Consider the following 142,533-nt stretch of genomic DNA (forward strand, 5'->3'; position numbering starts at 1 on the left):
TCTCTCTCCCAAAAGGAAGTTATCAAAATGCATTAAATAAACATTGCAAAGCATCTTATGTGGCAATCAGGAGGAGTGGGACCCACCAGGTCCCCACTTCCATTTTGACCCAAGAAACGGAGTTTTGGTTTGGCCATTTTCTTGAATTGGTTTGGCCATTTTCTTGAAGAAGAGTCACGTCACTATCCACGTTATAGCGCGAAGGCGTTTTGACTGGCTTCGGGCAGCGGTCAGCACCGTTTGGGCAGCTTCCTCCTCTCTCCCTGTCTCTCTCAGGCGTCTCTCACCCACACTCACTCCCTCCCCCTCTCCCTCTCTCGCTCCACTGCGTGTGCACGCCTCACTCAAAAGAAGATATCAATCTCACACTGCCTGACTCAGACTGGCTCGAGAAAGAGTATTTGTGTTCTTCTGAAGCCTGCGAGCAAGTGAGAAGTAAAAGTTTTTTACTCTAACGAAAAGTGGGGAAATGTTATGAATTTTTACTTGACAAGAATTCCAGGTTTGGCTACCTGGGCTAACCCGCTGGAGGTTTATTTTGTTGATGTTGCCTTTTGGGTCTGATGCTGTGGTGGGGATGTTTCTGCGTGGTAATGGTGGAAACTTGAGGGAGTTTCATGTGAGATTTGGGAGCTAGGGTTTTGAGTAATCTGGGTTGGTTGGGGGAAGAGAGGAGCTTTGTGACGGGGTACTGGGGTGTCGGATATTATCTGGATCATTGATTCGGCTACTTACTTAAATGGAGAGAAAGGCCTGGGCTTCTGCTTTCTTCTGGTGGGTCTCGCTAATTCATCCATTGTGGTTGATTTCTGCAAACACGGAAGGTTTGTCAGAAGCTGCTAGCTTTTATCTCCTTCACGTGAAACTAGCTGTTTTTGGTCTTTGCTTTGAAATAAAATGCTCCATCTTCAAATTTGGGTGAGCATTTGCTTGTTGCTTCTTTGATTGTGATTGCTTGGATAAATGGGTTCCTTTTGCCTTGGGCGTCTGGATCCATCCGCGGGACTTATGCTAGCTAGAAGAAATATTTCTTTTGCAATTCTTTACCTTTGGTACTTCTTGGAACTTGTAGTGATCTCTTAGCACAAGAAGTCCTGAAAGATATCCCATCGCTGAGAAGTGTGGTAAGGTTTCCATCGCAATATGTTAATGGTTTTCTCTGCGAGAACATTTGATAAAAACAATGCATTAATGCCGAGCTTGTTTTAAGTGCTGTGAGTATTGTCTTTCTTTGCGTACTGTAAGCTTGGGTATGAATGGGTGACACATGGAACAGTAACAATGTTGGTCGCTGAATTGCCATGATCAGATCCTCCTGATGCAATTTATTTTTGTCATGCACCATGTCTCACAACACCAGGGCTGCTTAAGGCAATAGATTTTTTTTTTTTTGGGTTAAAATTCTACTAGGTTGGCTAAGAAAAGATCTTAGCGACCTGCCTCATGTACTTCAGGTGCTGGGCAACTTATTTTTGTGCTTGAACGATTTAATCAACATGATGCTATATGTTTCTTACTTGCAATTTCTGTCAAATGTGCCATGTAATACATGTAAAACATAGTGTTATATTCCTCCTAACATCTTGTATCTTTGTAATTGGAAGCGTCTATGTGGTTTTGACACTGAAGTGTATCATGATTTTTACCACCACCTGATTGTTTAATTTCGCATCTGTGTGCAGGTGATGCTTTACATAGCCTTAGGACAAATTTACTGGACCCTAACAATGTTTTACAAAGTTGGGACCCTACGCTTGTCAATCCTTGCACATGGTTTCATGTAACATGCAACAATGATAACAGTGTAATAAGAGTGTAAGCTGTCTGCCTCTAAATATCTATCACTAATATATGCTTATTCTATACGTAAAATCTCATGCAATTTATTCTCACAACTTTTCTAACACTGCTTTTTCTATTCTCCCTCTCCACTCCCTCTACTTTTTCTGATGTCAGGGATCTAGGAAATGCTGATTTATCTGGTCAACTTGTTCCACAGCTTGGCCAGCTCAAGAATTTGCAGTACTTGTAAGTTATGCTTTTATCCTTTGATGTTTCAATCTTCTTGAGCCTCATCATTTTATCATTAATTTTTTGTTGTCTTGGGGCAATGAGGTGGGAACAAATAAGCTTCAAAACAAAGACCATCTCAAGTAATGGGGCTTTCTTCATCCGTACTTGTGGGTTTTGGGGCTTGATTATGATCTAGGATATATATATTTTTTTCTTTTTCCTTTTTCTTTCTTTTCTTCTTCTTCTTCTTCTTCTTTTTGGGAGAAAGGGGGTGGTTAGAAGGGTTTCAAGAATTTTCCTAATCCCACACTTGCAGCTTGCTAATGGTACCTTTTTTGATACGTATATTAATTTGGGTTTAATGACAGGGAACTCTACAGCAATAATATTACTGGCCCAATTCCAAGTGACTTAGGGAATCTTACTAGCCTGGTGAGCTTGGATCTGTACTTAAACAGTTTCACTGGTCCCATCCCTGATTCTTTGGGCAAGTTGTCAAAGTTGCGATTCCTGTAAGTATACTTATTGTTGGCATTTTTTTTAAATGTATATGCTTGTGAATGATTGATCTGTTGATGCAGTGAGAAAATAAAACTGTAAGAGTTATAACTTAAAACAAAGAATGTAAGAATTATTTCATGAAAAAAATGTATTAATTAGAAATTAGCTTTCAATTTTACCCAGAGAAAATCTCATTTGATGCAAAAGTCTCTGTATTGTGTTGAAACTGCTAAACAAATAGAAACCTTTGAATGTGCTCTTTAGCATTTACACTTTGAAGTTGGAACCAATCCAAAGAAATTTATGTGACTATCCTGGTAGAAAAATAACTATTAACTATTAACTAAAGCAAGAGTTTCAGGTCTGTTTCTAATATTCTATATAAATTTGGACTGGTCATGCTAGCTTAAATATGGAAAGAAAATTTGTAACTTCTGTTCCCTTGTCCAAAATTGCTTTACCTCCATGATTTTGTTTGGTGCAAATTGCCTTCATTTATTTGTGCAATAATACTGTGCCTGGGCTTGTCAATTTGCATGTCTTTTGTTTTGCATTTTGCCTATCAGCATAGATCTTAATACTGTTTCGTTGATATGTTTGTCTAAGGATAGCCGGCTTAATAACAACAGCTTGTCGGGTCCCATTCCCATGTCATTGACCAATATTTCATCTCTCCAAGTGCTGTGAGTGCTAATTTACTTTAATTTATGTTCCTACTTTATTACTTTAACTTGCATGTGCCTAGCTGCTATTTTGTCCTCATTAATTAAGATGAAATTGCAGGGATTTATCTAACAACCGTCTCTCTGGTGTGGTTCCAGATAATGGTTCCTTCTCATTATTCACTCCTATCAGGTTTCTTACTGACACAAGCACTACCCTTACCTTCATGGATCCTGGTTGCAAAATTTTCTGATTGTGTTTCTTTCCTTTTTACAGTTTTGCTAACAACCTGGGTCTTTGTGGGCCAGTAACTGGGCACCCTTGTCCTGGCTCTCCTCCATTTTCTCCTCCACCCCCTTTTGTCCCACCAGCCCCAATTTCTGTGCCAGGTAATCTTTCTGCTGTTTCCGATGTCAACTCAGAATTTAGATGACAATTTATTTTTAAGTTTGGCAATTCCTCTGTTGCAATTGCCCTGTTGAATAGTTTTTCTTACCTTGGCTTTTTGACATCATCTTATTTTGTGCTATTGTAGTGCCTGTTAGGGTTTTTAATTGAATGGGTATCTTTTAGTGGTCAACCATATTACATAATGATCTTTTTATCTTTAAAAATAATTGACTTTTTTATAGGCGTGCTGCCTGAGCAAAGGTGGATGCCTGTGAAAATATTATTAGCTGTTACATCTCTACCAGAAAGTTTCTAAACCTCTTAATGTTTTACGGACATTTTGCTATTTTTTTAGATCCCATCACCTTCTTGAAGATTAAATTCTTTATGTATGCATTTAATATGGGAAGGTATTGGTCATTTGCTCAAGAGGCTATTTTTGTCGGGTCAAGATCTGATTGTGTTTTCTGCATTAAATTTATGGTTGTAATGCTATGGTGAGCATAAAGAAGATTAAAGAAGCACCTTTATTATATTCTCTCTGTATATCCAATCATAGGAGGTAATAGTGCCACTGGGGCAATTGCTGGAGGAGTTGCTGCTGGTGCTGCTTTGTTATTCGCGGCTCCTGCCATTGCATTTGCATGGTGGCGTCGAAGGAAACCACAAGAATTTTTCTTCGATGTGCCTGGTTAGCATTCCCATCTAAATGAATTCTAGATTGGTTGAATCTGCTAGTAGGATGGATTCTGACTTAAAGTATATTTGCAGCTGAAGAGGATCCTGAAGTTCATCTTGGACAGCTCAAAAGGTTCTCACTACGAGAACTGCAAGTTGCAACTGATAGTTTCAGCAATAAGAACATTCTGGGAAGGGGTGGATTTGGTAAAGTATACAAGGGGCGCTTGGCTGATGGTTCATTGGTTGCTGTGAAAAGACTGAAAGAGGAACGTACACCTGGTGGGGAGCTTCAGTTTCAGACTGAAGTAGAGATGATCAGCATGGCTGTACATCGAAATCTTCTTCGATTGCGTGGATTCTGTATGACACCAACTGAGAGGCTGCTTGTTTATCCCTACATGGCTAATGGGAGTGTTGCCTCATGCCTAAGAGGTGGATGTTTTGCATTTCTTGCTTATACTTTTGAAAGTCATTATACTTGATTGATTGTTAATCATTGAAGAGAATGTAAGAAGTCTTGATTAATGCAAGGGCATTCTTACTTTCTAATGGTAAATTGGTAATGGCAATAGCTTTGATTAGGTGACCTTGCATTTTGTGTTTTCTAAGGAGAGAAATGGTTTTTTGGTCCAATGGAAAGATGCAGATGATGCTAACCTACACAAAAAAGTGAGGATAGGATCTCCAATATATAATGGCCAGGGAGAGGGATGACAATGTTAGAATAACGATTCCCCTTATTATTTATAGATGCCTTTGCTTTCTGATTGTGTGTCCGTTTTCAAATTGAACAATGTTTAATGAATTTTTTATTTGAACTATCGTGATTCAGGGGCTGTCTTCCGCTCATATTTCAACATATAGTTGGTTTTTGTATTCACCTTGTAATTTTGTATTTGTATTACTCTAGAGCGCCCAGCACATCAACCTCCCCTGGATTGGCCAACAAGGAGACGAATTGCATTGGGTTCTGCAAGGGGTCTTTCTTATTTGCATGATCATTGTGATCCCAAGATTATTCATCGAGACGTGAAAGCTGCAAACATATTGTTGGATGAGGAGTTTGAGGCTGTTGTTGGGGACTTTGGGCTGGCAAAACTTATGGACTACAAGGATACCCATGTCACCACTGCTGTTCGGGGCACAATTGGGCATATAGCTCCAGAGTACCTATCTACTGGGAAATCTTCTGAGAAAACTGATGTTTTTGGGTATGGTATCATGCTTTTGGAGTTGATTACTGGACAAAGAGCTTTTGACCTTGCCCGGCTAGCAAATGATGATGATGTTATGTTACTTGATTGGGTATGTTTACCATAAAAGCGTATCATCTTGTTCAAGTGCAATATACCTTTGCTGTTTAATTCTATGCAATTTTACATCCTGCAATAATTTGTAGAATGTCTTTTTTTTTTTTTTTTGGTTATACCCAATGATGGCTGATATATGGAGGAACCATTCCCAACCCTCCCCCGCTGTTAAGCAGAAATTAATTTGGTGCTGAGATGTGTAAAAGTCCATGTGTTATTATTTGATTAGAGAACTTAATAGCTAGCACGCAAGTTACTTCAATCTTTTCGTCATGGCTTTGGCTGAGTGGCTGTGCAAAACATCTATACTTGCGTAAAGTTTTCTTTTGGTGTTTCGCCTCCAAATCTCATACTCTTGAACATGTTCTTAGGTAAAAGGACTTCTGAAGGAGAAGAAGCTGGAAATGCTGGTTGATCCTGATCTACAAAACAATTACGTTGAAGCCGAGGTAGAACAGCTAATTCAGGTTGCACTGCTGTGCACGCAAGGTTCCCCTTTGGACCGGCCTAAGATGTCGGAAGTTGTGAGAATGCTTGAAGGCGATGGCTTGGCTGAGCGATGGGATGAGTGGCAAAAGGTGGAAGTGTACCGCCAGGAAGTGGAGCTAGCCCCTCATCCTGGTTCTGATTGGCTTGTTGACTCAACCGAAAATCTACATGCAGTTGAGCTATCAGGTCCAAGGTGACATTGGCAGTTGGCACAGTAGAAAAGTAAAGAAAAAAAAACAAGCATCATTTATCCCTTTTTTTCTTTTTCTTTTTTAACTATAGAAGCTCTCTTTTTTACCTTCTTCCCTCCCTTTGGTTCCTTTTGAGTACACATCCTGATTATGCCTCTTGTAAGTCCACTGCATTGTATTCATTTACATTTGTGCATAGGGGTTAGCTTTATCATGAGTTGCAATCTGTATCATCTGCAGTTTGGCAATTTGATGTAAACATCAAATGAAACAATGGCCAGCTTAATCTTGAGTTTTGTAGCCTTTCCCGAACCACAGTTCTATATGTTATCTTGTTATTTAGTGGGGTTTACTAGTATGAGTGTGTAAGATTTCAAATGGGGTTATTTATGGATCAATCCTAGGGTTGGGGATGATTCCAAGGGAAACGTTCTCGATTAAGATTAGCATGGGACAACACAAGTTTTGTTATGGACGCCGAGCAGCTTGTAATTATCAACAGGACATGATTTTCATGTCTTTTGCGGTTTCTCCGAAGTGCACGAGAAAGTGGCAAAGATGAGAGAATGGCTTGGACTTCATCAATTGGTTTGCTGGAAAGGATAGAGATTCATTCCAATGAAACCCATTAAGTCAAGGGGAATTCTTATACGCGCACACAAGCCTAAGAAAACCATCGAGTCACAAGGTGACTTTACACGCGTGGCCGCCCGCCCGTGAGGAATGCTCGAGCCACTTGGGATTTTATTTGGAAAAATTTAATTTAAAACCCTTGGATCACTCTTAATGAAAGAGAAGATTTCTTAGACTTGGAAACTTCATTTCAGATTAGGAGTATTGAAGTGAAGTTAAGATGTTGATAGAAATGACAGAATTAACCCTCTTCAATTTTGAGCTCTGATGTTGAATAATTCTTATAGGTCAATCAACAAGTTTATGTAGGAAAGTGAACAACTTTGTATGAGCAATGAATAATCCATTTTATTATAATTATATTACTTAAAATAAAATCAAGATTTAGTGACATTACAAACAATTCCTGTAAGTCAATGAGCAACTTCATGTAGGGAAATGAACAACTTATTTTATTATAATCATAACATGGAATAAAATCAAGATTTAGTAATATCACCAACAACTTTTGTGGGTTAATAAATAACTTTATGTAATGAAATCAACAATTTATTTTATCATAATCATAACATGAAATAAAATCAAGATTTAATAATGGCACAAATAATATCTACAGGTCAATGAACAACTTTAAAATAGAATTAAAGAGGATGAGGGACAATGAGGTAATTTTACTTTATGTTTTAATTTCACTTCAGTACTTTGGTTTGAAGTGAATTTTTAAAGTTTAAGGGACCTTCTTTTTCATTTAGTGTGGTTAAAGGATCTAAAATGACATTTACCGATTCTATTTCTATTGCGATAATTTTTTTTAAACTTTTAGGATTGTAGAGAATTTTTTTTTTTTTTGGTTATAGGTTGTGATATCTCAGTAATATTGAATTTTTTTTGAAGAAAATTATATGTAGAATTTTTTTTTGACATATTATGTTCAATTAATATAGCAATAAGTTAATTGCACTTATACTGCAAAAAAAGAAATGGTTACAGACTTAATTACTCTAGAATACATCCTCTTACGCTAGACGGCCCTAGTTTTTCTTTACCTCTGCTTGAGAACTTTTGGCGATCAAGTCCCCACTAAAATCACTTTCTATGGAGAGCCATCAATAAAGATCTGGCCACAAAGGAGGCACTTTTGTGACGAAATTGCTCACCAAACCCACTTTTGGTCAACTCAGTGACTAACAGGGACAGAGAAGGCATTGGTTAATCTCTAGTCTCTTTTTTTTCCTCTGTTTTTTGATGTCTTTGCCTTTGTGCTTATGACCTTTTGCTTTGTTATGTTTGAACCTTCTCTTTAGTTAATGGAATTTGATTTCCCCGTTGGTGTAAAAAAAAAAAAAATGCAATGAGTTAATTGACAGCAAAGAATTATTTCTATAATTTTTCAATTTTATGGAAAGTTCATTGCTAATAAGTTGTGTGCAGTTTCACATTCTTTTTAGCGTTTGAAAGAGTCTCAGTATTTTATAAATTTATAATAATAACTCGAATTCAGTGATGGAAATTGCATTCCTGGCATTTGCATGTGCTTTTGTTGGATATTTTTTCCTCACGTAGCATTTCGGTCATCCATGCCAACATGTCTAGCATTCTTCATCTATCTTCTAGCAGATATGAAAAGCCAAGATCATACGCTGCCTATGAAACCGCGGAATTAAAATTCCTTATTTTCAATACAAGATTGGTTCTTCACATTCATTATAGCCTCAGCCACCATCAAACAACTTCGGGATACCAAAAAAGATTGAGCGTTCACTGATGCAGAGGCAGCCATGGCATGTAGTGTGAAGACCTTAAAGCCAGAATTCCCCGTCACAGATCATGAATTGGAGTGATGATTATCCAAACCAGTCTGAGGTCCGTTATTTGAGTTCGGAAAGGTAAATAAATTGGGGTACGAGGAATATAAATCATCTTCCATCGAAGGTAAATTCCTAAACCGGAGACTAGATGATCTGTCATCCAGTGTTCCATAATTGGGAAGTGAAGAATAATGCTCTGCCTTGATAGTGTCATTTGAAGGAGAACTTGATGACTGAGGTCCTGGGGAGGCACTATTAGCCTGACGGGTTTTCAGGTCTTCCACACCATGATCATCATAATCACTAAAAGTATTTTGCTCACTGAAAAGTCCCCCTTCTATTGCTATAGATCGATTTGCGCTATTAGCATAGAATGGATTCTCAGAGGCATCATCTGTCTCACACAGACTCTTTTTCTTAGTAAGATCACTATTGTGGACTTGTTCAAGACTCGCTGCTGACGGAGCTGGATTATAATCCTTATGAGATTCCAGTTCATTCATAAAGTTGCCATCATAGTCACTAGAAGTATTTTGCTCACTGAAAAGTCCCATTTTTGTTGTTGCAGAATGGTGAGAACCACCAGTGTGGAATGGATTCTCAGAGGTACTGTCTGTTTCGTGTCCAACATTTCTCTTGGTAAGCTCGTTAATGCGGACTTCTGCAAGACTAGCTGCTGACCGAGCTGCAGCTGCTGCCCGTTCAGCAGTTTCAGCAGCAGCTTGAGCAGCATCCAACACATCCTTTAAGTCTACATCGGCCTCAGACTTCGTCATAAGGGAAGGAAGTGAGTCACCATGTCTTGTGTTGGATGATTCCGGCGATACAAATGGAGGAGAGATAAATGGCACAAACTGCTTATTATCCATTCTAGCAGAGGTTTGAGGTTCGTCTTTATGTATGATTCCAGAATGGCTTGACGAGAGAAATTCAACTTCACGGTGTGGGAAAACCGGAGGAGTGGCCATTTCTGGAGCTGTGGCAACATTTAGATTTGAGAGCACTGGTGGTTGAGGAACTTCAGGAAATTCCAATGTGTCAGAACCAGAGCCAGAGTCCGAATCAGAATCAGAATCAGGTTGTTCTCGGTCAGGCTGGTCGGGAGCAGAGTATGATGTTTCATTGTGCTTTTCTTCAGGAAGGAGCAATTTAGGCTCGGTAGAAATTTGTGTTTGGCCATTCTGAAAAAGAAGAGTGACATACAAGATAATAATAGAAATGAAAAAGAGAAGTTGCCATTACCATGATCACAAATTACATTCTTTTGGCTAGTCAATACTGCCGATTACGTACCAGCAAGTCTTCTTGTTTTTGGAAGAGCTCAGTTTCTGAAGCAGCTGGATCCCAATCTATCTCATGCTCAGCTGCAATTTCTTTCAGAAGATTCAGTTTCTTTTCTGGAGATGGAGCATGTACAGATAGAAGCTCTATTAACTGCAATTCCAATTCAAATGTAGAATGTCACCAAAAGAAATAGCATTTACCCTTCTTGACAATGCTCAAAAGCAAATTGAAAATTCATGGAACCTGGCGATTAACCCCACAATCTGGCATGAGCTCAGTTGCCGCTGATACAAATTCCTTTCCATATTTGGATGCAAATAGTAGTTGCACCTGCAACAACTCTGGCAGATCAGCACATCTTGGCGCAGCAAAACATATACTAGATATTGCTTCCTTCAAATCTAGAGGGCATTCCCTGTACAACATTGAGAGTTTGGATACATAGTAAGAGAACTTTCATTGAGTCTCAATAAAGAAACATATATACAAAGCATTACAGTTAGATACAGATTTCATAAGCCATTCAAATAACATGTCGGCCAAAGTAGTTTAACATGATTAAAATCTTTTCACATGGCAGATTTGAATTAGAATATAACAGTGTAAGATGCTTAAAATATGGCATAATGTCAATCATGTTCTTCTCTAGAAATATGAATACGGAAAATTAACTCTGGTGTAGCACTGAAACAGGTTATGAGTTATGACTCAATGGCCAAAAGCGGAGGCAATATGCAGAGATCCTTCTTATTTGTACAGCTCAGTACTCTAATTAGGTCAATTTTGACACTACAGACGCGCGCTCGCGCGCGTCTGTTGTATTTCAGCTATGTTCCTTGGAGGGATCACGACTCCTAAAATCATTGGGATTTCACAAAATTTAAGCATAACTTTTCTTTTTTTTTTTTTTATAATACCTTTGTGATTCAATTATGGGAAGGCGGACTACAATAAGTTCACAAAACAATTCAATGATCTCTTGAGCAGCTATCATGTTCTCCTCTCTGATAATATGTTCCACCTGCATGGATCATCTCATCAAGAATAGCTCTAAAAATAGTTAACTGAAGACACTTTTCTTTCTGCCATTAGCTGAGGGTTTGAAAATCTGGAAAGTAAAAAAGGTAAACAATTTGTGCGAATAAATTATACCCTAATTCGAGCAGTAGCTTCTTGACAAGTCTCAAGGAGCTTGGCAATGTCACGTCGCATTTGCTTTAGTTGAATCTCTCTTCTGTTTCTTAGCAACTTTATACGCGGAATTGTCAGCTTCAGTAGTGTTTTGCTGAGAGTGTAAACATTATGGGAAAATAAAATAAAATCACTCTAGCAATAAAATTAGGCAACAGGGAAAAGAAAAATCAACGTTAAGAAGAGATTACAGAATGAGCTCACGTACCGTTAATCTAATGAAACGTGTATATTAAGAAAAGAATAGAATACGCTATCCTCATGATTCACATACAGACAATTGACCCAGAAACCAGAAAAAGGAAACACAGCTGCAAGATTCAGTAGAAAATCTAGCCAGGACAGCAAAAGCTCATAACGGAAGATAGTCATAGATGAAGGCTTGTTAAGAATAATTCAGGTAAAATTACCAATATAAGTTCAACAAGGTCAACCCACGTAATGGTTTCTTATTTTTATTAATAAAGAATCCAGATATCAGTCCTTCCTTTAAAAAGAATTCTAAGATATCATATTCATGCATTCCAAATGATTGCGAGAATATACACACAAACGGAAAACAAAAGCCGGAGAAAAACTTGGATCGGGACCAGACATGAATTATCAATAAACAAAATAAACCCAGAAGATGTGAGTTACCATTTGGAAGCCATAAAACCCCTGTTGAAGAAGGACCCGAGAATCGACATGGTCGAGCGTTCAATCAAACCAGCGTCCTGAATTGCATGAAAACAGAAGCGGGCTTCACAATCGAAATCGTATACAGAATTTGAGGCATAGCAGGCAATTGGGCAATTCAGAATTCCCCATGTTGGCCAAATTTGAATAAAAAAAGGGAAGGTGGGACTGGCTGGCAGTTCCTTAACGAGGAAGGATGGGATGATCTGGATAACCCAGTTGGAAGATTATAAGTTGATGAGCGCGTGCGGACGATACGTAGTGATGAACGCGGGAGTCTCAGTCGACGGACAGAGGATTTCCGTGGGGGCCACAGAGGAGGAAGAGTAGGTTATGCACAGAAGCTGACTGGTTGTTTTTGCTTGGATTCATTTTTCTGTTATTCCAACCGCTCTTTTACGTTATGCTTATTATTATTCTTAATTATTCTTATTTTTGTAATTATTCAATTGTGTTTCCATTATGGAATATGGATAATCAATAATTTTTATTGTGGTGGACAATCGCCGATACCAAACAAAGATATTTTCTCTTAACTTTTATTGTATAGAAAATAATCTAAAGGAGCTTAACCTTCAACTTTCACATTTTTTAATCACTGTGTACATCACGTCAATTTCATGTTTGATTATACCATATAATTATAAACTCAATAACGTTACCAAAACAGCTTCACAAGTTCAACACTCAAAAGACTTTACAACAATATTCATTTTTCTCTCTTTCTCTTTGGTTTCTACAAGATACCTAATTAAAAATTCATGTCCCTGTAAATTAAATTGTAACTTTAAAGAGTTGTCCATTAATGTTAGTGTGAGTAATAAAAGTTCTCAGTACTTAAATAAGTGGTTAGATGTTTGAGTCCTAATCTTTGCATATGTAACAATTTAGTTATAAAAAATTTACTTTATCTCTACTGTCAGCAGAATTTACTCTTTATACTATCAAAATAAAATTATTACAAAAGATTATGCAAGGAGTTGCAACCCTTAAACTCATAAGGTCATATCCTTACAATATCTAAAAATACTCTAGAAGGTTATATAAAACCCCAAAAAAAAAATGATAACCGCTATTTTATTATTTAAAAAAAAACACTACGTACTATAAAAATGTTACTCTTGATGAAAAGATTAGTTTTAATAACCATTGATAGATAGTGTTGGTATATAAAGCACTTTCATCGAATAAAGGTCATATATTTCTATTGAAGAGTTATGTCACTTCAAGAGACATCACTCTATTGTCAAGAAAAGCAGACTTCTAGCTACCAGCAGTCAAAACACAAATTCTAATTGATCATCAACCTTGTTCCTTTTTTTTTTTTTTTTTTGCGGGCAAAATCCACCTTATTCAAAACATATAAATTCATTGTATATTTTTTAGTGCACAAAAGACAAACATAAATGATCACTTTGTAAAAGAAACTGTTGTCTAAACTTGAGTTTTGACTTTTGATAATGTAAATTGTGTTTAAGGCATTTAAGGCTCCTCATTGTATTCTGAAAGAAATTTATGATTGACACATACATCAATGTGTTATGAAGGAAATTCATCCTTAACACAAAGTGCATCCAACTTTTGAAAATGCATAGAATAAATTAAGCCTATATAAAATGGATTATCAACACCTTGAAGACATTATACACAATTCTATTTCTCATTTTTTCCCTACTCAAACCATCGTTGCTGTCAACAAAATACTCCCTCTGATCCTTTACATAAGATACCTTCTAAAAACATTATTTAATTTTTAATATAAGAAACTTTATAAAACTTGATGAAGTAGTGATGAATTGTTTCCAAAATGCCCACACATCCAATTGATTTATTTGGATGGTATCAAGGTAAAGTTAGTAATTTTAATTAAGGGTAATTTAGGATTTATATATATATATATAATGTTTTTAAAAATAAAGAGTCTTACAAGTAGGATTCAAGGAGTATGTCTATATATACATATATAAAATAAAATTTTTAATTAATAATTTTTTCATTATTCATAATTATCTTTTTATTGAAAACAGTTCTATTTTAGATGCCAACAAGGTTCAAACCTTTCAAGCGGCGTATCCCTAATAAATTTTTATATATGATCAAAGCAACAGAATTTTGAGTCTTCAATATCTTCCGATCAATATGTAATGAATGCTGGTGGTCAAGACAAAGATATATGTAATGAATGCAATAAATATATTTTATTGAGTATATAGCATCTCAAATATTGGGAATCATTTAGATATATAGGTGTTTTAAAATGCAATTAATGAGGTTTTTTTAAAAAAATATTCTTAATTAAAGAATATAATTAATAAAAATTTTTAATCAAGACATCTATTAAATAAAAATAAATATAAAAAATAAAATTTTAAAAATAATTAGCTAAGTCGTTGGAAATCGTTAAGAGTGTAATTTATAATATTGAACGGAGTACTTCATTTTATTTAGTCTTCTGTAAGTAAATGATATTCTTTAAAAAGGCATATTTGCTTTTATTTTCTACTTACTTCAAAAACAATTTTTTTTTGCGCTTGGCTTCACAAAATCATGACTTGCCTTTTTCGCTCATGAGAATTTATTTCATCGATATCTCAAGACGAACAATCCGCGCGAGGTCAGCAGAGAATATTTTCCTATAAAAAGCTTGACCATTTTATGTAAAATTTTCTCTAATGGTTTAAAAATTTCCGAGAAAGCATTCGTTAATGCCAGAGACTAATTTAAAAACATGCCATGATCAATGGTCTTTTAGAATAAAAATTTTCAAAAAGGAGCCATGAACTGTAATTTCTCCACCATCTTTTTCTCTTTCGGCGAGATCGCACGAAGAATTTTGTTTTAATTTTTTGAAGGATAGGACTTTTATGAAGAATTTTGATCAAAGCTAAGGTAATGAATTAAATAATGGTGAAGGTACGACAAATAAAACATATGTTGATGTTGATTTCCAGATTTTTAGAATAAAAACATATTAGGTTTTCCTAACCAAACCAAGCAAATGGTGCGAATTGAATGACCACCATATTAATGCCCAAAATCGAAGCGATTCAAAATGAACCCTATATCTTGAATTCAATTAATTACTCTTAACTGTTACAAATCTCTCTATTTCTCTCTCGCATGCACATTCATTCATTCCTTGTTCTATATTAATACGCAATTGCGGAGCAGAACCCTTATGCCATGAATTCAGGACGCAATGAGGAGGCAATATTCAGCATCTCTTTTTCTTCTCATGGCGTCACTGCTCTTGGCGGTATCATTAACGGAAGACACAAGAGAGGCAGCAACAGCGTCATCTGAAGGTGGAATAAAGTTCCCTTTATGGCCAACGAGGCACGTGAGAATCACGAACGACCTGGGGAAGGGTCGCGTTTTGAAGATTCACTGCAAATCCAAGAACGATGATCTGGGAGTGCACAACCTCTCGTTTCAAAGCACATATCAATGGAAGTTCAGGAGCAACATATTTCTGAGGGTGACGTTGTTTTATTGCTACATGTGGTGGGGGAAAGTGGAGGGAAGTTTTAATGTGTACGAAGCAGCGAGAGACGATAAGAAGTGCGAGGACTGCAAGTGGAGCATCAGAACTGACGGTGCTTACTGGTTCGATCCTCAAAATGGCCACTGGAATCTCTTGTATCGATGGCCTAAAACCTAGATTTCCATGCACCGCGTCGGACCATGATAATAGTTTAATAGGCATTGTCTATCTTCTTGCTCCACTTCTTCGCTCTGGCCAGCCTTTGAATGCCTTTTCTTCTTGGTTTGCTTATTGGATTTCTCACGTTTTATTTTTAATGTTACAATAACCCTAAATTATAGGCCTGTTTAAATTTCAATTGATTATAATTAATTAATATGATTAATTTTAATTATAATTGATTATTTTTTAACATAATTTTTGAACAATGAAATTAAATTTAATTTTGTAAATTATAAAAAAAAAAGACATTATTTTTTAAAATTAAATTATTGATAAAGTTATATTTGATATTATTAAATAGGTTAAACTTTATTTAAATAATAAAATAGATTATTTAACCGTAGAATTGAATCTATAAGTAATCTTTAATCTTATTTCAAAACATAATTCTAACTTAATAGTCAATTATTAATTTTGGTGGCTGTTTGAATAAATTTTATAAAAATCAATTATTTTGGCTCAACAATCGATTTTTGGCCGAATCCTGGCAATATATTTAAGAAAATTAATTAGTTCCCTTAATTTCATTAATACGGTTCTTTATCAGTTATCACTCGCCAAATGTAGCGCCGGGGGGGGGGGGGATGATGTTATCGAGTTTATCGTTGATTGTAATTGATTTTATTATTTTATTTTAAAAAACTCGGAATAAATGACTGAATTATAAATCCAGAACAATTTCACTCCAACATAAAATAGAAACAAAGGTCCGTTATCTACTTATCATAGGGTTCTATCTCTTTGCGTTTTTGCCACTTCGTGTCTCAATCTCTCTATCTTCATCTACTAGCCAACGACTCCCTCAGCGTCTCTTCTCCGGCTCTGAGCCTAGTCCACAAGCACAACCGAAGCGTCGTCAACTCATCTTTTCAAGCTCTGATCACCAAAGGCTCGACGACGTCCAGTGTCGTCCATACCAGAAGGCTCGTCGCTGCGCATATGTTACTGTTCAGCACTGCGATCGACTAGTCAACGCTCGCCGCGTACGACGCCCCATCCATAGAAACCCTGCTCCTGCAAGCATCAGTAGCACATTGTTCAGTGGAAACCTCCATCTGTCGCTCTTCAGCCCTGGTCCCACCTGAAGTTTGTTCATTCACATCGCAATCGTGATTCCCCGGCGAGGAATTGGAATTTTGTTTACCCGGTATGCGGGGGTGAAGCCAGCGATTCTGGAGGAGAGGTGGATGACTTAGCCGCCGTTCCATAAGCTGAATGCCTCCAAGGTGTATGAGAAAATGAGCTGGAGAGGGACGGAAGCCATCCAGGCCTTAATGTTCATGAGGCCAGGAATCGAACCTGCCGGCGAGCAAGATACGAGTGGTAGCAGCAAAAGTGAATTGGAAATAAACAAGTGAAGCCATGGGAAAAAATGGCTGCGGTTAGAGTTTCTACACTGCCATTGTTGTGGAGGAGAGACGCTGTTTGGGGGGGGGGGGGGGCCCAGAGAGAGAGAGAATTTGACGCCGGTGTAAATTGGACGATTGGTCTCTCTCTCTCTTTCTAAAGCAGCGGACGTAACAGTAGGTGAGAAATTGCCTAAATTTAATTATTCAGATTTCAAAATATATTAAATATAAATTTAAGATTTAAATTACTCCTAAATTTATAGTTTGATGTCTAAACTACTATTTAACCTTAAAACTATTTTGATTGTTTTTTGGTGCAACTGTATTATTAAACTTTCACGTCTCCGTTCGCATTGGAATTTTTTGAAGTTTTTGTACAAGTTAAATCGTTCAAATAAATTTTATTCATGCAAATCATTTTAAATTGTTAAAGAAAAAAAAAACACTAAAAATTCATCACAAAGACTTCGTAAAAAATAATTGAGTAAACTCAATTTATTTTGGCCGGAATTGAATAACCTAAATAAATCTTACTTTTTACTTTGGTTCTTTCTTTCGGTGGTCAACAGAGGTTTGCATATATTTAAAACATAAGAAATGTTTGCCTCTCTTTTAAACAAAAGTTAAAAAAAAGAAAAGAAATTGTGATTTGAACGGAAAAACATGTGTAATATATTCTTTATTTTAAAAAAATATTTTAAAAATATCGATGAAGGGCGCGTGAATCTAAAAAAAATAATTCAAAAAAAAAAATCCGTCATTTACTCCATTTCATATGGGAGACTACAACCTTTTTTTTTTTTAATGAAGATAAGTACGGAATTTTCTTCTATGCACAAAAAGTCACATATCACATATCAGACACAGACCAAAGGTAAGCTTCCTTGTCTCTGGATCGCTTCTCATTCATTCTCTTGAACAGCTCCTTCTCAAATCCTGCCACCAACATCATTTTAAGATTAATACCCAAAAAAAAAAAAAAGAATTCGAAAATTAGTTCCGCGAGAAATATAAGACGTTAGAACGGCACGAGTGTGAACCTACCATTACTACGATCAACACCATCCCAGTGTCGTCCTGGCCTGATCCCATAGCGATTAGGTGCAGCATCCAAACCTCTTTTCAACCAGCTGTGATCTGGAATGTCCTGAGGAACAATAAAACCTGATTCCTGCATTTTATCTCCGTCCCCCAAGTTCGGAATAACAGGCGCCGGATATTTTTTCTAAGAACGACAATTTCCACAAGAGAAACATGTCAAAACTGGTATGAATTCCACCATCATAGCGTCATAAATAAATATACATAGGTCAGCCACAGATTTTTTTACATTACCTTCACCAAATGTGCCATAGGATCTCCCCATCTTACTCTCTCCTTCAGCATTATGTCAAGCTCCGGGTCATCTCTGGCAGAAAACACGGCTTTACATTCTTACAGAGAAAAAGAGGCAAGGAAATTTATTCTCTCAAAGATATTAAGCCCAAACAACAACAACACGCATTGCTTGTTCATAAAGGCCGCCTTAGCAAGATGCCAATCTTTCCATTTAAAAAAAAAAAATGCTGGTGAGTGGTGAGCGACAATGCAACAAATTTAAGTTGCTAAAAAGTAGCAATATTCCCACCAAGTTAAACTATCCTTAGCAAGTTAAAAACAATTGCGGGCATCATGATGGGTTTCTCTTTCTACAACCCTTCTCACAAGAAGAACCACTGTTTCGCAGGAAACACTGTCCTTCAGACATTTCTTGCATTACCTCGTACGTGCAAATGGCCTGTCCTTCTCAAGTTCTAGTTCCTTTAGTTTAGCCTCAGCTTCCCGTTTTTGAGCCAAGCCCTTACCCCATTCTATTTCCTTCTCCTGAAAATCACAAGGCAGCAAAGAATTAAACTGGGCAATTTTTTCTAGGAAAGAGATAAATAAGATCAATGATCCATTGAAGCAGTATTCAAACTTGACCTATAGCATTAAGCAGGGAAAAGTAAACAGCTTGTTGTCAGCGCAACATTCTGTGGCATTGTAATGTTGCATTGTATGCTTACATGGGACAAATAACGCCCACTTGAAAATGGCTTCAAAAATACCCCTCAGCCATCATGGGTGTAGAAGAGTGATGTGACCGTGAGATATGGTCAGACTTATAAGAGGAGATCAAGGGGGCAGTTGGGCGTAGAAAGGAAATACCCATTGGGTCAGGATTAATATCCTGGGGGTCCAAAAAAGAAGGATTATGCCATGATGTTTTGGTAGGGTGGCTTAGATTTAGTCTCGATATTGAAGTCACCTTTTTGCTTGCTTTATTTGGCTGTATTATTTTTGGTTGGCACTCAAGGATGTTTTAGAGAAGTTAGATAGAAGTGAGGAGAGTGCTGGACTCTCGAACACCAATGAGAGACCTTTTCTTATTGCTGTGTTCTTTCATTTGGTTTGTAATTTCAGTTATAGGGAATAAGGTTTTGGCTAGAATCAATGAGTTTCTCTTTGTAACACTGATTCGGTTCATATGCATTAATATCAAAACCTCAGAATTTCCCTCATTTATTTCTCTTTGCATTAAAAGCTTGGTTCTATTAGTTATTTTAGAGCAGAGCTCTAACATTTGGTATCAAAGCCGTGCAATCCTCGGACCCTCTAATAAGTGCAAGAGAGATGGCCGAAAGAGTGCAGTACTCTAACCCCGAGGTCCAAGAGTTGAAAGAATCTGTTGGAGGACTATCGAAAGAAATGACCATGATGAAGGAGATGATGTAGACGATACAAGACAAATTAGAGCAAATAGCAGAGAAACAGAAAAGTGCAGACCAACCTTCTGAACAAGATCAACCCAGCCATGAAGAGACTACATGAAGCACCGAAGATCATGAAAAAGAAGTAGGGAAGTACAAGAAGCTGGAGCCAATATTTGATAGAGGAGACCCTATCGGGTGGCTTTTCAAAGTGGAAAGGTATTTTCGAATCAATGCTGTGGCTGAAATGGAGAGACTGGAAGCAACCATCGTGTGCCTCGAAGGTAAGGCTCTTAACTGGTATCAATGGGTGGAAACTCGAGCACCTATCCGAGAATGGTCAGAGTTCAAGCAAGAACTTCTGCGTCGATTCCATCCCTCACAGCCTGGGGATCAGTATGAGATGATGTTTGCAGTCAAACAGGAGCGTTCTGTGCGCGAGTATGTGGAGGAGTTCGAACGCGTATCAGCTAGGGTGGGAGACGCATCAGAATCGTGTGTGGTTGGGGCAATTCGTGTAGGACTAAAACTAGAGATAAGGGCTGAATTAAAAGTCACGGCCGCTAGTACCCTTAGAAAAATTATGGAGATGTCTATTAGGGCGGATGAGAGGAATTAAATAATAGAGAAGGCCAAAGACTCACGGTTTTTGTGAGGCCAGTGTTTTCAAAGTGGGCTTAAAAATGAGTCAGCCCAAACTCCTTTCACACGGATCACTCATGTGGCCGAGCCCAGTAAAAGCATGCACACCTCTTCAATACACTCAAGACTCCAAAAACGGGCTGAGACAAAAGTGGCAGACTCAAAAGTGGTGAGGAACACGATAGGAACAGCGTCGTCGCGTCCAGGGGGACGAACCTAGCGACTTTCAGATGCTGAATTAACTCGTCGGTGAGAGCTCGGTTTGTGTTTCAAATGTGAAGATAAATTCGGACCTAATCACATTTGCAAAAATAAAAATCTGCAAGTGATGTTGCTGGAGCTAGAGTCCGAGAAGGGAACCGAAGGCTATGAACCAATGTGCATTGAAGATAGTGAAGAGGCCAAAGAAGATGAAACTCCAATGGAGTTATCACTAAACTCCATAGTTGGGTTTGGAGGAAATCACACTATGAAGGTACGTGAGAGACTAAAGGAAGCCGAGATTGTGATTTTGATTGATAGTGGGGCTACCCACAACTTCATAGCTAAGGAATTAGTCACCAAAATAAAAATTCCAGTGGAGGACATTGCCGTCTACTCTATCACTGTTGGGGATGGGTTTAGTATTAAAGGGAAGCAACACTGTAATGACCTCAATTTACAGGTACAAGGCCTGGACATTATTCAAACTTTCTACCCCTTTCCACTCAGTGGCGTAGATGCTGTACTAGGAGTTGAATGGTTAAAATCTTTAGGAGAAGTGAAGGTTAACTGGGGGCAACTGACCATAAAGATTGGTAAGAAAGGAAACAAGGTGTGTTTACAAGGTGATCCTGCTCTAACTAAGGCCTTGGTTTCCCTTAAGTCATTTATTCGATCCGTCCAGAAGAGAGGGGAGGGGTACATGATCGAATATAATGGGATGAATATTGAAGAAACAACAGCTGAAACTACACAATTGGCACCTGAAATTCAAAACCTCCTGGACCAATTCTCTATAGTTTGTCGACCTTCTGAAGGTTTACCACCAACTCGTTCTCATGATCATGCAATAGCAACCAAACCAGGAGAACAACCTCCTAACATACGGCCGCATCGGTACCTTCATGTTCAAAAAAAAGAAATTGATAAGATGGTGAAAGGTATGTTGAGAGCAGGTATCATCCAGTCCAGTCAAAGTCCTTATTCAAGTCCAGTTTTGTTGGTCAAGAAAAAAGATGGAAGCTGGAGATTCTATGTGGACTATAGAGCCTTGAACAAAATCATGGTGCCTGACAAGTTTCCCATATCGGCTATACATGAGTTGTTGGATGAGTTAAAAGGAGCCGCCATCTTCACCAAGCTGGATTTGAAGTCCGGATACCATCAGATCAGAATCATGGCTGGAGATGAACATAAAACAGCATTTAGAACGCACGAGGGACATTATGAATTCAAGGTAATGCCCTTTGGTTTAACCAATGCTCCTTCCACATTCCAATCTTTAATGAATGAGATATTCCGAGAGCATCTTCGAAAATTTGTACTTGTATTTTTTGATGACTTACTTATTTATAGCCATGATTTAACATCTCACTTGAAACATTTGAAAGCTGTTTTGTCTATCCTAAAAGAGAACCAGCTAGTGATCAACCTTAAGAAGTGCACTTTTGCCCAGCCAAAAATTGAATATCTTGGGCATATCATTTCCAAGAAGGGAGTGCAAGCAAATCCTAGCAAAATTGAGAGTATGGTGCAGTGGCCTAAACCCAAGAATGTGAAATCCTTAAGAGGGTTCCTAGAGTTGACAGGGTATTATAGAAGATTTGTCAAGAATTATGGAAAAATCGCTAGTCCTCTCATTGGTTTACTTAAGAAAGATGCCTTTAAATGGACCCCAAAAGCTGAAGAAGCCTTCCAAAATCTCAAGACAGCCATGACTTCTCTTCCAGTACTGGCTATGCCTGATTTTTCCATCCCATTTGAGTTGGAAACAGATGCTTCCAGGTCTGGAATAGAAGCGGTGCTGATGCAGAATGGCCGTCCAGTGGCATATTTCAGCCAAAAGCTCTGTAACTGCGCTCAACAATGTTCCATTTATGAGAGGAAACTTATGGCAATTGTTATGGCGGTCAAGAAATGGCGACACTACTTATGGGGGGAGAAATTTGTCATCCGGACAGATCAGAAAGCTTTGAAGTTTCTGCTGGAACAAAGAATTGTAGAAGAAAGTCAACAGCACTGGATCACTAAATTAATGGGGTTCAAGTTTGAAATAGCTTACAAGCCAGGCAAGGAAAATCGTGCAACGGATGCACTTTCAAGGAAAGAAGAAAATCTGGAGATCCATGGTATGTCTTTGTGGCAGCAAGGTGACCTTGAAGAATGGGAGAAAGAAGTACATGCTGACCCCAAGTTAAATGATATACTGCAAAAAGTCATTACCAAGCAAGGAAATTTGGAGGGATACAGCCTTGTGAAGGGTTGTCTACACTATAAAGGACGATTGGTGCTACCAAAGAAGTCTACGAGGATTCAATTGCTCATGAAGGAATTTCATGATTCACCAACCGGAGGCCATTCGGGTTATTTGCGCACTTACAAGAGGCTCTCTACTGTTGTATATTGGGAAGGCATGAAAAAAGATATCCAACAATATGTGTCACAGTGCGACATGTGCCAAAAGAACAAATATCAAGCATTAACTCCAGCTGAGCTGTTACAACCCTTGCCGATTCCTCAACAAATTTGGGAAGATATTAGCATGGATTTCATTACAGGACTTCCAAAATCCAAAAGACATGACGTCATACTTGTTGTTGTTGATAGGTTGACAAAATATGCCCACTTCTTGGCTTTGACCCACCTATTTACAGCAAAAGAAGTTGCTGAAAGATTCGTTAATGACATTGTTAAATTGCATGGGTTTCCAAAAACAATTGTGTCAAATAGGGATAGGGTGTTTGTAAGTCAGTTTTGGAAGGAATTATTTAAGCAAGCAGGCACTCAACTTTGTCTTAGCTCTGCTTACCACCCGGAATCTGATGGCCAAACCGAAGTCTTGAACAGGAGCTTAGAAACTTATCTGCGTTGTTTCACCAGTGAGAAACCAACCCAAGGGGCGCAATGGTTACCTTGAGCTGAGTATTGGTACAACACATCTCATCATGGGGCTGCTGGAATGACACCCTTTAAGGCGGTGTACGGACGGGACCCTCCTACTTTTTTTAAGCTGAATGGGGAACCATCAGGCATTGAAGCTGTCAATGAACAGATTCAGTCCCGGAATTCCATTATTGCCATTTTAAGGGAAAACCTCACTGTGGCGCAAGAAAGAATGAAGAAGCAAGCTGACAAACATAGGCGAGAGGCACAGTTGGACATTGGAGATTTAGTTTATGTCAAAATCAGACCCTACAAGCTAAAATATTTAGCTAAAAGACTTAATGAGAAACTCAGCCCTCGTTTCTATGGACCCTTCAAGATCATAGAGCAGATTGGAAAGGTCGCATACAAGCTGGAATTTCCTTCCACAGCTCGCATTCACCCAGTCTTTCACATTTCTCAACTCAAAAAATCAGTTTGTTCAGCTATTGTCACTCCTACTATACCACCAGCACTTTCTGCAGAATTGGAGTTACAGGTACAGCCTCAAGACATATGCAAGGTTCAGAAACTTATGACAGGCCAGCTGGAGGTTTTAGTGAAATGGAGAGATTTACCCGAGTTTGAGAATTCATGGGAGACAGTTGACACCATTTCTCTCCAATTTCCAGATTTTCCCCTTGAGGACAAGGTGAGACTCTTAGAGGCGGGAAATGATGTGACCGTGAGATATGGTCAGACTTATAAGAGGAGATCAAGGGGGCAGTTGGGTGTAGAAAGGAAATACCCATTGGGTCAGGATTAATATCTTGGGGGTCCAAAAAAGAAGGATTATGCCATGATGTTTTGGTAGGGTGGCTTAGATTTAGTCTCAATATTGAAGTCACCTTTTTGCTTGCTTTATTTGGCTGTATTATTTTTGTTTGGCACTCAAGGATGTTTTAGAGAAGTTAGACAGAAGTGAGGAGAGTGCTGGTCTCTCAAACACCAGTGAGAGACCTTTTCTTGTTGCTGTGTTCTTTCATTTGGTTTGTAATTTCAGTTATAGGGAATAGGGTTTTGGCTAGAATCAATGAGTTTCTCTTTGTAACACTGATTCAGTTCATATGCATTAATATCAAAACCTCAAAATTTCCCTCATTTATTTCTCTTTGCATTAAAAGCTTGGTTCTATTAGTTATTTTAGAGCAGAGCTCTAACAAAGAGCATTTAAACTAATAGCAAATTAACCGTTGATAATTTATGGCAGCAGGAGAGTACTGATCAAATTATTAATTTTGGTAGCATGTGTCAATGGCATAGGAATAATTCAGAAATTGATGAATTTTGATCATGAGTGATTTGATAAACAACTCTTTTAGTAGTAGTTAAGTAGGACTGTACAGAGCAAACTGCTAAAAAATTTAGGCTCCATCATGGCTCAAAATAAGGATAGAACATAAATTGATACGAAGCTATTGCCAAGGGTTGTTATTCGACTCTAATAGTTTTGGTCTTCTAATTATAATTATAAATTCACAAAAAGCACAGCTCGGCAACTGCACCATATAAATAAGGGTTCTTTCCTTTGAAATGCATGTGGAAAACGAAAATTCTGCCTCATTCTGTTCATTTGGAACAGCGTAAGTCTACTCGAGTTCTTAATCAGCATAATCTCCAAATTCCACTGAACTATCAGCTTTCTGAGACTTGTAATGAGTCTATGGATCATCAGCGTTTACATTATTGGGTTTACAAGGGCAATATGGTTTGGATCTGATCTTTCTATTTATACTGATTGCATTCAGACAGAAATATCTCTGAGTGGTTAGACATATGCTTTTCTAAATTATAAACTAATTGGCATGTGTTCCAAGACACACTAACCTGTTCATCTCAAAGACATAATCAGTATGCCAGAAACAAGATGTTCATGGAGGGTTCAGCTATATCTAGCAAAGAAATTTAGGGGAATAAAATTCCAGTATTGGCAGAACCACTAATGCAAACTGAAAGCCAAATCATATGGTTTTCAATATAGTAATGATATCAATTATGAAATTAGAATATATGGTTTTCACATTCCAGAGGGTATAAATAAGCAAAGCATAATTTCTGAAATTCTAAGTTCTTGGTTTTCTGCTTTGTAGATGAGAAATGTCCTTCTTGTCCTTGAAGAAAAAAAGTACTAGATACAAGTGATTAAGAAGCATCAATATGGGTACATGTATTGAATACGATATCAATCTGATATGGCAATTTTCAAAATTTAGATAGGGTACAGGAATATGTATAATATATATTTCAACATTGTAAGATATAGGTATAAGTATCTTGAGCTTTAAACTTATATTTCTAAAGTAATATAAGAATATTTGTAACAATCACCAAAATATTAAGTTTTTTTCTTAAGTTTTTAAGTGACAGAGAAACATTTTGTTGGGAAAAAAAAATTGTAATACAAACATTGGAATATATGATACATATTAAATATAATACATGTATCATATTAGATACATATCAAATATGGTATGTTTACTTTTTTGAAGTATTGGTGCTTCATACTGTTGAATAATGATAACAGGCACATATTTGATATTACATATCTCTATTTTTGCGTGAGGAAAAGGGGTTTCCTCACCCTCCCCCAACCAATGGGTCCTGAATGTGGTAGCAATCCTTTTGCTATCCCTGTTACTTGATAATATTTGGGTGTAGTTCCCATTATAATTCACAACAGACAACCAAGAGAAGACAACCTAAGTATGCGGTGCATGCATAAAAAGGTTACAACCAGAAAAGACACACTTCTGCTGCAAGCAATTGTGGTGCAACAAAATACCTTGGGCTTTTCTTCAATTTTTTGTTTTGACTTCAAGTATTCCTCCTTTGAAATGCGTTCTCCTGCAGATTTGAGCATAATTTACATATAAGCATATTTAGCACAAAGGCATATTAGATAATCTGAACAAAAGAGCACCAAATGAAGATTGACTCTTCATACCTTTTATTTTATCACGATACACAGGTTCAGCACCACGCCCACTGATGTTTGGATCCATCTGTTTAAATCTGTAGAAAATAATTAATCTCAATTTCTAGGGTAATACAAGATATTCTTCTTGAGATGATTACCAATTGGAAAGAGTTAATGGTAAATTCAACTTCTCATAAACTCCATATTCTTTTGTATATATTTTATTATATATCATAGTAAACAGGGCCAAAGGGTAAAGACCCTGACAATCCTTTAAACAAACAACATAGATTAGTAATTCAATTAAGGCTGTAAGGCATATAAGTACGGGAACACCCGATGCTGCAGAGAATTAAGTACGAAACAGCCAATAAGATAAGGAAAGAGGAGCAATACTTTATTATACTTTTGGCAGGTTGCTTCATGACAACAATATAGATGGACAAGTTTGGAATCATAATCTAATAAAATAATTGGAAAGCAGGCAAACATTAAAATGGAAAGAAAACATGCATGTTCTCAAAGCAGCATTGAACAAGTTATCACATGCACTCAATACGGCATATAAAAAAACACTGGACAATAAACAGACATTGTTGCTGACGCTGCAACACTCTTTACATCAAAACCTAAAAGAATTATTTCCAACACCCATACTACCATAACCAAATTAAAAACTCGCATTGCATTAAATTATAGGCACAAGTTTTAACACAAGAGGTATGGATAACGCTCCATATTTTACATTATTTCATACAATATATATGATAAAAAATGCACAGAAAAATTATGCCAATAACAATTACCTCAACCAATCATCTTTCTTCTTTTTGTTAATTTCTTCCCTAATATCCCGACCAGAAATTAAGCCTGTTTTCGGATTCTTCACAGAAGTTGGAACATCTACTTCCTTTTTTTTTTTTCTTGGGGGAGAAAGATCAGGAGACAAGGATGGATGTGAAACAACTCTTGCAGAAGGGCTATGAGAATGACTGGGAGAAGGATCAGCTAAACCCTGTCCACCCATATCATTCCTTCTTTTCCTTGGGGGTGAAAGGTCCAACTCCAATGATTTATGTAAGCATTCTTGATAGTGAGAATCATGATGACCTTGTTGAGGTGGAGAGATGTCATGCAATTCAGCAGTCTCCATCTCCCTTTTTCCACAATCTTCTCATGTTTGAAAATGAGGACATCAAGAAAGGAAAAGGTCAGCATTCAAATGTGAGCATGCTCCAGATAATATTAGGTTTGAGCATTCAAGGGATGGCGTACAGTTTACCTTTATGTCGTTGCCGAGGAGGTGATAAATCAGTATCTTCAATTCTAGAATCTAATGGCTTAAACTTACGAGCTGGTGAAAGTGTAACACTCTGAGCACTCTGTTTTCGAGGGAGAGATAAATCAGAATCCTTGTCCCTTGAATGTACACGTTGTGGGGCATGTTCAGGTGATGGAGTGTCATAGCGTATTGAATGCTGGCGAGGAGGTGATAAATCAGTATCTTCTACATTAGAAGTCCATGGATTCAATTCAGGTTCTGGTGAAGGAGTGTCATTCCGAATCTTCCCTTTACGGGGTGGAGACATGTCATTATTGATGTTATTAGAAATGACGTGCTTAGGAGAAAGTGAAACCCAACCACTGCCATCCTCAGATATAGCATGATAAGGACGCCTGGCTCTCAGTTGTTCAAGCCTCCTCATACGCTTAACTTCAATGTCTTCATCTACCACTGGCTTCTCCTCATCTACACAAACCAATAGAACAGAGTTATTTTGTAAATATTACAAAAACCATAATTAATTGTCTTATATGAATAGATATTAACATTTGTCATTTACCTGATGAGTTGCCACTATTTTCTTCTCCAATATCTACTGGTCTCTGCCATATGGGATCTTCATCCACCACAACTAATCCAGTTGCTTGTGTCTGGGGCTTCTTCTTCTTTTGCTTCTTTTTCTTCTTATTGTTTGTCGTTCCTTCTTCTGGGTTACTTTCATACCTTTTTAGATATTCTTTCAGGGAACTGGACCCCATTATTAAGGTTGTCTCTCGTATCGCCTTGAAATTAACATCCAGGTTGTTAAGTTCTATTAGACATTCCATGCTTAAAAAGAAAATATTCTCAATAGCATAAAATATCACAAATTTAGACAAAATTAAAGGCAACTAAATTATTGTAAAGCCTACAAATGCAGACTGTAAATCTGTTAAAGATCATAAAGCTCAAATTTAAGCCAAGAGCTTCCAACAACATATGACCCTCAATACTTCATAGTTCAATCTTCAAAATAAGATGAACGCTATGTAAGTCTAAACCAACAACCATAGGCGGACCTATGATGCCCCCACTGAAAACTTTGAAACATGCATAGTTGATATAATACCCTTTTAAGAGTCTTGCTCGAGATACTTTTGACACAACTCGAGCCAAGTCATTTACAAGATCATTCATCACAAATACCTTGAGAATTCTCCAAAATTGATTATAATCTAAAAAGATTAGACGGGAATGCCAATACAAAACAAATCCAACATTGCAAAAATACACAATCCAAATCATACAAGTCGCTAGTAATCAAAATGAAGAGGGAAGAAGTACAATAGTCAATTACACACCACTCAAGCGAAAACGAGTACCCAAAAAAAAAAAACAAAATTAAACTCAATATGTAAATATTCCCAAATTCAAAAGCGTCCAATATTCAACGGTTACACGACCAGATTCAAAGCCAAATTAAAATGAAAAATTTAAAACAAAGCAAGAACAGCCACGCAGGGAACAAAGTAAAATCTAGATTCAAAGCCAGATTGAACAACTCAATCTCACCAGGCTTTGGGAGTAGAAAAAGACCTGGGGTTCGAACCTTCTTCACTGCTTGCCCGAGAACAACCACGCAAGGCTGACAACGGTGGGCGGCGTCCGCCGAAGTATGGAATGCTGGTTCGTCGACGAAGTGAATCCGCCACTCGCGAGAATGGGTTTTATCGGGGTTATAATTCACATACGAAATATGATTTTGATAAACAACGAAAATTAATTATTGCTGCCTTGATGCAATCGGTTGGAAGGAAGTTACACAACTAAGAAAATTGGGAGAAAAAAATGAAAGTAATTGTTAGCTTGTAGGTTTTTGACGCACATCTTCCATCATTTTAATATTAAAAAGAATTAAATATAAATATCTTTTTTATGACAAAAATATAAGTATTTTTTGGCAGTAAAAACATGAAAGATATATATTAAAAAACATATAAGATAAATATGAAAAACAAGAATACTGAAAATGCTAAAATTAAATATTAAAAATGTAAATCATGAATAAAAAATAAAAAATATGATCTTAGATTTTATACTTGTTATGGGTTATTATAATTTCTTTTAACATTCTAAATTCTTATGTAAATATTATGTAGAAATCTAAAACAATAAAAAAAAGTACAATGACTTATAATAAAACTCAAACAAAATGTAAAAATTAAAAAAAAAAACTAACTTCACAAAAATTTTAAAATATAGTTAAGAGCTATGATCTTTTTTTTTTTATTTCAAAAATTTCAAAATTCCATTCTCCTTTAGCAAAACTTGGTGATGTTCAGTGCCCTTACATCCGCTGCAGGTCTAATTACTGAAGATCAAAGGCAAAGAGGAACATAAATAATAGATAAACCTAAACCTAATGACGCATTACAAGGCCTGATAAACATAGCTCCGGATGAAAACTGGAACGAGCTCACATAAAAAGCGAACAGAGACTGGCCCGATACTTCAATATTCAGCTAGCAGAGATTAACACTTCTCGTTGCTACTGAAATCTCCGGTTAATCATTATTATTTACCTTCCCTAATATTGAGATTTTGATATTATTGTATGTCCCTGTTATCTTCGTTATTTTTGTTGCTTTGGTCGACTTTTTTTCTCGAGTTTTGGGATAAAATTATCATAAGAAAATACAGAGACTGGCCGATCAAGAACAAATGTACACTGACCAATAATATTCTCTCCTCACGAATAATGGCCTCTTTAAGACAATAGCATATTTTAGCCAACAAGTTGTTGCTATACCATTTTCCCAAGTATCTCATGATGTTCCCGACAAATCTGAAGGACCAGAAGCCTGTCAGTAGAGAAACATAACCAAATCTGATCCTCAACTATCACGTTACTTATGTTCGGGGATAGTATTACACCAAAAATGTAATCAGTGTAAGACCCACATCTTATCTTCACATCCATCACATTTTTTCGCTATTTTTCTCTGGATGCACTATATGCATCCACTTCTATAAATATTGAGGATTTGGATAGATGACCAACTCAGTTCAAGTGCAATGGCAGCGGCGGAGAGCTGAAACACCAGGTGGTTTTCGTCTTTCTCGAACAATGGCTTCTCTAATCATTGGTAACTTCTGGTGAACTTTTCTCCATATACGATTCACAGCACCATCTAGGGGTATTGGTCCAATCCCATCTGGATGACCATTATCATAGTCAAACATGGGTTGTACTCGAGCCATATTTTGACGGAAACTTCCTTTCTGCCCTTCAGAAAATTTTTTTAGATGATCGACAAGCCAGCTAGGTCTCAGTGCATCATTGACTGCCACAAAAACAGAAAATTTTGAATAATCCACCATCCCTTCAAATGGGAGCTCAATGTTGTCACTGATAATGACTGGTATACAGAGACTTTGTATGGCGTCAAATAGCCGGCATGAAGTGGGTGTGTCCCCAGCAGGGTGCAGGCAAAACTCTGATGTCCTCATCCCTCTTATTGATTGGTCTCGCCCAGTGGCATTTGGAAAACCAACCTCCATTATAACACCTGGCTCATTAACCAATAGATCCCATAGCTTCTCTCTAACTAGGCCTCCCTGCAAGTAGAATAATTTGTCAAGGGTTAAGCATGGAACACTAACACCAATGACAATTCAAAATCAGAAAACTAGATTTATCATAAATATTTTAGATTAGTATCCAAAAGAACCATTGGCATATAATACCCCAAGAGTTAATCCTCTAATCCTATTTATAGAGTAGAGAGAGAACGTTTGCTTTGGTCTTATTTATAAGGCATCTCAATGATTATTATATTCATCTTTATAATTTTGCCCCTATTAAATATAGGAAAGTTTATTAAATATTAGAATATTTTATTTTAAAATAGGTATATTTAATAGGGGTAAAATCGGGAACTTGTTTAATATTTAGACAGAATTAATGAGGTTTAAGATTTTTCTTATTTCTGATGAAAATGTTGGAAGTGATTTATAAATAGGATCAAAGGGAGTAGTTTATTACTTCATTGTGATATGGAAAGGGAAGAAAAGAGAAGGCAGAGGGGTAAATACATGATTTTCCTTTCTATTATTAGGATGTTTAGGAAAGGAAGAAAGAATTAGATGATCTAAGATGAAAGAAAATGTTCAACTTAATTTTTTTCCATAAAAATTACCCGATATTAATAAAATATTTATCACAAAATAGCAAGGAACCAAAGCTTCCCTTCCCATTCATCTCACATCCCTTTCAGTTCAAAATTAACAAGAAAAAAACGTGGAAACGACTCTCCAGCCTTTTTAAGCAGGAGAAAATGACCTTGAATCTCATAACAGGGTCTGTGTGTGTCTGTAAGGAGGGGGAGGGGGAGGAATATCAGGTAAAGGGAGTATACATATAGTTCATCCAACATATACCAGGAATATCTGATCTTAGCCCACCTCAAAAATCCATCTTTTTTTTTTTTTGATATATATATATATAATATGCACGAGAAACTTCATTCAAAACAAGAAAAACAAACAGAGAACAAACCGCTCATAACAAAAATGGAAAATAACAACAAAAACAGCCTAAGTAAACACAACAACCACCCATGCCTATCAAGTAGGTGGTTGATCAAAAAGGTTGTAATCACAAGGGAGACTATGGGCTAACTCAACAAGATAGTCGACCATCCTATTATCCTCTCTATAAACAAAGTTGAAACTAATGTTCCAATGTCTACACAGTAATCTGTTCATTGACTCAATGATATCCATGTAAGGGTGGACACTATGGTTGTCCTTTGTGATCAGCGAGATGGCATATGCACAATCACAAAAGACCTCCACAATCTTAAGACTCTTCTTCCAACAAATCTCAAGACCTTTGAATATTCCATAAATTTCAGCAATGGTAGCTGGAACATTTTCCAACTTACAGTTAAAACCTTGAATTCATCTACTAATATTCTCTTAACAAAGAAATAATTGAGAACACGTTTTCAAGGATGGCATAATGTGTTCCTTAAAATGTAGAACCTTGGCTATAAGTGTTGGAAGGAAGGCAAGATTTAGAAATATAAAGTCTTCAACATGAAGACAGGCTGATGAAGATAACAATTTAATCAATTACAATATTTTTATTATGTGAATTGTACAGGCCAGTTAAATCAATTCATATTGCCTAATACTTTGGTTCTTAAAAACAGAATTAGAATTTAAAAATGAAATAGAATTTCACTTTAAAGGATTTTATAATTGATTCATGACCAGCTAAATAACTATATTGAGCAATAGCAAATATCTAAAGTTTCTGGTAGGAATGCAGCCAAGCCTAAACTTGTTAAATGTTGTCAAAGTGCAAATAACATACATAGAGACATAAAACACAAATGTTTATTTTCATTATCAAAACACATGCATCAACTCAATTTTGAACCTTACATTAAGGAGAAGCTTATACATGGCAGGTACATAATTTTTAAATCATAAAAAAAGATGATATTGCTTGACAAGGAATATCATGAAAGAGACATAGAGAACAGTAATTAATAGAATAACTTAACAAGGAAGAGACAACAGTCACAGAATTCAGTTGTATATCAATGGAGGATGCTTAAATAAAAATTGAAAAATGTGATCCACAAGAACTTATGAGTGACAAGTGATGCAACGTGTACCCGGTGCCTATGTTTAGCCCCTTTGAAATACAGAAGATTGTGGCGCTCCTGGTTTTCAGACAAGGGCAACCTGGGAAGTAGATGGGTGTATGGAACAATCACATCTTTAATTAATGAAACTTGGGTGTGTGGAACTGCATCAGGTAAGCTACAGTTTGATGATTTGGAGTCATGCCTGTACCAACCACCAAAATCTACCACAAGAAGAACAGCAGGGGCAATCTCATCTTTGACGTGCCACATTGCAACTGGGTCTGCCAAAGAATGCTTCAGTTTTAACAAAACCTGACAATTCAAAGACTAAATTATAAGATAGCAACAGCATGCAGTGAAATTTGCTTCTTTCATTTTTCGTATTTCTCTATCTATAACTGTCTGATTGTTCCCAAACATGGCCATCTATGTAAATCTGAACATCTGGCAGGTAAAGTGTCGATGCACCCAATTCTTATAGCAGGCATAAATTTACAAAAAAGATGAGATTGGGATATTTTAGGCCTTGCGAACAAGAATACAAGGTTAAGAGAAAAATTATTAAAAGTTTAACACAAGCACAATAATAATCATACTGACAGCACATGATAAAATGGTGACCAACAAATAAACTTATAGCATTTCAAAATAAATGACATAAAGTGAAGCAAGAGGCACATGCTACAAAGTAACAAGTGTCAATAGGTAACCAGAATCAAGTGCCAAATCTATATATATACACATATAATCTATATAACCCATACTATTATAAGCCATGAACAGGGCACCTTAGACATGAGCTCACAATCTAGTTTTTAAAAGCTCAGTGGGTGAAGAAAATGTTTAATTAGAACTTGTGTGGTCTAATTAGCCATTCCAATTTCATCGAAAGTTTCATGCACAGAAGGAGGCAGAACATGGATATGACAGTGAGAGATCCTCAAGCATTTTCCGATTAACAAACCCTTTTATTTGGGAGATGTTTAAAGTTTTATACATGCTTAGCAGCTCGTCACGATATTCTCAGAAATCAAAGTATGCCTGCCAAGGTGAGCAATGATCCATTTGCCAGTGGCAAAACGTCTAACTACGGTTGATATAACTTACAACAGTTATTCAAATAGTAAAGACTGCAAAGAGGCATAAATATAAGCACTGCATCCATGGAAACTAAGCTAAAAGACATAGAAATTGGAACACACCAGTGAGAACAAAGACGTGATCTCGCCCACCAGACCGATTCCAGGCTTCTGTATTCTTAAGAAACTCGATCACCTCCTTCTGCCTCCGGTAATCCTCATTTCCAACTTTCTTCCTGAACTGCCCTTTCGCCATACCCAGCTGCATTTCTGCACTCAGCGTCGAGAAGAACGGCACAAAAATCACATCGGCCTCTCTGACATCAAAGACCCGTCTTGCAAACGACCGAGTTCGTTGTTCCTGAGGAGTCATCAAATCCCCTGTGATCCAATACTCCGCACTGTACTGCTTTATCAACGGGTTCTCCGGATACGGTGGAAATTTGCGGCCTTTTGCCAAATTGTTCGACCGAATCTCCTGGTCTGCGTCGCTGCCAAGCCTAGAATCAGCATCGAAGGCCCAATATTTGTCGAGAAGGCCATAGTTCAGGGATCTGGGTAGGTCTGCGACGTAGACGTTGATGAAACCAGCGGTAGATTGAAGCATGTTCACGTAAGAAAGTGAAGAAACGGAAGATTCTGAATGGTTTGATGTGCTGAAGAAGAAGAGGATCAGAGAAAGAATGCAAAGGACGACGAATGCTATGAAGAGCACAGAAACAGAGAAGGAAGAGGTAGCGTTGTTCTTGGGAGGCATCGCTTCTTCTTTCTCCAATCCTACCTCGCTCAGTAGTTTTAAAGTTCAGATCAAGGAACTGCAGTTTCCGAAATTCAGATTCTATATGCAAGTTGGCGATCTATGAACACGATCATACTGGTAACGTTAACTCGATACTGCCTCCTGCGCCCTTACTATGAACGCTTTCCTTTTCTTCTCGTCAGCGATTAATTTTATATGGTTGACAAATTTATCATAAATATTTACAAGTTTGATCTTATTGATGAATAAAATGATTTAAGAAGTCATAATTTTTGTATCAGTAATTATTTTTATGACTAAAATAATTTAAAAAATAATAACTTTTTAAATTCTAAAAAATGGTAAAGTAATTTCATATAAAAATTTAATTTTAAAGAATTTCTATAACCAAATTATTATTTACATATTTTGGATTTATCTATTATTCTTTTTTTAAATTAATTAATTTTACAATATTTAAAAGCTTTTAAATTTTAAAAATTGTGTGACGTTTTTAATTTTGCTCTTAGGAAGTGTATTTGTTGCCACAACCTGGTGTGATTAATAAGGGATCATATTAAAATAAATAAATCAACTACTATAATTTTGTCCTGTGCTTAAAAACGAATAGAGCTTTAAAATTTCATTTTACAATTAGAACATGAAAGAGTACATGAGAATCCCAAACCTTTAGCAGTGATGGGTCTTGCTAATGTTGTCCAGATTGACGGTCATGTAGGGCAGGTGGTTATGGCTGAAGATCCTTGGTTCAATGGTAGATTGATTCAAGGTTTCTTACGCGTCAAAATTCTTTTCAATTTACGCAAACCTCTAGCAGCGGGCTCTTGGCTTCCGAAGCCGAATAAAGATAAAACATGGATTGTTATAAGGCGTGAGAGGCTTTAGAATTTCTGCTATCGTTGTAGTAGAATTGGCCATGATCCACGGAGTTGCAGGTCAGAAGGTCATGTTCGATTTTGGGCGGACGCCACAATGGTTATTAAAGATGGTTGGACAAAAGCAGGGTGTAAGAGGAAGCAAGCGTGATTTTGAACGGAAGCAGAGCAATGAAGTCAGAGTGAAAACTCGAGAGGAGGTTAGGGTGGATGAGAATGAAGATGATATGTTTGTGATAAAGCTTGGGTCAAAAAAGATGGGAAGGAAGAAGGTGATGGATGAAAGTGCGAAGCAGAATGATCAAAAAGCTGCAGAGTCTATGGACAAACAGGAACAAAATGTTCCATTAATTTCTTTAAAGTTACAAATGCTACAAATCCAAGAGAGTTCAACTGCGACATAACATAATCAGAAGCAACGAAGCAAATATCATGCTCTACTCACTCTATCCCACAAGAAGAGTCCTTTAAGGTTTCTTCTATCGAATATTAACAGTCTAGCCTTCTAATAAAACTTGATCGAAATTCCAGTCTCTGACAAGGTCCCTCCTCACTGCACGACTTCGTACAAGTCGGGGTGTACCTGGCATCTCTTCGTTACTTAAAACACCAGGGTGTGGGGCAACTTTAGAGGATGACGATGGTGCAATAAACGTGTTCATTGTATGAGATGGGAATGATGATTTCTTTGTTAAGCAGCTGGAAATAGCATAACATCTTCCCTCATTTTCTGCACTTGAGACGGAGTAACTCCTGAAAGACTGTGATGGTGATGGACTTTCCACACTCTGGCACACAAGGCATGCCAGACTCATTTTTGGCTCTGACACCTGTGATGCAAATTGTATCAATAATATCAATGCATGTTCACAGTATGGGAAGAACAATGCAATGGAAATCAAAATACTAATTCAAATCCTCTACATTTATAAAGGTGCCTGCTTCCAGTGTATTATTTGGTAAAGCATAAAGAAAAAGCAGACGAGTGTGAAAATCAATTATAGATCAATTACGAACGCAAGCAATTCAATTGGTCAAAATACATCCAACCACAAAACTTAAAAGCAGTAAAATTTCTGAACTACTTTGACCATCAGAAATCAAAGGAGAATCATCAATAACAATATATATATATATATATATCCATAGGAAGCCATATTATTTATAAAGTTATGAATAATGTAACTCCCTTTAAACCCCATGTCAAAAATGGGCACAACATCGAGTCGTATATATAAGGCTTACTTCTATACACAAATCCAACCCTATTTTCAGTATATCTTCAGTTGATTGTCTAGGTTTTATTATCAGATAAACAAGCATGAAGAATAACTGCAGCAGCCAACCCAGAGCAATCTATAACTCAACAAGCACAGCAGGTTATACCCTAAAATCTTTTCATCTGTATTGAACATTGAGTCATTAATGATATATCCTTCGTTTCAAGCAACCATAAGAGCCTTTCAAACCCCAAAAAATCATGTTATACACTTTGTCCTTTAGTAGCATCATATAGTTTCATATCCTTCATTCTTTTATTATCTCTTTTCTAAAGGGGAAAAAGGTACACTGGGATAATGCAATCCCTCTTGCAAAGCAATTTATAATTCTGCAAATACACAATGTCTATAATACGTTTGTAATCGTTATACATCTTTTTGTATTACTATTTCATCCAGGGATACAAATGTCATTCAATTCCACTTTTCCATTAATCTCATTCCATTCTTTGTACACACCATACTTTATCAGTTTTTCTATTAGCATTATATCAAATTCACATACTTCTAGTTCTTAAAAAGATATTTTCTAACTTGCAGCTAGCAGTGATATAAAAAAAAAAAAAAAAAAACCAATGCAGCTTCTGTGCTCATTCCGCTTGCAACTGAAAAAAAAAAAAAAGAGGCATTAAATAGAATGCCTAATGATCTAGTCAATATTTGCCCTTACATAAGACATGTTGTAAGCCTGCCCTATTAATTCCTCCCAGCCAGAGAAGTTTAAGAGTGTCAGAAGCTTTTCAATCCAATCTGGTTTATTTGGGTTTGCACCATGGCAGATGGATAGCTAACAGAGGATCATCTAAGCTGGATAAGAGGACGATCAATTATTAACAAATATTGAACCCAATCGTTAGAATCACAGTTGCTTCCACGATTCCATCTTAAATCCATCATACATAAAATAAAAACTCAGTGACAGTTCAATTTGAATCACCAGCAACTGAACAGAAACAATAACAAAATTCAGGTCTCCATTCAGTAACCCAAATACGACAGAAAGAAAAGAAACATACAAACGACAAACTCAGGATGAGTCGTCATTCATGATGGATCTAACTTAAATTCGATCGATTAAAAAGAAATTTGCAGATGGGCTTCCACTGAATCAGGCATTTTTCCACATGCATGGGGGAAAATGAATTAAAAAGAAAAATCTAAAGAGTCTAAAAATGAATGCACTAAAATTTAAAAAAAGGAAGGAAGGAAGGAAGGAGGGAAGAAATACAAGCCTGGATTCTCAACGCAGCTTGTGAGTGGCGCGCTGAGCCAAGAGAAGAATCTGAGACAAGTGATGCTGCGCGATTTGATGAGCGCGGAAGGGAAGGGAAGTGAGGAGGAACCGAAGTGGGAATTTGCGTGGACCTTGCGTTCCCGACAATGAATATCCGGGCTTGCGTTTACAAAAAAATGAAAGTGGAAATATGATATTGATTATGATTGAAGTGGAAAAATACTGCGCATGAGAGAGGAGCTCAAGGTTAATTATGTAGTGTTAAACAGTGTTATTAAAGAGAAGTATACGCTTTCAAGGGAATGAAAAACTCAAAATAGAGGCTCGAAGATAAAAATAATAATTTCGGGGAAGCATTGGTACAAAATTTAAAAGAAAAAGTTTCATTTTGAATAAATTAAAACTTATCTTTGACTTAGTATAAAAATCCATCTATATAATTTTAACTATTTAAAAAATTGAACAATAGTATTCTAAGAATAAATTTAATCCTTTTAGTTTTATCTATTAAAAAGTATAGGAACTAATATTTTGGGCAGATTGAATTGGGGTCTTTAAGATTTGGTGTCCAATACTCTGACCACCTAGTCCCAAAGCGATCCATAGGAATAACATTTTTAAATGTTAAAACTAGAGAGATTTTAATTGTATTAAGTTAAAAGTTTAAGAATTAAATTTTAATCTTGGAAAAATCAAGGAAAATTAATCTATAAGACATTTTAGTTTTTTTTTTAAATTTGAATTAGATTCCTACAGTTTATTTTGTTTTATTCAAATCCTTAAAATTTGATCAATTAAATATATTAGGCCATAAAAATTTAAATTATTAATCAATACTGGCTTTTTCCAAAATAAAAACACTTTTGAAATTTTAAAAAATTAATGTAATACTTTTAGCAAAAAAAACATTTGATTTAATACAATACTTACATTTTTATTACTTTTTTATGAAAATTATATATATCTATATATAAGTTATTTAAAAAATAACCTAATTATATAAATTTTGAATTATAAAAATTTGAAATGTGAAATTAATTTTAAAATTATAAAATCTTCTAATAAACACCTATAAGTCCTTAATTTTATTTTTTTGAAAAGAGAAATTAATAATTTTAAGAATCAATACTAAATATCTAATAAATTAAACTATAAGGGTTTGATTAAAATAAAATAAAATAAAATAAAAGTATTTAATAAAAAATCATAAAAAAACTAGAAGAATTTTTAGATTAATTTTTTTCTAAAAATTATAAGAACTATTTTTATTGAATTAAAATTCAGAAACTAATCTTTGATTGAGTGAAGATTATAGGTTTCAAATAATTATATTTGTAAACAAAAGAGTGAATTACTCCAAGTACACACAAAAACGCAAACTACTCTAAAGCTCTATGTATCAATGGTAAATTTTAGAAGATTAATTAGATGGAATTTTTTTATAATAAAGTTGTTGTTAACTTCCTGTAGTAAAATGGTTGATATACAAAATTATCAAACATTTATTCTTTATAAATCGCAGGGGAGCATGATAAGGGAAAGCACGATGTAATTAAAGGAAAGAATTAGATAAATATAAATGTTGAATAAATTAAGTGAATGAAGGTTCGAATCGGAGAAATCGATCTGCATTCGGTGACGTGCTCGTTACCTAGAAGGTGAACTGGCTTTCATTTTCTCTTCAAATAGTATCATTGGTTGATTTTAAATTATTTTAAAAATATTTTTAATATTATATTTATCAAAATAAAAATATATAAAAATTATTAAAAAATTAATATTAAATTTAGATTATTCAGAGTATATTTAGATAATCAATTTATAAAAATTATAAAAAATTTAATATTAAATTAAACTTTCTAAATTATGTCTATATCATTTAGAATTTATATATATAGTCAATTTGTAACAATTATTAAGAAAATAATATTAAATTGAATCATTCGAATTGAATTTATATTAGTCAGATTAGTGATAACCAAATTTATAAAAGATTTCTATATTTTTTTACATATTTTTATGTAAATAAATATAAAATAAAAATAAAAAGCTTAAATATAAAATAAAAATAAAAAGCTTAAATATGGATTGTTCAGATATCATCAGGGGCAATGATTATCATGTCACATTTTTTATTAAGCATAAAAAATAATCTAGATTTAATATTAAATTTTTTATAATTTTGATAAATATAACATTACAAATGTTTCAAAAACAATTTAAAATCAAGATTATTTGAGAAGGAAATGGAAGACCCAAATATCTTTGGAGAAATGCAGAGCAAAATGACGATCTGGCATCTTCATAACAGACTTTGCAATTTGTAGGGGCAAACATAAAGCGCTAAGGGTACTGGTATATACTATCAGCTCTACGATCTCTATGGGGTCAGCATACGCATGATTTCGGACCCACTCAGACTGTCTCTCACTGCATAATATTTCTAATTCCACATCTTTATCTCTAATTGTCTAACATGGATGAGGATCCAGACTCCTTTACTTCAAGACTAAAAACCACGTGTATTGATGGAATATGCATTATTCAATGATAGCTTATGGAATATGGTTAGACCTCCGTACAGGGGGATTGCATGTAAATTGGGATTTGGATCCCCTCATTCACCTTCTCTCAATCAAATTTCAATTGAGGAATGTTCAATATTGCTAAGACAAAGGCCTTTGTTTATTTTTGATATATGTTTTATTTAATTTTAATAGAACTTCAAGGAAGAAGCGTACTTGAATATTTTGTCACATTAGAAAAAAAAAATGTATGAAGTGAAGGACAAAATCACGAGCTCAGACTCAGTTCAAGAATACAACAAAAGCACAAAGAGAAGAGAAAAAAGAGATGGGAGAAAGTATTAAGGGAATGTAAAGTGTCTACATTTTCTCTCTGGCCTCCCCTATAAACTGCCCACAAAGTGGTTATGTGAAGAATGTGCATGTTTTTAGCGAAAATCCCACTCAAAATTAAAAAATGAACAATGAAAATATTACACTTATGGTCCCAATTTTATTATGCACAAAGACCCCTACTTTTCAAGTATTCTAATAAAGCTCCAACTCTAATTTTAGGCTTCTATTTATGTTGGGCTTCAACCCATCAAGCATGAATGACGCAACATCTCCCAAGCACACTTTGTAAACTAGATATTACTAGTTTTATCCTTTTCCCTTCCTTTTTTCACACTAGGTGTCTTGTTGTGATTGCATAAGCTTGATGTCTCAATTTTGGGTATTTGTACTAGAAAACCTTTTAAGAATCAGCACAAATAACTTTATAGTTAATTTGTTCTTAATTAAATTTATGCCTAGAATGTCCTAAATTTATCAATATAAACTTTTCTCATCATGACTAATATAATCCCTATGAGTCAGTTTAAGACTCATATAGTCTCTCTTGAATGCAAAGTATCCATACTTATAAATCAACAAATTGTTTCATAAAGGAGATGTCTTGGACATAGGTATAAGTGTGTATATTTCAGGTAGTCTTCCTTTTGCACGCATATCACTTTAAGAGGAAACAACTACTTTCCTAACATGAGACATTTAGATCGTATTTATCATGACCATAGGATATATGTTAAAGTAGTAGATACTATGACCTATCTACATGATAATATCAAAGTCAAAGGACATCGTTAAAGGATTATTCCCTTTTAGGATTCACACAACAATAAAGTAGGGATTCATTCACTCACTTCCCAAGTATAGTTCTTAAGCACATGTAATATTGCGCACCTCTGAGGTTCGATCCCATAACCTCTCCTACAAAGCAAAAAAGTGGGCAACATTAGTGCCACTGAGTTGATCAGCTTAGAAGTACCAATTGCCCACTGCTTTGTTAAGTATGAGAAGTTATGGGATCAAACCCCAAGGGTAAGCGATATGTCAAGCCCTTAGGAGTTGGGAATTCAATTATTGGGAAGGTATGGGGATGGTGTATTGCCATATACCCTCGAATGAGTAAATGAGCTCGAGAGTGTACTATTCTACACATTACCAAAGACACTTGCGGGGTTACCCTTGACGAAGTGAGAGGTGAACATTAAAAAGGTGCCATTCTAATGTTCTCCCTCCCTCTTTTCAGAGTTTACCCCCAGGTTTCCTTGGTAGGGTGGAGAGTGGGTCCCTTTCAAGCCCAATTTACTTAGGATAGGGTATGTTGGTAGTATAGCCCTTTCTAAAGCCTTGGGAATTCAATCATTAGGAAGGCTTTAGAAAGGCTACACTACCAGTGTACCCTATCCTGGGTAAATTAGGCTCGAAAGGGTCCCACTCTCCACCCTATCAAGGAAACCTGAGGGTAAGCTTTGAAAAGAGGGGGGGAGAACATTAAAAAAGAACCTTTTTAATGTTCACCTCCCCCTTTGTCAAAGGTAACCCCACAAGTGTCCCTGGTAGAGCGTAGAATAGGACCTTTCCTGGCCTCCAAAGTTGACATGTGTTAGCCTAATGTGCTCCATGCACCGTGCTACTTTGAGTGGGCTCTTCCACATGGCAATTAGTCCTTTCTATGGGTCCCACACGCCATGTGGCCTTATCATTATCATTATCATTATTATTTTTAAATTTGATTTTCTTAAAAAAATTTATCAATCGAGTTGAGTTTAGTTAAACTTGACCCGATGACCCATTGGATCGTGTCCATTGACTAGTCCAAACTCAACTCCTTTTTTTAATATTGTCTTTTTACAAGCGCAATACTCATAGGCTCAAAATTTTTTATTTTTTGTTCTTGTTATAAGTAAGGGTAAAGTGTATTTTTGCCCCTAAAGTTTTTTTTAAAGAAGCATCAAGTACCTTAAAGTATTTTATGTTGTATTATCTTCATGGAAAGCGAAATTGGCAACTTCATCAACATTAACCAGTATCTTCTGTGGATGGGCAACATGGTCCTAGACACTTGCTTCTTCGTCAAGTATACAAATATCAATTTTAATAGAGCTGGTAATTTGGGCCAAGCCCAATGGGCCAGCTTAAACTCGCCCAAAAAAAGTTAAGGTCGGACTTGGATACATAAGCTTTTTAAAAGGGTATGATACTTTAAACCCAACTCGAATAAGCTCGACTATTAAAATTTATAGCTTTATATGTATATAGAGTTAGTAATTTTAGCCAAGTTCGACAGGCTAGCCTGAACTTGGCAGAAAAAAATTAGGGCCGAGCTTAGCTATATGGGCTTTTTAAAGAGGGTAGGGTACTTTTAAGCACGTCTTAAATTAAGCATGACCTAAATTAAGCTTGGCCCGCCCAAATTACCGACTCTAGGTCCTAGTGCCACCATAAATAACAAGGTCAAGTGGAGCCATGATGTCCTTTCCAAGATTAACGCCTGACAGGATGCTACTTAATACATCACCTAACCTTGGCTTCAAATTGACACCTAGTTACCGATCACCAGTATTTATGTCGAGCTCATGCATTGCCTTTGCAGAGTTGTTAAGTTTAATAAAGAGAAGGTTTTAAAGTTGTTTGAGAGAGCCATCGATGTGAAGGGATATGATATCTTTAACTAAGCTAACTAATTTTCCTCCAATCAACATTGTTAGAACTAAAGGGTTATAGCCTATGCCTCTTAAAGCCATCTCCATTTCTCTCCCATATACATATATGTCGAGCTTGTACACTACTGAGCTCGCTCCTAGCTGATAGAATAACTGCTTAATGATATGGCACATGTGACATGAGCTCTTAGTGAATACCATAGCAACCTTGTTTGATACCAAATCTCTTACTTTATCCATGATTGTCACTGTAACTTCTCTCTTAACTTTCATGTATGAGCTTTTAGGGAGTATAATATGGTAATAAAGTTAGATGAAGATGAAGATGAGTTTGGTTGAATATAATGATTACTTAGGCTTGGCTATGGTGATGTTGGTGTTAAAAATAGGAAGGAAGGAGGAGAGGTCAGAGGAAATGGGGCCCACCACATGTTATAGAAAATAGGGCCAACTAAATGGATGTTTGTGATATTTAACACCAGGGTATTCTATGCTCCAATTTAATTACTTAAGAGATATCAATGCTACATGAAATATTTTAAGGTATTGGGTGCTCCTCTAGAAAAACTTTAGAGATAAAAATGTACATTTTCTCTTGTAAGTAAAGGGCTTTGAGCTCACCAGCCTAAAAAGAATTATTTATTCTTTTGTTTTTTGGGAATGACATGTTAAAACAATGTGTTATTTTGACGAGTCATTTCTATCATCGTCTTGCTCTAGCCGGGTCCATTGGACCTGGTTCCTCTTGTTGGTTGGGTCCGACAGACCTAAATCTTCTGGAGGCTATATCTTCTTCATTAAATCTCTGTTTCGCTCATTCTTGGTATCATTTTCTTTGTTTTTTCAAGCTCTACACATTTATGTCATCCATTTGCCCTAAAACCCCATTTTCAAATACCCATTTTTTAGTTTGTTTATGGTTCAAAGTTTTCAACATTGTTAACTCTCACACAGAGTTTATGGATTACTTGTATAGTCTTATAACTGAACCATGCATGTAAATTAGATTGAGGCAAAAACCAAATATGCTAACATGAAAAAAGAATAGGTAGATTTGCATGTATATATAGAATAAGCAAATTGTAAAATCTGATAGTAAGTTATAATATCGCTATTACTTAATCATGATAAACATTAAATATCAAGGTTATCATTAACCTAATCTAATTAGATTACCAACTTTGAAATTTATAGGAAATTGGATCTCAAGTTTTCATAATTTAAATTACTTAAACATCTTTTAATAATCATCTAATAAGAGTAAAATATTAGGGCTGTTTGAAACTGTTTTTATTTTATTGTTCTGAGAACTGGTGTTCTATAGAACATGTTCTGAGAACAAAAAAAATAATGAAAATAGGTGTTTTTTTATTCTCTCTTGTTCTCCAGAACAATAATCACAGAACACTTAAAAGTTGTTTTTATTTTTCTGTTCTCCAGAACAATATTTTGTTTTTTTGTTTTCCAAAACACTTTTTAAAAACATGTTACCAAATAGATTTTTTTGTTCCTTTGTTCTGGAATAGAAAACTGTTCCCAGAATAGGTTTCCAAACAGGCCCATTGTTTCGAAAGCATAAAATGCCTCATGGGAGTGAAAAGACTTAAAATTAGTTGAAAAATATTGAGATAAGAAAAACAAGATGATATGCTACGGCATGTGCACATGCATTATAATTATCCATTTTTTTGTGATGTGCCATGGCAAAGGTGCTATGCATCGTCACGTTTTGCACGTATTAGACAACATTTTGTTGTCAAATAATAACAAGCTAGGGTGACTTTTGATGCCTCCTATTTTTTTTATCGGTTTCCGATTGAGGTGATCTATGTATTTATGAAAAACTCTTTTCATAAACTTGCTATTAGCATAGGTTTTACTTTTAAATTTTTTCACGCAAGGAATATGGACACTCAAACACATTTTTACAACTTTACACACTTTTCACAACTCAAGGGTGCGCAAAACCCTACACTTGTGCCAAAAGTTATATCTAACACCCAAAACATGCTCAATGAACTTAGAACTATCTATACAACACACCATATGCACATAATTTCAACAATACCAAGCTTTCACTGCTCAACCCCTTTAATACCAAATAGAAGGAGGAGGTTTTTAGCATTGCATAAATTAATAGATTTTCAAATTCATCAATATAACAATATTCCTTACACTTGCACTAGTATTTTAACCCTATCAACACTTAATAATCTCAAAAACAATATTTCAAGGTCTAAAATACATCCTAAAGTTATAAACAATAACATAGTAAAAATGTATTCAAAATGTGTAACAATCCCAAATGTTAACATCTTCCTCAAATATTTTGACAATAACAAAACCTTTCAAATGATTACATTTCACAATAAATATATAAAAAGTGCCATAATATAATTAGAGATGACCTAAGCCCAATATTTTGTTTCAAATGATCCCCAATTATATTATGGCACTTTTTATATATTCATTGTGAAATGTGACAATATGAAAGGTTTTGCTATTGTCAAAATATATGAGGAAGATGTTAACATTTGGGGTTGTTACAAAATGTATCCTAATTGATAATATTCTAACTATTACACAAAATAAATGAATTTAAGAAACTTTACAGTAGAAATCCTAGATTCTTAAGCCTTTTGAGCCTTTTTTCTTCCGCACTAGAGTTAGAGTCTATAAAATGTTGAAAAAGAGGAGTGAGTATAATCACTCAATAACTGAAGTTTGTGTAATACTCCTGATAAGAACAATAAAGTTACCCTTACTATTCCACCTTAATCTCCCATAGTCAAAGTAATTACCAAGTTTGTAAAATAACACGAAACGAGTTTCCAAGTTTTCATAATTCAAAATATTATCATATACTACTATCAGTCACAAATTAGAATTTAAAACATGTGCAGAAGTATGGAATCCAATTTAAGTTAATGCATTTACAAAAAAAGTGTAAAACATTAATTTTCAACTAACATAGCACATGCGCCGCGGCATATCATTCCTGCGCCGCGAAGCATTACACGAATTTGACAGCATTTTACTGTCAAATGACAACACACGAGACGAACTTTTGACATATTCTATTTCTTTATCTGTTGTCCAATTGAGGTAATCTAGGTATCCACAGAGAGCTTTCTCCTAACTCCAGCTATTAACATAAATTTTATAATCAAATCATTTTTCTATCAAAAGTTGGACGCTCTTTGCAAGACTCACTCCTTTTTCATATAAACATATAACTCAAATGTCCAAACCATAACACAAGTGCTAACAGCCTATACCAACCCTTAAACCATACCCAATGAACTATTATGGACTCGTACAACACACCAGAGTCAAACCATCACATACAAATCATAGTTTCAACACTCAACCCCTTGATTAGCAAAAACATAATGGGGGAGTAATTTCACATAAAGTTCACAAAATAATCATCAATGTCATCATTCACACTATATACTACTTGCACTAGTATTTTGGCCCTATTAAGTTTTACAACCACGTATCAATAGTTCAGGGCACAAAATACATAAGATATTTTCAACTATAATGCAAGTAGTCAAAAGAATCATATGAGATCTTAATTAGAAAGTTAACAATATTCAAATACACATAATTTAAACAAGGAGGACTATATGTAGGATTTATTGAGAATCTTATGCCTCTAGTCATCTTTCTCGATCTTGATTCGATGAGCTAAGCCCTGTAATATTGAAGAATGAGAGGTGAATAAAACCATTTAGTAACCAAGGTCAATATAGCTTATACAATTGCATATCAATTAATTATAGATGCAAATGATAATAATCTCACAAAAATCATATGCACATATTTCAATTATAGCCTTAACCACAACAACAATAACCATGTGACCAAGCATGCAATATATATCATCAAATATATTTTGACAATGCATATCTTGAGGTTTCAATAATAACAACCATTCCCTTTAATGGAAAACATGCCGCACCATAATAATAACAACTATATAGCCGAAATTATAAATGTATGATCAATGTCAACATTATATCATCCTGATACCTCCGACATGAAACCGATGGCTATTAAGTGGCTACGTCTATAACTTAGACTAACCCAACCTTTTACTTTTGAAGAGCTGCAGGCCAAGGCAAACTCATTTACTTGTGATCCCAAGTTTTCCCTAACACTAATAACCATGGGAAGTCGTACTTCTAATCTAGCCTCCTCATGAACCGATAGAAACTAGTTAAGTTTGAGTTCCTCGAAGAACAAGTAGGATAGTCTCTAATCAACCATAAGACATTAGCTACCTTTTGATTCTAACAGTCAGTTTTAAGGCAAGCTTCCGATTTCAATGGTAAGCTGTTATTACCACGTGAATTTACTAATCTGCTTCTCTTCTTATAGGCGAACTCCCACCTTAATGATCATGCTATGCATATAGACATAATATGTACATATATTTACTCACATCGTATCATATTTTATCTATCACAATTTAACTCCCTCATACTCCTTATTTCTCAGTATGCAAAATAAGTTAAGAAACTTATTCTTGGGTTTTATTAGCTTCAAAATACTCTAATCTCCCTCTAAAAGCCAACCTCAATAGAGTTCCTCATTGTTTCTCATCTTCTCTCTCCTTTCCTTCCCATTTTTGTCATCTAATTGTGCCTTATTTATGTAGAAAATAGGTTGAGCATCACGACATATGGTACAGGCAAGATTACTTCATGTTTTCTAGCCCTATGCACTGTAGCACATTATACACGCATCGCGACATGTGGCACAAAGGCTCCTCTTCTTGCTTTTCTCTACTTTTGATGCTTAAGTAACCCAATTTCATTTTCGACCTAAATTTATGCTTGAAATCCCAACCAAAAACACTCATTAGTTTCCTTTGACCATACACCACATAAATTTTACTTAGTTACCCATAATTAGGTTGATTATTAGGGGTTAATTTCTCAGGATGTTGCATAAATCATCATATTCTCTTCAAACATGAAAAACACAACCCATGATACAAAAAAGTTCTGATACAATAATAGAATTTAAAGGAGGAAGTATACCTAAATACATTATTGCATTAGATGAGACGTATGAAGTGTGGAAATGGAGTCACAGGCTCAAATTTGGTTCAGGAACACAACAGGAGCGCAAAGAGAAGAGAGAAAAGAGATGGGATAAAGTTTTTTGAGAATGCATTTTGTCTACGTTTTCTCTTTGGCTTCTCTTATAAGCCACCTACAAAGTGGTTATATAAAGAACATGTATCCTTTTAGAGAAAACTGTTCTTACTCAAAATTTAAAAATGAATAATGAAAATATTACACTTATAATTCTAATTTTATTATGCATAAAGACCCATACTTTTTTAGTATTATGATAGGGCCCCAACTTTAATTTTGGGGTTTGATTCACCTTGAATAATCTAACAAATATTAATTTACTATCAATGTTGACAACAACAATAAAAAGAATAATACTAATAATTTATCTCTCATTTTTTCTCAGGAGGCGGAAGAAAAGGGTTGACGGGTTGACTTTACTAAACAAGAGCACTGATTAAAGGCGGGACTTTACTTTCGACCATGAGTCTCCTTTGTCGCTGCAGCGAGACTTGAAGCACTGACTCGAGCGCACCTTCTCCTTCAATCTTCCCTCACCGTGCGCTTTCTGCTCGCCTTTCGATTGTGCTTTTACTTTCCGTGCAATTACTTCTTGCTGATCCTTCGATCTCGATCACCCATTCATATATTACCCTGTCAGCGGTGCAGCTGTAAGAAGGGCACCCACGCTGCGTCTAACATATCTCTGCTCCTGCTAGCTGTTTATCTGATGAACTAGATATGCTTCTCTTATCATATGTTATGTGGTGCTTACTGATCACTTTGCTCTATTTCTTTCCTTTCTTTTCCTTTTTCCCGTTTTATTTTTTTGGGCTTCTGGCTAACAGTATCTGACGTGTTTCTTTATTTCTTAGTGATTCATTAGTCGATGAGTTCTTGGTTGTTTCTATTTGTCTAGTCCAATGATGCTTTTGTGATTATTTTGAACGTGGTTTGGCTTGTTCCTTCACTTTCTGATGCGTGTGTTGTGTTCGGTTACATAGTCTGTGAGTAGTTTTTCTTTTTTATTTCAGAATTTTGGACCTAAACAGTGTATGGACTGGACCTGTAAAGGTGATCGATCAGAGTCAGTACATTCCCGTGGAGTCGAGGCTGTGCCTGAGTGGTAACCTGTTAGTTCACTGAATTCCGTTCAGTTTCGTCTTCTGAATTTCCGAGTAAAAAGGAAGTTGAGTTTTGAAGTTGGAGTATTTTATGGACATTGCGTAGAGAGTAAAACATAATATGGGTGGTTTTTGCACAACGTCAAGGAAATTCACGATAGATGGTGTCGCATTAGACGACGCTCCGAGTGAAAGCTCGAGACATGCCAATGGTCACTCCAATAGTGAGTCTGAAATGGTCTCTCAGTCTCATGGAGTTGCGGGAAATGCAAATAGCCATTCAACTTCGCCGCCTGTTAATGATGGCATGGAGAATCAGCTCTGGCAATCATTTTCAGTTCCTGGGCAGAAAATCTCTTATGGACCAAGTGCAGAAGATATCAATGATGAAATTCCCCATCTCTCTAGGGTCTCATCACACAAGTCCAAATCAACCAAGTCCAGGCAGGCTGCTGCCGTTACTAAGGTAAATAATAACAAGAAACCTATTTGTCAGTCAGTATGGAAAAGATCGTGATTGATTGATATTACCGTTGTATGGGCTAATTTTGAATATTAGATTAACTACCCCTTATTTACTTAGTATACTTGTTATTCTTTAGTAGATTGCCCTTTTTTGGATTGTTTGACTTTGACATTCTGGCATTTGGATTCTTATGGTAAGTCGCCTTTGGGTCCCTTCAGTCAAGAATTGGATTTCAATAGCTGATTTTGAAGGTGAAGGCTCACTCTAAGGCAACAGTCTCTGTTTAAACTGTGGTGCATAACAGAGTTGGCACAGATGATTTTAATGCGTTGGCCAGAAAAAACTTCACATCTAGACGATTGTATAATGTGCTTTGAAGTTTGGAGGCAAGCACTTATTTGCTTTTATACTGTTATGTGGCTTGGCGGCTTTGGAATAAGCTGTTTGCCTTCTCTGCAAGCAATGGGTATGCTCCGCTGCCTTGAAGGCAGAGTAAGGATAGTCAGTCATGACTTGGGGGAGATGTGCACTCTCTCTTGGTGTTCACTGAACATGGACAGAATGAGGATGCAGTGCTGGATATTTTTGACAGAAATGTTCAACATCCCAATTTGTTTGAGACAGGTTGATATTCCTGAAAGCCTTGTGGGTTAATACCATTTTAGGAAAGCTGCAATAAGCGAAGGGTAGTTAAGAATCTATTAGTAACAGATATGACAGCCTTCCCTAGGGTTAGTTAGTCTTAATAGACTCTCTGTAAAGGGAAGCCTTCACATCATTCTAATGTACTATCATGTACGATATTTTTATCTGTTGCACTTTTAGGAACTCATAACTTCGTTTTCTTTTCTTTCCCTTTTCCACGTGTTACAGGTCTCAGAAGTGAGTTCACTTTTGAGCAGAGCTGGTACAGCTGGGCTTGGCAAGGCAGTAGACGTTTTGGACACACTAGGTAGTAGTGTGACAAATTTAAACCTGAACAATGGTTTTACATCAGGTGTGGCAACAAAAGGAAATAAAATTTCAATTTTGGCCTTTGAAGTTGCAAACACAATTGTCAGGGGAGCCAACCTAATGCAATCCCTTTCGAAAGAGAGCATTAGGCATTTAAAAGAGGCTGTACTCCCATCTGTTGCTGTTAAAAATTTAATATCCAGGGATAAAAATGAACTTTTAAGAATTGCTGCAGAAGACAAGAGGTGATTATCATCAATATTTTCATTTCATTTTGTTTTCTTGCTCTTGGTAGCTTTCTGGAGTCTTATATCTTGAAAATCATCTCATGTACTTCATTAGTGTGACCACATACTGCTATCTTGTGCTTTTGTGGCAGAGAAGAGTTGAAAATATTTTCCGGTGAAGTAGTGCGATTTGCAAATCGTTGTAAAGATCCTCAGTGGCACAACCTGGATCGCTATTTTGAGATGTAATTATGTTGAACCAATGTTGCCTAATCTTGGAACTTTTTCTTATAACGTTGAATATGATGTTCAGAGTCATGATTTGCTCTGACCCTATTGATGTATAGGTTAGGTTCAGAGCTTGCACCACCACGGAAACAATTGAAAGAGGATGCTGAGATAGTGATGCAACAACTTATGACGCTGGTTCAGCATACAGCTGTGAGTATACTAGTCATCAAGGGTAGTCCATGTGCCTGTCATCTGTCTTTAATCTGGGTGTGATCTCGTAATTCTAAATAGTTCATATTTGAATTTCATCTATGGTGCATATGCTAGGGCAAGCAATTAATTTTATCATTATGCATAATTAGGAGAATTTTTTTTATGTAATCAGTTTGAAAATTTCTGTTTTTTCTTGCTCAATGTAGTTTTAGTTGAACTAATAGCTATTGGTGACCCCTTTTATTGATTTGTTAGACATCTTGCTGATAATATGTGTCACTATGAAATACCAGTAAAACCACAATTATGCCATTGTCATTCTTCTACTTGTGGTGGATATATTGTCAATGGTGCTTCTGTTAAGTTTCTTAGTTGTATTGCTAATTCATTGAAACCCTTAATTTACAAATAGATATCAACATTCATTTTAGAGATCTCCAAGTTTCTTTCTAGTTTATTAACTGGCTTAGAAGTCTTCTCTGCTGTGAAGCTTGTGAAGTTACCGAAAGTCTATGACCATGTGAGCTTGTGAAGTTACCAAAAGTCTATGACTATGTCTAAGGTATTACTTAAGGATCTATATTGAGATGCAATGAATAAGAACATGTTATGACATTTACAAATTGGAATAGAGGATCAGTTTTGTTATCACTGGTAACCAGTAGTCAGGAGGTTGTGTTTCCACTTTCCAGAGCTGCTGTACCGTGTACATGACCTTGCCATGACCTGTTGTTTATCCTTTTCTAAGTGTGTTGGCCTCATGCAAGGTTAACTGAGTCAAACTTCTTACAACTTAAATGAAATTTGATCTAATCATCATTATTTCTTCCCTTTTGTCATGAAGTGGGGAAGATTTCAGAGTGAAGGAACGGAAATATTTTGAATGCATGAACAAGATTAATATGCAGTAGTAACCAAGCTAAATATCCCCTGACCTTCTATTTTTTCTTTTTTACCAAGGGTACTGCATAGCATACTACCCAAAATATTTTGTGTATCAGGGCATCTCTATATTTGCTATTCTCTAGGCGAGAAATGAGTTGAGTAAATTCTACCAAGGAAGGAAATTAATTGGAGTCAAAAAGCTAGTAGAAAGGGGACCCTAATTCTACGTTGCTCTGTAGAGTTAGTGGCAATAGGAAGGAGTGGGAAGAGTCTTATATTAAAGTTGGATGCTGAGGATAAAATAATTTTAGTGATGTAGGAGTTGTTGACAAAATCCCTTATATCCAGACAGATGAAAATCCCTCGTAGATTACTTTTGGAAGATTAGGATACATGTGCTATTGCCAAGGGCATGTTGATAAAATCCAATGTTGTATGTCATGTTACAGCTGCTACACAAATATGGCGCCCTTTTTAAAGCCATGTAGGAGCTTTATGTTTTTCTGCTGCAAATTCCAGCCAATGTTTATCTAAAAAGCTGTATAGACTATAGAAATAGTATATGTCATCAATGGTGCATGACCTGTGCCATGCTTTGGATTACGGCTGTCTCATCCATGATTAAATTACTGTCTATCTTTGTGGTTCTGATCTATGTTAGTGTCAGCACTTTGTTACTGAACTTCAGATTCCTAGTAAGTTTCTAATATCCTAGGCAGATGTGTGGACATGATATAAAGATGCGGCATGATATAACCTCATCCCTTCTTGGGGTCTGACACATCCTGATGTAGACCACTAGCAATAATATTGGGAAAGGGGGGGGGAGGAGGAAGAAGGAGATTCAGAAGAAATAACGCAGGAGGGGGAAACATGTAGAGAATTTGAAAACTTCATTATCAAATCAAAGGCTAAGCTAACATTATTACAACTAAGGGCTTTATATAAAGCCAGAAGATTGCTATCACAGCTTTAATATAAAAGGAAAAAAATCTGATCCTAATAAAGATCATCTAGTCAATACTATTTAAAATAAAGCAAAAGTAATATAAAATATTAGTTCTATCTTAATCCTAACAAAAAATTATTTCCCACTCATCAAATAGCTAGAGGATTCCTATCACATCTTTGCATTGACAATTTTTTTTCCTCTGACTTAAAGAATTCAAACCTTTTCTTGAGATGCAGGAATTGTATCATGAATTGCACGCCTTAGACAGGTTTGAGCAAGATTATCGGCACAGGCTTCAAGAAGAGGACAATTCTAGTACCACACAAAAAGGTAAATTCATGCCTAGGTTTCTTTAGAATGTGTTTATTGCAGTTTGTCATTATAAATTGGCCAAGCCTTTTGAATTGATTACGAATGAAATTCCCATGCCTTGTCTTACATCTCTCACATTCTCTTCTTCTAAATCTCCCTCCTCTCTTCTTTTCATTATTTTTGCTATTGGTCCAACATCACTTTGCTACCCCCTACAAGTACTCTTGTTTTTAGGTGAACAATGTAAATTGTGCAGGAAAGAGCCTTGCAATTTTAAGAGCAGAACTGAAGAGTCAAAAGAAGCATGTAAGAAATTTGAAGAAGAAATCACTGTGGTCCAAGATTTTGGAAGAGGTAAAAAGTAACATTATTTCTTTTGGGTATTTAAGGATCAATGTTCGAATTTTTTGTGAGGGGAAATTATGAGGGACCCAATTTATCCCTAGGAAATAGTATTCTAATTATTTTTTTATTTAAATAAACATCTAACCATCAGCTTCAACTATCCCTGTGTTCTTTTGTTTTGCATTGTTTTGTTCAAGTTTATCTCCTTATCTGTTGGACCCTTCATAAAGCCCCTAGCAATTGCAATAGGGTTAGCCCTTGGATTGATTATCAATGAAATTTCAGACCCCCCCAAAAAAAAACCCCTCTATATTTCTTCCCCCTCTACCTTTCCCCTTCCCATTTTCAACCTTCTCTTCTATATCTCCCTCCTTTCTTCCCTTTTTTCTCTATTTTTTTCCATTAGTGATACACCAGTTTGTTCCACTACAAGTTAGCTCCTCATAACAATTGATGTCTAGATTTTCCCCAAAAGATGCGCTCCCTGAACTTTTGGAATTATTATTCATATGTTTTTTCTTTAGTGTCATTTTTCCACCTACAAGTCTTTTGCATGTTTTTAATGATATGAAGTAATTGTTGTACATACAGGTGATGGAGAAGCTTGTGGACATAGTTCATTTTCTACATTTGAGGATACATGAAGCATTTGGTATTGCTGTTATGCTTTCAAGATTTGCAGAATATTAATTATGCTTATGTGTGCTCCTGTTTCTCCTTTATCTCCTGTTCCGTGAATTAGGGGACAGAAGAGCATCTAGCTCCCCCCCTGGCTTTTATTTGTCATAAGTTCTTTAGCACTAGGGGTACATTCTTAGAAAAAGTATATTATTCAATCAGGTAGGAAACTTTTTGCTGTTGTGAAGAACATACTGGACATAAAGTTCAGCAAAATTGTTGTTGGGCCCATTTGGTTTTGCGGTAAAAGAAAAAATCAAGAGGTTCCAATTCCTTGGTATTGTTGTGACATTGCATGAGCTTAAATGCTTGCAAACTAGATTTGCATCTTGTCAGCTTTATTGAAATTACCGTAGATTTTTGTTTACTGAATTTTCTGGTTCTCTTTCTCATGAAGACCAACTTTTTTAACATTAGTGCACAACACAATCCGTCATCTCTCTTTCCTTGCAAGACATGTTAGATGTACTAAGTAATACGAGTGTTAGTAAGAGATGAATTGATTGTTAGTCAATTTGTTATTCCCGAATTGCCTGTTGCATGGAGTCTTAGAGACCATTTAAACATTTCCACAGGCTGGAAGAATGGTTTTATGATCCTTAGTAAGAAAATTAAGAGAATTGGAAGAGTGGCTGACAAGTTATGCTCCCACAGAATACTATAATACTAGAATTTGCCCTATGTTTCATGCTAAAGCAGCATAAGGGTGATATCACCACTGTTTCTATAGAGCTTCCTAAGGCTGGTGGTCAAGGATATTTCAGTATAAAGCTGGAGAAAATTTTGACCGTGGAAGTTGTTGAGAGAGTACACATGCTGATTACTCACTGCAATGCAAAAACACTGGCTTTGACAATGCTACTTGGCCAGAGAGATAGGAGTGCTTGTTGAATCATTTTCTAAATGGAAATTCTCTCGAATTCCCTATAGCCTTAGAGCCTCGGAATCAACACAAGCCATCTATTTCCTTATATTTTATCTTTTAATTTGTTTCCTTGTTTAACTCTGCAGATACTGAAGGGCAGGTGAAAGATTCTCAAGACAGCCACAAGAAGCTGGGATCTGCTGGTCTTTCATTGCATTATGCAAATATTATTTCTCAAATTGATACTCTTGTGAGTTCAAAATAGTGTTTTTGCCTTGCAAGTTCGTTCTTTCTGTTTTTCTTCTTCTTCCTTCTACTTTTGCCTTTTCTCTTCTTAAATCCAAGTTCTTACAATTTATCTTCTTTACTATGTGCATTTGGCCAGTTCAGAAATTGAAATGGGGAATGAAAAGAAAGGAAACAGAAGCATTAACACAAACTAGTAGAATAGTGTGTTGTCAGAATACTTTTTCTAACCTGAATTCTAAATTCAGGGTTTTAATTATGCCATTACCAAAATATTTAAATGTTGTGACCATCGCAGCATTGTTGATTCTTCTTGACTTTTGCTTATTTTGATTGTAGTTTTACCAGAGTGAATTGACCAATTATCATCTTGAAACTTCCTGCCCTATTTTCTAATCAACTTGATGTGTGATCTATAGCTATCGATTTTCTATTCATTTACATATAATCAAGAAATAGGTTTACAAGTTGCTGCAGTATTTAATAATTTATGGACCTCCGCACAAAGCAATCCTAGATAATAGAGTAGCAACCAAACATGCGATGAATGAGAATTGTGACACCTGCTTCCTAACAAATGATAAAATTCTTGAGAAAATTATTAGTGCTCAAATTAAAACCCTTGCTTTAAATTAAATTCCTAGTTTCAGAGTAAAGCCTTTATAAAATTAAATCCCGCCTGCATTCTGCAACCAGTGATGTGCCATGTACTTCAAGATCTTGCAAGAAAGAGAGGGCATTCTCACATAAGCTGACAATTCCTCAGTGCTGAGTTCTGATCCCTTTAAAAAATCCAAATGCAAGTGAGGTTAGAGAAGTGAGCTTTAGGACTTGGTCACCGTTCTCTCTTGTCAAAGAAAAGATGCCCTTGAGATATTGTTTGTCTGTTTGACTTAAAAATTAGTTTAGGGAGTTGATCCAGTACCTACGATGAGTCTGTGGTAGTTTTCCTTTAAACCTCAGTTGCTCATAAAATATGCTAGGCATGCTCAACAGTGGCATTGCAACATGCATCTCTCCTTGGTTGGTCTCACACATGCGCACGCACACACGTGTGCATCCTGGATATATATAGAACGTACGTACAGTGAATATATAATGCTATTTACACAATCGTTAGTGCCGCAAATGATCACAACGTAGGTGTTGCTGCACCTAAGACTGTGACCATTTGAATTTCTGTAAAGGTAGCCCTGAGTTGACATTTGAATTGATCAGGCTTCTCGTTCAAGTTCTGTGCCTCCTAATTTAAGGGACGCCTTGTATCAGGGGCTGCCCCCCAATGTGAAATCAGCACTGCGCCCAAGGTTACAGTCATTTCAGGTTAAAGAAGAGGTGCATATCCCATGTCTCTCATGCTTTCTTTTATTCTGTGTATTAAAAGCTGGTTATACGTGAATAGTTCATATGCTGCCCTCATAAATTTCAAATGAAAAATCATGTGTAACATAAAATTTTCTGAAGATTCCATTTATTATCAGTAGAGATCATAAAAATTGAATCTGGCTGGGCACAACGTCCTTATTTAATTCAAACGAACTTTTTATGAGAAACCATTAAACCTATGTAATCTGTAAGTGATCTCTTACATCTGCACCACTAATAGAATTGATATATCAATCTACCTTGACTTTACTTGAACAAGAAAAGAATTCCCATATATTGAACAATGAAGCAAAACAAAATACTTTTTTTTTTAATCATTCACATTTGAAATTTCATGTCATGAGTTTTTCAAAATAATTTACTTTTCTCTGCAAGATATCTTGTTACAAATTCATGCAAGCATTTCAATGGTTTTTTTTTTTTTTAATTACAATTGGTTTCTGCAGCAATTACACTGAGCTTAGGATCCATTGTAGTCTATTTATTGGCTGGCCAACATCTGGAATCCATTTCTAAAATAAATGAAGCGTTATTGCAGCTTACAGTGCCTCTAATTAAAGCTGAGATGGAAAAGACCCTGCAATGGCTTATTCCTATTGCAACCAACACAACAAAGTAAACTTATTAGCCCTTGCTCAGCATTTATTAAAAGAAAAATTAATCATTTAGTTCTTATAATTTTGACAGAATTATAAGTTAGTCTCTGAACTTTAACTTATTATAATTTATCCCTTATAATTTTAATTCAGGTATAACTCAGTCCTTGAATTTTGTCTCTTACAATTTAATTCATATAGTTTCAACCATTTAAATATTGGTCTCTATATTTTAAAAACTAAAATTATAAAGATTAAACATATTTTAAAATTTTAATATTTAGAATATTTATAAAAATTAAAAGGGTTTAGTAATTTAACATATTAGTAATAAATTTTGACATAATTTTAATCTTTATAATTTTATTTTTTAAGATATAGGGACCAATATTTAAGTAGTTAAAACTATAGAGACTAAATTACTAGAGTCAAATTTCAATAATTGAGTTATAATGAGTCAAAGTTTAGATTCTGAGCTACAATTAAGTCAAAACTACAAGAATCAAATGATTAATTTTCCTTTATTAAATTGTCTTGTATTAAATTTGATACTGTACTTGTATGTTTGTTCAGACTTAAAATTTCTTTCCAGCTATGCTGGTAAATGGTGAAGCTTACTATTCCATGAATACAGAAAATCAGAATTAGACTGCTGTGTTTGTGGATACTCTAATACTTAGATGGGAACTTGATCTGCTCTAGACATGTTGTCATTGGGTACTAGATTCTCTGATCTATCGTTGAATTATTTTTACATTGGTGGATTATTTCAGGGCTCATCATGGCTTTGGATGGGTCGGTGAATGGGCAAATACTGGGTGAGTTTGGAACCACAGATCAAATTCCTTCTTCATCTTCTGTGTACATGATTTACTTATGCGTTCTAATAAACTTTATGTATATGTGAGTCAAACCACAGACCTGCAGGACGGACAGACTTGTTGCGGATTGAAACACTACATCATGCTAATAAGGAGAAAACTGAAGTTTATATACTTGAACTTGTTGTCTGGCTTCATCTTCTAGTCAGCCAAGCTACAATTGGCAATGGAGGAATAAGATCTCCCATGAAATCCCCGATCCATTCTCCTAATCAGAAGATGGAGCAATTATTTTCGCAGAAAGCTTGCTCTACTTCCCACACTAACAGTTGAAGATCAACAAATGCTTCGAGATGTTAGCGAGCGGAAACTAACGCCAGGAATTAGCAAGAGCCAGGAATTTGGCACTACCAAGACTGGTCTGAGTAGAAACCATAGGCTAAGCAAGAGCAGGAGTCATTCCCCAACCAGTGAAACCAAGAATGATATATTCTTCATACGAAGGTCATCTTCTATTCCTGTCATCAACTTTGATATTGACCGTATCAAGGCATTGGATATGATCGACCGGGTGGATACCATTTGAAGTTCATTGTCTTATGGGATCCCATTTGAAGGGGTATATGCTGATTAATCTGCTGCCTTTTTCATATAGGCCATGAGAAATGATTGAATGTTCCAGTATCTCTTGACGTTGCTGTAGAAATTATTGTTTTGAGGTGACTCAGTTTTTTCCTGCTTTATCTGTACAGAATTTGTGATTATGATGTAATAATCGTTCCAAGTTTCTCTCAAGTTCCAATTCATTATACTATGTTTAACATAATGAGGTGGAATGCGCTCAAGGAACTAGGTTATTTAATGTGATTCAGACTATTGAACTAACATATTCTTCCAAAATGGTGCGGAGTCATTCTCGTAGCGAAGTGGTATTTTCCCAAAATTCTGTTTAAGGTAGCTATGGCGCCTATGGGGAGGACATCTATCTTGCACTAAGGTATGGTTCTAAACGTTGGTGAACCATTTGCTTGCTGCATGAAGATGGGTTAAGAAATCCATGCTCATCCAAGAAAACAAGCGTCTTCTCATTCAGAGGAATGTGAATATATCATACTCATCTCTCTAAGATTCTCCAAATTTGATTTGGATCGTGTTATATTTTAATGTTTCATTTATTTCTACTTAAAATCATTATCCTTTCAAGTTGATAGTTTTTGTAAATAAAAAAAATATTAAAAGAAAAAGGACTGCTCCTTAAACCTCTGAAATTCAATCTACATGATGCAAAAGAGTGAAAAGTGAATATGAACTTTTATAAACGAAACAACTCTCTTCAAAAATCATGTAATTTGATGTTGTCCATGAATATTTGAGCTATATTTACTTTTAAATGCAGGTGATTAAGGTTCGTCAAGTGGGCAACAACTTGGCTGCCAAAATAGCACGCACGCTGCAAGATTGGGCAAACAACACCTAATAGAATAGAGTCCATGGAAGGACCTGTCCATAAGTTCCAATAACTTGTATTGTTAAATGAGGACTGGACAAATCAGCCAATATAATTCCTAACAAAACTTCGAACGTCCTTCTATTAATTAATCACTCCCAATAGAAAACATAAGAAAAGCGTTTAAACCAAGAGCATCTCCATGTATGAAAATTCTCGAGTGATTAGCATCTTAACTGCCTATTGTATGTGGTAATGCCTAATGCATGACATCATCTTTCCCTCTCCCTTTAACTGACCTCAAGTCGAATTTTGAAACCATATTTGACATGCATGATGGCCGATTGTCAACGAGGAAGAGCACTAATGCACAACTTGTTTAATTTGTCTACCCTTTTGATGTAATATTTCATAATTCAAACCTCAAAATTACTTGTGCAGCCCACTTATACTGATCGAAAATGATACTTTCTAACTCTAAGAGATACTATAAATCCCAGAGATCACTTAAAATGAAAAGTCTGCGCTTGCACACGCATAAACGCCCTTGTTTGATTTGACTGCAAATAGAAAGATTCCTCTCCATGGAAAATAAGAGCGAGTCTTGCTAGCAAAGGCTGGCCAAAAAGGTGGCCATTTTGAGATCAAATAGCTCCTCTAGTAATCACAGATTTGAGTAACTAGCATATATGGTTTTATGTTATCAACGGAGTAGTCCAGGATAATCCGATATATATCAGATCAACTCTCAAATCAAAAGCTATATGTTTTTGGTAGCTCAGCTGACTTAAACCCTTCAATTATCTTTGACAAATACATATGTTGAAGGTTTGCATGTAATACCATGATTCCACGTTGCCCAATGAGTAAACGTATAAACGCCACATGATCAACTTTCACCCTTTTCACTCAACCTCCACGTATTGCATTAGCACTGTTGTAATTCATTGGTTGTCTAAATAACCTTAATTAGAGACAACTTAAAAGATTTACAGTGCTTTTGGGGTACGGTGTTTGAGAAGAATTCATGAACTCTATTTTAAAGAAATGTTGGGAAGTCTAGCAAATTAAAGTCGTAATTATCTGCCAAGTAGTTTCCGCTTTGGTGGATCTTCAACCCTTGAAGTATATCATATAATAACTTCTTTGTCATGTGTGGTTCTTTCTTATAGCGCCCTTTTTTAATGATTTTTATAGGAGCTGGCAATTAAAAAAGTCTCATCAATACCTAATTAAACACGATGGATAAAAAGGAGAGATCACCAAGTAAACTATATATGATGATCTAGAAAGTAATGGAACAAATAGTATATTAGCATTACTAATAGTTCAATAACGTGATTCACAAAAGCTGTTCCTCTTACGGCTTGAAAAAGAGTCAACAGCAAACTCTTGTACGTCATTGAGTAAGAGCATATATATATATATATATATATATAAGAACTCTCAGGAATTATTAGCTAGCCTCTGTCTGAACATCATCATTTACAACATAACATCTTCGTCATGCATTTTTTATTGAGGAAAATATAGTTAAGGGCTCAAAATTTCATAAAATTTAGATTGAAGGATCTAAAAAATTATTATCAGAACTTCAAAATATTTACCAAGTTTTTACAAAATTTTCTTATCAGAACTTAGATTTCAAGAACCAGAGTTATTAATAAGTTTTATGAGATTTATTATCAGAACTTGAAAATTTTAACTTGAAGCAACTTTATCAAAATAATTTCTATAATTTAGTTTAAATCCTCTAAAATATGACAATAAGCTTACTTCTCAAAAACAGCTGCACTTTTTAATAGCATTTAATTTATTTTTTACAAAAAATTAAATCCATGTGTATGATCTGCAGATCTAAATATAAAATAAAACCTTTAACACGCCACATTTCATGAGTCATAAACATTTTGACTTATTCATTGAAATCTAATTATCCATCAACAAATGGCGCCTGCAGTGGTTTTGCCCAAAAATTAAAACATTGCGTGACTTTTATGTGTAAAATCTCTCTTTTCAGTCGCATCCATATATATTATTCCAATACACTTACGTTAATTCATGTTCAGTTTTTCCAAGCACATATAAAGACGGTGTAAATTGACAGAGATTGTGATCACTCTAGCAGTGATTAATTAGTCGGAGACAGCTTCTCTTGTCTGAAGGTTTTCCATTGGTTAATTTAATCTCCCTACGTTTCAAAGAACATAAACTGTCGAAAAGTCCAAAAAAATTATCAGTTTCAGACCACAAAATAATTAATTAACGCTAGACTTTTCTCTGAAATTATATAGACTTTTCTTCTATTTTCAGAAAAAAAAATAGTACTGATGCTGTACATATTAACAATGATAGGGGATTGCGTAATTGAAGCATAATTAAATAATTAATTGAATCCAAGCACGCACCATGGCAATATACAAAAAAGAAATTATTTGAGCTTTGACAATATTAGATTCTAGCGCACCACCTGAAAAGATCATTAATTGATGCCACTTGAAGAGAAAGATTAAAAGAAAAGGGTAGAATGGTTCCACGTATGTAGAAACTGAGATCAAAATCCACAGTTCGCCAAGATGTAGGACCGCGCATGATGTAACTGTTGATTGATACCTAAGATCGCTTAATTACGTGCCACGAGAATTCACAGACTTGAGATTGGTAATGGCCACATTATCCAATCCCAACCAGAAATCTCCAATGCGGTCAAAAATCTTCTCATGAAGAATGAGACCATTCAAGTGTTGGCCGCAGGGGAAACAGTATACGTACCAGCCACTTACCCCAATTAAAGCAAAAGCTGATCGATGACTTAAACATTAGGGAATCCTCTTGGTGGAAGAGTACAAACCCTATCCGTTATCAACAGCAAAAACAATACTGCATTCAATGAAGCTGCATGCCATTGCATGAGCCTTCCAGAGAGAGACCTTAATCTTGGGTAACTGTCTTTTCTGTTCTTTGCTTTCAAGGGCATGTTTGCGTGGCGTCGGAAAACAATTAATGAAATGTCAGAATGAGAGGTTGGTGATGGATCTTCATGTCTTGTTCCTGTCCTCCAGAAAATGAAGGCAAAACGAAACCGGATAAGATTATATATGACTCATCCGAACGCGCTTTAAACCTTAAAGTTTCATCCATCGGTTTCAACTTCGATAGTGTCTTTCTTTCGGTGGAAGGTGAAATAATTATTAACTAACACTTTAGTAGCTCCTCATTTGGCAAAATTAAATCCTTTGATTATTTGATTTTTGAAAAGAGATGAGATAGTGCTTTTGGGATAACTAGGCTGTATACTATGAAACAATCAATAATCAACACTTCAGTATGATCTACCAATTTGGCAAAATATTTTATTATTGAAACGGACCTGCTAATTAAATTAAATTACGCACCTCTAATTCACGCGAATTTTTATAATGTTTGGCAAAGGAACTGGCCAGAAATGAACTGCTGATATAATACTAAACTTAACATAAATTTAACAAAATGAATGAGTTCATAATTATTTCTTTTTTATATATATAACAGTTCATAATTATTTCTATGGGAACAAATGTAGTTACTTTTTGTAATATTTTTGGTTGGCCTTGGTTTTACATCTTCCGAGTGTAAAAGAAAATATCATTACTTTTTGTGGCTGTGAGTTATTCCCCTTTTTGTTTCAGTAAAGGTGACTCATTCACATATTTTCCCCGGTATAAGGCACTTTTCTTGCCATGTCCACTTTACGTTTCTCTTTTATTTGATCTGATCAACTTATACATTTTTCTGTCTTGACAAAAGAAATATGTTATTGATTAGCTAGGAAAGATATTAAGTATGGTTAAACTTAATTTAATTAGCCAGTATATAAAACGAACTGACATATTAGAATGGCCTGGTGTAAAAGTCTAATCATCATTATTTTTGTAAAACATTAGTGTCAAGTATTAATTAGAATCCGAATATTTTGTTTGGATGGATTTATTTAGAAGGCATGGTCAGCTTCTCATGCATTAATGCGGGATCACATGAAATAGTTAAAAAGGGCACGTTCTCTAGCATCAAGTTGATGCTGGATCATAAAGTCTTTTGTTCTTATCTAGATGAAATTATATAGAATAAAATTGGAATTCCATTGAATCCTAGAAAAAGGTACATGTAACTGGAAATGAAAAGAAAATCAAGTACGCGCTAGTGTATTTAAACACATATAGAGTACATAGTTGGTAATGATGATGGTGTTGAAATAGATGTACCAGTGTGAATGTGTTGGGGTGAACTACATTGACAGAAGCACAAGAAATAGGAGATGCAGTATTGGGGAGACGTTACGTGGGTATCGTGGCGAAAGAAATATATATGGGTGGTGATGATATTCTTGATGAGTAATTTCAATACACGTGTTTAACTTGAATAATTTTGATAAGCGATTGATTCATTGCAATCAATCTGAGGAGGATGAACACAGAGAAACACAGGTAATTAAGTTATAATTAATTAATTTAATGGATAGATTAGAAGAAGAAGAAGAAGGAAGTGGGGGGCATGAAAGGATGGATTCCTCAAAACATTAAACGCTTTTTACGTCATTTCACCGGATCCTAATAAAATAAATTAATGATTTTTTTATGGCTATTTTTAAATATCCAATACTATTCATTTACTTAAATTTAAATATTCTTCATTTAATTTCTAATTTTTGTTATTCATAAGATTCAATCCATTAAATTTCATTTAATGTCGATTGAAGGTCAACAGTTTTCTAAAATATATGTAACTGACAAAAAAAACAGCGATAGGAAACTTTTTTAATTCGCATTGGTTAGGTCGATGACTCTCCCATACATATCTGTGCTCGATTGCCGTTCGTATTTAACATTTAAAAAACAAATAAAAAAATTTGTAAAAACGTATATTGTTCGTAACTTTAAAGTAATATTATTCATTTTTCTGACCCCGTCAATGCTGATTCATTCGCCCAATATCACAATAAAAACACAAAAAAGTGGAAAAAACCTCAAGTTGCGGAAGATGACTGTCACTGCGTCACAATAGAGGATGTATTTGTCAAACCGTCAAATCGGAGAAAATTGTACGAAAATGACGTGGAAGACCTGGAAAAACCTCCATTTTTAATTTTCAATACAGTGATTAACAGAATCTCGACCATTAATCTCGTGACACGTGAATAACCGACCAACTACCGTTCACCGGGGGTGGGCCCTTTGGAAACTAGGCTCGGGCCTGCGACGACTTTTCTCCTCAAGTGGGTCCCCGATAATCTTAATACTCACGCGCCACAGTTTACAAGGATTCGCTTTTTGCCCCTTTTTTATCTTTTTTTTTTTTTATCTTTTTTTAAAGAACCCCTTTTTTAATTCTTTTTAACTTTCTTTGCTCTGGATTCGGATAGTGGGCAGCTAATTATGATTTCTTAGAAGTTTCCAGTGGAATTGTGAGTGTGTGACTCCACGTTTTAGATGCTAATCGCGCTCATCATTGTGGGGCTAATGAATCCAGTCAGAAATCAACCATGCATCCATATTTTAATTGCCCAAAGCACATATTGACCATTACAAATTATTCTAATTTCAAGCGATTAGTATCCAAATATTTTCCTTTTTCAATGACTATTGACGCCATCTAACGAAGCCGTGTTAATTTTAACTGTACAGTTGTATGATGAGTATTACTTGGGTATACAACGAGACGCATTTGAGCAGAGTTTAGCTTTCACATTCTTACTTAACCACGCTGTAATTAAAGTGTCAACCTATCATTGTATTGACACTCGGAAACATATAATTAATCAATAAAAATTGATTTAAAATTTCGAATATCTTTTAAGCATGACATATTTCTGCCGTGTTCTTCAAAAAGGCATTGGATTCAACCTATTGGCTCAAACCAACTAAGCCACCGAATTAGTGGAGGGCAAATGCAAGCCCCATTAATAGTCCGGGATCGATCGACATGACCTGAATCTGAATCACTTCCAAGTCATCTTTGATATAATTAAGCTCATTTTTGTGTTTCCTTCTCTCTCCGCACACGTGTGAACACATATGCGGTGTCTATCTCCTGAGATATGTATTTATCATTTGTCTCTTGGTTTTTCCCTCACTTAATGCTGACTTATTAGTTGGCAACTCAACTACTGCAAGTGTAAGTATGAAAAGAAATCAAGTTGGAGTAGAATTTGAAATTTCAAAGTTTGTGAATTGTAAGTATCTACCACTGCATAAGCTTCGTCTAATTTCTGAATATTATATATCTATATATAATGAAAAATATAATCCCACCTATATATTCAAGATCAAACTAATTAAAACAAAGACGATAAATTGACATGTGATCCACAGGGGGTGGAAACTTTCTCTCTCTGGGGAATGGTTCAAGTGAAGTCAGATTCCGTTGTACGTGTGGAACTTGGAAGTTGGTCAAATATATAAGCACAGCACATATGCCAAGGTAGGCCGCCATGATCTTGGTAGAGAACTAAAGCTACAGAAACCCAACTTGGACACGAGTGCTACCAAATTGCTTGTTTCTGATATGTTGTGAAAAGACATGTGCGGTGCCTTTGATACTTAACTGATCATCCACACCAAATATGTCTTGATGCTTCAAAACGATAATTTATGTATAAAGCATACAAATACTCTGTTTATATATGCACCTCTCGCGTATATCTTAATTTGTGGCTATCATGAGGAAATTAAACCTTGCAAACAGTGTCAGAGAACGATATCCAATAGTTAGTAAAGAAATTAATCAAAGCGTAAAGTAGCAGTGAGATTGTTTTAAGGATAAAATAGTGCCATTATTATTTTATAAACAGTGAATGCATTTATAAGGTAGAGTCGTGATCGGTGAGTATACATGATCTTTCTTATTTATATTTGTGAGCTATAATTAAGACAGTTAAATTAGAAGGTATTTATAAAGTTCATATTATTGATGATGTTACTCGACGGACTAAGATGTTTGAACACGATATACAGGCACATTATTTGAGATTCTAATTTATCAACTTGCATGCCCCATATCTATATCATCCCAAATGACGCCTTAATTCTTCGGGAAGGAAATAATTCAGATCCTTCCAATTTTAATTTGTCGGTTGCGATATAGACGGTTGAAATTAATCTAACTAATTAATGGTCTGAAGTCTGATATTTTTATTTTCTTTCATAGATATATATATATATATATATACATATTTTTTGACTGCTGGATGCAATGTGTCCATATGGAGGTAATCTTGTTTGACACCTCTATAAAATGTAAAGATAAAATTAAATTTATATGAAAAATGAAAGAAAAATATGTTTCATGTGGATTCAGCGGAATATGGGAAACCGTGAGCAACTTCCTCTATCTAGCTGCTAATTTGATGTAACCTCGTTTCAAATGTGGAAGAATGAGTTATGAGAATGATGTTGAATCATGTAGTGAGAAACCTATGTTAAGAACAAAGCAAAGAAGCCATATAGTTACAGGCTAGACATGAAACAACGTAATGGAGTATGTGTACGGATGTCGGCTTGCCTGAATTAAAATCTCCAGCTTCTTGATCTGTTCTAACAGTTGTCATTGTGGTTTGAACGTGGAAAGACGTACTGTTGCAATTGGACCACTCTCAAAAATGGTGGTGTCAGCCACAATTATTCAAATGAAACCAGGATGTTTTTTATTCCCCTGCAATATCATATGTGGTATCGAAGCATCTTGCTCAGCCTATATTATGGTTATAGGTGGCGATGATGATTGACGAGGAAAATGGGGAAGAAGAAGCGCGTTCTACATTCCAATGTGATTGATTGTTTTTAATTGTATTAACCTGCGCCTTTATCAAGGACTCAAATGAGGGACGGATGGGGGAACAAGCACCCATGTAAAATATATATATATATATATATTTGATAAATTTTCATACTTTTTACTTAAAAAATGAAAAATTTAATTCCCCGTGAATTTTTTCATTTTGGTCCCCCATGAGTAATGCTCTCGATCCATCACTGACTCAAATCATCTTAAATTAAAATTAAAAATTGGTGAATTTGTATGAAGTTTTTTTTCCTTTTTTAATATTTTTATTTATTTTATTATTTTTTATAAAATATAAAAGCTTCTCTTTTTCCTCAACAAGGAAAACTTCATATAAATTCACCCTTTTTTTTTGGCAAGAAAATTCAAAATTTTACTAATCACCCAAAAAAAACAATAATAATGACTAAGTCGAAGCCAAAGAAACTCTCAAAAACCTAAGATACAACCTAACACATAGTAAAACCAAAAAAATACAATTGAAAAAAAACAAAAGAAAAATACAAAAAATTAATACTTCCTCCGTTCAAAAATGTAAGGCATTTTTTGAAGAGTTGGATGATCAAAAATGTAAGGTATTTTTAATCTTTCGAGGTGTAGTCATTATCTTTTTTTTCAAAGTGCTCCTATAGATATTGACTTTATATTTATTGTAGGGTATTTAATAGGATAAATATGAAAAAATATGGTTAGTTGGAAAGCAAGTAACTATTTTATTGAAAGGTGAGATTCGGTTAGAAATGCCTTACATTTCTGAATGAAGGGAGTAGATATTAACCAACCCCTTCTTTGTCCTTCTCATCAAGATCAGTCACTTTCATCGCTCCAACTAGTTTTGACTCTATCAACATTAATGAAAAAAGCCAAGGTGATCAAGGTGTCACCACTAAACAAATTAGATCCATCTTCCTTTTAGCACATACTGCTAAATAATTAACAGCCTTATTACAATTCCTCTTAACCAAATGAGAAGGCACAACCAAAGCTAAAGTCAAGTAAACTAAATGTATCCCTTGTCACACCAACACTTACCCAATCACATGCAACTATACACCTATCAATCAAAAATTTGAACTAAACTTCACAATCAATTTCTACACATACATTTACCATCAAAATCCCCAGCCTATAGAATCATCTACCTCATCGCAAGTGCCTCTGCCTGCAACCAAGAACTCCCCTTACTCATTCCTACAATTCAACCCTATACCATCCATATTTCCTTTTCTAGAGTATGCCTACTATAGTCTACCTTTTATCAGCTAGTAACTTTTTAACGTTTACTACTTCATATTCTTGTATAGCTCTATCAACCAACCACAAAACCCTATTAGTTCCACAACCTTCCCTTTAGACAAAAACTTGCATCCAATCTTCCAAATATACTAGCCATTCATATATAGTAATTTTGACTTTCCCTCCCTCCTTCTCATACCCCTTCATGCACAACCATTCATTACACCACAAATCAACCCTCCTCACTTTCTTTTTTTCCCCCCTTCTAAACTATACAACCTTGACCTATAGACAAAATAATAATAAACGCTCAATAGTCTTAGCTTCTTCCCTACACACTATACAGATAGGATCCTTAACACACTTTCTTCTCCACAAAGCCTCTCTAGTATCCAATGCATCGCCAATCACTTTTCAAACAAAACGCTTAACTTTATGTAAGAACCTAAGCCTCCAAACTTCATCCTAAACCTCCCTAGGCATCTAAAGTGATGTGCTAGGATCCTTGATACCTTTTTGCTTTCTCACCCTTCTAACATCCCAAGAGCTGTTTAGTATTAAGCACACAACTCTCATCTTTAAAAGTTGCTTGTCCATTGAGTCAGAGCAAAATTTCCCTCACCTATCCATGCTTCCAAATTTTAATCTCCCTACCATCACCAACTTGCCATCATAGCTCCTTATCAATCTTATCTCTACCTTCTAAAAGACTTGTCCATCCTCCCTAGATCATTCTTAGCTTTAAGAAAACTAGTGTTAGGAAAGTAATCCTGTTCTAAATCCTTACCCATAAATCCTCCCCCTAATTCAAAAACCTCCCAGCACTCTTTGCCAACATAGTAGTATTAAAATCTTTAAAGTTTTTGAACCCCAACCCACATTCTCTCTTACTTGTCAAAATTAAAAAGCCTCACAAGCTTTCTAATGGATTCTACCTTCATCTCCTTTTTGACCTCACCAAAATCTTGACAACACACTATCTAGTTCTTTACATGTTTTCTTTAGGAACTTAAAACATGTCATAAGGAAAACTAGAATCGCCTTTGCTACTGCCTTAATAAAAACCTCCTTACCTCCATCTAACTATAACATTTACTTCTAACCCTTTACATTCTCAACCACCTTTTCCTTCATAAAAGTCAACACCTACATTTTCAATTTCCCTAACAACATTGGCAAACCCAGATATTTACTAGGCTTAATAGCATCTTGTATTCCCAGCATATCACTAATAGCCATTTTCACATTTTTTGTAATTTATATTATTAAGAAAAAAATAAACAAGACTTTTTAGCATTGCAACACTGCCCTGAGGCCCTGCAAAAATTCTCCATAATCCTCTTTAACTTCTCACAATTTCTCACTTTAGCCTTTAAGAATATCAACATGTCATTCTTAAAAAACATGTGTCAATACAGGGTAATCCTCCATAATCTTTACCCCCTTTATATAACATCATAAATTTCAATCCTTAAATTAAATTAATCAAATAAGGTTAATTTCGTAGATTGAGAGTTAATTGGTTTAATGATGGCCAATGATAGCTAATGGGGTTATTAGCTCTGGGTACAGCCTTTAGTTAGGTCCAAAAGTGTTTTAGGCCTCCTGAACCCAAAATAGGAGAGCCACTTGAACCATGCTTTCTCTTGGTGGATGGTTAAAAATTTTGAAATATCAGTTCACATATGCTAGATAATACAAAAGGAAAGGAAAGAAGAAGCAAGAAGCATAAGAACAAGCTCTGCAAGGGCTTTGCTCTTCAGTCTTTTGAGAGTGTTTGCACACCTCTAATCACTTAGGGCAAGTAGCCTATGCCTTTTTCCTTCTTTCTCTTCCATTTTTACAAAAATTTAATTTAAGGTTGTGCTGTAGGAGTTGAATTTTCATACCTTGAAGCTATAGGTCTGAACTCATTAGTTCTAATGGGGCTAAAGGGAGTTTTTTAACATTTCTAAGCTCATTTTTGAAAATTTTACAAGGTTATGAGCCTGAATTTAGAGTTTTAGGTAAACCCTAACCATCATAAGTAAGATTTGGAGTCGATGGGTCACATATGAGTTGCTATATTTAAGCTAATAAGAGTTAAAAGGAGTTAATGAAAATCAATAAACTCATTGGATGTGAGTTTGGATTTGTAGTTGGGGAGTTGGGTTATTAAAGTGTGAGTTGGAAGTTGGAAATGGTGTTTATGATAGTTAATAGTGATGTTAGTTATTGTTATTTGTAAGCCAACCTCATTGCATGTTATTTGAGCTTAATTCTAGCTTGAGGAAACAAGTGTTATAAGGGGTAACATTTGAATTCTTAAAGGTTTGAGTTAACACCATAGGTTTGTAACTAACACTATGGGTGGCCCTGGTGATTTGGTTTAAGGTCGGTCTTCTTGAATCTCATCTAAAAATAGGTGTAAACGTAAATTAACTAGACCTTTATTCCTTAAACTTACCTTAGACTGGGTGAATGGTAGGGTTTACGACACCTTAGTGAATTTAAGAGTAGGGAAATTTGTGGTTCAAGAGTGAACACAATACCTTTGACTAGGTATCTCCTCATGATTAGTGAGCTTAGGCTACTTTATTTATAAGAAATCAATCCTATTCAATTGTTAGCCTATGAATTCAATCGGCAATATATAGAAAAAATAATGAGTGCTTGATCATACATTAATAATATCATGTGATGTGGTATTGTGCTATATCTTTAAATTAGTAAATGCTCACTTTACATGCCTTAATTAGTTTAACTTGTATGTATATGATTTAGAGTTTTTCTTAGTTATTGAGTAGTTGTAACTCTAGGAAAAATGAGGAAAAAAACTCCTAAGGCTTAGGAATCCACATTTATATTGCAAGCCTTTTATTTTAGCTTTAATATGTGTATTTTGATAATGTTGTTGCCAACAATGATGATTTTTTATTACTTGTACCATTGCATGATGTGTTAATTTGGTCGTATTTAGTTCCCTAAGCTTTGTGTGTAAACTTTGGCTGTCTAAATAAGGTCCACATACTAATGCAAGTATAGTTATAATTGTTTTGATGAATGTATGAATATCTAATTAATTTATACTACCATGCCTCCCTCGTGGTTTTAATGAATTAGGATTAAGGAATGAAAATGTGAAATGTATTATAAATACGTGTTATGGTGCATTGCACAAGTTGTCCTAACTCCCTAGGGTTTGGTCTAAATAGTTATGTAGGCTTTTAGTACTTGATTGGGGTTTTAGACACCTTAGAAGTGTTATGCATAAAAAAAGGTAGTATATTTTTGTTCATGGTGTCTAATTTGTTGATATAATATAATTTTACAATAAAATCAATGTCAATAGCTAGGTTACATAATAAGCTTTCTGTGGATACATAAATCACCCTAATCGAACGTCGGATGGAGGCCTAGGGCATGCTGAAACTTCACCCTTGAAGTTGTGTCATGATAGCATTTTTGTTATTAAATTCTGTGCAATGCATCGTGGCACAAGGCACAAAGAATGTCACATAGTGACATGATATGACATGCCATGAACGATACTTTTAAATGTTGTAAAATGATAATTTTCCCTTTTTCACTATTGTCTTCAAACTGAAAGTTATCCTATACTTTTAAAAGTTTTTGAAACTCTAATTTATGGATGAATGGGCCTTGAAATGCTTGTTTTACTTGAGATCTCAGTGAAGTGTTTAATTATACCCTAATATAATAGGTTTAAATATATTATAGGGTTAAAGTTCAAATTTATTCTTGTACTTTTTTTCCCAAGAGTACTGGGTACCCTATACTCTTAGGTAGGGTAAAATTTCCCTTGAACTATTTAAGAGAGCAAAAATCCCCTTACGTCAAATGGCAGTTTGTTCTCCTATTATCTAATGACATGTCAAAGCATAGGGCTTAAGAAAATCTGAATTGGCTTAGTTAAGCCCTCCTTTTGACCAGCTACATGGTATATAGCGTGTAAATCAGAAGGACCTTCTCATTGTTTTCTTTATTTTTCTCCCCTTAAATTGCAATGATGGCAACATTAAATCTTGGGCATGGCTGAAATTAATTAATCTTCATGTAACTAATTTTTTTTATTCGATATGACGAACTAATTAAGATATACATTAATCCAAAGCTACATGAATCTAATAATTTTTGATACACTAGTTAAATCCCTAAAAAACATATTGAATGTAAGAGAGAAAGAGAAAGAATATTCTCACAACTCAAAGGCTAATGTAGATCTTAGAGATGCAGAAGCAATGAACTTTACAAGAGGAGAGCCACAAGATGACAGAACTAAAGAGGGAGGAGCAACGCCAAAGGAAATAATAAAGATGTAGAAGCAACAATAGGAAGATGCAAATTCATCAATGAAAAGTGATGTGTTGGATTCGGAGGACACAGTAGAGGTAAACCACCATTTATCGATGACATAGTAGGAACTGGTGGATTTGTCATTGATGATAGAACTGAAAGTGACGAAACTCTCAGATTTCTCACAAGACGAAAAAGATGATAACTTGATGATGAGGAGTAACCTACTGAATCTAGCATGCTTTCTAAAGCTTGAAGAAGATGGATGTTATGCCAACGATGATCCTCTTAATGTTGTAACAATTTTAGATTCCCTATTGAAGATCACACTTTTTGTTTTTGGCCTTATTGAGTTGATGAGAAAGGGATTTGTTTTGGGCCCTACACCTTGACAAACATTAAAGATTAGATGAGAACAAATGGCCATTTGACAGAAGGATATTTTTGCTCTCTTAAAAAATAGTTCAATGGAAATTTTGCTCCAATTAAGAGTATAGGGTGCCCAATACTCCTAAAAAAAGTATAAGGATAAACTTGGACATTAACCCTATTTTCTAATATACTGGTAGCTATTAAATGATTTTAATCCTTTTTAACATGCTTAGTGAGGTCTATTTAATATTATTTATTTAAGTTATCAAAACTATAAGTTTAATTCTAATAACCATAGTCAACATTCCATGTGGATTTTTTCCTTTTCTACTGTAAGTAGCTCTTTTAATTGCAGGTAAACCCTTCTTACTATGGTAAGTGATTAGCGTAGTCATTCTCTAACTACCATGGTAATATGAAATATGATGGTTGAGATTATGGAGTAATTTGGGCAATATTCTGCCTCAAACCTCCCCCCATTTATTAGTCACAATTGACAACACATCTACAACAATTATTAATAGATATGGTGACAAATGGTTACCTTACCTTACCCCCTCTTTCAAGACAACACCAATCTCAAATTTAAAGAGAAATTTTTATATGGAATGGTGTACCACATCATCCATGGTGTAACATCCTAATTTTAAAAAAAATGATAATAATAGGAATTTATATTATTTGAGATTATTCAGAAATAATAATATGGTTAGAAATTTAATTATGAATTAAAAACTTAGGTTTAAAATTATATAAGAAATATTTTGTTAAGATATAATTTTAAGATTTAAAATAAAAAAATTGTGTGTGTGTGAGTTAAAAAAAAAGAAAAAAAAAAGGGGCACTGTAGAAGTCCTACATCGATTAGATGTGGGAAGGTGAGGTGCCTCTTCACATATAAAAGGAGGAGGCACAAACAAGGAGACGCAGAAGGAAGCAAAAAGAAATATTTTTGTAATTTGTAAAAATTACAACTAATAGCTCAAGGTGCAATTTGTGAAAATTGCAAGTAATGGCCCAAAGGTTTGAATAATTAAATTCAGACCTATAGTTTTTTTTTAATATAATTGTGGGACCTAAAATCTCATTTTTATATTATTTTTCTCTCTTCCTCTCACGTTGCTCGGCGTCTTCTCGCAAGGGAGGATTATTTTCTTTTTCTTCAGGTATGTTCCAACTTTCCTGTTTAGATTAGCATTTAAAAAAATTATTTAAGTACAAAATTAATTTTATAGTTATTTTCTAAATAATATTAGCTTTCTAGTGATATGATTATTTTGTAAAATAGAGTAAATATTCTGATTAAAATTTTTCTATAGGATAGTTAATCTGATGATATAATGGATTAAAAGTATAGATTAAAGCTCTTAGGGATATAATAAATATTATAGAATATTTTTTTGAGGTTGAAACTCATGTTTAAGAATTTTTGAGTTAAACTCCAGATCTATATGATTGAATTTATGTTGAATCTGAGATGTAGGGATGAATCTCTAATTATTAAATATTTATTTAAGTATGAATAGGTATTTTTGAGGTTATAGAAAGGTGATTTGAGGCTTTAGGATAATTCTAAAATTTTTAATTTATTTTTGGATGAATTTTTAGAATATAGAAGGATGAAATTGTGATACTAAAAGTGATTTTAGGCTTAAAAATAGTTTATTAGGGTACGAGAATTTTAAAAAAGAATTTGGAAAGTTAAATGAGGCATAAATCTTAAATTAGTATTAATATGGATTATAGATTTAAGACTTTTTAACTCTTTAAATTAGAGTTATTTATTTTAATGTAAAATTAATATATAGTATTATGAAATAACTATGTAGATTGTGTTGACAAAGATAGTGGTGAAAGAGGAGTTGTGAAGGGAAACTTGTTATTCAAGACACAAGGTAACCATTATTAATGTGTTGTGATGAGTGTGTTTGTGAATGGTTATGTGTTGTTTTGTTATTTGAAAAATTATGAATTATTGAAAATAAATATTGTTATATACTTGTTTGAAATTATTGTCAAGTGGGTCAAAAATTTATTTTTGCTTATAATGATGAGATATTATTGTTCGAATATATTTCTGTTTAGATATTTAAATGATGCATGACTTGTCAGGGTATTTTAATATATGGTGTTAATGGAAATTTCTGTTCGATTAATTATTATCATGTGGTAAGCCCTCATTGGACCCAATGAGTGGCGTGTTGCTTGGTTCAACTCACCTTTGACCGGGTGATTTGGCATCCGAGCATGGCGAAAGAAGGATATAAGGTGCAGTCATGCAATTAAATACTTGTTCGATTTGTTTGAAAATATTGTTCGGTTAAATGTTTTGTGTGCCCACTTAGCAATCGCATGATTAATTACATCCGCATGCATCATTACATATTAATTTTGGTTACTGGGACTTTTAAGTCTCATTCCCCGTGGTTAATATTTTTACAGGAGAGAGTCTGGCCAAGAAAGCACCAGAGGCGTAACTTTGGTGTATGAGACACCAACTTTTACGTTGCCTCTCATTTTGTATTATGCAATGTATCTTGTGCCAACCTAGGACATTTCTTATTTTGATAACATGTAAACTCTAATCCTTTTTATTAAATGCATTTATATGATCAAGAAGATTATGTTTGTCCCTCTTGATTCATGACCTGATTTAAATATCATACCATGAGGATCCTGTCTGTCCCTCATAGTTCTAATTGCTTTTTGAGATATTTTAAGACCTGTGGTATATTGTCTTGGATGTACCATGGTAGAAATTTTTCTACCATGATAAGGGTATGATAAGGGTTCAATAAAAAAAATAATTTATTGAATTAATAATTTGTGAAAAATTAGTTTATAAATTTGAGGGTGTTACACATGGTCCATCCAATAAAATTGTACTAATTTAATTAAATAAAATTTTGTGTGTCATTATTACTTAATGATTTTATTTTTATAATAAAGTGCCTATTTAATTTCTTATTTTTCTCTCTCTACTATCATTAATATCATAATTAATTTAAATTTAATACTATCTAAATATCATGTTTTTTATGGGATAGGCCATGGATGACCATCCAATAATTTCTTCACATTTAAAGGATTTATTAAATCGCTGTATCAAATGTTTATCATTAGGCTAACCCTTGAAGTTGGATCCCCCCCTCCCCACACACACACACACACACAGACGCACACGCACGCACACAAGTCGCTTGACCTACAAAATTTAACTGTGAACCTCCACGAATCTCAAATTTTTATACTCCTTCCTTTTTGTTGGTTAAAAAAATTACACTCCTTCCTTTTTATTGTATTTCTTTTTTAGGGAAAAATTTATTTTATATTATCCAAAGCAATATTTAATAAAAATAACATTTTTCCTATTTTATCACTGGAATAATTTACTGTTTTAGAGGCATCAAATGAGAAGTAAATTTAATGCTAGTACATAGTATGGTATGTAATATTTTTATACATGTATTGCATTTCCTTATCTGTGTATGATGATAACCTTAAAGATTTAAGAGATTATTTACACAAAAATAAATTATAAGTTTAAAAATATTCGTTCACAGGACACATGTTTTTTATTAGTAACATAAGAAACTAGTGAATGGCATGAGATTATATATATATATATATATATATAAAATTTAATTTAAGTTATGCGGGTAGACAAGTTAAAGTTGAAATTGCAAATGATTTATTGCATTATATCCAGCGACACTAATGTACTTTTTCAATGAAAAGAAAGCAAGGGGAATATTTTTGTTTTGTCTTTTCGACCTTTGAATTGGGTACTGATATACTGTGTGAGATGGAGAAAGAAAGATCTTTTGTGAGTAAAGAAAAAAGAGTTGCACCGACGACGTTAAGAAAAGTATAAACTAGAGAATAGAACTCTCTTTACTCTTGTCGTTAAAAGTTAACTATAATCTGGAATCGGAAGACAACTTTTTTAAGCGTGAAGACGTTTTACAGTTAGAACATTGAGAATCGTTAAAAGCTCGTCTTATCCAAAACACAAACGTAACATCAGTTTATAATATGAAACATATAAAATGCCTGTTTGGATAAAAAGACACCGACCATACAATATCTTTTTTAAGAATTATATGGATTAGCTTTGCCAGGGAAATTCCAAGAGCTTACTCTTGTGTGTGAAATCTCTCTATTATTAGAAGGAAGAAATAGCTGGTTCTTGGATAAGTTTTGTGCAATGGATATATGGAACAAGAAAGAAGGTTAGGGAAGACAAAGAAAAGGATTGGAATTCAGTTATTATTCCTCAGATTTGATCTTTCTCTTTCGATCTTTTTTATGACATCTCCCTTTTTATTGTCCGATATATGTCTAGAACCTTATCAATAAGCAATAAGCACATAAAGGTAACGTCAGATTCTGTGTTAGTTTAAAAATCGATATTCTTCTTCCACTAACCACCTTCATATTGTTTTTTTTTTTTTTTGGGTTTTGCCTTTTTTTTTAAATATCCTTTTTCTTCTTTTGTGGTCGCATGATGTATTAGTATAAATTAAACAGATAATTAATCCTTTAATTCGTTTTTTTAAGTTACTGACTTTTCAAATAAAATTTTTAATTTAATTCAGGATTTATTTGAATAAAAATAATTCTTTGACTGAAATATAATTCTCTCCTTCGGTAAAAAAATTTTAAAATTATAACTTCATCAACGTGAATATTTTAAATACGAATGGCCCATATAATTTCAGGAAAAGTTATGAGAGGAATCTGTAACTCACTCATCATATTAATATACCAACTATGTTTATATATTTATGAATAAAATCTTATATATCTAGTCTATATTATCAAAATGAGACTGCTTAAAAGTTGTGTTTGGTACATTGGGAATAAAGTTGTAGCGAATTCAACTAAGTAAAGAAATAGAGAAGTAATAAGATCGGAAATTGAAGTGCTTTTACGAGCTGCATTGCAGTATGTGAAAGTGGAGATGGAAAATGAGGTTGATATTTTCGAGTAGCGATCGCAATAATTGATAAGATGATGTTGACGGAGAAATGGAACAGTAGCGATGGCTGAGAGTCTTGTTTGGAGTTATATTAAGTCAACACAAATGACATTTTATAATTATTATGAGATGGCCTCACCGAAGGAAAAAAAAGTTGGAGGATGTCTTTTTAATAAGGGAAGACAATTAATACCCACATGATTAATTCCTCACAATGCATAATATTCTTCAAAACCTCTCATGGCTTGCCTTGGTCCCCCCCCCCCCAATTACTTCTTGTTTTCTTTCTCCATTTGTAATTGCTTTTCATCATCCTCTATGCTCTTTAACCTTCATTTCATGTATAGTTTTAAGTTTGAGAGAGTAAATTTAAAAATAACTACAGTTTTTATAACAAGAGGAGAGTCAATTCCCCTAATACTTCAACTCATAAATTGGAGGATGTGATGGATTAATATATGCACAGTGATGATCCGAGTATCATCGTCTTCATAATAGACATCAGTATCATAGAGTTATTGAAATTATTTCTCACTTCAATTAGGCAGTGTTTAAAAAATTAACTTACACAATTAATTTTATATAGTTCAAAAAATAAATTTCAATATTGATCGTGCGCCTTGTATTATATATAGAGCATATACTACGCCCTAACCAAACCTAATAAAGTGATGAAATTCATTGACTAGCCAGGGTGTGACCATGTCATGATTCCACCTTAGTTAATATTATACTAATCCTCACCGTGGCCATTAATCATATTTCAATCCCCCACTAATGGATGTCAAATTAAACTTCCAAATTCAACTAGTAATCATATTCCTTCACAGTTTTCCACCGTATATAATTCATTTTTTAAGGTTCATTGAATCATAAGTGCTCCTTCCGTTTAAAAATATAAATCATTTTTAAAAAGTTAAAATTTTAAAAATATAAAATATTTTTAAGCTTTTGAAATATAATCATTGTCTTTTTTTAAAAATACCCTATTGATGAATGACTTTATATTTATTGTAAAATATTTAATAGGAGTAAATATAAAAAAATAGAGTTAGTTTGAATTAACTACTTTATTGAGAGGTGAGATTCGATTAAAAACATCTTTATTTTTTAATGGAGGAAGTACTAATCATTTAGGAGTAGTCTATTAAAATGAGTATATACACTAATGCTGCATGGGAAAATTAGAATAAGTATCACGGCTATATATGGCAAATGCATTTTGAATTTATACACTAGTCAAACATGTCTGATCCCCCATAGGCCCAGATTCTATTATAACTTGGAAACGCCTAAATGTTTCAAAGTATGTTAGATGCATTTCTCGATGAGTATAATCTCACATTACTCATGCATCATTTAAGGATTCATCATTTGGTACATGTATATGTATGTTCAAACAACTGTTGAAGAATGTTCAAATGGAAAAGAATGAAAAACTGATATATATATATATATATATATATTTACCAACAAAAAAGAAACTGATATTAGTGAAATGAAAATTTTGGACTCAAATGATTTTAATCATTTTCTGTATTTATTTTTTTTAAAAAAGGAAGGGGCACATGTACCGAAAGAAGGATTGACTATAGCCAAAATTGGCCAATAAGACTAGGACCGTTGATTTTGGTTGTCATAATAACTACATAAATAAATAAATTTATTGAGTAATGACTGGCTATTGAAGTCAATGCTTTGGTGGCACCTCTTAAATGCCATCCTCTCCTCATTTCTCATTTATTTTCTCTTTGAGTTGCTCACCCCACCATTAACTCCCACCCATATCTTTCTCCTTTTTTAACACATAAACAATGAAAACCTTGCAGCTTGCCCAAAAAAAAAAATAAAAAGAAAAAACTTGCAAGAACGAGGTGAATGAAGGATTAAAAGTGTTGAATTTGATATTTGGTACTCCCTTCATTTAAAAATATAAAATATTTTTAATTAAATATTATCTATTAATAAAATAATTAATTATTTTTTAAACTAACATAATATTTTTATATTATTATTATTTAATAGAGTATTTTACTTTAAAATATATATAAAGTGATTTATTTATTATTGAAACATTTGGAAAAAAAGACACATTAATTATACTTTAAAATATTAAAAATGTCATATATTTTTCATCAACTAACTTTTTAAAAATATTTTATATTTTTAAACAGAGAAAATATTACTTAATGATCCAGTCTTATAAGTCGCACTTTAGAAGCAATCTATATTTTTTTTTATAATTCAGAATGATTACTAAATATATTCTTTCAACTTTATTCTTTCACAATTTTCCTATAAAGTTGCATGAGAGATGGAGTATTTTTAAAGATAATATATTTAACAAGGTTAAATTGAAAATTTTATTTCTTTTTAGATAAAATTAATAATTTAACTAGTTCTCTATAATTTTGATAAGGTAGTTAGATATTAGAACTGACTTATAAATGAAAGCAAACTCAATTGGTATCAATCAATATACTTGATTTTTAAATACTCATCTAATCTTATTTATAAATAATTTTCAAAATATTTCACTGGAACCAATAAAAAAACTTTAAATTCATTAGTTCTATCTAAATATTTAATATATAAATTTTTAATTATATCCTTATTAAATATATCTTTTAATGATATATTTTTCTCACCAACATTTAATGAAACATAAAAGAAAAAATTACAATAAAAAATTAATAAAATGACTTATAAATATGAGAAAAATTCTCCTCTTTCTATCTTATAAATAGAATTGTAAAAGTATAAATCATTTTTTACCAAGTCATGTGATTTAAAATTGTTAGTTAATTATAATAATTATTTCTAAAATTAAAAAATTATAGACTAAAATATCATTGTAATTAATCTTTAATTTTTTTTTCTAATTTCATTATACAATCAATGAAGGGTAATTTAGGACACATGTCATAAATATACTTCTTCAAAATTTTATTTTGCTTGTAAGAAATAAAGACATATAGAAAAAATTGTTTATTATATTAAAAAACAGAAGAAGTATATTGTCATCACCATATCTCAGAAGAGATGACATAACCAAACCAAAGTGATAAGTCTACTATTTTCAACAACGAAATTAACGGATCCCGGGTAGACAGTGTACTGCTTTATAGCCGAGCTTTGTTTAATTTTAAAATGTCAAAAATTCTTATGGGGGTCCACTAACTCAGTAAAAAGAGTAAACAATATTTTGAGGGGTGCAACTGCACGCTTTGATACAAATTTAAAAAAAAAAAAAAATCGGTACACTATAGGACATTTTGCTCTTTCTTTTCCTTTCTTTCTTATTTATTATTCTTTAAACAAAATTAAAATAATATTTATTTTTATGTAAGAATATTTAAATTTTCAACACAAAAAATATGCAAAAGTTTTTCTATCGTGCAAACGAGCCTGAATAAAATTATGTCCTCGAACATTTCAAAGCGATATTTGTGAGTTATTTAAAGAGCTACTACACATATACTTACAAATGAGTTGGTTCAATTGTCCACCCCATCCTTTCTCTTGTTTGAGTCAAAACTAAATCAAACAACTTAACTGCCACACGAAAGAATAAATTTTTCCATCGCCCATTTTTTGCAACTTCAGTGCTAGTAGTTAGATAGCACTAATAATCATTGAGATGAAATATCCTATCTATCAATGTCATAATAATAATATACAATAATAATAATAACAATATACATATTAATATGTGAAAATTAAATTAATCTCTCTCAAAAAATATGAAAAAAAATATTGTTTCATATTTTTCATCAAATTTACCTCCGTTAAAATAAATAATTGTTTTGTTATATTTAATGAAAATAAAGTCTACATATTTTTATTTGTTTGATAGTGATATGATAAATAAATACAGATTAAAATCATGCTAAACTTTATATTTTCAAAATAGAAATTAAGTAAAGTTTGATCATTTAAATAAGGAAAAACATAACTTTAGGCCCCCTACATTTTGTTCGCATTTCGTTATTGATCATTGTACTTTTTTTTAGTATATTTATTTTTATACTTTTATTTTTAATTGTTTTAGGTCCCTTTAAGGCCCTACACTTTATTCATAAATAGATCTAAAATAATAAAAAATAAAAGTGCAGAAACTAAAAACAACAAAAAAATATATAAACCAATAGCAAAAACACAAACAAATGGGTAGGGACTTAAGATTATATTTTTCTTTTAAATAACTCAACAGAATTTAATCCAATTCATAAAAAATATAAGGGAAAATATTACTTTTATTCCCTACACTTTGTGTAGGTTTTGATATAGGTTCTTACTTTGTTTTTTTAGTGTTTCAAGTCCCTAAACTTTTCTTTATCTACAATATTGGTCTTTACATTTTTAGAGGGATGTTGACATGGCACAAATAATATTAATAATACTGACGTATCCATTAACAACATTAATTTTGTGTTTAAATCTTAAACTGATACTAACATGAATTTTTTAATGAGCAAAAATTTTTAAAAAAGCCTACATCAGATGAAATAAAAATGCTGCCCTAAACTCTTTAAATTTTTGCTTATTAAAAAAATTCATGTTAGCATCTTTATCTCATTTAATGTTGGCTTTTTTTTTAAATTTTTGCTTATTAAAAAATCCATATAAGCATTTTTGCTTATTTAAAAATCCATGTCAACATCTTTATTTTATCTAGTGTAGTTTTTTTTTCAGTTTTTCCTAATTAAAAAATCTATGTTAGCATTTTTATTTCATCTAATGTAGGCTTTTTTTTTAAAATTTGCTTATTAAAAAGTACGTGTTAAGATTCTATCCTACATGCGAAAGTCTCTTATTTTTGCTTTGAAAAGAGAAGATAGAAGGTTGATCAATTATACAAATATCTACATCAGGATGTCATTAACCATATCACCATCGTTCAACCTCCAAACCCCAATGCAAACGATGATATTATATATTAGAGGCCTTCTAATGATGGTAACTTGACCATCAAATTTTCTTATAAGATTATTGAAAACCATTATGATAGCAACAACTCTAAGATTTGAAAATGGCCAGTTTATGAAAAAATTAAATACTTTTCTTGAAAAGCGACTTGGGATTATCTCCAACTCAAATTCATGTGTTCTAATGGGGGCAATCTTTGTATCAAGATATGCCCATTTGGGTGTAACTCTTTAGACTCTACCATCCATATATTAAGAGATTGCAAAAAATCTAAAGAAGTTTGAACAAAATTAGTTAAACAATTTAAACTTAACACATTTTTTTCTCTCCCTTTACGGGATTGGATAATTTGGAACGTGGAGAATGATGCAGGCAATGCATGTGTAAGGAAAACTTCTTGACAGAGACTCTATGCTCACATGTGTTGGAACATATGAAAAGAGAAGATGTAAAAATATATATTCTGAAGAAAACATCAAAGATAGAGACATTACTTTTACCAACATCTAAGATATACTCAGAGACTAATATCTTCAATCTAAAATCAACTTCTTATCTCAAAAGGGCGATAGAGCGACAACTAAATAGTCTTCCCTTGAAGAATGATTAAAAGCTTAGATTCCAATGCCTCTGTTAACATTCATGGTGTAGCTTCTTGTGGCGGTCTCGTCTGAAACAACCAAGGCAATTGAATTAAAAACTACTCTAGATACCTTGGATATTATCCAAGTACAGCAGCTAAGCTTGTGCATCTTGGAAGGATTAAACATTTACTGGGTTAAAAAGTTTGGTAAAATTAATATTTACTTTGACTCTATAGAAGCTCTCTCATTAATTCACAATGAGTTTTCTACTAATCACCCACTTTTTGCAATTATCAATAAAATTAGAGATCTTATCATGCAAGATTGGACAATTACGTTCGATCACATTTTCAAGGAGGCAAACAAATATGCGAATTAATTATCTCGTCAAGCATCTACTGACAATTTATATGTTTATATTTTCAATACCCCACCACTTAGTTGTTTTAATCTTTTATATGTTAACATGACTCATTTTGTTAATTAACACTGTTTATCCATGGCCTTGAATTCAAAAAAGAAAAGAAAAGAAGGTATATGTCAGTATCAATTTGACACACAAGCACAAAATTAACAATATTAATTGCCATGTCAACGTTATTAACATCATTTGTGCCATATCAATGTGCCTACGGAATGTAGGGACCAACGTTGTAAATGAAAAAAATATAGAGATCTAAAACACCAAAAAAAATGTAGGGGCTCGTACTAAAATTTGAGTAAAATATAGAGATTAAAAGTAATACTTTTTTAAAATATAATTTATTTTCTGATACCCCATACTTGAAAGGGTACCATTTTAGATATTTTAACAATTCCAATCCTTATGCTAGCACTTGGGATGTCATAAATGTTAATAAATTTAGAAATATATTAAATTGATATGTCTTGTCATTGGAATACTTATATATTCATCTAATTATATTCATCTAATTCAATTTATGAGTCAAAGAAATGATTTGCTTTAATCTTATTTATAGAATATCTTAATAATTATTACATTTATCTTTTATCCTTATCAAGTATCAAGAAGATTATTAAATAGAATTAATGATATTCAAAAAAATTTTTATTCTGATAAAAATATTATAAATAATTCATAAATAAGGCCAGGTAAAATATGCCAAGAATGTTATTAATTGTTCAAGTTTTTAATTTTTAAAGTTATATTTAATAGAAATAAAATTAAAATTTTTTTAAAATTTTAAAAAATTTAATAAGATTTAAATATTTTTGATAAAAATATTATAAATAACTTGTATCCTGATCCCAAGGGCAATAATACGACGTAGTTTCTATGACTAAACGTGACGTATCGGTATATCACGAGGACGTCGTCGTCTTGCTTGCCTACCTCATTCATATGACTCGGTCAGTGGGGTCCCCTGGACTAAACTGTGTCGGTGGATATACGACCAATTAATGTGATCAAAGCTTGCGTTTTCTCCATTTCATTGCTTTCGGCAGTCTCATCCGATATTTTTTTTCTTTGTTTGGAAAAACTTTATTAAAAAAAAAACCCCCGACATTCACTTTAACTGTTGCCAGGTGCCCAGGTTTACTATTGTACCCAAGCCGTGTGAACGTTGTGTGGGTATTCTAATCAATATCTCTTAGTCATAAAACTACAAGTCAATCTGATTCTTTAGGGATATTATTATTTATAAATGACAGTTATAAATGATTAACAAGTTATTCTTCCCATCACTTTTCGATATTTCAATGAACTAGAAAATATAAACTGGAAAGTATTCTGGCCTGAATTAATAAAAATTCATGATTTAGATTATTGGCTTAAATAGAATATGAGTTATTTATATGACCTTTTTAGCCATATATTATTTTTGGTACCAAAAATTTATGTGAATGGTGTCCTGGGACTTATCAAGGTTATGGCATGTAAAGATATTTATAAATTACCCATTAATAAGATCTTTATATTGACAACAGGATTTGATCTTACCACTTCATAAATTATGTGGCAAATCCATAACAACTTAATCAACACCCTAATTTTTTTAGCTTCTTAAGTTTAAAAATTTAATTATAAAATCTCTTAATTTTCTGGCCAAAAGGCCAAAAGAAAATCTCTTAATTGAAAAATTATATTCAATTAATCATTTGTCAATTTTCATTTCATCTTACAGAAACCTGATTACCTGGTTCATTTCTTACCCCCATTTCAATGACATACTAATTTTTTACCCATATGATATAATTTAGGGAGACTTACATATAGGTATCACAGAAGAAGATTAATTAGTATAAAATTTATTAACATCTGAACTAATTGTTAATAGACCTTATAATAATTAATTTTTGTGTGTGTGATTTCAACATAATTCTTCCTATAATTTAGTATGATTTATTTTATCTTGTAGATATGTTTTAGAATGATTTATTTATGCCCAGCATCTAAAGAATTTGTGATATTTAAAAAAAAAACATCTTTATCATTAAATGATTAGAATTTAATGCGCAAAACAAAAACGCCCTCAAATGAACCTTACATATAGAATATGCAAGAAGGGATCATATTACATGTTTTTCTCTCTTTTTTATTTTCTTTTTTGGTTAGGAAGTACAATATTATATTCAATTACTGAGGAGTACTGTCTCTGTGTAAATTATGCTTTGGAGATATGCACAAATTGACTATTCCACGCACAGCCCATATACAAATTCTCACAAGTCTCCTAACTTTGACGTAGTTAATTTTTGGCCAGAGCTTTGACGAAATTAATTAAGATCAAGGTAACGTCCCTTTTCTTTCTTATTGGACTTGTAATTCCTTCCTGCTGACTTTGAATATTATTTTGTAATTGTGTAAATTTTCAATAAAAATAAATATGAAGGCGACACTCATCATTTTAGTGGATCCCACGGATCGCAATTTGTGTTGAAACCCCTGGTGAGGATATATTGCCGTAGTTTTACAAAGTTTCTTTTCTTTTCTTTTCTTTTTTTTTCCTTATGACTCACTTGAACGATCGTTAAGAGAAATTTCAGTTTTTAAGATATCTAGTTATCATATTAATTTTGAGTTATAAATGGTACATAACTACATATGCAGTTTTTTAAAATTTTGTTGGTTTCGTCCAATGAGCAAATTAATGCATATTGGTGAATATTACGCATGTTCACTAGTTTCACGCATTTGTTAATCTTTTCGATCATCAACTTTGAAAAAGTAATTCATAAACGAAAACTAGAGATTTAATACATTTTACAAGTGGTTCATTCAATGGACAACTTTAGAAAGTAATTCTTGCACAAGAATATGATAATATTATGATGGGATTACAGGTTCACTGGTTCTTCCATATTGACGTCCACATATTGATGACTGTAGATTGAAGATTGATGGATACATATTGAGAGCCGAGTTTGGATCCTCTGCTGCGCACCTCTTGTGGAGTCCAACGAACCATTTTAATGGAATTTATTATTCCACAAATGAATCTTTCCATATATACTCAATGAAACAAATAAAATTAAATGAACCTCTTTAATATTACATTCAATCATAAAACGAAACACTACCACCATACATTTCTCGTTATAAATAATTATTAATTAAATATACAATAGTGTCTTATTTTACACAATAAGTTCAGATAAAAATATTATACAATAAATTAACGGTTTCGGTTATGGTATAATACCCCACAATGACCAAAATGGCATTCATACATGGTAATGAATTTTTTCTGTCGTTTTTACAAAGGTCAATATATGGCAAGGGATGATGGTATATGCACGCATTTTTGTAAAGTAAAATTGAACAAAAATTCAAAACTTGCACGATTTAGAAGGTCATTGTATATATGGTTTGGCACCATTAGATAGGAATACAGCAAAGTCCTCTCCAACGTAACTGATGACGATGACAAGTCGAAACATTAATCTAGACTTATAACTCCACATGGTTTGAATTTTCATGTCCAATATTCTGTCTTCTATTGTTCTTATAATTAAATTAATTAAGAAAAAAAGGAATTTGATTTGTGATTGCAAATGAAGCTATCAATAGGTACCTGGCTAAAATTTGCTGAAAGGTTTCCCAAAAAAAGATTATTAGCATTTACGCCTGGCAAGTACAATAGAAAAAGCAACTTGCACACAAGAAAAATAACAACTGCTTGTCCACACAGTAAAAGAAAAGCAAGAAGAAAACTATCTTCAAATTTATATAGTAGTAAATACACATAAAAATATTCAAAATTGTAGCCACTTACAGGACTCACTATTGAGTCTAAAAAAGTATTATAAAATTTTAAGAAAGTTACAATTTTAATAAATACTCTGATAATGATTTTCTTAATTTAATTCTTCACGTATAATGGTGCGTGTAGAATTTAGTTGTAGTAAATTCAGCCTCACTATACACAATTTTCAAATTGTCGTTTTTAAAGTTAGTATTTTATGCTTTAATTTGAATTTCTGTTTCTTTCTGGTAATTTTTAATAAAAACAGTTTTTTCAAAAATAATAAAATAAAAACGGGTTTAATTTCTCCGTGGATTGAAGGACTGATTCATGTGAAGTAAGAGAAATACGTGAGGAATGGTAAGAGTGAGATAGAGATATAATTAGAAAGGAGAGAAATGACGAAAAACAAAATGAACAAGACGCACACAGCTCCATATAGATTAAGACTTTGCAAATTGGAAAAGCAGAAAGAAAAATTATATTTAGATTTGATCATATGAAAAGTCTCAGGCGCTCAGGTGGCAATTGAGGGTGGTTCAAAGCACATACGTACAGACAACTAAAATGAAATAAAGATATCTGAGATTTAATAATGTCTGAATTAATTAGAAATAGCGCTGAATTCACAGTGGATAGGCATATTTTCTTGAGAAATAGTAATAATTTACAGAGATCACACAATCTATCTCGCAAAATCTAAAAGCGTGTGGACGTAAACATGAGAAGTCCACACTGGCGTTACTCACGGGCACAGAGAGACATAACTGCTCGCTCGCTCGCTCGCTCGCTCGCTCTCTTAACGGATAAGCTTTGCCGCCCCCACTCACTGGGTCTGAGTGTCCCCTTCTTCTCCAACCTCGCTTATAAATACACCCTCCTCCCCCCCCACACTCTCCTCACCAATCCCTACTCTCTTTGCTGCCTCTTTCTCTTCCTCCCTCGTTTCCTCACTCATGGATCCTCATTCTCTCTCCCCTCCCTCCAAGCTCCCTCCTCCTCCCACCACCATCACTCCTGCTAAACCTTCCTCTCTTCAGCTCGAGCCCACTACCTCCCCTGAGCCCAGTCCTCTTCGTAAGATTGTCGCCGTCGCCTCCATCGCCGCCGGCGTTCAGTTCGGCTGGGCTCTCCAGCTTTCCCTCTTGACCCCTTACGTTCAACTCCTCGGCATCCCCCACACCTGGGCCGCCTTCATCTGGCTCTGCGGCCCCATTTCCGGCATGATAGTCCAACCTATTGTTGGCTTCCACAGCGACCGCTGCACTTCCCGATTCGGACGCCGGCGTCCTTTCATTGCCGCCGGAGCTGTCTCTGTCGCCGTCGCCGTGTTCCTCATCGGCTACGCGGCCGACATGGGCTACATGTTTGGTGACTCCTTGGTCAAGAAAACCCGGCCTCGCGCCATCACCATATTCGTCGTCGGCTTCTGGATCCTCGACGTGGCCAACAACATGCTCCAGGGGCCGTGCCGGGCCCTCCTGGCCGACCTGGCCGCCGGCGACCAGCGCAAGACGCGAACCGCGAACTCGTTCTTCTCGTTCTTCATGGCCGTCGGGAACGTCCTCGGTTACGCTGCCGGGTCGTTCAGCAAACTCCACAAGATGTTCCCGTTCACGATGACCAAAGCCTGCGACGTCTACTGCGCGAACCTCAAGAGCTGCTTCTTTCTCTCCATTGCACTACTGGCGACTGTCGCCACCATTGCCCTCACGTACGTGAAGGAGAAGAAGGTGCCGTCGTCGGGTGATAAATCAACGAAGGAAGCCGGTGGTGCGGAGGGAAACGAAGAGGCGGAAGAAGGATCAAGATCGTCGCGACCAATGCCTTGCTTCGGGGAAATATGGGGTGCTCTGCGAGTGATGGAGAAGCCGATGTGGATCCTGCTACTAGTAACGTGTCTCAACTGGATTGCTTGGTTTCCGTTCTTGCTGTTCGACACTGATTGGATGGGGAAGGAGGTATTTGGCGGGCAGGTGGGAGAAGGGAGGGTTTACGATATGGGGGTGCGCGCCGGTGCATTGGGGCTCATGCTCAATTCCGTGGTGCTGGGAGTCACGTCCCTGAGCATCGAGGTTCTGGCGCGTGGGGTTGGGGGCGTCAAGAGGCTCTGGGGAATAGTGAACTTCATGCTCGCCATCGGTTTAGCGCTCACTGTGCTGATTACAAAAATCGCCGACCATTCAAGACGGTACACCGTCAGCCACGATGGCATCCTGGAGCCTCTGCCGCCCTCCGCCGGAGTGAAAGGTGGCGCGTTGGCTCTCTTTGCGGTGCTGGGCGTCCCCCTTGCGGTAAGTCGTTTGTGGAAAACAAACTAGTTAGAATCTTCTTTCTATTGGCCAAACACAACACAAAGAATGTTATTTACTAATTTTGACAATTTTGGTAATTATATATATTTTTTTCTTAAAAATATGAAGTGCTTTTCGGGCATTCTAAGAAAATTTTCCATTTTTACTTCCTTTTTGTTTGGAATCCAAAGAGGAAGAAGAATTAGGTAATTAATCAAGGGCTTTCAACTGTATCCATTTTAATTTCATTGAAAGAATAAAACTTCTTTCGTTTCTTTTCCCCCAGCGATAATGTATAGTTTGCATGAGCGAGAAAATACTAATCATTTAGGTGCACATTGCTTGCTGAAAGGTTCGGACACACAAAACACACACACACACACACACACAATTGAATCATTCTGAGCGTGACTGACTGTGATTGTAGGTTAACGATAAATTATTGATGATAAATTAATTATGAAATTAATCAAGGTGTTGAAGGAGTGGGCAATATAAATGATTGACTTTTTTAAAAAAATTGTGTTCATTTGCTGAATATATATTTGAATCTAAAATATTTTTATTTTTTACCCAGTTTTTAATGCAGTTTGTTTGGTTATATTAATTATAAATTACTGCCTGAAAAGATTTAAGATGAGCTGTTGAGGGTGCATGGGAGGTAGTGGATAATATTTCCTTGTGTCATTTTTCATATCCAGCGAGGAAACAGATTTAATCCTTTCAATGACTTGGAAAAAGTTGTGATCTCATTGAAGTGTGCCATTAATGCTCATGACTTTTTCGTGACAATATATCCATTAGTAATCCAAAACTAGATTTCCTTAAAAGAAAAATAATAATCTTATTTGCATGTTTGTTCCAACACTTGAAAGCAGTTTCTCCTTCCTAGTAGAGAAACAAAAAGGAGGAGAGAGTGAGAATCATGAAAGTGTTGGAAAAGCTTTTGATGCCAAAGTGAAAAAACCACACTAAAACTGGCTTCTTTGTGTTGTGCAGGTTACATTCAGTATTCCTTTCGCTCTAGCATCTATATTTTCCAACACTTCAGGGGCAGGCCAAGGTGACACCTTTCATTCATTTAGTCAATCCACCTAATTTGGTTTGAGATTAAATTAAACATCATCTAACTCTTTCATTTTTTGTGAATAAATTTGCAGGGCTATCTTTGGGAGTTCTCAATCTTTCAATTGTCATTCCACAGGTTTGAATTTGAACTGCCTCACTTCATATGTTTTTACCCATGCATATGAATTGATTGATACTAACATATATGGCAATTACTAATTAGTATACTAATTATTTGCGTGTATAGATGGTGATTTCTGTGGCAAGTGGACCATGGGATGCTTTGTTTGGTGGTGGCAACTTGCCAGCATTTGTGGTGGGCTCGGTGGCAGCGGCGATCAGTGGCGTATTAGCGATATTTCTACTGCCATCTCCAGCGCCGGATTTGGCCAACGCAGCCGCGGTGGCGGCCGGAGGCTTCCATTAAATAGTTGGACTTTTCTTGCTTTACATTTTCTCACTTGTTTTATATGTGGAAAAACTTTTTCCTTTCCTTTCTTTTCTTTCTTTCTTTGTTTTTCCTGGGGCTTGGAAAGTAGGTGTTGTTGCTTGTGTATAAGGTCAGAAAATATGATATGGAAGACTTAGAGAGATCAGTCACTGTAACTGTAAAGTTATATGGCTGTGTATAGGCTGTCTAAGCAGGCCCATCAAATATTTTCTTTATATTGAATATTAATGTTAGTCCATCTTTCATCAAGTATCCATTTCAATTATGTCATTCATTATCAAATAGTGTTGCGCATTTTCTTCTCTCTCTAGTCCTATCACAATCATGGAACATGTTCATTGGCAAAAACAAATTAAAAGGTCACGGAACATGTTCTGTAGGAGAAGTATTTGCTATGAAAATACGGTCAAAATCTAAACACCATGTACAATGAAATACAAAATTATATCTTTTTATTCAAAAATATAAGATATTATGTTAAAAATTATAAAGTAATTTTATTTTTTTAATGTGTAATTATTATTTTTTTAAAAAAAGTGCCCTTAATAAATAAATCACTTTATATTTAATTTAGATCAAAATAACTCATTAAATAGGGATAAACATATAAAGATAATATTAGTTTGAAGACAAGTAACTATTTTATTAGGAGTGAGCTTCGGTTAAAAATATTTTAAATATTTTAATGGAGGGTGTATCCTACAATGACTTTTAATTGTTGTTCCTTTTTATGTTTTCTCTACAACACTGAATTAGCAGTCTTCTTAACTGATAGTTTGCTACTGGAACTCATTTTCCTCTTGACTCTATCACAAACTTGTGGACTCATTGTTGGAGAAGAACCAAGTGAGAAATTAATTGTAATTTATTGTGATAATTTTTAATTACCATTATAAGTTATAACGGCTAAACTCTTAAATTATTGGTCTGATTGCTATGACAATGAGTGCCTCCTATAGTAGAATTTGATAAATCTTTGACCTTGGATGTGTTCGACCATGATGATCTATGACTAAATGAAATTACTAACATATTATTGTCATTGTAGTTGTATTTAAATTAGATCAGTCAATTAAATATTCACAAAAGTTTAAGAAAAAGAAAAGAAAACAGGCATTATTACAACCAGATATGCACTTGGAATGCATGTAAAAAAGAATATGACAAATTCTATGTTATTTGCAGCACTACAATATACACGGCTGATATTCATGCACAGCTCAAAAAGTTTCTAAGAATAATAATTTTTTGTCACTTTTTTGGCTGAAACATTTAAAAATACATAAGTTTGTTTGGGTTGGAATGGAGCCTTATTAATTTTGCTTAAGAATTTATGTTATTACTTAATTACGGAATTCACTAAAAAAGAAAAAAGACTCAAGATTTGATCTATAAAAGTTCATTTTCCAGTTTAGGGATGATAATTTACACAAGTTTTTTTTTTAAAAAAAATAATGAACAATTTTGGAATTGCAAAGAGCACTAATACTAGTAGCTTCAATTTAAGGTGGGCGTTCGTCAAAAAAAAAAAAACATTGTTTCCCTATCAATGAATTTCTTAAATTTCTGACAAGTGACCCAATATATATAATACACAGAGCATATATCAGCACCAACCACCAAGACGACCACACTTTCAAACCCTACATTGCTTCATCTTCTTCATTCTCACAAAGCTTTCTTTTCCAGAACTTGCTTGTCTCTCCACCATTATACGGGCACCCCATTCCCCGCGTGGTCTTTGTCTACTGTCTCCCAAGATTTGCCCCTTACCTCAATCACAACTACATCAGAATATTCTTCCTTTCTCAGGAAAAACAATTGAACAATTTAAAAGCCACCATAACCCCTCTATCTTTTATTCTGCAAAATTTAATGTATCTTAATTGTTTCAAAAAAGATTTATTTCAAAATTACATTGCAAAAAAAGGATAAATTATTCAACAAATATAAGGGTATGAAGTAATGAAACTGAGGCAAATTATAAGAATATGTGAAATAATTTTCCCTTTTCTTTTTGGTGAAAAATGAGCAATTTATTTGTTCGGAAAACTCAACTCCCAAAAATTCACCAACTCATTTAAAAATAAGAGTGAGGATAATGTTTTAGAATTTAAATTTTTAACCACTTGTTTAAGTAGTGATAACTTCTACCACTCGGGCCAATTTTAATGGATTAGAGTAAGTTTTATTCTCTTGTTAAAGATGTTTTTGTGACAAAATACCTAAGGCAAGCTAGCCCAATTCAATGGCCCAGAAAGGCGTAGCCTCACTCCGAATTCTTTCCGGCCCATTTTTGGTTCAACAAAGGACCCGCATCGAGAAGTCAGAAAACATAGTTTTTGTTTTTATTTTTTATTTTATTTTTCAAATAACCCGGATTAGTGAGACCGGGAAGGAGTCAGACGTAGTAGGAGATTCGTGCCAGTGCTAGATGCCGCAGCTCTGAAGAAGGCTTGTGATCTGTGAGGGAAGTTAAATCTCTGCATTTTCCCCAGATTCTTGTGGAATCCATCTTCCATGGATAATCTCAAATCTGTCGTGGATGAGCACTTCGACCAAGTAGCAGATCTTGTCCAAAAGTTGTCTTCGGAACTTCGCGCTGGCTTTCGCCCTGCTATCGACAATTTCTTGGGTTTTTTCCATGCCATCAATTGGAAGGTCCTTCCCAAGCCCTTAACTGTATTTTGTCTGTTCTTTTTTTCACCCGGAAGTGTGAACCATGAGTGGATCAACGGGGAAAATGGTATGCTATTTGGTCGGGCTTATAATTCTTGTCGACCACGCGATTTTTGTTTCAGATCTTATGCTTAGATGTCTTGCTTCCTTTCTGATTTGCTTGTAAAGCATGTTACTAAACAAATAGTTGATCTGTTCTCCATGGACGGTAATTTGGTTATATAGATATTCCAGCATAAATTCTCTTCAAATTCAATGCATTGAAATAGTAAAAACTTTTGAGTGAGCTAAGGGAACCAACATATATATAATATTATGAAAAAAGTGTAAAGGCTTGCACTACACATTATCGCAAAGAAAGCTATATTCCTGAGGAAATAGACAGGGAAAAACCAAAGATTGTGTAGCTATTTATGTTAATATTATAGAAACCTGCCCCTGGTGAAGTTTAAAATACGCATCATATATACACACATGAATCAGGCGTGCTGTCAGGATTAAAAATTAATTTGTATATGTCTTTTATCATGATTTTAACTCCCTGGTGGTAAATATGGCACTGCCAATGTTTCCTTGGTTCGCAATATCTTTTTCAGGAACCTTGGCTAATGGGCTTACTAGCATTCCATGTGGTGTTGCTGCTCGTCGTTATAATCTCAAGGAAGCATACCAACTTTCAAATGAGCTTGTTTTTATTAGCATGTAAGTTTAACTCTCTAATGTCTCTTTGGAACTGTTTTTGAGTCATATAGGTTTAGTTATAACCTCTCTAGCATCTAATATTTTATTATATAGCTTTTCTACTTTAATTATTACCTTCTCCTTGATGAAGTCACTGCCTAGTCTCTGCTTTTCTAAACTGGCATTAATGCATGCAAGAAATTGGCTTTGAAATCAAACCTGAAATTGTGATATAAGTGAGTTGAGATCTAGAGATAGATCTTGTGCACCTTGAAAGGTTTAAATTATAGTAAAATAATCCCTAATCCATAACTGTTGAGTAAACGAAGATATCCTTTTAATTCTGTGAAACTGCTAAATCTAATCTCTACGCAGAATTTCAAAGTGTTGGAAGTGTTCAAGATTTTGGTTGTTTGGTTTGAAACGAAGAGTTGAAAGTTTTATTTATCCTAGCCAAAGGTGTGATTCAGATCCACAGTGCTATTATCGCAAATCAAGTTGTGCCATTCAACCACAAATAGCAGTCTTTAAGGCAGTACAGGAGCCCAGAGACCATGTATACATCTGAACTTAAGTAGTATTTATGTTTAAACAAGACCGGTGTGTGCCTAGTCTCTGGAAACTGCTGCATAATGAACTTGTCATAGAGATTTTTCCCCCTTTTTTCTCTGTGACTGAGTCATTACATTATTTATAAGTTAATGCAATTTTCTGTGATTTCGTTGGTGTTCTTTCAAAATTTTGTGTGTACCTTACGCAGTATCAACCTGCCATGATTATTGTCATCACAATTCCTAGCAGATACTCCTGAATATCTTGCTGATAGGCTTGATAGTGCAAATTCTCTAACCTAGTGTTTATGATGTTGCAGTGGCTGGTGTGTATCTTGCTGAGAGGCTTAATAGTTTTCTGGGGAAGAACTGGAAGAGCTTTGCTGGGCAAAACTATTTCGATTCCCATGGACTGTTTCTGTCAGTACTGTGGTCTGGGCCTCTTCTGGTCATTGCAATGATAATCTTGGTCAGTGTTTACCATCAAAATTCGGCTCAATTTAGATAGCTGTGATCTAAATAGACGAGAAAGTGACTGGAAGCATCTTTGACTCCTCTATGCAGATAAACACACTCTTCTCCTTGTGTTACATGATTGTTAGGTGGAAAAGAGCTGAGCTCAGACATCGGGCAAGGCTAGCTCGCAGCAAGCAGGACTAGTTTGTTTCTAGCAGTATTGTGCCTATGAGGTGATAAACTGACGGCTATGCAAAAGAATTCTTTGTTATTGTGATTTTACCATCATCTTAATTTTCGTTGTGTGTATTACGATCACTTACAAAGGAAATAGGTTGGTTTGGTGCACCCTGCTCTATTTCTTTTCTAAACTTACCTTATTTTTTGGAATATCAACAGCAGTTTTGTCCGGGCAGTTACAGCAAACAGCTGGGTGCACTTGGAAAGGTAACGGTGACCACCGCAATAATGTTGCCAACAACTTTAATTAACAACGGCTAAGATGAGACATTCATCTTTTGTAACGAGTGTGTTACGTTAGCAATGCGGACGTAGCATTTAAACCATTCCCTGATTTTCAAAGGATTTAAAAGAAACAAAATAAGAAGCAAGAAACAAAATAAGAAGCAATACCAAAAGATGACGCGGTCTGAAAGAACTGAACTTAGTCACTGAAACAAATCAATCCCATCAAAATTTCGTTTTTCAGGGGTAATGAATGCGGCCAGCAACTGAATGCTAACTTGAGTCTTGGACAAAAGCTTCCTTTACAGAAGTTGATGAAAGAATCCGAATCACCTCATAGTCATAGAGTTGAATACAGGGAGTCTCATTAACTGAAAGCCTTGATGGAGTAACATGAAATTATTAGGTGGAACGTAGATGTGAATTTCGGCAAAGCCATCATCCAGGGGTGACCAGTCTGAGTGAAAACAAAAAAAAAAAAAAAAAAAAAAGATTCCCCTTCATCCTTCTTTGAGCCATTTGCATGTTCAGGCCCACACTCATCCTTTCTTGGGCTGTTTGCACTATTCTTGAGCCCTCCTTTAACAACTTGTGACTATGTTAACTTCACTGCTCTCAGCTCAACTTGCTCTTTCTTTTATATGCAAAAAAAAAAAAAAAAACCATTGCTCTTTCTATTCCTCAGCTCCCTGTCCTCGGCTGCGGCTAGGATGGCTACGCCAGTTTTAAAGTAAGTCACAAATCATTAATAAAAAAGTATGCCCGATTTTCCACCCTCAATGTCATTAAAATGATGAGAACAATATACATACGTACATATGTAGAGAGGGAGGGAGGGAGTTACAAAGAAATATATGGAAGAAATGAAAATTAACAAACTTGAATCCTAATTATTGATCATCCTTCGGGCACTAAACCATCAAGATAACCAACTCGGACGTTTTCTTCATCCTCCTATTGGAACTCGGCACCGACTCTATTCCTTCTGGCAATTGAATTTCTTTCAGGCCAATCTTTTCGACACAAGAATTCAACATTTATAAAAATTTACTCCATTTTCTGCATGAGAAATCTATCTTAATAATAATGATCAAGTTCAACTGCTATTCAAGATTCTATAATCAATGAAAAGCCTTCATTTGATCCCATCTGGCAGGTAATATAAACATATAGAAGTATAACAGATTTAATGTAAATGCACCTCATCACCTGGTCGTCCAATGCAGGCATGCTCTTCTTCTTTCAGAAAAATTTACCTCCGGAGCCGAACTTACTGTTTCATCAACTGGTAATGCTATTACTCACTCCATCTTTATATAAAAAAGAAATTTTTTAAAATCTTTTTTTATCTCTAAATATAAGAGGTCGTTAGTAGTTTTTTTTTTTAAATGAATGAACCATTATACTTGTATTAAATTGGAAAGAGAAAGAGATAAATATTTTCATTAATTTACTTTAAAAAAGAGATTCATTTTTTATTTACAATAATTAGGGGTTAAATTGAAATATTACTATGCTTTTAATTAGATAATCAACTTTTATTAGTTTGTGTGATTTAATTAAAAATATTTTATAGATAGAGATGGAAAGAATATATATTAAACAAGTTTGATGGTTTGTTAAAAAGAGGTAACTAATAACTAAATATCTGTCATTGCTAGTTAATATATAACTAACTAATTGTGGACGCTTCAGTGCTTACCTTAGCCGTGGTAGTTAATATAATATCCTCCATAAATGCAGTTCTTCTTTGGGAGACTCAAACATGTGAGGTATTATGCACCAAATTTTTAAAATTACGGTAAATAGAGTAAACTTGTTTATGTTAATTGTCTAATTTGATATATTAATAAATTTGTTGTTGGTCAAAAAAAAATATATTAATAAATTTGTTGTTTTATTTATTCATTTATTTTTAACAATGAGTATATTTTTTTCAGAATAATTTAATTCTGCATCTATATGATATATTATCGGTTCAATTGGAAATAACTCTCACGATTGATGAATCAGAGTTTTAATGCATTAAGTTTAAAATGTAATGAACAACTCTTGAATTTTAATTAACTTAAAAGTTTAATAACTTAACTTTTTTTTTTTTTGAAAAAAGAAACCTACATTTCCATTTTCCAATTTTCACAGTTCAGCAGCCAGTATTCTTATCTCCTTTTTATAGCCTGTAGCCATAACTTCCTTTCTTATTTTGAAACTGCTTTCATCCCATTAAATTGAAAATAAAGTAAATTATTTATTGTTTTCCCTACCACACCAAACACAATCATTCCGTTCCATCAAAACCTATTTTCATCTTTATTCCAATTCTTATTCACATTTTTGGCAAAAAAAAAAAAATCTTATTCACATTGTAATTCCGACAAAAAATATTTGACAGACCAATGCCTAACAGCTGAAGAGATCATTCTTTTGTAAATTCTCAGCAATTGCGAGTACCTGACATCAACATTTACAAATTTAGTAGAAAATGGAAAGATAGATGATCCCATCACCATGGAATACATGGATATCAATTGGTGCAGTATCACCATTACTTTTCACTAAAGATTATCAGAAACTACTCCTCCAATCTTCTGATTGTAATTGAAAGATCCAGGCATGATGAAGGAGAATGAAACTTCCGAGTCTTCGAATGAAGGTCGGGGGAATTCATTAAAGCCACCAAAGTTAGAGGTATCAAAGTTCAACGAAGATAAATAATTGATAGGATCATCAATATCACCTTTCACATCCATGATGTTTTGAACTCCATTCTCTCCAGAAGTATTTGGTGCAAAACTCAAGTTTACACCTTCTACCTTACTGCTGTTTTCTTGGCTTTCAAGATCAGGTGGCCCAGCCGAGGCTTTTGCGTCATCTGAGGGAATGGCTGGTGTATGACCTTGGAAAAGAGCAATGTGCCCAAAAAGCTTGTCTTTCCTTGAAAAAGTTGTGCCACATGAACAGAGCCATTTGTCCTTTCCACAGTGCTTTTCATGAGTTTTTAGATCAGCCATGACTGAAAACTTCTTTGTGTGGCACCTGCTGCAAATGTAACTCTTGTCACAGTGTGTTCTTTTGTAATGGTTTTTGACACATAAGATTGTCTTCAGAGGTTGAAACTTCCTGTGATCCTTGTTTCGCTTGCAGCCTGCATAGGGGCAGGAATACCTCTTTATAAGCTTTGGCTCAGGCCCAGATTCTTTGTTAGGTTTAGCAAGCGCTGCTGGGGTTTTGTATTCATCACCATGACCTCGCATGTGCATCCGAAGATTTGCATCTCGCTTGAACCCCTTCCCACAAATCGTACAGAAGTGTGTATGAGGTGCCATGATTTCTTCTTTTTCTAACTGTAATATCTCATAGGACCCAGGTAGAAGGTTCTCACCCTCCTCCATGTCTTCTTCATCTTTTGATTCATGCTCTTCCACATTGCAGATTTGCTCCATCCCACAACCCTTGGAAAGATCAATCTGAGTGGACTCATCAGACTTCTTATCTGCACTATTATTTTGTGGATGAGAACTAGTACTCGGACCACCAGATCCAGAAGGAATAGCATTCTCCCGAAGCTGGTCAACCTGTCCAACCAATAGACTCATATTTTTAAGGGTATACCTGACAGAAGGGAGAAGACTACCTGCAGTAGAAATCAACTGAACAATAATTGATGTAAGATCAGCCGTAATGAGCTGTCGTTCCTGAACAACAACTTCATCAGGTCGTACAAAAGATTGGCCTTTCTGGCTAACAATCAGGTGCACAAGATCCTGGAGCTGATGAATCTTTTCTTCTAGAAAAGACAAATTATTCAACATCACACTGGCGTCCCAATTGGGGAGTTTATCAGTCTGTGATGTGTCACTCATTTGACAATTTTCTTGAGCAGGGATCTTAATCTCATTGTTAGGGTCGCTGGGAAGGAAAGGTTGGGTTTGAGAGAGTTGGTTGAATTCTTTGAATGGAGCTTCAGTACTGAGGCCATAATCTGGAATAGAGGGAACATCCCATGGTTGATTGTGCTGCAAACTGAGATTGGTAAAAGAGGCAGTGTCTGATGACAGATTAACATGCAATCCATTCCCCAAAGAGTTTAATGAAGAGGACCTTGCCCAGGTGTTAGCACAAAGGTTCCCTTTTGGATCCATTTCTGTACCTCACGTATCAAGATCACTGCCAACCAAATGCACAATGTGAATTTGACAAACCATTAGACCATATACAATTAGATTAAACAACAAAAATTCAACTTTCAACTAGATACGAACGATAGAGGGCAAAAATTAGGAGGAATTTGAAGGAAAAAGCAGGGCTTGGGAGCAGAAAATAGAGACATAAAGTAGAAATAATCTGATCAGCAAAAATCAGCATATGATCATATACAAAATATACCATTCAACCAAGATCTCCATGTCATACAAATCAATCACTTTTGAGGAACTGAGGCCATAAGGACTAGTAAAAGTAGAGATTTCAATTTAATATATATCCACACCATGGTCTCAAGACCAAGCTATTCTTCACATCAGGGTATTGATCTGTTGGAGCATCCACATATTCATACAGATGTTTAAATGTTCAGACTATTCAAACAAGACAAAACACATCACCCTTCGCTCCTCGTTCTAGGCTAAGTTGCTCACATCCATTTCCTCTTTTCAAGATATCTAAAGCTCAAATCTAACACAGAAGCACTAATCATTTCAAGCTCATACTATTCCGACAAGCACCCCAAATTTGTGTATGTTCAAGTTGGCTGCAAATTAAAAACCAATTTAGGGGAGAAATCAAACATGAGAACAAGGGGGAGAAATCAAACCCTAGACTAGAATCAACCGATTGAAATCTAGAGAATTGATTGAAGAAAGAGGCGAAAAGACTAGCAGATTCAAAGCTGAATAGATGCACTAGGATTGATGCTTCATATCTTGTAGAAACACAATGGGAAGAAAAGAATGAGAAAGAAACGATAAGAAGTGGGAAGTAAATTCTTTATAGAACTCAGAAGCTCACCTCCTTGAACACAGCAGCACCACAGTTAGTCAACCACACAACCAGGAACGTCCATTTTTTGGGTCAATCAATCACAGCCGTTTCTAGGCAACGATAACGCAATGTACAAGTTCAAGGAAGAGGAAGACAAAATCTGATCGGATATGACATGGGTCCCGCCACAACTGGGATGGTTCCCTCTGCCTAGTGCCAACTCTCTCTAGGAAGAGGGGCCTCTTCCATTCTCTCGTTTTTCCTCCACTTTTCCTCTCTCAACAATTCATATTATTTTAAAATTATAAAATTAATAAATAATTGAAATGAAAAAAGTAAAAAAAAAAACAGAAATAAAAAAATGAAGAGACCTTCCACCCTTCTATATGTGTGTTAATGTGCGAGAAACTAAAAGAAAAAAGTGAAGGGAAAATTATTAAAAAAGTCTCATAAAAATTCCATTCACCTTAAATATACAAATTGTTGTCAAGTCTTAAATTATATGCAATTACAACTTGACAGCACAAAATGACAATTTGATATCAAACTAGTGTTTTGAAAATCAAACGGTTCAACTGTAACCCGTTGATCAAAACAGTCTGGTTCAATCAGTTGGACCAATCTAGCATTTAAATCGAGTTGACCTGATCGGTTTTGAGAGAATTGAATTTGTCTCGAAAACCTAAGTAGGTCAACCTAGTTTAAAGCCAAAAAAAATTTAAAAAAAAGACTAAGTTGCTCAAATTCGCGTTTTCTCTTTTCTAATCTCTAATTCTCTTATGTTTTCTCTTATCTCATCTTTGATTTCTCCTCCACAGCCCAGACTCAATTTCTGACATTTTCTCCAACCTTTGTCTCCATCTCTAGCAATCCAACCTTTGGTATTGAGATCGAAAGTTCACGAGTCATGACATGATAGCGTGCTTCCAGCTCTTACGTTTTGCTTTGAGATCGTGAGCTTATGCCGACATGCCTTTGCCTCCAGTTCTAGCAGTGCAGGCATCTAGCCTTTAGTGTTGAGATTCCAAACACCATTGACAAATTATGTTTTATTTATATATTTGTGTATATAAATGTTACTTTTATTTAATTTTTATATCACCAGTTCGATCGTCAGTCTAACTGGTCGAACCATGAAAATTGTGACTTGTTGCTCCTTTTGGTTTGACGTCCAGTTCGAGTTTTAAAACATTGTATCAAACTTATATCCAAGATGTCATTTTTCTTTACTAAGTTATAATACATGATTTGAGTTAGGAGTATTTTGTACATTTTATATGACTTCTTAATAATTAGAAGGGTAAAGGTGCAAATTTGATTATCAACTATTTTTTTAAGAGCACTGGTAGTTTATGCTATAAGGTAGTATAAAATAAATTATCAACTTTAAAAACAAAGCATCCAGCAACTTTTGTTATTTTTTATTTGACAAATGTTAACTTTTCATATGGGGCCTGTAAATTTTTGACTGAAAATGATATGTGGCATTTCACCTCAGCAAATAAAGATATAAATCTAGTCATGAACTATTTTTTGAGGGGCATTGGATATCATCTACTATCAGGTGATGCAAAAAAAAATTATGAACTATAAAAAAAAGGACCATCTAGTACCTTCCTATTAATTTTGACTAAATGCAGTTTATTTTCAAACTTATGAGACCCATAACATGTCAATCTTTTCAATTTTTTTGCCTTTGTTTTCACTCTCAACCCCAAAAAAATAGGCTCTAAGTGTTCTTATCTAAAGATATTTACAAAAATGATGCTAATGAAGTAAAAGAAGAAGAGGAAGAAGACAATATTTCATTTAAATCTCTGTGGCAATTTAAGTGTGAAGTAGTAGTTTGAATTATGATGCTACTATGTGTGGAAAAAGATTTAATCATTAATTATTTTTTAACTTGTAGTGGCATCACAAATTTAGCCACAAATTATTTTTATAAAAAAATAAAGCGATTGAATCAAGCTTCTCCCTTATGCAGTAGCATCACAATTTAAATTGCTACTTCACTTGACTTGTCACAAAGATTTAAACAAAACCTTATCCCTTTCCTCATCTTCTTCTATTTTATTGGCATCGTCCTTGCAAATGTCCTTAAATAAAAACTCTTTGAGCCTTTTCTTCTCAAACTGAGACTAAGAATGAAGGAAAGAAGTTTGAAGAGATTGATGAATTATGAGTTCTATAAATATGAAAATAAATGATATTTAATCAAAATTGATAGAAAGGTGCTGGATTGTTCTTTTTTTATAATTAATAATTTTCTTTGCACCATTCAATAGTAGATGCTACCTAGTGACTCTCAAAAAATAATTCATAGCTAGGTTTGCACCTTTATATACTGATGTAGAGTGTCATGTGTCATTTTCAATCAAAAATTTTTGAGCCCCATATGAAAAGTTAACATCTGTCAAATAAAAATTAATGAAAGTTGATAGATGCTTTGTTTTTGAAAGTTAAAAATTTATTTTGTATTATCTCATAATATAAGCTACCCTGTGCTTTGAAAAAAATAATTAATAGCCAAATTTATTCCTTGACCCTAATTAAAATCCTTCCAATGAATCTTGGATTAATTTTCCTAGAAGGAAAGCGAACAAAAATCTCAATGTAGTAACTAGGTGATAACATGTTAACAACATCATCAAATCAAATTTAAATTTAACCAACAAAATTTCAGGCCAAAATAATTAAATAAAAAAGCCAAAAGAAATTTTTTTTTTGAGAAAATTACTCCAAAGTCAGATTTTAAATACTCTAAAGTCTTATAAAATGGACAAATTATTTTCAAGTCACAAATTTTTTATTTTAAATTTATTTTATATTTAATTACTAAAAAACCATATTTCACCTTTTTGCTTTAAAAAAAGGAAACATGATAGAAAAATTTATTTAAATTATGTAAATAACATATTAATCTCACGAAATGGTATAATTTTCCTCGAGTCTCATGGAATTTTTTTTATCATTAGGGAATTAAAAAAGACCAAATTGGCCTCAAATAAAGCAAAAATTCTAAAGTTATGAATAACTATTGAATTGTTATAAATTTAAAAACAAAAGTTGTTAATACAGGAACAAAAGTTATGATGGAAAAGTTACAAATTTTCAACAATTGATGCATATTAGGACCTGCATATGCGGAGTTGCGAATGACTATTGAATTATTGTGAATTTAGAAACAAAATTTGTTAATATAGGAACAAAAGTTGTAAATAGAAAGTTGTGAATTTTCAACACCTGATGGATATCAAGACCTGCAGATGTGGAGTTGCAAATGATTGTTGAATTATTGCGAATTTAAAATAAAAGTTGTTAATATAAGAACAAAAGTTATGAATGAAAAGTTATGAATTTTCAATAGCTGATGCATATCAGAATCTGTAGATCAAGACTTGCAAATAACTATTAAATTGCTGCGAATTTAAAAATAAAAATTATTAATATATGAACAAAAATTGTGAATGAAAAGTTGTAAATTTTTTTAATATGAATACAGGAGAAAAGTATTGTTTTCTATAATTTTTCAATGACAGAAATATTTTTTGAGATTTTAAGAGAATTTTGCTATTTCATGATACCAATATATTATTTACATAATTTAAATAAATTTTTTTAATCATTTTTCCCATTAAACTATCTATCACCAGTCATCAGAACCCCGGTCAGCCACTGGCAATTGGGCTCTGACATAGGTAAAAAATACTGACACCACCAGATCATTGAAACTATTTAATAAATATATGCAAAATATTTTATATATAGTGAATTTATGGAGCAAAGGTTGCCGAAATAAAATATAATAATAGTTACTTACCATTTACAGTGGGTAACGTGTTAATGAAAAATATTTTCATTTAATGGTTACTATTATATAAAATACTTGTTATTCAAATTATTTATTAATAAAAATATATTTATTTAACAGTTTTGTATAAAGTACTTGTCATTTACATAATGTCACTTGTTAATAAAATTTAATAATCATGATTATATTTATTATTTACAGTAGGTCACCTTTTAATAAAAATATACTCAGGTAATCACTATCACTATTATATAAAATATTTGTTACTTAAGGCTAGGTACTTGTTACTAGAAAATATGATTATTTAGTGGAGAACCCTGTCACTCACGTTGGATTAATTATTTTATCGTAAGTTTATTCAGTATATATTTTTTAAGAAAAATTAATTAAATATCACTTTTGCCCATGGTTCAATATATAAAAAAAAAAAAGGAGTTGTCCAAAGAAAAGAAAAAATAGAGAGAAAATTATAGCTATAAGTTTTTAAATTAAAGTACAAAAAACCAACCAAAATCAACCAACCAAAATCAACCAACACGAATGCACAACTCATTCACCGGTGGGATGGTTGAAACTTCCGTCTTCTTTCGATGATTACGAGAAAAACCCAAGCAAGTGTATTCCCCAAAGCTTAAAAACTCTCTCTTGTTCAGTCACACCCTCTTCCTTCCTCTTCTTTAATCTTCCATTCTCTCGTTTCCTATCCACATCTCGCTTCTTCTCCTTCTCAATCCATTCCTACATTGTTCAATGGTTCACCTTCTCAATACTTCCTTTCTTCCTTCTTCCTCCGCTCTTCAACGGAAGCCCATTTTGCCGCCGTCATTCCGTGCTGCTTCCGCCAATCGGAGTAGAACCCAGATTCAGGCCAAGATCCGGGAGATATTCATGCCAGCTTTGAGCTCCACGATGACCGAAGGCAAGATCGTTTCCTGGGTTAAGTCCGAAGGCGATAAGCTCTCCAAAGGCGAGAGTGTCGTGGTGGTCGAGTCTGATAAGGCCGACATGGACGTGGAGACCTTCTACGATGGGTTTTTGGCGGCAATCATGGTTGAGGAAGGTGGGGTTGCAGCTGTTGGGTCTCCTATTGCGCTATTGGCGGAGACGGAAGATGAAATTGAAAAAGCTAAGTCCAAAGCTGGTGCTTCAGCTTCTTCTTCGTCTTCTTCTCCTCCTGCCGCTGAACTAACTTCGTCTTCTCTGGAGCCTCAATCGGGGAAAGTTCCTGATAATGTGGCACCGATTCCGGAGCTTGGGGGCGTGGTTGTGGCGTCGACCCATCCGGCTTCGGAGGGAGGGAAGAGGATCGTGGCGTCTCCTTATGCTAAGAAGCTAGCGAAGGAGTTGAAACTGGATTTGGGGAGAATAGTGGGCTCTGGGCCATTGGGAAGGATTGTGGCCAAGGATGTTGAAGCCGCTGCTGCAGCAGCCGCCACAGCCGCTTCTTCTGCTGCCACCGTTGGCTCCCCAACAAATGCCGAAGCTGCCAGGGGAAAGAGTGCGGCAATTGAGTTGGGTTCAGTTGTGCCTTTTACAATAATGCAGAGTGCTGTGAGTAGAAACATGGTTGAGAGCCTGGCGGTGCCGACTTTCAGAGTTGGCTATACCATCACCACAGATGCACTTGATGCTTTGTCCAAGAAGGTAAGATTGTATATAAAAGTAGATAAATATGTTTTACATCATTTTTGCATCAGTCAACTATATTGATCAAATAATGATGATCAGTTTTAAGTTTGTTCTGCAATGTTGCAATTGATGGTTGATTGTCTATTTGTCCCCCGTTCCCCCCCCCCTCCAAATTTTGATATTGGTTGGAATTTTTTGCATAGTTTCCATCTGTTATCTGATTCTGTATTTTGTGAAAGCATTGGTGCTCTCAGCTATGGGGAGGAGAAAAGCGGAAGTTAAATGCTTTGTACTTAATTTTAAATTTCAATGAAAATGTGTATATTATCTCCTTGATTTTATAAACGAAATCTTGATTTGCAAGAAATGTTTATAAAAGATGATGAACGAATATAAATTGTTCTGTTACCTGTGCACTATTAGCTTGTAAATGTGCTCTTTGCCATCTGTTTGTGGAGGTTGCATTGTGATTTGATGAGATTTTGACTATTAAACTTAAGGGCTAATATTATCTATTTTTATTTTCTTAAATTATTAATTATCATTGTTCAAGATGCTGTACGAACATCATATGGGCTCTCCGAAAATGTTAATGACCTCTGTTTTCAATAGTTAATACCATAAGATTGGATGTCAATAATGTTCATGTTGCATCATGCTCTTATTGCAGGAACATACTTTCTCTCCATTACTGAACGCGTTGATAGCAGAAACTATTTTGAATGATTTCTTAATATGAGATTCTAGGGATAGTAAACACCCCCCCCGGGGGGGGGTTGTTTTGGATGAATGGGTGATTTAATCATTGGACCAGCCAGAAACAAGAAATCAGATATTCATTCAACTCAGGAGAAAAATAATTATTAGCAGATTTTTTTTTTATTCGAAGCAATCCAATGAACTAAATACAATGAAAATTACAAGACATGCATGCTTTTATGTTCTAACACGGTAGCATACCCTCTATTATAGCTGGATATCTTAAGTTTTTCAAATTATTTTGTGACCATTCTGGACTTCGCTTTTCCTGAAGTGATTTACTGAATTGTGTTCAATTTAATCCCACGTATGTTAGATCAAGTCAAAGGGAGTTACCATGACAGCATTGCTTGCCAAGGCTACTGCACTTGCTCTGGTTAAACACCCTGTCATAAACTCCAGCTGTAGAGATGGTAAAAGCTTTTCATATAATAGTAGCATCAATATTGCTGTTGCTGTGGCTACAGACGGTGGACTAATTACACCAGTTCTTCAGGATGCGGATAAGGTTATTGCTGCTCTATTTTAGGCTGTTTGGATATTTGTTACTTCAATTCTAAGATGGCACCTAACATTAAAGAGGTATTTTTTCCTGTACATTTTAGGTTGACATCTATTCATTGTCAAGAAAGTGGAAGGAATTGGTTGACAAGGCACGGGCCAAGCAGCTGCAACCTCATGAGTATAACACAGGTACCAAAGTTAATTGTAAATGTTTAAGTAGGGGGTCTATTCACCTCCATTTTTTCATCAAATGCGAGTAGTTGAGTTCTGAATCTATTGGAGTACGGGACACAAATTTGTTTGCTCTGGGACCTTTTTGTTCTTTAATTGGACATTTAGTTCTATATTAACGTGAGACCTTCATAAGTTCTGCTAGTCTTCACAAGTTTCTTATTATTTCTTCTAGTCCAGAGTTAGGCACTCATAATTGCATTTGTTGCTCCTTTTGCTGCTATAATTGATAGATATATTTTGTAAATGGTATGACTTTTCTATTGTATATTTTAAGTCACTTTCTTTTTTATTTGAAATGTGAACTTACTGATAATAAAATTGTACCTGACATATTAACTTGTATGGTTTCTATATAGTTGCTTACCTTCGCTGCTTGTTCTTGCTCCTCTAGGTACTTTCACTCTTTCCAACCTTGGAATGTTTGGTGTGGATCGCTTTGATGCTATTCTGCCTCCTGGAACTGTGAGTACTTTTACTTTGGGTCAAACTAATTTTTCCTACCAGGTTTTTTGCAATAGTTTGAGAATTTAGACTCTGATTCACATGAATCTGTAGGGAGCAATTATGGCCGTTGGAGCATCAGAGCCAACTGTTGTGGCTACCAAGGATGGTCGCATCGGCCGGAAGAGTCAAATGCAGGTACATTCCCGTACATTTCAACCCCCCCCCCCAAAAAAAAGGGCACAAATATTCGAGTCCAAACCTCACTTATTCTTGAATTATGCAGGTCAATGTTACAGCTGATCATCGGGTTATCTATGGGGCTGATCTTGCTGCTTTCTTGCAAACCTTGTCAAAGATTATTGAGGATCCTAAAGATCTTACATTCTAGTCGTACTTTCCTCCACTCAAATGATGCATTTCTCTGGTAACAAAGTGAAGAATGAAATGTTTATTCGTAGCTTTAGGTCTTTCGCCCTCAGGTCCTAGGTTCTCTGATCATGCAGAAACACAGGAGTCCAGACACTATACACCCATTTTTACAAAGAACAAGAGCAGAGTGATGAATATTGAAGTTGAATTCGAGTTTCTTAGATGAGATTTTCAGTAACAAAAAGTTGCTTTTTTTTTTGGCGAGAACAGGAAGTTGCTTTTGTTACGTATTGATTGCCTGCCCATTGTTTTCTAGTCATGTCCAATTTTTGTCTAGACATGAAAGTTGGCTTGGAATTATGTCTGGAAAGGGGGAAAACAATTATTGTATTTTTATTATGTTATGGCTTACTAATAAGCAAATGAATGCAGTCTGATTACGGCAACATTTGACTTCAGTGCGGATGGATGATGATAAATATTTTTTTTTTAATTCAACAATATGAATGAATTTAGTTGAAGTTAAAAGGTTCTATTTTTTCTTTCTTTAGTCTTTGAGATCATGACTCATGACATGAGTACTCTTTCTCAGATAGTTTTATATCCTTTATTTTACAAAGAAGGTCATAGGATGCACTAGGAGGTAAGAATGAGAAAGTACGATGACATACAATTCATTTAACTGATTTCATTTAATGAGATAAGATTTTTTTTTTTTGGGTATTTTAACAAGAACTTTGTAAACTTCTAATTTCAAAAGATTTAGATCTTAATAACAAAAGAGAAAGGAAAAATGACAGTAAATTTATTTAAATTAGGTAAATGATGGATTGATCCCACAAAATGGTATAATTCTTCTGGAGTTTCTTGGGTTTCTTTTGTCATTAGGGAATTATTGGACATGATTAAATTGCCCTCAAAACAAACAAAAATTCCAAGCTTCACTAAAGTTGTAGATCATGTAACTGGCAAGAAAACTTTAGAGTTGTATATGTCACTTTTTAAAGTTTTCTTGTAATTTAAATTAATAAAAGTTGTTATTTGTTAGATTAGAATGATATTTCATTTTTTGTTGATTTAGTCAATTTACAGGGGTATTGATAAATTACAATTCCTTGTTAATAGCTATGAATTTAAGGACAAAACTTGTAAATATAAGAATGAAAATTGTAAATGGAAAGTTGTGAATTTTCAACTCTGATGCATGTTTGGAATTGCACACTAGGACTTGCGAATGGCTAATACATTGTTGCGAATTTAGAAAAAAGTTGTTAATACAAGAACAAAAGTTGTGAATGAAAAGTTGTGAATTTTCAACTCATGCATGTCTGGACTCACACACTAGGATTTGCGAATGGCTAATATATTGTTGTAAATTTAGGGGCAAAAGTTGTTAACTAAGAACTAAAGTTGTGAATGAAGACTTGCGAATTTTCAACCTTGATGCATGTCTGGACTTGCACAGCAGGACTTGCAAATGGCTAATACATTGTTATGAATTTAAGGACTAAAGTTGTTAACCTATGAACCAAAGTTGTGAACGGATACTTGTTGGTTTTGTACTACTAAACTTTCCTTGCTGAATTTTTTTTCTTTAATTTTTTTATTATTTTACACTTTATTCATCTTCATTCTTCTATTATTTTATTGAATTAAATTGTGCTTGCTGAAAATTTTTGTTTCTATTCACGTGCACACCAAGACTTCGTTTTTTAATACTTATTTTTAGTCTAGTAAAAGACTTATTTTAAATAACTTCACTTTCTTTTTCTTTTTTTAAGGTTTAGCTTTTGCTATACACACATGCAACATAAAGATTTTTAATCAAGTTTAAAATCATTGGTTTTCATCTTTCATATATTAACTTTTAATCTCTCTCTTGCTCTCTCATATACTCAAAGATATATAAATTTAGGAACACATTAATTTTTTAAAAATTCACAATCCAAATTCTAGAATTGATAAAAGGGAAATTATAGAACTACAAGAACATAGAAATAAGGGGACAAAATGGAAAACAATCATAGAATTGTAGAAAGGAGGAGAAGGAAATCCACGCTCACAATGAAAATGGCCATATAGAAAGAAAAAGCGCTAGAGAAAGTGTTCACAACAGTTCATTCTTTGTTGCTTGAACCCAAGCACTATTTGATATTTTACATTTACTATGAAATATTCAGTCGATAAATGGAACTTCATTCCTTAAACAAAGAAGTCATTACATATATTAAGAAATATTCAAATAGCGATTACATTGACAAATGTTGAAATAGTCATTACATTGAACAACCCCTTTATATATTAAAGTGGCTATCCCCTTCTCTTTCCTGTCTTTTCTTAAGTAATTTCAAGGCTACCTTCATTTTTTTATTTTTGGATGGTTAATTAGCCACCACAATAGCTCAGCCCTAAAGTTAGTAACTTCTTCCTGCACCAAAGAAAGAATAACACATAAATAGAAAGAATAACATCAGACAAAGAATAACACACAAGTATAAAGAATAACATCAAAGAAAATGCAAATGTACATCAGTGAAGTCTTGCGACACTGCGAGATCTCATATCTTCAACCAAATCATGACAAGAACAGCACAATCCTTCTTGCAAATATGTAGCACACAAACAATAATCACAATTGGTCAAAGGAAACAAAGGCATTACATAAACAAGATAAGCTATAACAATAGGTAGAGAACACACAGATTATTTTGTTAGGGTATCGAAGGCTAAATAACATCAGCTATTGATTTCTTTTCGATCAAATTTGGGTTCACCAACTCAATGATGTCAAAGAACCTATTTCGTTGCAAAGGAAACAAATTCATACTATCAAAACAACATGCACGTAAGGCACACCATTAAAGTTGACTAATAGACCATACACAAAATTAAATTCATAACTTTTGTTCCTATATTCACAAGTTTTATCCCTAAATTTACAACAATTTATTAGCCATTTGTAAGTCTTAGTTTGCAAGTCCAGACATGCATCAAAGTTGGAAATTCGCAAGTTTCCATTGATAACTTTGGTTCCTATATTCACAAATTTTGTCCTTAAATTCATAATTATGCAATAAGGAATTGTAATCTATCAATATCCTTGTAAATTGACTAAATCAGCAAAAAATAAAATACCACTCTAATCCAAAAAATAACCACTTTTATTATTTTAAATGACAAAAAAATCTTAAAAAGTGACATATACAATTCTAAGGTTTTCTTGTCAGTTACATGATTTACAACTTGCATCATTTTCACCCTCACACTTCTCCCATCATATTATATTTTGCCTGTAATATTTTTTACAAAATGTCCCTCTATGTGAAAATAACAAAATCGTTCCTTTCCAAAACTAAAAGTAGAAGAAGCCATTTCTCATGCCAATATGAAATAATGAAATAGTCATTCATCGATATGTCTATTTTTTAAATATCATGATCACATATCTGTTATGTTTTATCCAACAATAACTATTTTTTTTATATTCACAACTTTTGATTTATATATTTACAACACAATTGAAAATGATGTATCATTTATCATTTATCTATGTAGAGTAAGCATCAGTACCCACATTTTTTACCTTTAAGCATGAACAGAAAATAAAGGCCTCAATCATTTATGTACAATAACTCACATCAACTTCAACTATTACATATGGGAGGAGAAAATTTCAAGGAGGAGAGAAAATTTACCCACATATAGTGGAGGCAAAAGAGGAAGAATGGTTGCTTATATATACCCACGTACAGTAGCTCAATAAAACAAACAACCCACGTACAGAAATTGAAAAAAAGGATCATGACAACGGGAAGAAGAAGGAGAAGGAGAAGGAAAAGGAAAAGGAAATGGAGAAGAAGAGGGGACGGATCAAAAGAATACCACGAAGGAGAGAAGAAGACGAGGACATGAACAAGATGAAGCAAAGCCTATAACGCACGTGAATTTTTCTTCAGTGAGGTTTTGGATTTTTATTTGCTTTGAGAGTAATTTAGTCATTTCTTTTAATTTCCTAGTGACAAAAAAATCCCAAAGGACTCAGGAAAATTATATCATTTCATGAGATCAATCTATTATTTATCTAATTTAAATAGATTTTACTATCATTTTTCTAAAAAAAATGTGAGCTTTGTTTTTTATGATGAGAAATTAAAACTTTACTTTCATCAATTTTGTGATTTCTCCCAAAAAAACAATCTTATGAGTTATTTTTTATTTAGTCTTGATAATACAATAATAACAAGGTCGGTTATATAAATTGTACAACACCATTATCTTTTATTGTTTAAACTTAAAAAAGTCAAATTTAAATTAAAATTAATCACAAGCGCTAGAGTCTAGACAACAAATAGTTTCCCAAAAAAGAAAAAATCTTATTGAAGCATCTAAGATTAATTATAAACGAGAAAGGACTAACAAGCAAGAGAAAGACAATAACGGAACCTTAAATCTTAAAAGTATAAATTCAAAACAACAAATAAAGCAATTCAATCAAAAGATAAAGCAATTCAATCAAAAGCACGGGCAAACGAAGACGTCGAAGCAATACCGAAGAAACGACCTTTATCCATTATTTATATAAGGAGTTGTACCATAAGCATTTTGATTTGCTTTACAGTTTACACAGCCGCAAGCCTGCTACACTTTGCATTGTACAAGCACCTAACGAGTAATTAAGAATTATCAAGTATTCTACTCTGTCTGTTGTAGATTAAATCCAACCCTTACTTGAGTACTCCGTATAATCTTTGTCCTTATCTCTGCAGAGTTTCTTTAGGAGCGCAGAAGATCCAACTAGAAGGAAGGATACAAACTTATCGTGCATTCAGGAGCATTCGGAGCACACTCTTCATCTTTGGTCTTGCTTCAGGGGATGAACTGACACAAGCAAGAGCTATCTGAAGGATTGCAAGCATCTGGTTTTTGACAGCCTGAGATGTTCTACTGACATTAAAATCCAGAATGTGATCTTGCTTCGTTGAGTTGCGCGTTACCCACTTCACCAATTCAGTTCCATCAGTCACTGCTGGCTTTCCTGTTAACAATTCCAGCAGGATTACCCCAAAGCTGTACACATTCCCAGCCATCGTCACTCTCATTGTGTATGCATACTCTGCCAATCAATCACCAAGCAAAAATACTTTTAGGACTTAGAAAGGTAAAGAAGCTTAATCACTCATTAAATTAAAAACCAAAAATATGGGAATATATGGGAGAAATTGTAATTTCCAGTAGGGGTGTTCACAGGACGGGACTGAGACACCTTTGTCTCGTATCCCTTCTCGAAGAAAGAAAGGGACTGAATTTTTGTCTCGTGTCCCGTTCCGTCCTGAAAGTCGTCCTATCCTGTTAAGAATTGGGATGAGATCGGAACGTCCTACTGTCGCAATAAATCGAATAATGTGGAAGAAAGGCATGGATAATAACATTCATTAATTTTTTTTTAAAAAAATAATTTATAAAGTTCAAAGCCAAAACAATACGGATTACATAAATTACAAAAATTTAAAGTCAATTATTAAATTACATCAATCACAACTACAATTGTATAACATATTATAATAGTAATTACAATTGATCTCTAAACTATAAGAGCAATAAAAATAGATCAGCAAGGCACAACATCAAGTCATTATTCTTCTTTAGTTAAAACATGCTAAACTAGTTACTTTTTCAAAAATAAAGCAAGAAATATGATATAAACAAGTTATTAAATAGAGAGATATATGAATAAATTGTATTAATATAATCAATATATTATAAAGAAAGATATTACCCTGTACTATTTACTCCGTGCCATTAAAATTATCAATATAAAAAGCTTTCAGTTTTAAATAAGAATTGCATGTATTGAAATTAAAATTAACATAATTAATAAAAGTATAAATTATATTATAATTAATATATTTAATGTATCTTTTTAAAATAAAAATAATATATATATAATATTCAGGATGGGATATGATGTCCCAAAGGCAATCCTGTGTCCCGTCCTATCCCGAACCCTTTTCTTGTCCCGTCCCAATTGTTTTCGAGTTGGGACAAAACCCGTCTCGATATGATTGGGACGAAATTGGGTCAATCGGAACGGATATAAGTTAAACACCCCTAATTTCCACACACTAATGTGTTATGGAAAAATATTTTAATACTCAAGATCACAAGAATATCCTGCACATAGTAGGTTCACCTAACTTTAGTCAGTTGTGTTATTGAGAATTAGTGATAATTTTGTTAAAAAAATTATAAAATGCTATGAACATAGAAGTCCTAGTTTAAATTAGTCAAACCACATTATGCCATGTCAATTTAAAATATGAATTGAGGACAGACTAACTGAAGTGCGAGGTGAAAGAGTTTCTGACCAGGAGGAATATAGCCAACAGAACCAGCAACTGCGGAAAAACTTCCTGTGCTTTTTGAAGGATCAATCACCTTGTAGAGTTCAATATCTCCAACCAGAGGCTCCTTGAGAGACTTCAGCATTATACTTTTACTTGATAGGTCAAGGAGAAGAATTGGACCTGAGGCGAATCCATGCAGAAAAGAGAGACCTTGAGCCGCCCCAACAGCTATACTATATCTGCTAGCCCAATCTAAAGAGTTTTCCAAGCTTCCGTGAAGAGCATCATAAAGGGAGCCACTTGAGATAAATTCATACAGTATATAAGCACTGTCAGTGGATAGAACATAAGCCAAAGGAGTCATGACATTTGAATTGTTCAATTTCGCCAAGACCTCTAGCTCTTTACCAAATTTATCTTGACTGCCCAGTGGGAATAGCTTCTCACTCCAGTTAAGCTTCTTGACAAAGTAGATTGATCCAGATGGCATAATAGTCTTATAATAAGTTGAAAACCTAGTTTTCAGGGTAATGTTTGATGTTTCAGCAACATCTTTCATGGCCTTAGAGAAATCAATGTTGGATCTGTGAATTCCATTTGGAGTTAATAAGTGACCTTGGATGACCAGAGGGGGTTGAGGGTGGTCATCATGTGGTTGTAAGTGTTCGTCATTTACCCTGTATAAACGTCGTGAGATTAATACAGCCAGCACAGTTACCAGGCCAACAAGAAAAACTGCAGCTGCAATTGCAACAAGAACTGCCGTGACAACAGGATTTCCCTTAGGAGATATTGGGGAAGTGTTAGAAGACGCAGTTTTGTTTTCGAGAGCTTTATTTCCACCTGAATCGACTTTAACATGAGAATTGAAGTCGGGAATGACTCCGGACAACTCATTATTAGAAAGTTCCAACTGTGTCAAAGCCGGCATCTTGGTGAGAAAATCAGGAATTTCACCAGAAAATTTGTTATTCGAGAGATCCATGATTTCCAGGTTATTCAAGCCAGCAAGAGTGCTGGGAATAGGCCCTGTAAAGAGATTGCTGCTGAGATTCAACGCAATCTGAAGATTCCATGGCATTTTTGGAATTAAACCACTTAGCTGGTTTTCTCCAAGTTGAAGTTCCATAAGAGACGCCATGCTGCTTATAGATGTGGGAATAGAACCACTGAGATTGTTTCGCTGTAAGTAAATCTTACTAAGCTTTACCAAATTGAACATTGCTGGTGGAATGGTTCCGTTCAGAGAATTGTGGCTCAAATTCAGAGTTGACAACTTCTGTAGCTGAGACAGTTGAGTTGGTATTGGTCCAGAAAGCTCATTCCCTTGAAGCTGCAAGACTTGAAGATTGCGGAGCTTTCCAAGCTCTGCAGGCAATCTCCCAGACAGTTGATTCTGAGCCAAGTTCAACAAGGCCAGATTCTGGCAAGAACCCACCTCGCCGGGTATTGGGCCTGTCAATTTATTGGCCTCCAGTTCGATATACGTCAAACTCTGGACTGTCGAAAATGCTTTTGAAGGTATCGTCCCATTCAGGGAATTACCCCCTAATCTCAACCTGATAATGCTAGAAGATATGACTGCAGGTAAAGGCCCGGATAACGAATTACTGGACAAATCCACATGCTGCAAATTGGATTGTGAAAAAAGGTCTGCTGGAATAGGCCCGGACAACTTGTTATAACTGAGATCCAAGTTACTAAGAAATCTCGTAATTCCGCGGGGAACAGAACCATCGAAGTGGTTTTCATTGGCTGCAAAACGGCGGAGGGTTTGGATGTTCGAGAGTGCACTTGGGACTGTCCCTCCAAGGTTATTAGAGGATAGAATTAAAACTTGCAATCTGGATAGATCTCCGATGCTGCTAGGAATAGAACCTGTAAGCTCATTTCGTCCAAGGTCAAGCAAAGTCAAATTTGTGTAACTCAGGATTTCAGCAGGGATTGTACCTTCAAAGTGATTAAGGCTCAGCACAAGCTGCTCCAAAGCCCCGGAATTTCCCAGTTTGGTAGGGAGGGACCCATTGAAAGAATTGAAACTAAGATTTAAGCTCTTGAGGTTCCCTAACCCGGCTAACTGTGATTCAATTTTCCCTGAAAAAGTATTGAAAGATATATCCAGGGACTCTAAGGCATCAAATCCATGAAAAGTAGGCAAAGGACCGAATATTTTGTTGTAACTAAAATTGAGAAACTTTAACCCCTGAACCTTCCCACAGTCAGAGATGAAATCGTCTGGAATTGAGCTGAAGACATTAACAGAAAGATCAAGATGCTGCAAACTTTCGATCTGGCAAAGACGAGTCACAAATTCGGAAGAAGAGATGGAATTCCCAGATAGCGAAAGTTTGATTACAGAGGAGTTGGTGGGGTCGCAAGCGACGCCCTTCCACTGACATGGATTCGGGTGCACCTTAATATTCCATGAATCAGTCAAGCCAGTTTGATGAAGTAGTAGGGAGAGCGCGGTCATGGTACTGGTTTGGTTCCGGGATAGCAGACACAGCGCCATTGGACAGAACCAGAAGCACAGAGAAACGTAGAGGACAGACGAATCGTACCCATACCTGCCCATTTTGGAGCTGTCTGCTGGCGAGATGATCCTTCACCTCTGCAATCTCATCGAAGCCTTTGGCTTTTGGGGTTGCGGGCAACAAGTATCGGAATCTGGGTTCAGAGGGAATGGAACAAATAACAGTAATAGAGAAACAGATACGGCGGAGATTTAGGGGTCTGAGGATTGAATTTTGGTGCAAAATGAGGAGCAAGAAAGAGAGGGGAGTGTTGGGTTAAGGTGGTTTGGCCTGCCACTGCACGGGCAGAGACTTGGAAGAAGACTCAGACGTTGACGAAAAAAGGACAGGGGGGTTAGGATTTTGCTTTACTAGCCCGGCTTTGCTTGATTCCATTTGGATGGGGACTTTGACTGAGAACACTGATAAGAAGAGTTGAACTGAACAGCAAAGTAACGGCGAGGAGGAATGGATGAGGAAGGCGGAACTGGGACCCCTATGGGAGAGAGTAAAGAGATTGACTCAAAATGAAACTTGAAAGGTGGGAAGTGGATTGTTCAAAGTTGAAACGCGTAGGAGGAAACGACTGGGAAAGCGAGACTTTTGAGGCTTTTGCAGGGCGTGTTCCTCACTCCCTCTGCTCCAAACGGTCGTATTGGTGCAACTAATGGCCTTCCATTTTCCTGGCAACGCCCTTGGTGGAATCTTGCTCCTAATGCGCGTCACAATTGGGGTACATCATTTTCCCACTTCAACTTAATTTTACCAAGATAATGGGCAGAATTCAGTGATACTCAAATGACAAGTAAATAAATGTATGAAATTTATAGTGATAATTAATTAAACATTTTAGGGAAATTGAATTGTGTGATTTTCTACCAATTTTCCGTTACATATCAAATGTTATTCTCTTCACATGAATAACTTTTTATTATCGGTTGAATGCGTTTTAATATTACGAAAACAAAAATGAAAAGAAAATACTTTTAAAATACGCAAATAATTAGGCAAAATGTTATAATTTTTTTAAATTTCTGTGAACCTTTCTAACATTAATAGTTTTTGATGCAATGACTACAATACCTTCAATTTAAATTAAAATAGTAATTTTAATCATTTTGTTTCTTTATTTTATAAATTTTATTCATCACTTATTTATATATTTTTGTTTCTTTCTTTTCCTTTTTTTTTTTGGCGGTCAATGTTTCTTGGTATCCCTTCTGGTCCACGGCGCTGGTGGCAAATCAGAGAAAAATGCATAGAATGAGACGACTTCCTTTGCCCCCAAAAAGAAAAAAAAAAAAAAAACAGAGTCGACTTTGAAGGCTTCACTTCCATTCCACATTTTCTTAAGAAAAATAAAAAAAGGGGGATAATTGCAAAGTGGCTATGATAATAAGCATTTGATGGAAGAGAACAAGAATTATTGGAGGCAAAACATTCACAGTTCATTTTTAACTTAGCATGCTTATTGGTTCATACCTTTTATTGTTATCAACAAAACCTCCGTAGAAAACAAACAACATACCCTACTGCTCTTTCCGGTTCAGCACAACCCATCAGCATGTTTTCGTTCGGCTGAATATTTACAGTTCCTCTTCTTCTAGTTGTGAAAATAAAAATAATATCTCCATTTTAGCATAATATGCCGGTTGCTTATTTATCGTGATATCATCGTTTATATAAGACATGCTGATATTAAAAAAAAGAAAATGTGAGAATCAACACTTCCATTATAAACGTCATGAATCATGATATAATAAGTGAGAATAAGGGAGACCGTCACTGTTTAATATAAAATGAAAATATTATTTATTCTATCTTTATTTTTCCTCATTCAACTACTTGGTCAGTTAAGGGGATCTGAGTTCGAATACGGCGCGAGCATCGTTGGAGATATGAAGGAAGTGTGAAGTGTTGGAAGATGCAGTTTTGTTTATGAGTTCCTTATTTCCTCCCTAGTCAACTTCAACATAACAATTGAAGTTCATTCGTAGAAAGTTCCACTTCCACCTGTTCAAAGCCGGCATTTTCGTTGAAAAACATCGGAAATTTCAGTTTTTTATTTTTTGTTTTGTTATTAACATGCACCCTTTTATTAAAAATAATCGTATTTGAGGTGCCTGTTATACCCTAAGGTCCTGTTTAGTTATTAAAAGAAAATGAAATAGAATAAATTAAAAAAATTAAAATTAAAATAAATTGAATTACCCTTCCACGTTATGATAAGTATAATGCTATAAATGTGAGAATCATCACACCTTTTAAAAATTTAATGAATCATGATTTACAATCTCATAAATTAATTATCTTTTTTTTTTTATAAATGTGGTCCAACCATCTCTTTTAATTATTATTATTTTTTAATCTATTCCATTCCAATGCTTTATAATAACCCATCAAGACTTAAATGTGGAAAAAGTTCAAGATTTCCAAGTTATTCAACCTCGAAAGAGCTGGGAGCAGGGCCCCTAAGGAGATTGGCAGTAACTAAGATTCGACCCAATTATTGGGCCTTTATTAACATATCATATCATCCCCCTTTATTTCCTGCCACCATCTCAACCGATTCTCGGATGCAATTGTCCAGAGTGATAATGTTCTTAGTTAAACCTATTTTGGACCACAGCCCAAATGGAAAACCTGTTTCACTAAATTGTTTCAAATTTTAAAATATTATGGAATAATTATTGATTGAATTTTTTTACTTGCAGTTGATCTAGATTATAGTGTCCTTTCTCTGTTTAATTTTTTTCCAATCTTAAATACTTAAGAATAATTTTAAAATATTTTTATATAAATACCACTATTTTACTGAAGACTTTTTTAACTGTAATTTATTAAGTCCGGAAAATTTTCACTTAAGGTCATGCATGCAAACAAGATGCTCCTATTTGGAGCTGGAACAACTACATTTTGGTTGATCATGAGTAAAGTATGATGGAGTTGTCCGATCAATACAAGCATGTGATTTACATAGTTTTATTTTTGACAACAAATTGCTATTCTTTACTCCAATAATTTATAAAGATAATTATGATTTAAGAATTTTTAGAAACTAAATGATTCAATATTTTACGCGGGTTACGTATGAGGAAGGACAAATTAGGGGATGTGGAGCCAGAGGAGTTTAAATGTGAAAAGATGAATGAATGAATGAATTGTGTTGAAAGTTGAATGGCGCAAATGTCACTTTCATTTGTCGTGACAACTAATTACCATTTAAATGACTTCCTCTTTTTTATTCGGCCATTATTAATTATTAATATCATAAATTGGCAACCCTTGGCTTCCCTCAAAGGTATTCCCTAATGCCTACGTTTAATTTCCATTACTTAACCAAGACAGGCAATCTATATACTATTTTTTCTTAATTTTCAAGAAACAGTATATGCTTCTCTAGTTTTATTTATAGAGTACAGAAAAAATTTTTTAATCCTATTTATAAGGTATTTGTTAATTTTCAATACTCTTCTTTATATTTTTGCTTTTATTAAATATTTTAAATAAAAATATCAATAATGATATTTAAGAATATTTATTAAGAGTAAATGTAAAAATTTGTTAAGTTTTAAAATAAGAATAATGAGATTTAAGTTTTCTTTAATTTTAATAAAATATATTAAAAGTAATTTATAAATAACATTAGAGAAAATATTTTTCTGTGCATACTTTGTTAATAATAATTACAATTTCAAGTTGCTGTGCATGATTCATTACATTACCTTTGGCGTGTGTCTCACATGAATGGACCTTGTGCTTAATCCGTGAACCAACAAACGAGAAACTTTAGTGCATCTTATGTCAATGTTTCAATTTATTTACTAAATATGGGTAAAGGTGTAAGATTGATTTTTTAAAATAATTTATCATGAATATTGTGGTTAACCATCATTTTTCATGCCTAAAAGAAAATTGATATTTTAATTTTCTTTGTTGCCTGTGCTCCTTCTTGTCCTTTTGATAAATCACATCCTAAAACGTTTTCTCAATATTTTATATAAGTCATTTTTTTTTTAGTATTTGTAATCTTTTATGTATGATTTTAAAACTACCTTCCAACAAAATTCTAAAAAAAGATGCAATTTTTAATTCTAAAAAAATGAAGGAACAAGATTAAAATTGATTTTTTAAAGATAATTTTATAAATACTCTTAATCAACGTACTTTGATTTTGGTGAATTAATTAGAAGTAACTTATAAAATAAATATGAGATAGGATTATTGAACTAAAGGAGTGAAATAAAAAAGTATAAAACATACTCCCTCCATCTCAAATTATAAGATATTTTTAGAGAAGATTTAGCATTTCAAAAATAAGACATTTTGATAAAAGTAAGGTTTCATTAATGATATTTTTTTAATATTATCCTTTTCATATATCCTCTCTCCTTAATTTTTTTTATTAATAAAATATTAAATGAATGATATTTTTAAAAATTTATATTTTTATTTTAAAAAAATAAGATTATAAAATATATTTAATTAACTTTATTAATGTATAAAAGTTTATTTAAAAAACATTTTATAATTTAAAATGAAAGGAGTATTTTTTAAATAAAATCAATTAACTAAATGATTGATATTATATTAACTACCTATAAATCTTTTTCCGTCCTGAACAAATTCTGGCAGAAAGAGAAAGACACGTGGAAAAAAGGCGACGAAGAAGCTTTCCACAGCACGATGCACGTCCCTTTCTCTCTCTATTTCTTTCCCTCACAAGATCTTTGATCAAATTTTGGAGACTAATTAATACAAAGTTTCAAGAAAGTTATCGTTTTTTTTTTTTTAAATATAGTTCATAGTTTTCAGTAAGTTTGGTAATTCAGGTAAAAAAAAAAAAAGAAAGTGAATTTGGCAATAAGGTTTTTGAAACTCAATAGGAGATTTTTGTAATCTGAGAGAGATTATGGTAATTTTTAAAATTCCGTCAGGTTTATGTCATCATAAAGAGTGTGGCTGAGGAATATAAACCAAAATTTGTGATTCCTATTGAACAAGAAAGCTTAAACTTTTCTGCAGCAGTCGAACCAAAACCTTTTCTCGGAGACAATCATCAGGTCCAGTGGTCCTCCACCACCACCATCGCCAAACCTAACCCAAAGTTGTGATCACTGATCAGCGAATGAGCCATGGATGGTTCAGAGGGCTTCACCTTCCCCAGAATCAGTGACAATTGTCCTTTCACCATTGATTCGCCCCCTCTCTGGAATATCCCATCTCCATCTTTCTCAGCGGCTGCTACTGATCAAGACGCCAGAAAGGCAACAGAATCAGAAGCAAAATTGATCTGCGATGGCTTCTTGTATGAAAATGATGAGAACACAATGGACTTATTGTGGGAGAACTTCAATGAGGATTTGCATTCAACTTCTGCTTCTGCTACCTCCTCTTCCACAGAGGTGCTGTTCTATATTATCCATGCTTTGTTCTTTGTTGAAGGATTTGATTACTAGTATTGGTGTTGTGGATAATGATTTTTGTGTTGCAGAGCAGATGGTAGAAGCAAGGTGTGGATCAGAAGCACTAACGGTGGTGAAGAGCAATGGTTCAGTGATTGCATCAAATAGCTGTAAGCCTGGCACGTTGGTGCTTCTCAAGCTGTTAAAGAAGCTCTTCTCTGTCACCCATCCTCATAGGAAACCCACAGCCACCACTGCAGCAACTTGAGTTTGCCCATCATTCTGCAATCATGCTATTGGCCTTCTGGCTATCATTGGTTCCTAACAAGTAATGTTGCTCCTTCATTTATTTACAAATTTACCATTTTGCCTCTTCCATGTTTTTTTTTTTTTTTTTTACAGAAATCTCCCTTACAGCCTTACTTGATTCCTATTTACAACTTTTATGCAGCTTCTGGGACAAGAAACTCCTTCTTCATAAATTCTTGTTTTTATAAATATTTTTAGGCTTTGAAGCTTTTACTTTTGGCCAAACAAAGACACCCACACGCACACTCATAATAATAATTGGCATGAACACCCGTTAGTAGCATTTCAGCAGAGAGCAAAAACAGAGCAGCAGAAACACGCTCATAATAAAGCTGCCCAACTCTTGCATAATCAGACAAATAAGACGCTCGCAATGCCTGAACAATACACGTCATCAGACAAATTTGGGAGGCATAATCTTCCGCCTACAGTGTCACTTATTCTTGTTTAATCATCCATTATGTTAATTTTGATATTCGTTATAAAGTACAAGCTTGCTTTTAAATGGACTTCATTTGAAAAACTCAATGACACCGTAGACCGAAAGAGCACGAGCTTGTGTTCACAGACAATATTTAATTAGCTCCACATGTTTTTGTTCTATTGTTCACCAGAATAAATATAGGCATACTACTTCCAGAGCTTGTGTTCCCAAGATATTGTTCCTTCATAAATTAGTGAGAATGTTATTCTGTCTCTATAAACTTAAGAATTTGATCAATTAAGGGGATCCAAGTTCGAATCCGGTATAAGCAACGCTGGATGAATACAGCCAGCAGAACGGCCAGGCCAGCGCCAAAAGCTGCGGCTCCAATCATAACAATAAGATCCATCACAACTGCTGACGAATTTCCCTTAGGAGATCTTGGGGAAGAGTTGGAAGACGCAGTTTTGTTTTTGAGAGCTTTATTTCCACCTGAATCGACTTTAACATGAGAATTGAAGTCGGGAATAACTCCGGACAACTCATTATTAGAAAGTTCCAACTGTGTCAAAGCCGGCATTTGAGTGAGAAAATCAGGAATTTTACCAGAAAATTTGTTATTCGAGAGATCCATGATTTCCAGGTTATTCAAGCCAGCAAGAGTGCTGGGAATAGGCCCTGTAAAAAGATTGCTGCTGAGATTCAACGCAATCTGAAGATTCCATGGCATTTTTGGAATTAAACCACTTAGCTGGTTTTCTCCAAGTTGAAGTTCCATAAGAGACGCCATGCTGCTTATAGATGTGGGAATAGAACCACCGAGATTGTTTCGCTGTAAGTAAATCTTACTAAGCTTTACCAAATTGAACAGTGCTGGTGGAATGGTTCCGTTCAGAGAATTGTGGCTCAAATTCAGAGTTGACAACTTCTGTAGCTGAGACAGTTGAGTTGGTATTGGTCCAGAAAGCTCATTCCCTTGAAGCTGCAAGACTTGAAGATTGCGGAGCTTTCCAAGCTCTGCAGGCAATCTCCCAGACAGTTGATTCTGAGCCAAGTTCAACAAGGCCAGATTCTGGCAAGAACCCACCTCGCCGGGTATTGGGCCTGTCAATTTATTGGCCTCCAGTTCGATATACGTCAAACTCTGGACTGTCGAAAATGCTTTGAAGGTATCGTCCCATTCAGGGAATTACCCCCTAATCTCAACCTGATAATGCTAGAAGATATGACTGCAGGTAAAGGCCCGGATAACGAATTACTGGACAAATCCACATGCTGCAAATTGGATTGTGAAAAAAGGTCTGCTGGAATAGGCCCGGACAACTTGTTATAACTGAGATCCAAGTTACTAAGAAATCTCGTAATTCCGCGGGGAACAGAACCATCGAAGTGGTTTTCATTGGCTGCAAAACGGCGGAGGGTTTGGATGTTCGAGAGCGCACTTGGGACTGTCCCTCCAAGGTTATTAGAGGATAGAATCAAAACTTGCAATCTGGATAGATCTCCGATGCTGCTAGGAATAGAACCTGTAAGCTCATTTCGTCCAAGGTCAAGCAAAGTCAAATTTGTGTAACTCAGGATTTCAGCAGGGATTGTACCTCAAAGTGATTAAGGCTCAGCACAAGCTGCTCCAAAGCCCCGGAATTTCCCAGTTTGGTAGGGAGGGACCCATTGAAAGAATTGAAACTAAGATTTAAGCTCTTGAGGTTCCCTAACCCGGCTAACTGTGATTCAATTTTCCCTGAAAAAGTATTGAAAGATATATCCAGGGACTCTAAGGCATCAAATCCATGAAAAGTAGGCAAAGGACCGAATATTTTGTTGTAACTAAAATTGAGAAACTTTAACCCCTGAACCTTCCCACAGTCAGAGATGAAATCGTCTGGAATTGAGCTGAAGACATTAACAGAAAGATCAAGATGCTGCAAACTTTCGATCTGGCAAAGACGAGTCACAAATTCGGAAGAAGAGATGGAATTCCCAGATAGCGAAAGTTTGATTACAGAGGAGTTGGTGGGGTCGCAAGCGACGCCCTTCCACTGACATGGATTCGGGTGCACCTTAATATTCCATGAATCAGTCAAGCCAGTTTGATGAAGTAGTAGGGAGAGCGCGGTCATGGTACTGGTTTGGTTCCGGGATAGCAGACACAGCGCCATTGGACAGAACCAGAAGCACAGAGAAACGTAGAGGACAGACGAATCGTACCCATACCTGCCCATTTTGGAGCTGTCTGCTGGCGAGATGATCCTTCACCTCTGCAATCTCATCGAAGTCTTTGGCTTTTGGGGTTGCGGGCAACAAGTATCGGAATCTGGGTTCAGAGGGAATGGAACAAACAACAGTAATAGAGAAACAGATACGGCGGAGATTTAGGGGTCTGAGGATTGAATTTTGGTGCAAAATGAGGAGCAAGAAAGAGAGGGGAGTGTTGGGTTAAGGTGGTTTGGCCTGCCACTGCACGGGCAGAGACTTGGAAGAAGACTCAGACGTTGACGGAAAAAAAGAAAAGCGGTGTTTCGGTTTCATTTACTCGCTTTCTTTTTCTTGTGGGGTTTGGGAATAAATCTGGGTGCAGGGAAAGTTGCTGGAAATTTGTGGGATTGAGGAAATGGATCCTTGCTATGTTCCGAATTGTTGGTTCTACTTGAAAACCAAGAAAAAGAGAGAGCGGTGTTAGACAGTTGAGGGCATGAATGCTGTTTCAGGGCAGGTGATATGGTCAGCAACTACACGGAAGGACTTGGAAGAAGACGACTGTGACTCAAAATGCTGAATGTTGAATGTTCAGACCTGAGTAAGAGGATGAGGTAGAAGTTCTCCTCCCGTCTACAATGCGAGCACAGAAAGAGGAATTATGCTCCCCCACTCGCTATCTGGCAACTTCACTATATATGTTGTTCGACTTAATCACTTTATATATGTGTGTGCATGTGTATATGAATATGTTAATTTTGCCCACAAGGAGTCTGTCTTTGACTAAATAATAGATTTTTTTTGGGGGGGGGGGGGGATGAGATATTGGGGTTCATGACCCCAATTATCGTCAAGAAGAAAACATTCCATATGGAATGGCCACAGGCTATTTGTGGATATTGAAATAAGAATGGTTCAACTAGTTATCAAGATAAGTTGGTGAGTTGAAATTGAAGTGCAAGGGCAAAAGAGTGTACTAGTAATCAAGTAACATTTATCCAATTGTTTGAGCGAGCGAATTATTACTCCTCTTCATTTAATGTTGGAGTAAAGAGAAATCCTTCACTGAGAGTATCATTCACAGACCAAGTTCACTGATTAGAGAATTTTCCTACATTGTTCTCTATCTGGAAATTGTCGGTACCTGGTCAATGAAAATCTTTCTACGCTGGACTTGCAACATTATCATTTTATTTGAAGCTTTTTGCTTTTGGCCAAATTAAGGCGCGCGCACTGACACACTCATGATATTTGGCATGAACACCCGTTGGTAGCATTTCAGCAGAGAGCAAAAACAGAGTAGCAGAACCACACTCATAATAAAGCTTCCACATATCCTGACAAATAGAACGTTCTCAACCTCTGGACAATAAAGTCATCAGACAACTTTGGGGAGCATAACCTTCCACCAGTGTCACTTATTGTTGTTTAACCACCTATTATTTTAATTTTGATATTTATTATAAAGTACAAGCTTGCTTTAAAACAATTTTAATGGTAGATGGCATTCATTTATAAAACTCGATGACGCCGTAAACCGAGAGAGCTCGAGCAGCGACACGGAAGCTGGAGAATCCAGAGCTTTTGCAGAGCTTCTCGAATTGTTTCTCGGTTCTTTCCCTGCCCCCAGCTTGAATAAACATTGAGTTGTCCACAATGGACACATACTTGGCAGCAACACTTGACTCTGGTTCTTCAGGCAATATCATGTCCAAAATTATCACCTTCCCATTTTCTGGAAGGGCTTTGTGACAGTTCTTCAACAGTGCCACGCATTTTTCATCTGACCAATTGTGACACGTAGCCTGCAACATTGTCAAAACAAAGTTTGTTTTTGACTATTCATTATCAGCCTAGTCCAATAATATTTATTCACAGTAAATGTCAAACAATTAACAATCATCCTACCTTGACCATAATAGCATCGCCCTTGGGAACACTTACGTACATGTCTCCTCCAACATGTACGATCCCTTCACATAATTAGACAAGCACAAACAATGCAGCCCATCAGTACCTTTGAATTAAGTTAAAATTTAGTGCTAATCGGGAATCATGTTGAATGGGAAGAAAAAGTCAATATGTGAACTCATGCCCCTGACATGACGAATATTGTAACATCCCAAGATGGGGTTTGAGTATTAATTAGTAAGGTATTTAATTAATTTTCTTTTTGGAAAATAAAATATCCTAAAGTGAAACTAAGTATGTCTGTGTATAATTATGTCCATCTTTTAACATTTCAAGGTGATTGCACTAAGCTAATAAGCCCCGAATGAAAATTTTGATAGAGTTGGGGTGTTACAAATACATACCTGGATGGGGCGGGCATGTTCAATGACTTGGGGAAGATCAAAGTTAATACCCTTGATGTGAGGGTGCTTGGAGATTATCATTTGGAGGCTTTGACCAGTGCCTCCTCCAACATCAACCAAGGTTGAAACTGTTTGAAAGCCATCATACACTTCCAAATACTTCCTCATCTGAATTGCTGATATGCCTGCCATTGCCTTGTTGAATGTGTGGTTCAGCTTTGTCTCCTTCTCCATGTATTTCCACATTGTTATCCCATGTACTTTGTTGAACAGGTCTACTCCTCCATCCAGAATTGCTTCCTTTATGTTCAGCCTTCATCCAGTGATGCATCCATTTAATTTTAGGCATAATTTGAGTATAGTTCAGCACTCAGGTAGATCAATATTTGAATTCTCTAGAATGAAAGTACGTGAAGAATTCTTGGACCACATGTTTGTCTTGTCTGAGAGTGGACCTTTTATTAATGTGTCTGGGAAGTGCTTGATAGTTAAAGGGTTTGTACCATATGGGCTGGGCTCAGGTAAGATGCCCTAACCCACCCCTATATCCCATGTAATGTGAATGATTCAATAATTACTTGACTCTTCAATCAGAAAAAGACCCGTTAATGTCATTATAAATAAAACATGAATTTAAATTCTACAAGTAACCTAAATCTACTTACTCAATAAGCATCTCAATTATAGACTTGAATTATTTCAAAGTACATTTCAGTCTAAAAATTTATAACAATTCTCACAGTCAAAACATTCATCACACTTATTGTTTCATCTAAAAAATTGAGATTTGATACTTTTTAAATATTATATGACAAAATTTTTGACAACCATCTAATTAAATTAAATTATTATTATCATGTCATGTAAGATATTCATTGAGTGAGTGAATTTAGGCTGTTCACCTAATTCAAATCTAAATAACAGATGAAGTTTTGACCCAATGATAGTATTGTCATTTTCATGCGGCTAAAAGCCTTGGAGATGCACTAGATGGAAACAAACACCTTTTGTCCACAAGACATTTTGATTAATTGGAAGATAATAATTTAAATAATTGTTTGTCTTTTCTTTTGGACCATCTATAATAAACTAACTAATTAGATTGAGAAAAAGAGACTAACTAATTCAAGTCGATGGCTAAGCCACTGATTATAAGTGAAAATAATGGTCTCACGCGCACGACACGAGAATAAGAAGCGGAACATACCAAACCTTAACAGTAGCAGGATGGCACTGGAGGTTAGAGAAAGAGGCGAGGCTCTCAGTTTTAGACTGCAAGAAATAACTGCCAGCAAGAGACAGTCTATAGAGCCTCTCAAGCTGACCATCTGGATTGGTGCGAGTGGTCCAATCCAGAACCTTGAAAGAGGCAAGCACGCGAAGCATTCTGTCGAGCCTGTCATCCAACTCAGAGTGCTGCGCGGGAAGCTCAGAAGCAATCTCTGAAGCTGACAAGAAATCACCAGAAGCACTTCCTGCTTTCTCTGATATCTTGTCCAACACCTTCAGCTCTATGGCCGCGTTCAGAATCGCAGGCAACACCTGAAAGCTCGATAAGAGCATGGCGTAGAGGCATGCTTCATCATCTTCTTCCTTAGTGGGAAGCTTCACCTTCTGGTTATTGTGGCTGTAGTTCTCCGCGGAGCTCATGCTTGCTTTTGTTGGAAGCACAGCAAATTACATATGATATTGTTTGGCGAGCGACACTGGGTGAATGCCCATATATTTATACAGGGGTGGAGACCTAATTTTTTAATTTTTTTTATAATAAAATGTAAGAATTATATATTTTTGATTCCCTTGAATCAGCACATTATAGAAGTATGAAAATATAAAATGTAATTTTCATTTCAATTTTATATATAATCTTTCACACATGTACAATCTAATTGATTCAAAAGCTTAACTTGAAAATATAATTGTCATATAATCTACTTAAAGCATTGATGTAATCATTTGATTTCTGTTTCATTTTATATTTGATTAAAAAAATTATTAAAATTATTATTAATAAACTTTGTTAAGCATTAAAACAAAAATCACTTATCCAAAAGTTAAAATGGTATGATTGAGGTATATTCTTCTAAAAAAAATTATTTTTGTAATAACCAAACTATTAAAATTTATTATATAAATAATTTTTATTATAATAATCTTATATCGACATAAAGAATTTGTGGTTGAGCATTATTACCATATTAATATATCTATTTATTATAATTATTAATTCAAAGAATTAAATAATATATTCAATAAGCAAGTTATAGTTTTTTATATCGAACAAAATTTTAAATCCCAATGATGCATTTAAATCATTTAATACTGATGAAAAAAATGAAACCTTTGCCAATTTAATGAAAGTTTATATTGACAAATAAATTGCTAAAAATTTTATCATAAACATAATAATTAATTGTTCTTATATCATAAAAAATTGATGATCTAAACTTAATAAATAAAGATATATATTATTTTTACTATATATTTATAAAATTGAATATGAATATATTCGTTGAAATATTTATTTATGTTAATAATATATATAAATTTTCTTCAATTATTATATATATTTTGTTATCTCAACTTTATAAAATTTCTTCGACTCCGCCCCTTTAACTATGTATAACCATTTTGCAAACGAAACTCTTATTAAAATATAATATGGTGTTTGAAAAATGGTAGTCCAAATGTTATTATTTATTTGTATTGGTCGTCGATCACAATAGATGAACGATTACGTACGATATCAGGTTTTTACAAGAAATTCAATGTAGTAGGTTTGGTGCGACTTGTGCCACATTTAATTCCATGGCCATTCAGCTCATTTTGATCAATCAGCCTTCCGCGTTGGTATAATTTCCTTATTGTTGAAATTCCATACTCTCTCACACTTGACGTTTTGGATTTAATTAGTTTTATATATGGCCAATGGCTAAACAGGGTCTACAGCACGTCACGGCGGCTATGATTTTTCTTTTTTCTTTTTATTTTTTTAAGGTGAAGTCCTTGACTTTTTCGTTTTTTGACCAAAGTGAAGTCCTTGACTTTAAGGATACCGTTTCTTATTATATTTTATTGTTTTTATCCTTACGTAAGATCTTGACTGTCTCTTGCTTCGTAACAAATTAAAAGGGCTCCGTGTCTCAACAAATTGGGATAATTCCTCCTTGGAAATATATTACCACGAGTTTGGAATCCACATATTCTTGTAAAATTCATCATCACGAGATTCTTGTAGAGTTAAAATAAATAGATAAAAAGAAGTTATTAGGGAAAGTTAAATATTAATTACATAAACTTTCATTCTTCTATATTATTCTTTTCTAAAATTCTATATATATATATATATATATATATGTATATTTAAAAAAACCCTCTTATATAAATCTGACTTGAGTACAAAGAATTGTAATATAACGTATTTAATTATTAGCTAGCAGAGGCAATATTTCACAGCCAATGGACCAATATTTTTTTTTTTAAATAAATGGTTTGAACATTATATCGCCAATTGTGACGCCTAAAAAAAAAAAAGTACTTTTCTAGGTTCTAACATCTAAGTCTGACTATCTTTGTCGGGAGGAATAGCATGAACTGGGCCTGCTGAACAGGACGCTCCGTGCGCTCGTTCTTCAAGTCCAGTAGTGAACGTAATATGCAATTACCAAGAAGAAGACATCATCTGTTCTGCTGATCTTTTGGAGCCACTTTCTTCTAAGATATGCTTAAATTCAATATTTCATACCATAATCTTCTAAAATATATTCTCCATAAAAATAATTATTTGAACATTATGTTGCCAATTGTGACGGAAAGAACTACTTTTGAGGTTCTGAGTGTCACATCTTTGTTGGGAGGAATAATAATATAATTAAGGATCATTGATAAAAAACACCCAACAATTTTTTCTCTAGCAATATCCAGTATCCTTGAGCAAACAAATGTGCAAAATTGCCTATGAACTTGTTTTAATGAATACAAAAATCTCCCATTCCATTACAAAAAGAAGTAGATATAAGGAGCAAAAGTACCCGTAAACTTTTTTTCTAAAAGTTTTTAATATTTTAAAGTCAACAATAATACATGAGTACTAATTAATTTTATAAAACAGGTCAACCTTTCCCAATTATTTAAGCTTTATTCTTAATAATCATCACAAACAAGCATTTATATATTTTTTTTCTTGCACTAATATTTTAACTTTTTTTAAATACTCACATACCTAGCAAATGCAACCTAGAGCCCAAAAAATGAAATTTTCAATATAAAAAATGAGTAGTGCAAGTAAGACAAGAATACAATTCCCAATTGGCATTATCAATTTAAATACACATTACAATCAAAATAATGGAGGCCTGTGGTTAGGAATGAGATTCTTGAGCTTCTACTACTTTCCCTCAGTCTTGACTCACTAGCTTTTATAAATATTAAAGAGAGAAGAGTAAGTACAATCACTCAATACTTAAAGTATATCTAACTTATAGAAATGCATATAAATAAATTATAATGATACAAACAACGTACACAATTCTCACATATTTACATTTTTACAATAACAGTTTTTTTCTCACAATATTAACAATCATGTGATGAAAATATCATAATATACAACGACTATGTAGCCTTAATATAATATGTAAGGTCACAATAATAACAACTATACGATCATGACATGATATGCATGATCAATTTCATTTTTATATCCTCTTAATACCTCTAACATAAAACCGTAGGCTATTTCACTCAAAAGGGTTCGTCCATGTGTTTGAACTACCCAAGCCTTTCCATTCCAAAAAGTCGCCTAGCCAAGGCTACTACACTTACTTGTGGATCATAATTTTCCTCAAATCTCACACTATGGGTTATTGTATCTCTAAACTATCTTCCTCGTTGAACAAGTAAAAATTAATTAAGTTTAAGTCTTTCATTAAACAAGTGGGATAGTAATAATATAAAGGTAGGTTATTGAGCTCCAAATGACAGCCATACCATGTGGATTTGAAGTTTGTACTCCTATCTTTGTGCAAGCTCCCGCCTTTAATGATCATATAATGCATATATACTCAACTCATAGCATGTACTTGTCAATGGTCATATTACAGCATGCAATTGCTTAAACATCATTTTTCATGGCATGAAATTCTCATATAATCACATATCGCATGTTAGCCATATATATACCTATCCAAACAACTCTACTAAGCACCATTTACATTTTGAAGTTTTTTTTCAAACTCATTATCATCACATTTTACTTCTTTCATACAAACTCATAACTAAGATCATCTTCAAAACTGTTACTTAGAGATTCATTTCATTTTCACATATATTACATGTACACATTCATTTCACTTTCACATATATTACATGAAATTATTATCAAATTGCCACAAGTGCATCAAAAATAATTATCAAGCATCGCATAATTTTTCAAATAAGTTTATGAACATTATAATTAATTTAACAAGCAATTGTACAAGCCAAATTCCCTCAATTACGTCAAACTTTTAAGAAATCAAAGGTTTATCTCTCAAGACAATTACTTCCAAAGCTCTTGTCAAGCTTAAACAGTGCCAAGAAATGATTAATATATAATTAATCATACCAAAAATCATTACTATTAATGAGATTACAGCCCTTAAATCAACACTTTGAAGTTCCCAACATCCCAATCTCTCAAATATAAACATACCCATAAGGTTTATTAACTTCTTTTAGCTTCAATAAACTCTCAAACCATCATTAATGGCTCTCAACTATCACCAACAACCTCATTTATGGGCCATATTCGAATATTAATGGATTTCAATCACAAAAAATGTACAAAATCATAAACCTAAATAACATAAATGACTTCCATTAACTCTATTTAAATCAATGGGTTGAGACTCATAGCCTCAAAAGTCTAAAAATCACTCCTCCAACACAAACCCTAACTCAAAAATTCTCTAGAAAAGAAGAGAAGGGAAGGTTAGGACTTAAGAAGCTTACTTTTAGTGCTCACAAGCTTCAAAATGCCCTCAAATCTCTAAGATTGTGAGCTCCTCTCGTACTCTTCATTAGGATATGCAGCATTAGGTTCCTTCTGTTGAATATCTGTATCCTGTTCAGATTGAGACTTGCTACTCTTGCGTTGAACTTTTCCTGGATCATCAATACTTGCTGGAACAGGCACAATATGATGCTCATTATCAACCTTAGCTTCAAGGAAAGATGTAGTTTGGCAACTCTTGTCATTCTTGAACTCGATATTAGATAGTGGATAGCATTTATTTTTCTTTTCACTTCTTAGGAAGTCATCACATTTTTCTACATCAACTTGCTTCTCATGTAAGTATTGCATATCATGCACATCAAATGAGTGATCCCTATTATCCTTTTCAGAAAGATCATTGCATTTGCCATCATTAGCAGGCACGGGATAATCCTGTTTCTGAAGTGTCAGCTCACTCCTTTCTTTTAAGCGATCAGCACATGGATGAGTACCTTCAATCACTGATTCTTTCAGCTACTCACAAAACAGGAATTAGAGGGAAAGGACAATTAAATAATGTAAATAAAAATGGATTCATGTAGAAACAGATAGAGGGAAAAAAAAAAACAATTTTAATTTCTCTAGATAGTGACTCTTATCACCTGCTCCAGTTCCAATTTAATAGAGCCAGCCCTTTTGTCAATAAATGGGTATACATCGGGTTTTATACTCTCTACTCCAGCTATATCAGCACTTGACAATGGTACCTAATTAAAATCATAAAAAAAAAATGTATCTCACTTAACAATATACTTCCCATCATCAAACTCTTCAATGAACTAGCCGATTAAATAAGCAATCAAATTGGTCCAGCTTCTGAGTTCTGAAGCACGATAAAAGTAGTTACACTTCAAACATCAATTGACTAAAATTACCTCATGCAAAATTTGATGGAGGACATCTTCACAACTTCTCGAAACAGCAAACCCAAGTCTTGAATCCAGGCTAGAGGGAGCATCGAAGTTCAATCCACCTGCAGAACCAAGCGAGCCCTCCAAACATCTCCTAGCAACCAATTCTATTGTGTTTCTCTCAAAGTCACTGGGCACGGCAGGGGCTACATCAATCAAGTCCGGAACAGAAAATGAAATTGGGGAAAAAAATCATCGTGAATTATTTTTCCGTAGAAAAAACACTCATGTAATATGAAGCAGCTTGTTAAGTTTGTCTTACGCTTCATGCATACCTTGTAAAGTATAGTTTTCTATTTTCCCACAACTCACTAGGGTTTCAATGACCCAGAGCCATGGACGAGTTGATGAAGATTCAGATGTGTTGTCCATGGGCAACCCAATAGTTTTCAACTTCAAGAAAATCCAAACTATCTTCGTTTGTATGTGCCGCAGCAATGGTTCTGCAAAGTAAATTCATTTTGAGAGAGGGGATAGGAATAGTTCACACGCAACATGAGAATCAAGCTAATTCTTTTACATAAGGCAGAAAATCACATAACAATGGCCAAAACAGAATTCCTTCGACTAACAAAGAAGCTACATAAATCCCACTGCCCGAGTGGGGGAAGAATTTATTAAAGATGTTTGGCACATAAATTTATAACTGCAAGAACGCAAATATACCCAGAATTGAAGGCAATTCTTCCAACATAACTATAGAGACCCTGAATCACCAGATAAATGGTGATGTTACACAACCCATTGAATCAGAAAACCCACCGCTTGAGACAATCAGCAAACAATACGAGTCAGATAAATGTTTCTGTTAGTTTTAAAACCAGTGCACAGAGGAGTTCACCATGATGGAAAAGGATACAGGGCACAGGGGTTCAATTTGTTACAGGGAAAATGACGGGAGTACATAAAGAAATAAAGTTTATGTTTTCCCTCCGCAAAAATCTCAACAAAAAGGCAATGGAATTCTCGGCAACTAGCAAGACTAAAATTGGTTCCCGGACGGGGGGAGGAAAAATAAATAAGACTCGGAAAATTTCATGCCAAAAAATTTAATGGAATTAGAGATGATCAGGAACGTAAGCGGACCTGTACTACACTCAGTGTCGGTGGGGGCGTAGAAAAAAGCCCTAGGGTTAGAACCTTCTTCACTGCTTGGCCAAGAACAACCACGCAGGAACGACAACGGCGGACGGCATCTTAGGAAGTGTGGAATGCTTGCTCGACGACGAAGAGAAGTGGACCCGCTACTGAGGCAGGAGAAGCGTCGAGTAACAAGCACCATCTGAAATATGGAGGTCCATTTATCAGTTTTATTTTATATCTTATTAAAACTTTAAGCAATTCAGATTTAATTTAAATAATTTTATTTTAAATTAATTTTTTTAATTTTTATAAATTAATTATATAAATGTAGAGTAAATTTATTAAAATTTTATAACTTTATAATAAATATAAAATGAAAATAAAATTTATAAATTTGTAGTGTCCATATTTTTTAATTCCACAGTTCAGATACTTATCAAAACCGAACCGCAGGAGATTGGGTTCTATCGTGGTTATGAAAAGGAGCTAGACAAAAAATAAGAGACACGAAGAGGATGGCGGTCATTTCATTGTCATATCAGCACATTGAAAAAAAAGCACTAAAGATCTTGAAAATACCCGATGGTTAATTGCTGTCGATTAGTTATGATTGGCATTGTGGATTTCAATGTGTGGAAAATAAAATATGAATAAAAAGAAAAGGATACTGTTGAACAAGTCCAGCTGTACACCATCCCAAGTAAGCAACAAAGAAAAATAGCCAACAAAGATAAAGGACAAGGGGTTCAAACTGACTTGGGATGTCTCCACTTCACAGCTCTCTAATTTTTTTTCCATTTTTTTGAAACAGCATCGTTTTGATTACAACAAAATTAAAAAACATTGAAAGCTAAGCACCCTCACCCAGACCCAACATCTCTCCTCCAACCATTTCCTGCACACTATTTAAAATATTTAGACAATTTTGATTTTATATTGATGGTTTAAATTTAATATTTAAATTTTATAATTTTAATATTGAATCTGCATTGTTTAAAATATATTTAAATAATTAATTTATAAAATTTATGAAAAAATTAATATCAAATTAGATTATTCATATTAAATTTGAATTGCCCAAATTAATAATGAAACATATTATTAATTTTTTATAATTTTAATAAATATAAAAAAATAAACATTTTAAACAGTGTGCAGGAAATGATTGGAGGAGAGAAGTTGGGTCTAGGTGAGGGTGCTTAGCCGCTTTCAATTGTTTTTAATTTTTTTACGATCAAAACAGTGCTATTTTAAAGAAATGGGAGAAAAATGGAAAGTTGGGAAGTGGAAAGATCCCAAGTCCGGGTTCAAATGCCATTTAAAAGAGAATATCCCGGCGCCCACAAAGTCAAAGCCTAGGAAGAGAGTCAATGGGAGCTGGGGCTAAATAACCCAATATGAAGAGCACATTCCCTTTTCCACGATAAGAGAAACCTAATCTATAGTAAGGTTAAAAATTTATAGGATCCACTTAAAGCCACAAAGGATTAGTGTTTGCCCATGATTTAAATTAAAATCCACAATAATAAAAAACTCCCATTCTATGTATGAAGCATTACATCTCATGGCTTCTACCAAGGAAAACCAAACAAATAGATCCAGTACTGGTGAAAATCTCATAGAAGAGCAACACTGCAGGCACTAAATCATGGCTTCAACTTGACTATATAAAGGAGAAATAGAATACACCTTCATTGCAGCAACCTTAATACAACCAGTAGCTAGCAAATGAACCACAACACCACAACAAGAACTATTTAAAACATTATCAATAACACCATTATGGAAATCTAAAAAATCAAAATTAGTAGTAACAAAGCAAATATCATCAAACTTGGGACCCTTAATAGCTGATTATGGATCTTTGCTATCCACATTTTGAGCTTTCATTTCATTGCCACACCAATTTTTAACAGCCTAAAATATAACTAAATATGTCAAAGCTAGTTTCCAATCAAGCTTCCAAACCATAAAATCAACAATAGGATTCAAAACAACATAGATCTCCATAGCTAGAGGTACATTAATTTGATTGACTGTTGACTTCAGCCATGCTGATTACAACACAAAGGAGAAAAACAACTAAAGACAAAGCATGGCTTTCTTTAACTTATACCAAATCATATCCACAAATGGCAATATGTAATTAGATCTAACATAGTTGGCATATATAAAGGATTGAGGCACCTAAATTGGTAAAATCACTAGTTGTTCTTTAATAAGCTTAGAGACATACCTCTCTAATTTCTTACTTACATTGGGTTCCTTAAATTCATTGAGCCTCTTCTCTTCCTCTAGTAGTCCAACCATCTCTTCCAAAATCTCTTTCACATCATCCTTCCACAGTCCTGCTACCAAACCTCTTCCAACCCCTCTCTCATAATCATTTGTCGAGCTTGTCGATAAAGAAATCTTTTGTCTTAGGATCATCCATTTCCTCATTGAAGTCTTAAAGCCTTTTAACCCTGACACCAGCTCCATTACCACGATTGTTAGTCTCAAACAATAAATCCAACCATTATTCATCCTCACACACCACACGGTCTTCTAGTTCAGCGATGCTAGTGAGATGCTCTGATTTCAAAAGAATTCTAGATATTATTGCCAAAACATCACAAACTAATTGGGGAAAAGCTTCATCGTATCAAAGATCTTCAACATTCCTAAATCATTACCAAATTCACCTAAGAATATATAATATCTCACTCAACTAAATATAATTAATCATTAAAACTTATATTAATCAAAGATTACTCAAAGAAGGATTACTAAAGTTTAATTTAAAAGTAAGGGATTTCAAATTTTTCATAACCATAACCAAAGAGTTTAAAACGATCAAATTCTCTTGTATCAGAGTAAAAATAAGTTACGGAAGCATGGGATACCTCAAAGGAGTGAAAGAAATTGAAAATATGTGAAAAAACTCTTTTAAAGTGTGATAGAGCAGTGCGTTGCAGCTGTGCATGCTGCGCCACGCTATGTTACTTTCTGTGCCACATGTCACGACTCAATCGCCATGTGCCGTGGCGTGTTAATTCAGCTAATTCTGCTATCATTTAACAGCAGAATAAGAAACTTTCAATGCATCCCGATTCTCCATCCAACATTCAATTGACATGATCTAGGTGTCGACGAAAAGCTCTTAACATGAATTAAACTAGTGGCCATAGATTTCACTTCTAAAAAAATCACACCAGGAAGTTGGACACCTAAATATATTTTAACCACTTTCTCACACTTTTACATAAAAAAGGATTTCTAAAACCCTAACAAGTGCCAAAAGTCTTTCTAACACTTGGATCATATCCATTGAACTTAGGACTACCAGTATAACACATAACACACACTTAAAACCACAGTAAAACAAAAAATACTCCCTCAACCCCTTTTTACTAAAAACAGAAGGGGAGGCAATTTGTCATTGCATTGTTCTAAATCAATTTAAACACTGTTCAAATCATCATTTTTTACACTTGCATTAGTATTTTGGCCCCATGAACATATATATATATCTCAACATACACAAATACTCAGGGGGGCCGAAATACAAATAAGACATTTGCAATAAAAAATAGTACAAGTAAGATGGCATGTAAATTAAAATTGACAAACATATATTATTACACAAAATAACTAAGCTAGAGGCATAGAAAAAGGAATATACTATTTCTAGCCTCTTAAGCCTTCTCCCTCTCTTGCACTAAATCTATAGCTTGAAAGTATTAAATGAAAGGAGTAAGTCCAACCACTCAGTAATCAAGGTAAAATCTACCCCATGCAGTTATACATCAAATTATAAAGCATACACATGCCTATAAGACTAAGCACACAAAACATGTTTACACACATTATAACTCATCATTGCTCATTCTATAACATCTTTGTCTCACATATACTAGGTACATTGTTATCATATTCTCAGATATGTGATCATGACCCCTTTTTCATGTCACTTGCCACAACTCAACACGTGTGACACCGTTATATATTTATTTAGGCAATGATCAATCAACCTTATACCCTCCTTATTTTCTCAGATCGAAACTATATCTATAACACTAAATAAGGCTTCGTCTGTAATAACTAGATTACCCAATCTCATCGATCGTGAGGTGTCACTCGGTTTAAAAATTACATGACTCACTCTTAAACCACAGCTTCCCCCATTCTCAAATCTCTGGGATGTATCATACCCTAGGTTACTCTCTTCATTGAACAGGTGAAGATGCCTAGGTTCTAGTTCCTTGACAAATTATGGGATAGTCTCCCGACAAACTGTGGGACAAGGCTATACTCCTATGCATCGAAAGGCAGCCTAGATATCATATGGCTTTTCTCTACTACCAATTCCTAAGTGAACTCCTGCCCACTGATCATGCCATAAATAGCACTCATTCATT

The 142,533-nt window shown here is 34.6% G+C and overlaps 13 protein-coding genes and 3 pseudogenes across 24 annotated transcripts; 7 read left to right on the top strand and 9 right to left on the bottom strand.

The window, feature by feature from the left end:
- Positions 1-217: 217 nt before the first annotated feature.
- On the top strand, positions 218-6,616 carry LOC129292937 (somatic embryogenesis receptor kinase 2-like). Of its 2 annotated transcripts, none has more exons than XM_054930652.1 (11): positions 218-824; positions 1,683-1,815; positions 1,957-2,028; positions 2,382-2,525; positions 3,126-3,197; positions 3,298-3,369; positions 3,454-3,566; positions 4,127-4,258; positions 4,339-4,680; positions 5,159-5,553; positions 5,930-6,616. In XM_054930652.1, the coding sequence occupies exons 1-11, from the start codon at positions 740-742 to the stop codon at positions 6,242-6,244; spliced, it is 1,875 nt and encodes a 624-aa protein (XP_054786627.1). In that variant the 5' UTR covers positions 218-739; the 3' UTR covers positions 6,245-6,616. The 2 variants fall into 2 exon arrangements, with proteins under 2 accessions (XP_054786627.1, XP_054786628.1); XM_054930653.1 differs by having other exon boundaries at positions 2,394-2,525.
- A 1,891-nt stretch (positions 6,617-8,507) lies between these two features.
- LOC129292063 (uncharacterized) lies at positions 8,508-12,172 on the bottom strand. Its single transcript, XM_054929567.1, has 6 exons — positions 11,794-12,172; positions 11,116-11,248; positions 10,881-10,984; positions 10,207-10,378; positions 9,973-10,113; positions 8,508-9,860 (listed from the first exon to the last, which is right to left on the bottom strand). Exons 1-6 carry the CDS (start codon positions 11,841-11,843, stop codon positions 8,697-8,699), a joined length of 1,764 nt encoding a protein of 587 aa, XP_054785542.1. The 5' UTR covers positions 11,844-12,172; the 3' UTR covers positions 8,508-8,696.
- Positions 12,173-15,031: 2,859 nt separating this feature from the next.
- LOC129292486 (S-protein homolog 5-like) lies at positions 15,032-15,493 on the top strand. Its single transcript, XM_054930035.1, has one exon. It carries the CDS (start codon positions 15,032-15,034, stop codon positions 15,491-15,493), a length of 462 nt encoding a protein of 153 aa, XP_054786010.1.
- A 2,121-nt stretch (positions 15,494-17,614) lies between these two features.
- LOC129293879 (uncharacterized) lies at positions 17,615-29,339 on the bottom strand. 3 transcript variants are annotated; one of them, XM_054932002.1, is made up of 10 exons: positions 29,172-29,339; positions 28,143-28,365; positions 27,581-28,048; positions 27,105-27,468; positions 26,326-26,393; positions 26,164-26,225; positions 18,647-18,750; positions 18,223-18,295; positions 17,932-18,112; positions 17,615-17,823 (listed from the first exon to the last, which is right to left on the bottom strand). In XM_054932002.1, the coding sequence occupies exons 2-10, from the start codon at positions 28,339-28,341 to the stop codon at positions 17,738-17,740; spliced, it is 1,605 nt and encodes a 534-aa protein (XP_054787977.1). In that variant the 5' UTR covers positions 28,342-28,365; positions 29,172-29,339; the 3' UTR covers positions 17,615-17,737. The 3 variants fall into 3 exon arrangements, with proteins under 3 accessions (XP_054787977.1, XP_054787975.1, XP_054787976.1); XM_054932000.1 differs by having other exon boundaries at positions 29,159-29,309; XM_054932001.1 differs by having other exon boundaries at positions 29,135-29,280.
- A 959-nt stretch (positions 29,340-30,298) lies between these two features.
- On the bottom strand, positions 30,299-35,210 carry LOC129293729 (probable arabinosyltransferase ARAD2). The gene is made up of 3 exons (XM_054931820.1): positions 34,425-35,210; positions 33,250-33,503; positions 30,299-31,180 (listed from the first exon to the last, which is right to left on the bottom strand). Exons 1-3 carry the CDS (start codon positions 35,056-35,058, stop codon positions 30,629-30,631), a joined length of 1,440 nt encoding a protein of 479 aa, XP_054787795.1. The 5' UTR covers positions 35,059-35,210; the 3' UTR covers positions 30,299-30,628.
- A 1,053-nt stretch (positions 35,211-36,263) lies between these two features.
- LOC129293319 (uncharacterized) lies at positions 36,264-38,660 on the bottom strand. 3 transcript variants are annotated; one of them, XM_054931223.1, is made up of 3 exons: positions 38,445-38,659; positions 37,887-38,023; positions 36,264-36,766 (listed from the first exon to the last, which is right to left on the bottom strand). In XM_054931223.1, the coding sequence occupies exons 2-3, from the start codon at positions 37,893-37,895 to the stop codon at positions 36,434-36,436; spliced, it is 342 nt and encodes a 113-aa protein (XP_054787198.1). In that variant the 5' UTR covers positions 37,896-38,023; positions 38,445-38,659; the 3' UTR covers positions 36,264-36,433. The 3 variants fall into 3 exon arrangements, with proteins under 3 accessions (XP_054787198.1, XP_054787200.1, XP_054787199.1); XM_054931225.1 differs by lacking the exon at positions 37,887-38,023 and having other exon boundaries at positions 38,445-38,660; XM_054931224.1 differs by lacking the exon at positions 37,887-38,023 and having other exon boundaries at positions 38,449-38,656.
- A 10,888-nt stretch (positions 38,661-49,548) lies between these two features.
- LOC129292974 (protein PSK SIMULATOR 1-like) lies at positions 49,549-60,241 on the top strand (annotated as a pseudogene).
- A 29,896-nt stretch (positions 60,242-90,137) lies between these two features.
- On the top strand, positions 90,138-93,286 carry LOC129291993 (sucrose transport protein SUC1-like). The gene is made up of 4 exons (XM_054929486.1): positions 90,138-91,518; positions 92,518-92,581; positions 92,679-92,722; positions 92,834-93,286. The coding sequence occupies exons 1-4, from the start codon at positions 90,181-90,183 to the stop codon at positions 93,011-93,013; spliced, it is 1,626 nt and encodes a 541-aa protein (XP_054785461.1). The 5' UTR covers positions 90,138-90,180; the 3' UTR covers positions 93,014-93,286.
- A 2,123-nt stretch (positions 93,287-95,409) lies between these two features.
- Positions 95,410-97,990, top strand: LOC129292905 (uncharacterized). Of its 2 annotated transcripts, XM_054930604.1 has the most exons (5): positions 95,410-95,698; positions 96,313-96,418; positions 97,269-97,417; positions 97,513-97,637; positions 97,804-97,990. In XM_054930604.1, the coding sequence occupies exons 1-4, from the start codon at positions 95,558-95,560 to the stop codon at positions 97,606-97,608; spliced, it is 492 nt and encodes a 163-aa protein (XP_054786579.1). In that variant the 5' UTR covers positions 95,410-95,557; the 3' UTR covers positions 97,609-97,637; positions 97,804-97,990. The 2 variants fall into 2 exon arrangements, with proteins under 2 accessions (XP_054786579.1, XP_054786578.1); XM_054930603.1 differs by lacking the exon at positions 97,804-97,990 and having other exon boundaries at positions 97,513-97,752.
- Positions 97,991-100,270: 2,280 nt separating this feature from the next.
- On the bottom strand, positions 100,271-103,027 carry LOC129292903 (protein SENSITIVE TO PROTON RHIZOTOXICITY 1-like). 6 transcript variants are annotated; one of them, XM_054930600.1, is made up of 2 exons: positions 102,877-103,027; positions 100,271-102,036 (listed from the first exon to the last, which is right to left on the bottom strand). In XM_054930600.1, exon 2 carries the CDS (start codon positions 102,009-102,011, stop codon positions 100,425-100,427), a length of 1,587 nt encoding a protein of 528 aa, XP_054786575.1. In that variant the 5' UTR covers positions 102,012-102,036; positions 102,877-103,027; the 3' UTR covers positions 100,271-100,424. The 6 variants fall into 6 exon arrangements, with proteins under 6 accessions (XP_054786575.1, XP_054786573.1, XP_054786572.1 ...); XM_054930598.1 differs by lacking the exon at positions 102,877-103,027 and adding an exon at positions 102,359-102,836; XM_054930597.1 differs by lacking the exon at positions 102,877-103,027 and adding an exon at positions 102,256-102,836.
- Positions 103,028-107,218: 4,191 nt separating this feature from the next.
- Positions 107,219-111,057, top strand: LOC129292139 (dihydrolipoyllysine-residue acetyltransferase component 5 of pyruvate dehydrogenase complex, chloroplastic). Its single transcript, XM_054929670.1, has 6 exons — positions 107,219-108,304; positions 109,365-109,556; positions 109,654-109,741; positions 110,178-110,248; positions 110,342-110,425; positions 110,514-111,057. The coding sequence occupies exons 1-6, from the start codon at positions 107,411-107,413 to the stop codon at positions 110,616-110,618; spliced, it is 1,434 nt and encodes a 477-aa protein (XP_054785645.1). The 5' UTR covers positions 107,219-107,410; the 3' UTR covers positions 110,619-111,057.
- Positions 111,058-115,145: 4,088 nt separating this feature from the next.
- LOC129292906 (leucine-rich repeat receptor-like tyrosine-protein kinase PXC3) lies at positions 115,146-120,068 on the bottom strand. The gene is made up of 2 exons (XM_054930605.1): positions 116,965-120,068; positions 115,146-115,712 (listed from the first exon to the last, which is right to left on the bottom strand). The coding sequence occupies exons 1-2, from the start codon at positions 119,516-119,518 to the stop codon at positions 115,414-115,416; spliced, it is 2,853 nt and encodes a 950-aa protein (XP_054786580.1). The 5' UTR covers positions 119,519-120,068; the 3' UTR covers positions 115,146-115,413.
- A 4,314-nt stretch (positions 120,069-124,382) lies between these two features.
- Positions 124,383-128,867, top strand: LOC129292800 (uncharacterized). The gene is made up of 2 exons (XM_054930445.1): positions 124,383-124,861; positions 124,956-128,867. Exons 1-2 carry the CDS (start codon positions 124,592-124,594, stop codon positions 125,127-125,129), a joined length of 444 nt encoding a protein of 147 aa, XP_054786420.1. The 5' UTR covers positions 124,383-124,591; the 3' UTR covers positions 125,130-128,867.
- Positions 125,497-128,510, bottom strand: LOC129292798 (leucine-rich repeat receptor-like protein kinase PXL1; annotated as a pseudogene).
- A 223-nt stretch (positions 128,868-129,090) lies between the features above and the next one.
- Positions 129,091-131,800, bottom strand: LOC129292799 (isoliquiritigenin 2'-O-methyltransferase-like; annotated as a pseudogene).
- A 4,062-nt stretch (positions 131,801-135,862) lies between these two features.
- Positions 135,863-140,614, bottom strand: LOC129292487 (uncharacterized). Its single transcript, XM_054930036.1, has 6 exons — positions 140,390-140,614; positions 138,137-138,332; positions 137,326-137,493; positions 137,015-137,196; positions 136,742-136,846; positions 135,863-136,613 (listed from the first exon to the last, which is right to left on the bottom strand). The coding sequence occupies exons 1-6, from the start codon at positions 140,612-140,614 to the stop codon at positions 136,134-136,136; spliced, it is 1,356 nt and encodes a 451-aa protein (XP_054786011.1). The 3' UTR covers positions 135,863-136,133.
- Positions 140,615-142,533: the final 1,919 nt, after the last annotated feature.

This window comes from Prosopis cineraria, unplaced genomic scaffold (genome assembly GCF_029017545.1).
Source record: "Prosopis cineraria cultivar Desert tree isolate PC_DT_omini unplaced genomic scaffold, ASM2901754v1 PC14, whole genome shotgun sequence".
NCBI classification, from domain to species: domain Eukaryota; kingdom Viridiplantae; phylum Streptophyta; class Magnoliopsida; order Fabales; family Fabaceae; genus Prosopis; species Prosopis cineraria.

What these genes read in the sequence shown, in the direction of transcription:
- LOC129293729 (XM_054931820.1), bottom strand. Translation starts at nt 35,058, where the DNA reads ATGCCTCCCAAGAACAACGCTACCTCTTCCTTCTCTGTTTCTGTGCTC. An exon ending in TCACGTCTTTGTTCTCACTG is followed by an intron (nt 33,504 to 34,424) that starts GTGTGTTCCAAT and finishes ATTCTTTGGCAG; the next exon opens with ACCCAGTTGCAATGTGGCAC. An exon ending in GGGCTAAACATAGGCACCGG is followed by an intron (nt 31,181 to 33,249) that starts GTACACGTTGCA and finishes TTCTACTTGCAG; the next exon opens with GGAGGCCTAGTTAGAGAGAA.
- LOC129293879 (XM_054932002.1), bottom strand. Translation starts at nt 28,341, where the DNA reads ATGGGGTCCAGTTCCCTGAAAGAATATCTAAAAAGGTATGAAAGTAAC. An exon ending in AAGAAAGATGATTGGTTGAG is followed by an intron (nt 26,394 to 27,104) that starts GTAATTGTTATT and finishes TATTTTCTACAG; the next exon opens with ATTTAAACAGATGGATCCAA. An exon ending in TGGTGTTGATCGTAGTAATG is followed by an intron (nt 17,824 to 17,931) that starts GTAGGTTCACAC and finishes TGTTGGTGGCAG; the next exon opens with GATTTGAGAAGGAGCTGTTC.
- LOC129292486 (XM_054930035.1), top strand. Translation starts at nt 15,032, where the DNA reads ATGAGGAGGCAATATTCAGCATCTCTTTTTCTTCTCATGGCGTCACTG.
- LOC129292063 (XM_054929567.1), bottom strand. Translation starts at nt 11,843, where the DNA reads ATGTCGATTCTCGGGTCCTTCTTCAACAGGGGTTTTATGGCTTCCAAA. An exon ending in GGTTTTATGGCTTCCAAATG is followed by an intron (nt 11,249 to 11,793) that starts GTAACTCACATC and finishes TTACACTCTCAG; the next exon opens with CAAAACACTACTGAAGCTGA. An exon ending in AAAAACAAGAAGACTTGCTG is followed by an intron (nt 9,861 to 9,972) that starts GTACGTAATCGG and finishes CTTCTTTTTCAG; the next exon opens with AATGGCCAAACACAAATTTC.
- LOC129292905 (XM_054930604.1), top strand. Translation starts at nt 95,558, where the DNA reads ATGGATAATCTCAAATCTGTCGTGGATGAGCACTTCGACCAAGTAGCA. An exon ending in TCCATGCCATCAATTGGAAG is followed by an intron (nt 95,699 to 96,312) that starts GTCCTTCCCAAG and finishes TATCTTTTTCAG; the next exon opens with GAACCTTGGCTAATGGGCTT. An exon ending in GAGCTTGTTTTTATTAGCAT is followed by an intron (nt 96,419 to 97,268) that starts GTAAGTTTAACT and finishes ATGATGTTGCAG; the next exon opens with TGGCTGGTGTGTATCTTGCT.
- LOC129292800 (XM_054930445.1), top strand. Translation starts at nt 124,592, where the DNA reads ATGGATGGTTCAGAGGGCTTCACCTTCCCCAGAATCAGTGACAATTGT. An exon ending in CTACCTCCTCTTCCACAGAG is followed by an intron (nt 124,862 to 124,955) that starts GTGCTGTTCTAT and finishes GTTGCAGAGCAG; the next exon opens with ATGGTAGAAGCAAGGTGTGG.
- LOC129292906 (XM_054930605.1), bottom strand. Translation starts at nt 119,518, where the DNA reads ATGGGCAGGTATGGGTACGATTCGTCTGTCCTCTACGTTTCTCTGTGC. An exon ending in TGTTGGCTATATTCCTCCTG is followed by an intron (nt 115,713 to 116,964) that starts GTCAGAAACTCT and finishes ATTGATTGGCAG; the next exon opens with AGTATGCATACACAATGAGA.
- LOC129292903 (XM_054930600.1), bottom strand. Translation starts at nt 102,011, where the DNA reads ATGGATCCAAAAGGGAACCTTTGTGCTAACACCTGGGCAAGGTCCTCT.
- LOC129292937 (XM_054930652.1), top strand. Translation starts at nt 740, where the DNA reads ATGGAGAGAAAGGCCTGGGCTTCTGCTTTCTTCTGGTGGGTCTCGCTA. An exon ending in GATAACAGTGTAATAAGAGT is followed by an intron (nt 1,816 to 1,956) that starts GTAAGCTGTCTG and finishes TTCTGATGTCAG; the next exon opens with GGATCTAGGAAATGCTGATT. An exon ending in TCATTATTCACTCCTATCAG is followed by an intron (nt 3,370 to 3,453) that starts GTTTCTTACTGA and finishes TCCTTTTTACAG; the next exon opens with TTTTGCTAACAACCTGGGTC.
- LOC129292139 (XM_054929670.1), top strand. Translation starts at nt 107,411, where the DNA reads ATGGTTCACCTTCTCAATACTTCCTTTCTTCCTTCTTCCTCCGCTCTT. An exon ending in TTCTTCAGGATGCGGATAAG is followed by an intron (nt 109,557 to 109,653) that starts GTTATTGCTGCT and finishes TGTACATTTTAG; the next exon opens with GTTGACATCTATTCATTGTC. An exon ending in GCCGGAAGAGTCAAATGCAG is followed by an intron (nt 110,426 to 110,513) that starts GTACATTCCCGT and finishes TGAATTATGCAG; the next exon opens with GTCAATGTTACAGCTGATCA.
- LOC129291993 (XM_054929486.1), top strand. Translation starts at nt 90,181, where the DNA reads ATGGATCCTCATTCTCTCTCCCCTCCCTCCAAGCTCCCTCCTCCTCCC. An exon ending in CACTTCAGGGGCAGGCCAAG is followed by an intron (nt 92,582 to 92,678) that starts GTGACACCTTTC and finishes ATAAATTTGCAG; the next exon opens with GGCTATCTTTGGGAGTTCTC. An exon ending in TTTCAATTGTCATTCCACAG is followed by an intron (nt 92,723 to 92,833) that starts GTTTGAATTTGA and finishes TTGCGTGTATAG; the next exon opens with ATGGTGATTTCTGTGGCAAG.
- LOC129292487 (XM_054930036.1), bottom strand. Translation starts at nt 140,614, where the DNA reads ATGGAGCTGGTGTCAGGGTTAAAAGGCTTTAAGACTTCAATGAGGAAA. An exon ending in ATGAATTTAAGGAACCCAAT is followed by an intron (nt 138,333 to 140,389) that starts GTAAGTAAGAAA and finishes TCCATATTTCAG; the next exon opens with ATGGTGCTTGTTACTCGACG. An exon ending in TCCATCAAATTTTGCATGAG is followed by an intron (nt 136,847 to 137,014) that starts GTAATTTTAGTC and finishes GATTTTAATTAG; the next exon opens with GTACCATTGTCAAGTGCTGA.